Source organism: Ambystoma mexicanum, chromosome 3p (genome assembly GCF_040938575.1).
Source record: "Ambystoma mexicanum isolate Mex_15411 chromosome 3p, UKY_AmexF1_1, whole genome shotgun sequence".
Classification (NCBI taxonomy): domain Eukaryota; kingdom Metazoa; phylum Chordata; class Amphibia; order Caudata; family Ambystomatidae; genus Ambystoma; species Ambystoma mexicanum.
Window position 1 is genome coordinate 321739929 of NC_090925.1, and position 144179 is coordinate 321884107.

The following is a 144179-nucleotide window of genomic DNA, read 5'->3' on the forward strand; positions in this document are numbered from 1 at the left end:
AGCTCCCTCTCGACCTCCACCCACCAACCTCCCCCTTCAAACCCTTTCCCGTCTCTCAAAGTAGCATGTCTTGCCCTTTCTATAACCATCACCTCATCCTCCTTCCCCTCTGACCCTCCTACCCTCTCTCACACCCCCCTGGCAGTCAGACCCAAAAATCACAGAAAAGGTGACTAGCCCTCTCCCTCGACTCGCCATACCTCACCACTTCATCGGTTCAACCTCCCATCCTTCCCCTCCCCTGCCATCAGGCCCTTCCCTTGCCCCATCTTCACTCCCTTGAACTCAACCTCTCACCCAGTACCCCTAAGCCCCTAGAACCCGCCAGACTCAAACCCCAAACAACCTGCATGACCCCACACACCTCACATGCACCACTCTCCATCCCCCCTCCCCCCAACCCCTCTAACATACCTACCACTGCCCGCTTACTCTTCCTGCACCCCATAGACCTGACCCACTTACCCTCCCTCAAAGAGTACCTACATCCCAACCCCCCACTACCACCCTTCTGTCAGTCTCAACTTGCCAGACTAATCCGACTACTCCCAACATTTCAAAGGGCACCTATGTAGACAGAACACTCCCTGCCACAAGCATCAAGAAAATCACTTCACCTCATGAAATCACATGCCTCCTTTTCAATGCCCGCGCCGTGGCGAAAAACAGACACAGCATCCTTGACCTCCTATCTTCTGACAGCCCTGACCTCACCTTTATCACTGAAGCATGGCTCTCTGATGATTTTGCGCGAGTCGCGCACAAGGCCTTCCCCCATGGCTATTCACTTATCTCCCACAACAGACCTTCCAGAGGTGGTGGAGTGGCAATTCTCTACAGACCACATTCTCCATCTCTCTCACTGAAACCCAGACATGCTATGCTAACCGTGAATCCCTTCTAGTAAAATTCTTGCTAGCATCAACACTCACTCACAGCTTCGTACTCGTATACAGACCCCCTGGATATGACAGACATTTTGCCAACAATCTCTGTGACTCAATAGCTACCATTCCGGTAAATCACTAAACATTCACACTACTGTGAGACTTCGATATATGGTTTGATGTGCCGAACAACCCTATGACCCAACCGCTGGTTGACAGTCTTGAGGCACTCAACCTCTCCCGTCATAGCACAGGTCCAACTCACTCAGGTGGTCACACCCTTGATGCGATCTTCAGCAGTTAGGACCTTGTCTCTACATCCAGTCCCAAACCACTTATCTGGACAGACCACTCTGCCATCCCTTTCTCTATCCACACACCAGCCCATCCTCCCACGGCTCCCCCTTCCCTCACCTTTGATCACAAATGCTGGAACAAAGTCAAGGTACTCCCCGACCTAGCCAAAACCCTGCTACTCTGTCCCCCCAACTACAACGACCTGTGGTAGAATTTTAACCATTGAATCCTTTGACTCCTGGATTAAAGAATCACTAATTCCTCTCACCCCTGACGCCCTGCAACCTCAAGCAAAGGACCATACCCCAAATGGTTCCCGCCCCACCTGAAGACTTTCAAAAGTCATAACTCTTGAGAGCAAATGGCGAGCTTCTAAAACCGCTCTCAACAGATCCATGTTTGTCCGCATAACACTGAAAGTTGGACCAGAAGGTATTGATGAGGTCGGCAAGCGGTGCCAGGGAGTGAACAGCCAGGAAGAAAGGTTAGACAGCTCGGGAACACCATAAGTAGAGAGAGACAGATAGAAGAGAGGAAGGATCCCAGTTGGACCTGAGAGGGTTGGTCAGTGAGAAAGGAGGCGATGCAGGGTGGCATGGTTGACCATTTCAAAGGCAGAAGAAAGATTGAGGAGAATGAGGACAGAAGGAAGGTTAGAGAGGAGGTCTTCACAGGTGTTCAGGAGAGCAGTTTCCGTGATTCTGGCAGCTCTGAAGTCAGACTGGTGGTTGTGGAGACAGCCAACAGATTCAGTGTGATGATTAAGCTGGGAGATGGCCAGCTTTTTCAAGAGTTTGCCCAGAAAAGGAGTGATGGAGATCGGCCGATAGTTAGCTAGGGAGGAAGGATTGGCAAAGGGCTTCTTTAGAAGGGGGTGCACAAGGGAGTGCTTAAGGGGGAGGCAAAAGTTCCAGAGGCAAAGGAGTGAGTGCAGAAATGGCCAAAGGCTACAGCGAGGGTGCCAATGTGGCCTTTGATGGTTCTGGATGAGCAGGGTAGAGCCTGCTTTGGCGAGACTTTCATAGATCAGACTTGTCTAGAAACATCGTCAGAGGTGAAAATTGGAAAGGTCGGAGAAAGGAGGAGGAGAGACAGCCACATACGGGCCAGGAGTGGAGGAGGAGGCAGAAGAAGAGAGGGAGGATCGGATGTCCTGAGTTTTAGTGATGAAGTGAGAAGCTGAGGCCATGCATAGGGCCTGGGAGGGAACAGGGGAGGTAGAGACTGCAGCAGAATTGGACAGCTCCTTGCAGATTTTGAAGAGTTCGGCCGAGATGTTAGATGCTGCTGAGACACAGGCTTGGATGTGAGCTCTCTTCTTGGCGAGGACAGAGAGTCTGTATTGCCTTTGGAGCAGGCAACAGGCCAGTTTGTCAGAGGATGCGCCTGATGCCATCCACTTTCTCTCCGCCTACGTGCACTTGCTTTTACGGGTGACGGGGTCAGAGTCGTACCAAGAGTTGCACTTGGATTTGGGCTTCCAGCAGATCCTCATGACGGGGCAAGTATATAAATAGTGTTAGTGATAGAGAGAGGAAGGTTAGAGAGGGCTGTGTCAGGATGTGAGTCAGCCAAAGTTGCAGAAGGAAGAGAGAAAGTAGCAGCGAAAGCCTCAGCTGACACACGCTTCATGGCAGATGACCGAGAAGGTAGGTGGCAGTGCAGGGGTCGGCTTGGCCTGAGGGGTAGAGAGAGAGGTGGGAGGAAAGGAGAAAGTGATCACTCCAGGAGAGAGGAGTGGTGAGAGGCATAGAGAGGGGGAGGTCTGAGGAGATCAGAACAACCAGAGTGTGCTCTGCAGAGTGAGTTGGGCCTGAGGGATGAATAAATAAATATATACATTTATATATATATATAGATATATATATAAATGTATATTTGATATATATATATATATATATATATATATATATATATATATATATATATATATATAAATATATATATATATATAAATGTATATATTTAATTTATTTATATGAGATCCCAAAAGAGTCACAAAGATGGGCAGGTTGCATCCAGGTGGATGCTAGGGTCTCTGAGGAGGTAGAGGAAAGGAGGGAGGAGGGAGGAGGAGAGGTCAGGCCACTCGGAGACAAAGAGGGCGACCTTGCCAGTTGACCTGTAGATAGTGGCCACAGTGAGGGGGAGGCCAGGAGAGATTGAGATACAGACCAGGCATTCAAAGGAGGAGTAGTGCTACAAAGGGATGAAAGAAGCAGGGATACATGAGAAGATCAAGGCTACACCACGACCGGGTCGGTTGGTTCTGGTTTCCGAAAGGATCTTGTAGCAATCAGGAAGGAGAGTGTCAAAGCTTGTGACAGAGCTGGCCGTGAAACACATCTCGGTGAGACCGAGAACATCCAGATCAAGTTCTTCCAGGAGACGGCAGAGGAGTGTTTGACAGCAGAGCAAGAGTTAATAGTAGCAATTTGGAGCAGGTTGCCCCCTTTGAATGACTTCCATGGAGGTGTTCAGGTCCGAGGTACGTCTTGCGGAAGTATTGGAGGTGCCCGAAGGAGGGCAGAGTAGGAAGGTGGAGACGGCAAGGTAGCCGGAGGAACACGGTGTCAGATGGGTAGCGGTTAAAGGTGGCAACAGGGTGGCGAGAGAAGAAGCAGAGGGAACCGTAGAGGTGGCAGAGGAACGAGGCGGCAGAGGAGCCAGAGAAGGGATAGCAGGAGAGGAAAGGAAGTTTATAAGGTGCAGGAAGCATCTATCAAAAAGGAGGAGGTTGGCCTGAGGGCCTTGGACCTAGATGGTGCCATTAATGTAGGCATTTATGATGGTCTTGGAGGAGTGTAAGGGGGCCAGGAGGGCCTCCCATCGGGTCCCACCATTAATGGGAGTAGACAAAAAAAAGAGACAGAACCAAGACCAAGGTGGGGGGGGGGGTCTATAGGCCTGCAGAGGGAACAACAAAGAGGATGCCTTTAAGGGTCTGTCTGGAGGAAGCACTTGTGTAGGTATCAGCGATAGGGAGGCCTGGGTTGGAGACCTGGATGTCCCTTTGAACTTCTTCCTGCCAGACTTACTGAGAGAGAAGGGATAGTCGATAGAAAAACAGTTTGAGAAGATAGGTGAGACAGAGAGGTAGGGGCTGAGGACAAAAAGAAGGGAGGGACACAGAAGGAGGGGTAAACAGTGGACAGCAAACAACGGCCAGAAAATCAGGTGCAAAACATGGACCACAGCAACAGAAGCACAAAAAAACAATAAGAGGGGGGCGAACCAAGTCAACCAAAGGAACCTAGAAGTAAAGTAATAAACACAGCAGGAATGCATGCAATGCAATGTGGGCCAAAAACCTTGGGGAGACAAAACCTGAAACACAATACACAAAGTCAATCACAAAAGGAACCCAGAAGTAAAGTAATAAACACAGAACGAATGCAGGCAATGCAATATGAGCCAACAATCGGGGAGAAAAACAAAACGTCAAGGACACTACACACATAATCAGGGCAGGAGCTAAGAAGGGGAGGCGGTGCGTGTGGAAAGTTGGGACATAAGATACGAGGGAGAGCATGCAGCCTAAGATGTGATTCTCAATTTTCAATGGCCTAATAGCCATTCTCAATTCCTTTCATTCACCTCAACGAGTAATGTGGATACTTTTCAATTTGAGAATGCTTTTTCTTCAGCGCAACGACTTTTACACAAGGTGTTACTATGTTATTGTCTGCATCTCATTGCTTCGCTTTGCTTTCACTCAGAACTTTCTATTAACATGCTGCCTGCACGTGTTGGCATTGACACAATGGAATTCAGCAACTTTCACTTGCATACCGGGTTGCTTCTTCGGATTGAATCTCACTGGTCATGCTGTTGCTTCGGGTTAGCTTCTGCTTCTTACGGCTAAGGTCAGTGTCTCACCACCTGCCCCTCAGATACTCCTGAGCTGTTACCTCTTTGCCGGGGGAACAAGCAACTTTTTATGCTCACAAAAGGGACCACAGCGTCTTTAGGCTCCCTTCTCTGGACTCTGGCTCCTTGGAGACACGGTTCCCTCGCCACGTTTCCTCTTGCAGCCTCACTCTGCAATCGGTAAGCATCTCAGCGTCCCATTCTCCACCTTCTTGGCTGCTCCGGCTGGACTGTGACTCCGACTCGCCCTTCTACTCGTACAACTTGCTTTCGCTGATCACTGCTTTTAAACTCCTGTGAAGTAGTAACCAGCTGCAGGTAGGCATGATCATCTTCAAGTGCCTAAATTTGCCGAACCTTGTTAAGGGGACATCTCTGTTCAGTATGGCACTAAGGGACATTACTACCCACGCATAAAACAAAATGGAAAGAAATGCGCCGATTGCTGCCTTTCCAAGCCCTACCTTATGGTAAGCCCACACATGCAGCGTGTCCCACGCACCTGTCTCCTGTCTTTCTTTACTCGGGTCTGTAACTATGGGCCCTGGGGGCATTACCTGACACAGTAATGGCCCTCCGGCTCGGGACCTATTGCCTAAGTAGGGTGAGTCAATACTAACGAATGGAGGGCATCATATTTTGGTTGGTACCCCTGTTTTCTATGTTGGGGTTGTTACTAGATGTTTCTTCAGTTAATGGGACAGGAATACCAATATCACAAAAACATCTCAGGTATTTATATTCTCCCTGCAAGAAGAATGTGTTATACCGCATCTCACCGAAGGACTTTTCCCCTTCTACTCCCAAAGGCCCTGTACTCAGGTCATGCTCCCTCATTTGCCCACCCCTGGGTTGGTATCCACAAGCAATGGCCGTTCCCTGGCCACCTGAGCAAAGGATCCCTGCGAACTAAATGTGAGAAGGTCCTCGGTTTCTCACATAGCCAAAATGAAAACACACATAGAGATTTATTGACGGACATATACCACTCCTGATTACCTGATTGGCCATTGCCTCTACCATGGATGCTAAATGGGTACATAGAATCCACTCACAGGCTCCAAATATTGTACTAGCACCTGGGAGAGAGAACAAAGGAGGTAAGAAGCTAAGAAGTGTGGGAAACAGGGTGCCGGAACACCTCAGGAGAACATGCCCCAAGACCTGTGCAATAGGTTCACAATTGACTGTATCCTTTGCCAGGGGACACCTGGCCCTGAGCCTGCACACCATTTTGCTTACTGTGATGAAATGTACAGTCTATTTTTGAATTTCACACTATTATAAATGTGCATTGAAACACCATTTGCTGTATAGGCGCATTTTAAATACCCAATAATTGATTCATATGTTCATGCTGTCATATGTAATCTTGTGCTGGTTATTTATGCGTACCACCCTTGGTTGAGCCTTACATTTCTTTTCTCTTTACAGTTAGAGAGGAGAAGTCATCCTCAGTGTAGCATTCAGTGTTGACTTGTGTGGGTGACAAGATTTTCGCAAACCAAACTGCTTAGGAGTAACATTGTTGTCACAAAAGAAAAATGTTGTTGGCTACTTCACATTGTTTTTCTATTAATACCTCTTTCATTTGTAAAAAATATTTAAAAAAGCATAACACTTGATTTCTTCTCTACCAGTTTGCTTCTTTCTGTTAACTTTGATAAAATCGGCGTAACTTCTCCTGCTACAAATGGACTTCAACTATAGTATGAATGTGGCACAATTAAACAAATGGGGTGTTACTCATTTATGTATGCTGACAGTAATAACAGAGAATGAAGGAACATTGCATACTGTTAAGTATAAAGTATATTGCTGGCCCTTGCAACGTCAGACAGGAGAACTCCTTAGCAGTCATAAAGAAAATTCATAAGGTATACAGTAAATATATTTTGAATGCTTGGTATTACACTCAACACTTTTGACTGGGGTGCATTTGTAGGCAAACAAACTAACACTCTTGGGCCCCTATTCCACTCGTTGCCCAAACGGAACGGCTCTCGTAATTGGCTACAAGTCACCAAAGAGCTATAAACTCAATCAGGGTTTAGCTAGGCAACTATGATTCTATAAAGACCACTTGCCCGAGGAACAGTTGTGTCCTGCTGGGAGCTGTTAATTATTGTCAGGTAAGGGAGGAGTGCTTCAGCCGGAAAGGGTCTTGAGTACGGAGTGTTGGGGTAGTTTTCCCAGGTATGCCAGAGGTTGTCTGGGGGTCCGCCTGACTCTCAAGGGCCCAACTCCCTTCCCCAGAATAAATGGAGGACTCAGCCAACGGCAGGTTCAAACTGTAGTTTATTACAAAAGGCAACAGGGATCATACAAAACAATCAAATTTCTCCAGTACTTTTCAGTATTCCATGGTGTGCGTTACAGTTTGTAGCGATCTTACGTCATCCCTGGGCCCTTCCCTGAAAAACTTATCACCACAAATGATTGGGTATTGAGAGTGGTAATACCTATGGGTGCATCCTATTGAGGTAATTCTACTGGTCCTTGCATGTCAGGTGGTTGGCCTGTCCCATCCCCAAGAAACTATCTTTTAAATTGCTGCAGAGTAATGGGCTTACCATTGGTTCTTGCCCCTTGCCATCCACCCCTGATTTTCTATTCTGTGATTTGTTAGAGCTGATCTCCCCAGACCTGGGACTCGATCAGTTCTCAGCCCTCTGTGCACCCCTTCAAGGTAATGTGAACGATTATGTGTCTGTATTGTAACTTATGGTGTACCACCTTTGCCTGTGAGAATGCGCTCCTGCGTTGCTTTCCTTGTCTGGGTTTTCTGGGATCAGGTCTGCTTTCCCACCACGGGTGAATGTCCATTGTCTGGCTCAGCTGCACCACGTGCTTGGGAACAAAGTCAAGCTCTTGCGCTTGCATTTGTGAGGATTTATTCCGATTCTCTGTAGCTGGTGCCTTGTTGTCTAAAGTTTGGAATGCAGTTGTGTATCTCTGACCTTGGCTGTGAGCCTGCTTTGCGCTTTGTGCAGTCTGAATCAGCTCTTCTCGTCTCTTGCTCTGTAACTTGAGGCCTTCTGTAATTCTACTTAGACTTATAATATGATTTCTACATGCCTGTGTTATGCTAGGTAACCTATAGGTTAGTCACTCATGGTTCTACCAGGCTCCATATATACTCCTGTAGTCCCATAGGGTTAATTGCTTTAAGCATCTGCAAGCTTGCTCAGGATCTCTTCTTGCCTTGCGTTTCTGTGTTCCTGCATTTGTCTAATGAGAAATATAATAAAAGCTTTGACAGTATGTATATGTATCCGTCCTCTAACTATAGAGCTGTGTATGCTTGTTCTTCGTGTATGCAAATGTGTGTTTGTGTGATGCAGTGCAGGAGTGTGAGTGTGCTTCATGACTAATGCTGCTATGTCGTGGTGTCACTAATGACATCAGCACCGTGGCTTCTTGATGCTTAATCGAGACTGTCTATTAGGGTATTTCCATCCCCGATCTCCGTTGTCTCCCTATACCTGTAAGAATGTGCACTAGATTGGGTCTGTATGGGTGATTTAGGGGATATTTTTCCATGTACGTGTCAGCAAATGGTGCACTTGGATTTGGTCCAAAAAGAATGGGTGGCTGCGAGCGTTCCTGGCTCGTCGTCCTGTCATGTTTCTGGGGGTGAGGAGGGGAATTCTTGGGACCCTCTCTTGAGGAGGGAGGCAGATGCATACAATGTGGCCCTGAGGGATGCAAGGATGGCAGTGAGGTCTTCCATAGTGGACGTCTTGAAAATAGTCCAGATAACTTTGATTTTGCGAGATGGGATGTGTAGCGTGCTGTCAGTTGTAGCGTTGGTTTCAACATTAGTGCAATTTTTTCAGTGGGGCTAGGCGGGGCAGGACTTTCCATCAAGGGTCTGACGCATACATGGGAGGAAAGCAGCACTTCTACCCAGCTGTTTCATAGTTAGCAGCACTTGGCGCTGGGGTCCCATCCAGTCCCCAGGCGGTGTTTCAGCACAGGTGCAGAGAACCCACAACTGGCCAGCCACAAGAAGCTTTAGGAAATATGTAACCCGTACCCTGCTTCAGGTACCCCTCTCCCCCACCGTCGCCTGAAAAATCACACATGACAAGCCCTCCCCAAACCCCCAACACTATACCCAGACAAAAGCACTCAACACAAGGGGTGTGATGGAGACAAACACCTGCATCGTGCTTTATATTGCAAGAGTTAATTACAGGTGCTCCGTCTACATGACATAACAGTGACCGGACACTGCTATGCACTAGCGTCCTGGCTGTGCCGGTGAAGACATTCTTTACCTCCTCATCCAGTTTCCTGACAGCACATAGCTGTAAGCACGGGCACCAGAGTGGGGAGGTCGGTGTCAGAACCTCAGTACGAGGTTCCAGTCGCCGGCATCTTCGCTCTGTAGTCCGTGCACAATGATAGTGTTAATGGCAGCCTGTTTCTCCTCTCCCATGACTTAGTCACAGCATCTGATCCATAGAAGGCTGCATGCCTAATGCTGCACAGAGACAGAACCGCTGACCAACCCCCTCCCTCGCTTAAATCTCTAAATCGTAACTCCCTTCCCTCCCTTGCCACCCCTGCCCCTCTTTCCCCTTTTCTTTATTTAGCCCTCGCCCATTTCAGAGTACATACTTACCTGTTGACTGCAAGCTTAATCTCACAGGCAAAGCGGTCACTTGTCGCAGTTGCCCTTTCCCCTCCTCACTTGTCCCCCCATTTTTCTGTAAATAGTGGTCTCTGATGGGTAGGAAGAAATTATGACCTTTGCTGTCATATTTTACTACCCTATCAAATTGTCCCACCTCTGCTTTTTTAGATTTTTCTCCAGCATTGGATCTTTCATAGATTTGCATACCGTGAATATTCAGCATTGCATTCTTTAGACGTCAAGAGGGCCTTAAAGTATTACTTCGACCGTACAAAAGCCTTCAGGGCTACAAGACAACTTTTCATTGCATTTGGGTGTAGCTTAGGCAACAGTGAGAAAGACCAAACCCGCGTAGATTCATAAATCTCTCAGTGTTTCATATTATTAGCACTTGTATGCCAGAAGAAATGCACCCTGAAATTCCAAATGGGGACAGAAAGCTCCCTGTGAGATGTTATCCCACCTGAAAGAAGGCACAAGCCTCCGACTTTCACCAGTCCAAACCCTAAATTATAGTGCCCAGATGCCCTATCCCAAGACTCCAGCATTCCAGTGTACAAGTCAACCCCAGACCAACGGCCATATGTGCTAATCCATCACAAGGATCCTGTTCCTGTGAGTTGTGCTACAAGGAAAGTAACAAATTAAAGCCCAGGGTGGGAAGAACTGGAACAGCGCTGATGGTCCGGGATCAAGCACAGGTCTGGAGTTGTCATGACCTCAGAAGTAGCCTCTGCTCCCATGTCTGCAGTACCAGGTGCACATTAGGCCACAAATAGGAGATCTAGTGAATTCTTATAGTAATGACCAATTATGAGCTTTGCGCTTGAAGAAGAATCCAATGTGGAAGAAGAGGAGCAGGTGAAGCTGGGACCAATGGCCTAGCATCCCCAGTGGACCAGGCCGCCTAAGTATAGGGCCGCACCAACCAGCTACAAGGATTTCTAACCTATGTGATGTCAAAATGTGTTATCGGTAGGATTTTCTGACGGGTAGCAAAAAATTGCATTACATTCGGTCATATTTTCCTACCCTGTCACATTTTCCTTTTCACCGCACAGCCTGTTAGATGTGCCTACCCATTGAAATGTACCCCCACTTTCCTTCTACACGGTCAAAATGTGCTATTGGTAGGATTTTATGATGGGAAGCAAAAATGGACATTACATGCTGTCAGAATTTCCTACCCCGTCACTTTTTCCTACCCCTGGGTGGGTTGCCCAATGCCTGCTGTCAGTAGGATTTTCTGACGGGTAGGAAAAAATGACAGGTCAAGCTGTCAGATTTTCCTACCCATCACTTTTTCCTACCCCTGGGTGGGTTGCCCAATGCCTGCTCTTGGTAGGAAATAATGACAGGTCAGGCTGTCAGATTTTCCTACCCCGTCGCTTTTTCCTACCCCTGGGTGGGTTGCCCAATGCCTTCTCTCGGTAGGATTTTATGACGGGGAGGAAAATCTGACAGGTCAGTTCCCGCTGTCGGTAGGATTTTCTGACGGGTAGGAAAAAATGACAGGTCAGGCTGTCAGATTTTCCTACCCCGTCGCTTTTTAATACCCCTGGGTGGGTTGCCCAATGCCTGCTGTCGGTAGGATTTTCTGACGGGTAGGAAAAAATGACAGGTCAGGCTGTCAGATTTTCCTACCTCATCGCTTTTTCCTACCCCTGGGTGGGTTGCCCAATGCCTGCTGTCGGTAGGATTTTCTGACGGGTAGGAAAAAAGGACAGGTCAGGCTGTCAGATTTTCCTACTCAGTCGCTTTTTCTTACCCCTGAGTGGGTTGCCCAATGCCTGCTGTCGGTAGGATTTTCTGACGGGTAGGAAAAAATGACAGGTCAGGCTGTCAGATTTTCCTACCCCGTCGCTTTTTCCTACCTCTGAGTGGGTTGCCCAATGCCTGCTGTCGGTAGCATTTTCTGACGGGTAGGAAAAAAATGACAGGTCAGGCTGTCAGATTTTCCTACCCAGTCGCTTTTTCCTACCCCTGAGTGGGTTGCCCAATGCCTGCTGTCGGTAGGATTTTCTGACGGGTAGGAAAAAATGACAGGTCAGGCTGTCAGATTTTCCTACCCCGTCGCTTTTTTCTACCCCTGAGTGGGTTGCCCAATGCCTGCTGTTGGTAGCATTTTCTGACGGGTAGGAAAAAATGACAGGTCAGGCTGTCAGATTTTCCTACCCCGTCGCTTTTTCCTACCCCTGAGTGGGTTGCCCAATGCCTGCTGTTGGTAGGATTTTCTGACGGGTAGGAAAAAATGACAGGTCAGGCTGTCAGATTTTCCTACCCTGTCACTTTTTTGGTAGGATTTTCTGACGGGTAGCAAACAATGACATTACAATTCCTGTCAGATTTTCCTACCGATAGGTTTTTCTGACAGATAGCAAAAAGTGACATTACACCGGTAACCTAAGCCCATTGAATCGCTTTTCTCGTAGCAGTATGCTGTTTTCCCTGTTCTTACATCGCCTTTCCTCTCCTTAGCTTTTCCTGCTCCCTCCTCGTGCCCTCTCTAATTTTGTGCTCGCCTTTTATTTTTCTGCCTTGTTTCCCGTTCTGGATTCTTCCCGGGTTGCTGCCTGCTCTCAGCTGCCTAGACCTACTCTACGTGCGATTGCTTCCGCCATTATTGCATTATTGGCCATTTTTGACAGCTGTCTGAGCTTGTCATCTTGTCCCATGACAGCTGTACACCATCAGGGTGTTTTTACCCCAGGAGGGGTTTCCCTGGGTCTACACGACCTCCTGTTTTGCCTATCAGGGGGCAAAAAGTCCTACGGATTCCTTTACAGACAACCAGCTCCAGACCAGGACCTCAGGTCAGTGAGTTCTTTATGACAGATATCGATGGCCAAAATTGAACAACATGGAACAATTACAACAATTAATTTCGGCATGCAGACTCTTACTGCCGAAGTCCAAAGTTTGAAGTATGAAAATGCTGTATTACGACAGATGGTCATATAACCACATATGGTTCCAGATATCCCTTCCAGGGGTAAATATGAATACATAGACACCTGCACAGTTCGTTTACATTTAAATAGGCTTTTTTCCTGATGGAACGGGCGAAGGTTGGATATACAATTTCTAATCTAGCAGGAGGGGCTCTAGCTTGGGCACTACTCCCACCTCTAATAAGATACCATCAGTGATAGCTCTGGTGTCAGATATTAAATTAAAGAGGGACATTCTAAAGCTTTGACATCCCTTACACAGTCTCAAGCTCAAAGCAAGAAAGATGCTGACCTACGACGCTCTAAAAAACCTGTCTTCAAAGTAGGAAAGGAAGTGTGGCTTGCTTCCACATTTCTACCTAAGCATCTTGTACCCTCTAAACTGTCCCCACATTATTTTGGGCCTAGTGGGTTTGGTTGCCTGCTGTCACGCGGTACCAGCTTCATGGTCTGGGATCCATCCTGTCTTCCATGTAGCTCAAGTGAAACCTCATATTAAGGATCGGTTTCTACTGAAGAATCTAGAGACACAGAATTTGGGCCCAAGTATGAAGTGGAAGGAATTTGTGATTCCAATTATTGTCGTGGATGTCTGCAATATACTGTGGATTGGAAGTGGTATGGACCTGCCGATCTTACCTGGGAAGCCGCATCCTCAGTAAATGCTCAGAAGTTTGTGAAATGGTTTCACAGAACACATCCCTGGAAACCTGGGCGCTCACACCACGAGGGGGGAATACTGTCAGGAACCAGAAAGGGACCTTGTCGTTATGGCACAAGTGTAAGCGAAGTGGCAGTGGAAGCAAACGGCAGTCCATTTCTGTTTTACACCACCAAGATGGCGACCAGATCATCCCTCTGCCCCCTCTCATTCTTTGCTTGCACATAATTTTTTCTCCCTTGTTTCCAGTTCTAGATTCTTACCGGCTTGCTGCTTGCAAGGCTGCAAATACTTTGCAATGTGGGGAGCATCTGGCCCCTAGGGAGTTTGTGCAGGAGCTAAAGCGTGTCTTTGCTCAAACTTCCCAGTGGGTTAGCACCGATACTAGGGAGTTTGTGACCACTTATTTTCATGCACTCCCCAAATACATTCTAACTCAGTTGGTGCAGCATTTTCATGAGCACAGCAACCTGGATTGGGTAATTAAAGAAGCCACCAGGATCTATGAGATCCAGAAGCCTACTGCGAGTAAACATTTTATTTTTTAAACCGAACACACCTGCTGCTGCAGAGTTGGCGGATGTGAGAACTACCCCTCCTTTGGAACTATAGACCAGAGGCCTAAAAATAACCCTCCTGCCAGCAAGAAAAATGGAAGGTAGAAGGGACCCCTAGGCCCAGACCAATCGAATGGTAGTCGGGCAGGGGCCCAGAACAATGATATCTATGACCCTGCCACCTAGGTAATCCCTAGGTATAAGGGTACCAAACTGATCCTGGGATATTTGTACCAACCAGGTAAGTACTGCCCCGGGAAACCTCCCTCCAAACCTCCATCAGGAGAGGAGTATCACTCCACTTCCCAACCTGAACTTTTCTCCCAGATACCCCGAACCAGAATTTCCAAAATAATTCCCCTCTATCTCCCCGGTTCCAGGACAATAGATCCCTGAACCAGGGAGAATGGAGACTCAGGATGGAAAACTATTGGCGAAATATCCAATACCAAAGCTACTCTGGGACAAGGGACAGGTACCCTTTTCGGGAGCAGCAGAGTTATGACTCCAGACCTTCCTACAACCCAGAAAAAGTCTCACAACTGGAGAAAGAGGTCCAGCAACTGACTGATGTTCTGTGGTGCACGCTGAGCACTCAGTCCAACCCTCAACCTAACCCTGCTTCCCAGAATTCCCCAACATTCAAGTCTGATGACCCGGGGGGGATGACAGGAGCAAACATCTGAAAAGCCACAGGTTCCTGAGGAGGGGGCCCAGGTGAAGGGGAGATGCCAAGGTCTAGAGGAAGCTTTCTTTCCCACCCAGACAAAAACCCTAGAAACCTCTCAACCTGAAAGTGACACTTCTACCCCCAGGAAGTTAGAATCCAAAGTGCAAAGGGTAAGTAAGAGAGGCTAAAGAAGATCCCACTTTGTGGAGGAACTTGGGTTCATTCCCTTTGAAAGAGAAGAGTCCCAGGAGGATTCAGGAATGGGGGTTTGGGGGTCCCTCCCAAAGAAGAATAGGTCCCAAATGAACCTGAGTTGGACAGGATAAGTATGGAGTCAGACCCAGATCAGGGAACTATTCAACCCCAGAAATGTGAGCCAGACAAGGTAGTCCTCCCTCCAACCAGGTTCTGAGAACTGCCTCCAGCAAAGAATCGGGGAGAAAGAGGATTCCCCAAATGCGACCATTGTAAGTTGTGCAATTTTTCATTTTCTTACAGATTCCCGATCTCCAACACAAAAAATCACCCAAGATCAAACAGTGTTGGAGTTCAATATTAAGAAAATGATCGCCAGGCTGGCAAATCATTTGCACTTTCTTTGCATCCTAGAGGAGAAATAAGGCAGATTTTATGCACCGGTAAAAGTGTGAATTAACAGCGCTGGTGGACACTGGATCCCAAGCCACCCTCCTGTTCAAAAAGACATTTTGACCAACTGTTAGGTAAGATTTCCACAGAGCTGGTAAATCTTCCTTTCCTGGTTCAACTCCAGAACGTTTACTTTTCTAGTGGGATATTTTTCATTAATACATCAGTGAGTGGGAACCTTTTTCCACACTCACCTAATCTTTAACTCTTTTTATGGGTGTCATTTTTAAGACTCTCCATAGTGTCTTTTTAAAGTTATCATGTCTAACAATTTAGTGGCTGTTGTTGCTGGGTTGCCCTAGGGGCTCCCCATTTAACTTTCTTGTGCTAACCTTGAGTGAACTACAGTTCCCAAGGGTAGAAAGGATCTTTGGATCCCTTTTACATTTTATTCTGTGAAACCAGCACACCCCACCTTATGTGGAGTGCTGGGGAGATACAATGTATCCCCTTTCACATGAACTGTAACAATTCTGTTACAGTGTCAAGCTTACCTTTAATGGCAGTGATACCTTTTACTGATTTGGTGCACCTTTACCGCAGGCTGTAATCACAGCTGCAGTAAAGGCACCTAAGGGTGCTCATTTTACCAAAATGGCCCCTGTCTTCTTTTTCTGCCATTTTAGTGCTTCTTGTCATTTCTTGTTCTCTCTCCTGACATCCAGGGTGGGAAATTCCTTTGTTTCAGTTTTGTCTTTGGCGGGAGTACCCTGGACACCCCGCCCAGGCTCCAGTTAGTCTGATTCTGTAAGCTCAGGAAGTGGGGGAGGAGTCCAAAACCTCCCCCACCTTTGTCTTATGCCTTCCTTCAACTGGGCCAAATCCCAGTGGGGGGTTGGCTGTCCTGATTGGACAGCCAAATGCCCCTTTCTTGTAAAATCTGGGGAGAGAATGCAGATGTTGTGCTGTAGTTCCTGATAAATACTGGAAACCTGGAAGCTGAAGGGATGTCGACCACTGGAACAGAAAACCGAAGAGGATGACGAAGGAAAAGTGGCGGGAATGATTTCCAGCAACCATAGAGCCTGCTGTGTAACCGGAGCCTGCTACAGCCTTTCCTTCAGATCGACCTGGGGTCTCTGAAAACAATGACCCGAACCCAGAGCCTGGTGAGACCCACTAGACTCAAGACGCCCTGCATTTTGAGCCATCCCACGGGTTGCTGCAACCTTGCGTTCTTGCAATGCCCCAATACCCTGGGACCTCCAGCCAAAGTGCAGTGCACGGTCTTCCGAATTCTGAATCTCGCTGAAACTTTGTGGGCATGCTGGTGTATCTCCAGAGACACAAATCGAGTCCAAAAAGTCCCCTCAGAAGAGTGCTGGACCTTTCAAACAACGAGAATTCAACCGTGATTTTCTGTCTTCTTCTGTGCTCCTTGAAAAGGCGCCAAACCTACAGAACCGCATTCAGCGGCGAGAGAAATCTTGCCTAGAGCCTTCTTCATCGATCCTCACAACCTCAGGATGTAATATACAATTACAGATGCTTTGGAAATCAGGGAACCCAGATTGAGGGACATTCAGAAAAAGGGTTGTTTTTCCCCATTTAGATAAATGAGGGGTAGGAGCCTGTGCTTGCTAAAGTATGCCTGAATAATGGAAGAAGCTTCATCCGCGAAGAATTATTCAGGAAACTCTCAAAAGATCAGACCATTCCCACATTTAAATTGATTGACAAATGGGAAGTAGCCCTGGAAACTCCAAATTCCAAACACCTCCTGCTTTGCAGCTGTATGCTACAAATTTCCATTGGCAACAAAATCATCGAACATAATTTTTGGGTTGTGAGAGATGTTCCTTCTGCCCAGGCCTCAAGTCGAGGGCACACGCGGGTGGCCGCAGTCCGTCCACTTTTTTAAGAGGGTGGACTCAATTCCCCCCAGATAAAAAGCAAAACATTGAATGTCTTCTTTGAATTTATGAATTAAAGCCGATCTCAGAATCAAACCTCAGTCGTCGGGCTTACAGGCCGGACACTTCACAACTGCACTATATAACTTGACGAAAAATAGCAAACAACTAAAGATGAAATGTTCCATTTCGGTACTACAAGTTCCAGGGAAAGCATTTATATTGGTTCTTGGAGTTTAAAACATGCACACCTTTTAACATTTTCAAAAACACTATTAGAAGAAAATATCCTCTTCTGGTTTTGTGTGTGTGTTGGTTTTATGAAAGGCAAATGCCATTGGTCCGGTACAATTTAGATGGTTATGCAAAGCCAATTTAATGAAATGTGTATATTTGACATTGATATGCTAATTTACGGTGGCGTCGCATCCCATTGGGTTTGTTGATGAGTCCCCCCACTTACATTTTTCCGACTTGACCCCTGCTCCCGCCTTCTATTTATGCAGTGACTTTCTCAACCGATTCGCAATCAGTTTGGACCCAATTCATAAAATAGCCTTGTCACGACTGGGGGGTAACCCCCTGGACTTTAACAAAAATGAAAAAGAATTCCGGTCTGCTCAATTGCTACCTTATGCGGTTGAATTTCAAAATGCAAGAAGAGGTTAGCATACCACGACATGTGCGACAATTCACACTTGCCCTCAAAATTAAGTGAGTTGAGTACAGAACCTGAAACATCATGACTCCTACATAAATTAGAATTTTAATTCGAATATTGATGGTTAACAGCGACCCTCAAAGTATCAATATGAGCACAGCCCCCTTTATTGGAATGGTGGTTGATGCTTAGCATTATTCTATTGATTTAGGTAATGAAATCATTGGACCAATTCCAAACGATTGTTTCGACATCAGCAATGGTATTCCTCCAGAGAAGATTTTTACCCGGCATGGGGGGAATTTCGGGGTGCACTCTTCCTGCCCTTATGGGGTAGAAGAGGTGACCTGTAACCTAGGAGGGATGAGTTAGTACTCAGATTCAAGGACCACTACCTCGAATCCCTGGAACCTCCTATCCAGGTCAACACCATAACAAGAGATTGTTTTCAACCCGCTCCGAGGATAATGCTGAAAATGCCAAGCCCAATGTCTTTCCAGGTTTCATGCAGATGGTCGAAGAACGGATCACCCTTGCTGATGCCTGTGAGACCGAGGAGCAAAGGCAAAAGCTGAAACATATCTTCCTGGAATTCTAGGATATATTTTTAGTGGACTCATATGATTGTGGACGCAGAGCCATTCATTCAACCACCATTTTCATTGACCCCAAGAGGGCTCCAGTATTTGTGAAACAAAATCGGTTACCTCTCGCATTCATGGAGTCACTCACAGAGATTATTGAGAACTTAGAACCCTGTGGGATCATGTTTTCCTATCCACAGTACCTTTAATAACCCAGTACTGGGGATAGTCAAACCAAACGGTCGGTGAGGTAGTTGAACAAAGGAGTCTACATGTCAAGATGGTCACTTCCCTACATCGATCAAGCTGCCACAAATCCAAGGGTCAAAGGTGTACACCGCCATTGACTTGACCAACGGCTACTGTACAGTATCTGTGAGTAGGGAAGACCAATACAAGCTGGCCTTTACCTTCAGGGTGCAGCAGTATACGTGGACCCGAACCCCCTTTGGAGACATAAACTCTGCCAATTAGTTCACCATCTTTCTGAATAAGGCCATGCCCGATTTGGGCAAAAGGGGAGACCTATTCTGATCAAGAGGTCAACTGTGGAGGAACATGCAGCAGAAATCTGCTATGTTCTAACCCAGTACCAGAAAGCTGGAGCAAAACTGTCCTTTCAGAAGGCACTGTTGTGTAAGACCTGAGTGAACTTCTTAGGGCATGAGATCACCCCTGAGGGGCTTAATCCCCTAGGTGAAGGCAGTGCAAGAATTATTGAAATTGAAAGACCCTACTCTTCTGCGAGAATTAAGAAGCCTTCTCTGACTCACTAATTATAGTCGAAAGTTAATTGAAGACTACGCAGAGGTCACTCGAACCTTGGTCCATTTATTAAAGGTCGAAATCAAGTGGGAGTGGTGTCCAGAACAATGAGAGGCAGTTTAACAACTGAAAAGAAACCTTTCCCAGGCTCCTTGTTTGCTTACCCCATAAAGAACAAGGAGTTCTTTTTGGAGACTGGGTTCTCAGATACCTGCCTGACAGCTGTGTTGTACCAAAAGCACGACAAGGCTAACAAAGTAATCTCGTGCATGAGCAAAACTTTGTCCTATATGGAGGAAAAATTCAGTGACTGTGAAAAGGCACTTCAGGAAACAGTGTGGGCGTTAATAAACTACCGCCCATTTATGCAGGTGGAGCATATCATTGTTGAGACCCTTCAGCAACCCTTGCAATATTTACAACGTAACAGAATCCTTGCAGGGAATGTCAGTAATTCTAGAATGACTTCATGGATTCTGTCCATACAAGGCTTTCCTGTGGAGGTCAGATATGGGCAAAACAAAATGAGTCCCCTAGCGCAAGGGTTGGGGACTTGCATGATTGTGCTCAAGAAAAATGTCTTCAGGACGAAAGTCTAATTACCAACAGCAACATGGAAGCATACTCTACTTCTCTACACAAGGTCTATGAAGAAGACACGTGTCAGGGGATGCACACAGTTTATGTGGGTGGGTGTTCCTACCATTTTGATAAGAACTGTAAAAAATAACTAGTGGTTGGCATTGGGAATACCTGTGTGAATGATACCCCGGAGCCCTCTGCTGGTTACAAAATGGGACCCCAAAGTAGTCAGTTGGCAAAGTTGATGGCCATTTATCAAGCCATCCTCACTGCAGTGCACCACCGACTCAAATAACTGGTCATAATCACTGACTCTGATTATGTCAGGAATGGGTTAGTGGAACACCAGATTAACTGGAAGAACCGAGTCATGCTGTGTGCCAACAGCAAACCATTAAAGCATGGCAAATTGATCCAGTAAATTGATAATCTGGTGACCTCTAATGAGATGACCATCTATTAGAAGAAAATATGGGGTCATTCCAAAATAGGGGGGGGCAGATAAGACTGGGAATGACCTGGCTGACCAGTTGGCTAAAACCAGAGCTCTGCAGGGGGATTTCATAGAAACAGAATCCCTGATGGGAGAAATCCAAGTCACTGCTGTCACCAGGTCACAAACTTGGTACTATCGACTGCCCAGTAGAATAAAGATACCCCAGATGCAGACTTGATCACTGCACAGAAAGAAGACCCGATCATCGGAAAATTCCATCGACACATTGAAGACCCCATGAGTTTCCCTCTAACAGAATCTGGTTACGTTGGTAAGGAGGTTCTCCGGGTGTTGATGAAGTTTTCCAAGATGTTGCAGATCCAAGACGGTTTGTTCCGAAGCCTGATGTTGAACCACGCTTATGACATGGCCATTGCCAGCTATAGGGTGTTTCATATGACAGTGCAAGGTTGCTTACTGGCCACACATGGGCAAAGACCTTGACATTTACCTAAAGGGGTGTCTTGTCTGTGCTTCATTCCAACCCAGTTCACTCGCACACAGAGCTCCTCTACAAAAAAGGTGAACGACACTGCCATGGTCAGATTTGCAAGTCGATTTCATCAGATCAGTGATTTGGTCCTATTATGACATCAAGTCCACAAAGAAGGAGTATTAGGTACGTGATAAGAAGTGGTGGTTGGTGACTTTGAAAGGTGGTGGGGCGTACATTTTTCCAGGAGCATTTGAGATTGAGAGAGCACACCGAGCGATCCCAACCCAACCCAACCCACATCAAAGGTGGTGCGGAGTACTGCCCCAGCAAACATTTAGACATACTAATGGTGGTACATTATTCTTACGTCTGTAAGTGTGATGGTGTATTTTACAGCAGCTTGTATTGAGAATAGCTGGTACTTTGTTGTATGCATAAAGACAATCATTATATAGATATCCAGTAATGATGGAAATATCATTTTGTCATGCTGTTGGGGCCAGTGTGTTTCAACATTTCATTTAAAATGAGCATCTAGCAGCTGCCCCCATGCTGGAATTCTTATCAAAAAGCAAAAATATGTTTTAATTCAGTACATTAAATGTGTGCTTTGCAACGCACATGCTACAAGATGCTTTCAGGCTATCACCTCTCCCAGGCCTCCTGCAGTATCCAGCAGCATTCATATCACCTCTTTGCATTGTTACTCTGGCTTTGACTACATTAGCATCTTGATGACAAAGAGCTGACTGGCTTTTCAGCGGACATTTAGTGTTTCAGCACCCAGCTGGCTGCCTGTCCCGTGATATTCTGCAATTAATATCGCCCTTCCCTTTGCATTCCTTTATCTCTATAATACATGTACTGCATGGGTGCCTCAGACTGGATTTCCAAGCTGTAGGCAAGGGGCACCCCAAACATCATTTTAAAATGGGCCCCCATGAACCAGACACATCCGCAGCTAGCCCGACTTTTGGCGCAAGTGGTGATTTATTGCACCAGTGCGGGTAAGCATCTGCATTGGAAATGTGACAACCTCTGGTGAAATCCTAGTAGCCAAACACTAAAGCGATCAAACCTTTTTTAATGCTAGCCTCAAAAACACCTAAAAGGGGTTGTATTTGCCCCCTTAAAAAAGTGGGTGGACGCTGTCCACCCAGGTTACGTAACATGTATCCTTGACTTATGCCCTGAAAATCAGCACAGGGCCAGAACTAGGGAAAACAACCGCTCCAGTGTCCAGGACTGTAACCTCTCTTGCCACAACATGGGCAAATATTAATGACTCACTTGCCCTCTCATCCTTTCACCTCTCACCCCCACGTATTGGCTTTCAACAATACTCTGTTTTATGAAGAGTACTTGAAAAGTACACAGACCATGGTTAAGTGCTCACAAACATATATATATATATTCTTAGAGAAATATGTTAGGCAGAAAGTTTACAATTGTGGCATTGATCACCCCACCTTGAATGGAAGACTACAAATATCAGAATGCAATTCAGCAGAATGCAAAGAAATGGCCTACTAAACACTAATAACCAAAGATAATGTTGGACAAGTTGTGTTTGAATTTCAATGTTTGACAAAGGCATGCTTCATATTTGGAGGCCGATTCATGGAATAATTAGCGCGGTGCAAGTGGGCAAAAACGTGCGAATCGCAGTGGAATAGCGAAAATCGCAGTGCAAGTGCGAAAATCGCACGAAAAGCAGCGCACGTCGATTCATGGAAGTCCGTGCGCGAGAAAACCAGCGGGTGTGCAATAAAAAAGTGCGCCGCGCACGTTGGCGCACAGGACATCTAACAGCGTGCGCCAGGTCACAGCGAAAATCGCACAGGCCACAGCGAAATTCGCACATAGCGCGGCGCACGCAACAAAAGTAGGCGGAACACGGGCGTAACACTCGGAATGGGGAACAACTTGCAAAAACGTGGGCGTCACGGGGGAAGTACAGGGCACAAGTGCGCGGAACGCCCACACGCTCGCCTACAACACGTATTCATGGAATAGAATAGGGCAAAAAAGCGCACGCTCAAACCAGCGCACAGGCACAAACACGACCGCCACAAGAAAGCAGGCGGTAGCGTCTCTGCGGCTGTAAGAAATGTGCGCCAAAAGGTGCGCCAACAAATAGCACCTATATACTGCCATGATGAATGTCCTATACTGTGGCCCTCCAGGACAAATGACGTGCAAAGGGGTACCCACAAACACGGACACCCGCTGACAAAAAATACGTGTGCGTGTATACCGGGGTGCGCGGGAAGTCTCACACGCGATTTCAGCAGGGTACAACTTCACGCGATCGGGCCTGGGGGAGCGGGCTACGTGTATTTCAGGGGTTCGCGTGAAGTTTCTCACGCGATCGGGCCTGGGGGAGCGGGCTACGTGTATTACAGGGGTTCGCGTGAATTTTTCACGCGATCGGGCCTGGGGGAGCGGGCTACGTGTATTACAGGGGTTCGCGTGAAGTTTTTCACGCGATCGGGCCTGGGGGAGCGGGCTACGTGTATTACAGGGGTTCGCGTGAAGTTTCTCACGCGATCGGGGCCTGGGGGAGCGGGCTACGTGTATTACAGGGGTTCGCGTGAAGTTTTTCACGCGATCGGGCCTGGGGGAGCGGGCTACGTGTATTACAGGGGTTCGCGTGAAGTTTCTCACGCGATCGGGCCTGGGGGAGCGGGCTACGTGTATTACAGGCGATTAGCCAGGGTACGTGTATTTCAGGGGTGCGCGGGAAGTTCCACACGCGAATATACTGGGCGCGTGTATTTCAGGGGTGCACGGGAAGTTCCACACGCGAATAGCCTGGGCGCGTGTATTTCAGGGGTGCGCGGGAAGTTCCACACGCGAATAGCCTGGGCGCGTGTATTTCAGGGGTGCGCGGGAAGTTCCACACGCGAATAGCCTGGGCGCGTGTATTTCAGGGGTGCGCGGGAATTATCACACGCGATTTGGCTTGGTACGTGTATTACAGGGGTGCGTGGGAAGTTACACACGCGATTAGGCTGGGTGGGTCCTCACAGGTGTTCCCTGTACACCCTCCACGGCCCCTGCAGGCAGCCCACAAAACAGGGGACTACCCTGCACACCTGCTCATGTCTCCCACCACCCCCACCATCCAGGGGCACCCTCCACCAGGCCCCCACTCATGTCTCCCACCACCCCCACCCCCCAGCAGTGCAGGGGCAGCCTCCACCAGGCACCCACTCATGTCCCCTATCACCCCCACCCCCCGCCACCAGGGGCACCCTCCACCAGGCCCCCACTCATGTCTCCCACCACCCCTACCCCCCAGCAGTACAGGGGCACCCTCCACCAGGCCCCCACTCATGTCCCCTATCACCCCCACCCCCCCAGTCACCAGGGGCACCCTCCACCAGGCCCCCACTCATGTCTCTCACCACCCCCACCCCCCCAGTCACCAGGGGCACCCTCCACCAGGCCCCCACTCATGTCTCCCCCCACCCCCCAGCAGTGCAGGGGCAGCCTCCACCAGGCCCCCACCCATGTCTCCCACCACCCCCACCCCCCAGCAGTGCAGGGGCAGCCCCCACCAGGCCCCCACTCATGTCCCCTATCACCCCCACCCCCCCAGTCACCAGGGGCACCCTCCACCAGGCCCCCACTCATGTCTCCCACCACCCCCACCCCCCCAGTCACCAGGGGCACCCTCCACCAGGCCCCCACTCATGTCTCCCACCACCCCCACCCACCAGCAGTGCAGGGGCAGCCTCCACCAGGCCCCCACTCATGTCCCCTATCACCCCCACCCCCCCAGCCACCAGGGGCAGCCTCCACCAGGCCCCCACCCATGTCTCCCACCACCCCCACCCCCCAGCAGTGCAGGGGCAGCCCCCACCAGGCCCCCACTCATGTCTCCCACCACCCCCACCCCCCCAGTCACCAGGGGCACCCTCCACCAGGCCCCCACCCATGTCTCCCACCACCCCCACCCCCCAGTCACCAGGGGCACCCTCTTCCAGGCCCCCACTCATGTCTCCCACCACCCCCACCCCCCAGCAGTGCAGGGGCAGCCTCCACCAGCCCCCCACTCATGTCTCCCACCACCCCCACCCCCCCAGTCACCAGGGTCACCCTCCACCAGGCCCCCACCCATGTCTCCCACCACCCCCACCCCCCCAGTCACCAGGGGCACCCTCCACCAGGCCCCCACTCATGTCTCCCACCACCCCCACCCCCCAGCAGTGCAGGGGCAGCCTCCACCAGGCCCCCACCCATGTCTCCCACCACCCCCATCCCCCAGCAGTGCAGCGGCAGCCTCCACCAGGCCCCCACCCATGTCCCCCTGCCCCCAGGTCCTGACGATACACAATCATGGCAGTAATGGGCAGCATACCCAGCACAAACACCCAGGCAAGGATTGCATCCACCCACATAGTGAATGCAATTACATGACACAACCCCAATGGCAAGTATGTAAATGAACACATGTCCGTCACACACACATACACAATGGCTGCAAGTGAATGTCAAAACCCATATCATGACATGTATGAAACCAAAGACAAAATAACACAAGTGGAAGTAAAAATAAAAAATGTATTAAAGATTAAAAATAAGTAAACAAATCAAACATACAACTATGTGGATAACAAAATAAATGGTCCATGTCGGAGAACAAAAGTAAAAATCAAAAAAAGAAAAAGGAATACAAAAACAAATGTTGACCAAAGCAATATCAAGTAGAAGGAAAAGAATGAAAAACCATTTCCACATGGTGAACACAATAATGAAAAAAAGAAAATGTTCCTTCAAAAAACAAACTAAATACAGGAATGTACCAGGGTCCATGAGCCCAACACCATAAAGGAAACCTACTACTACCTAATGAAAAAAATATATACAAAAAAGTGGCCATTGTCCGAGCGGTCCAAATTAATAAAAACAAATAAAGGAAACCTAACACTAACTAACTATATAACTATATACAAAGGCAGCGGGCAAGTCCTGCGGCTCACTTGTTGATGTTGCTGGCCACGGCATCATCGAACTCCATGTCGATGTCCTGGAGGTGGGACTCTGTCCTGGCCCCGAGGTCTCGCAGGGATAACCCCATGTTCAGCTCAAACTCCCTGCGAGCTTCCTCGAGGCACTCAGCCCGCCTCAACGCCCGACGCATGGAGAACTCCACCCTGACCATGGCGAGCCGCTCCTCTTCCGCCCGCTGCCGCTCCGCACCTATCCGCTGGACCAACTGCTCCCACACGGAAGACACCACCATCCCAGGGTTGCCCTGCCCTCCGGCCGATGCCTGCCCCTCTGATCTTGATGGCCCCGAGCCATGATACCTCCCACGTCGAGCCCGCTGCTGCCTCCGACGCCACTGCCTCTGCCAGCACGACGGCATCCAGGCTGATGGAAACCACCGACGCCGTCGTCGTGCACGTGCCCTGCCTGATGATGCTGTCACATCTTCCATCTGCTGGGGTCCAGTTGCTGTGTTGTCCACCCCTGCTGGACCTCCGACTCCCAACTGTGGCAGGGATGGGATCCCCACCGAGCTGGCTGCATTGGTCGGGGCAGGTCCACAGGGGGCCCTGGTGGCATCTGGGCTGGAAGACGGCAAGGAGAACGACTGGTGGATAGCCTGCACAGAGGAGGAGAGGGCCGCCACATTGGCCAACACATGCAGGAAACCCCCGAACATGGCCGATCCCAATTGGGCCACGTCGGCACGGTGCACTTCGTGATGACGTGCGTGCTCCTCCCGGGAAGCACGCACGGCATCACGAATCACAGCCGTGCGCATCGCGACCCCAATCAGGACCTTCTCTGCACGGCCAGGGGTTCCCACGTCCGCAGGTGGAGGGGAGTCAGGTGACATGGACATCCCCTCTACCTGCGGACGGGCCAGGGACGGGGCATCCCTGCTGGTGCATGGTGGTGCACTCACAGGGTCAGGGACAGCGACATGCACAGGCCCCTCCACGGTGACCTGTGCTGCCTCCTGCCCCTGGCCCTGGACTGCACCACTTGCACCAGCACGGATGCCCCCACCAGGCCCCATGTGTGCCCCAGTGGCGGCCTCCTCCTCCTCTGTGCAAACCACCAACCTGGATGGCTCCTCACCGTCTCCCACCGTAGCAGGCCCCTGTGGGGGCTCACTCACCCCTTCCGCTGCAGCCATGGGGGCATCCCCGCCGCCTTGCTCCACAGCGCCGTCTCCGCCCTCTTCTTCACTAGCCGCTGCGTAGAGGGAGACAAAGAACACAAGCATCAGGGTACTGTACAATGGTCCCCTAGACAGGTAGCAATAGCAGATGACCACCACTGTCAAAGTACACTTCCATCATGTCCCTCCACAACACATGGGTCAGTCCAGGCAAAACACACACAGTAACAGGCATTCTGCATGCCATGGACATTTCCATGCATGTCCAATGGACTCTTGAAACATTCAATGATATGGAACTCACATGCATCATGGCTCATGCCTTTCACATACACACACTTCACCTCAGTCACATCCATCTGGCCCCAAACACAACAAACACAGCGGATACAAGGGCAATTTGGCTGCTTCACTGAATCTGTGCATTGTCACACACATGTGTCATGCATCCATGGCATGCACAAGTCACAGACACGCCGGTCAGCCACACAGACATGGCTACCACATATGTACCTGGCATCAGCACCCATCCCTCACCCCCACCCATGTCCCGGTACAGAGACTGGCATGCTCTCATGTTCAAAATCTGCATAGGGCTCCACATGCGGCATTTGAACACATGCAACAACCATGTGGGTCACACATCACTGGTTGCACATGCATTACCATGATGTCCATGCACACATACATGCATACATGGCCTATGGCACACATACAGGCAAGTATCATAGACCCAGCACACAGCAACATGCCCTGTGTCACACAGTAATGCTTGGACACTTACCGCTCAACTCCAGACGGGCCTCCCTCTCAAGGATCTGGGCGTGGAGCGCTGGGCGTACGCGTTCCAGGACCCTCATCTGGATGGAACTCATGCGGCCCCGGCCCCCCTCCACGAGGCGCCGGGCCTTCACAAGGGTCCTGGACCTCAAGTCCTCCCAGCGCTTCTTGATCTTCTGGACGTTGCGGGTTGCCACCCCCTCCGCGTTGATGGCAACCACACAGTCGGCCCAGATCCTCTCCCGTCCATCCTTGCTGGCGCGGGACGATCCAAAGAGGGCATCATACTGCCCCAGGACATGCTCCACCAGGACACCAACTTCGGTGGCAGTGAAGCTGGTGCCCCTCTGCCCCTCTGGCCTGGGGTTGCCACTGGTGCCAGATGTGGAAGTGCCCGACATGGCAACCCCAGAGGCAGGTGTGGGTGGGCAACTGGGTCCTGGGGCTGGGCTGTGGAGCGATGTAATCCCAGTCGGGAGTCTTCAGTTCCAGCAGGGGTGGACACAGCAACTGGACCCCTGCAGATGGCTGATGTGCAGGCACCAAATGGCAGGGCACGGTGGCAGCAGGCAGGCAGGCAGCAGCAGATGGCACGTGGGAGGCTGCTCGGGGCACGGGGGGCAGTAACTCGGCCTTCTGGGCAGGAGCGTGGTCTTCCGTGTGTTTTCGCGTGGCCAGCTTGATACGGAGTGATTTGGCACGTGAAAATTCGGCACGTCAGCGTGAAATCCGAGGAAAGGCCCTTAGCGCGTAAGCGCGTAAGCACGCATACGCGATTCTATTGGTCCAGAGTCCCTCAGCGCGTAAGCGCGTATGTGACATGACCCGCACGGGTGTTCCCCACCCAGCACGTGATGACAGAGCACACGTGTAAATACTGCACGTCAGAGTGTCATCGCGTGTAATTGGACAAAAGTGCGCGTACACGCGATTGGCCTATGTACGTGTATTTCAGGGGTGCGCGGGCACTTACACACGCAAGTACGTCAGCGCACCTGTATCCCGTTGTGCGTGTGAATTTCCACACGCTATTGGACTGGGAACTGGATTCCAGGGGTGCGCGGGTCACACGCTCGCCTAGAACACGCGCAAAGCATGATTTTGCGCACTTTAACAATAACAAGCCAGACGCCAGGATGAACATACCGTTCCTAGCAGCAGTGGCAGTGGGCTACCAAAGGAGGAGGAGGAGGATAGTCAGGGCCAGAATATTCACACCCAGAACCAGCCTTTTCGGGATGCCTGATGACCAGGTGTATGGAAGGTACAGGTTTCCACCACACATAATACTGGACCTGGTGAGTGAGTGGGAGGATGACCTCACATCACCCACCCTGTGCTCCCAAGCACTCAGCCCCCTGGAGAAGGTCCTCAATGTACTGCACTTCTTAGCCACTGGATCATTTCAGCGGACAAGTGCCATAGTGGGTGGGGTGTCCCAGGCCACCCAGTCACGCTGCCTACACCAGGTCTTGAACATCATCACTGCACGCCCATCAGTCCGCAGGCACATATACCTGCCCAGAACACCTGCAGAAAGGCATGCTGCCGCCCTGGATTTTTACGGTGTGGCACGATTCCCCAAAGTGCTAGGTGCCATCGACTGCACCCATGTGGCTCTACGTCCCCCCAGGGCATCTGAGCACATCTATAGGAACCGCAAGCACTGGCATTCCATCAACGTGCAGGTAGTATGTAATGCCAAGGGAATCATCACCTCAGTATATGCCAACTATCCCGGCTCCACCCACGACAGCTTCATTTACCGAATGTCCACCCTATGCCGGGACCTAGATGCTGGGCGGCATGGCGATACATGGCTGCTTGGTGAGTATGTATGCCACTGCACATGCATGCATGTTGGATACTGAGCAAGGTCACAACCCCACCAATGATACCAATCACCACCTCCACAGGGGACAGTGCCTACCCTCTCAGACCCCACATGATGACGCCAATTCGGAACCCCACCACGCCACCCGAGGTAAGATATAACACAGCCCACATTACAACCCGGGGCATAGTGGAGCGCACATTCGGAGTGCTAAAGTCACGCTTTCGCTCCCTTGACCGTTCTGGCGGGCAGCTGTTATACGCTCCCCAGTAGTGTGCAGGATCATAGTGGCAGCATGTGTCCTGCACAACGTTGCAACACGCCGGGGCCTGGCCGTGGACATGGTGGTGGCCCCACATCCCCAACCACATGCACAGCCGCTGCGCATGGGAGGGGAAAGGGCACGTGGGGAGGCAGCCCGTACACAGCTAGTGGCTAATTACTTCACATAGAAATCACACCCCTGTGGAGTGCACACTGCCCTGGCACATTCCATCTGACAATCAATGATGACTCAACCTGACACTGATCCTGAATGTCTGGAGAATGAACCGTGAATACCATATCAGCCTGAGATTGTTCACCTGGAAGTGTCACAATGTGTGCATCCCTACCCACACAGACACCACCAATGCAGTTTTGTGGAGTTACACATTCAAGCAGCTAAAAAGAATACCCACTTGCAAAATGCAACAAGAGGACAGTGCCATGTCAGCCAACCCAACCCCAGCACCGCCACACGACACACCGTACCATGTCATGCTATTTGCAGGTAAACAAAGTAATCCCCACAACATGATACTAGTGTCACTATGTACAGTGTCCCTATTAGAAACCTGCAACACCTGAAATGCTCACAGCAATGCCGGACCAACAACATACTTGAGCACGTACTACCATTAACATGACATCACAAATTTTACATATTAGTAGTCTCACCACCTGGAAATGCCTGCACTCCCACCACCACCAACTGTGCAGTGTTGGCGCCATGTAGAGTTGTAGGTGCACTGCTGCCAACATGGACCCCATCTCCAGACTAGAGGTCCTTGTGTAGACATGAGGAAGGGACCTGCAAATTGGGAGGTAGACACAGAAGATGAGTTACACATCAATGCAACATGCAGTGTACAACACAACAGCAATATGCACTAGGAATGTATACACAGTATTGACTACAGACTGCCCACACAGCTCATGGGAGTCCAACGTCACTGTGTAATTCACTGTCACTTGGGCACACCCTTTGCAAGCCCATGGAAACGGGAAGCAGGAGGGGTGTGTGTGACTCAAACCCAAGCATCTGAACCAAATACATTACAAGCCTGCATGTGCCCAGCCACAATGCAGCGTATGCCCACAGGAACCACGGAAGCCAACAAATCGTCCCAAAAAAATAGGGAATAAAATAAATAACAATAAAAATAAAAATACGAAACAATCAAAAATGGCCATTGATGGGCCCGGGGGGGGGGGGGTTGGGGAGGCCACCCAGGAGGTCCGAGGACAGGATGCACACCAGAACCCACCTGCGTGGATCCTGGGAAAATAAAACACCTCCATGGGCTCATGGCCCACACGGCTACCCTGTTGTGGGAGTATCACTGCTGTCGCTATTATCACCCTGTGCAGCTGCATCCGGAGGTGGTTGCACTATGGGAGGCAGCCCACGCAAGGCCCTAGTCTGCTCCTCCATGGCTGCAAGCATGCGGGTGTGGTAGGTCTGGTTCTGGAGGATGAGTGTGCGGAGGTCCCCATGCAACAACTCACGGGATGCCCGGACCTCCGCCCTCGTTGCCTGCATCTCAGCTGAGAGCGTACGGGTGAGACGCTCCAGCTGCTGTTCTGTCCTTTGGTGTGTTGAAGCCTCAAGCTCAACAAGAGTCATCCTGAGGTGAAGGAGCTCCTGCCTCAGGGCTTCCCTGTGGCCCTGGGACTCAATGGAGATGGCCTCCTGCAGAGTCACCAGTGCCGCCCGCCTGTCCCTGTTGGACCCCAACATGTCCTCCCTGTGTGACTGGCAGATGGAGTCGGTTGCCTGCTCTAGTCGCTCCATCAGCCTTTCTGGGGGGACAATGGAAGTGGCCACCCTATCCATGGCCTGAGCCATCATCTCGGATGATGCAGCCTGTTGGGTTGCCATACCGTAAATGGATTGCTCCCATGCGGTATTGCCAGGTGGCGTACGGCCACCACGTCGGCGGGCACCACACCTGTCTGGGGCAAGGCGAACTGCGCCTTGCTGTGCCGGCACTGCCTGAGGCTGCAGGACTGCATTCCCCCTCTGATCTGCTGGCCCAGGAACAGGATCAGATGTCGCGGAGTGTGACCCTGCATCCGTAACCACCAAAGGCGTAGCTGCCAACACGGACATCCCCATGGAGGGTTCTGACCCTGGTGCAGGTGGGTGAGACAGAACAGAATCCCTCCCTGGAACACTCACCTGCGACGGCACGTAGGTCTCATCCGAATCAACACCTGAGTACAGCTCGGGGGAGGTGCAGCCAGAGACACCCCTTGAGAGCACGACCTGCAGCACTTGTGGGTTCTCCCCCACCACCACACCACGTCCCTCACTGGTGGTTGGTCGGCCCTCGGACCCCTCCTGGGTCTGCACCATCTCCACAACCCCAGCAGTATCAGGTGCGTCTTCTCCTGCAAAGACATGAAAACAAAGAAATGGAAACAAGCATTAGCACCATGGCACACAATGAGGGCTGAGAAGCAAGAGAACCAGTACTTGATTGACACATGTCCCACATGACTAAAATCCTCCCATGCATGCACCCTCACTGCGTATGAAGTGCAGGCAAATGGCACACACTGATGACACCAAGATGGTAAATGAACACATTTTCTGCATGCTGCCTGGCAGTGGCATCACACATTGGCCTGTGATTGCCAGGTGAAACACACATGCCATCACACAGATGGCATGTACCATTGCTATTGAGTGAAGATGGAGAGGAGGGCAGCACCTATTCATTCAGTCCAGTTCCCGCATGTAATTGCTTTTCTAATTCTAACAGGTCAGATTTTTCACCTGGAGCTGCCAGTCTGAAATGGTCCGATTGCACAGGGACATGTGTGTACAAATGATATCCAGGTAACAAAGTCACTCCACTTCACCATAGCCATGTCAGACATGTGACTAGTGGACAGCGACATGGCTAGTAAAAGTGGGGGAATGCAAACAATCTGACTGAATGAACAGTGAAAAATAAGCAACAATGCTGTGGCAAGGTGACACTTCAAGGGCAACTGGCGTGCAGTTGGGCTAGATGTCTACTGTTGGCAGAAGGGATACTGCTATGGCCAAATGCAGCTGCGCAGGAAGTATTGCATGAAGCACATGGCTGACCCATACGACTCAGGCGCACACACTCTCACCTGGCACACAAACAGAAGCCCTCACACACACACCATGCACATGGATGACACACACATGCATGTGCACTCACCGGACAATGCCTCGTAATCAGCCAGATCTCCCACGCCTTGGATCTGTTCCTCCGTGACGTAGGTCCCAGCGACTGACTCATGTGGAGTGAGTTCCGTGTCTACTACTGGAGACCCACCTCCAGTCACTAGAGTTGCGGCATGACTTGAGGCCAGCTTACTCTTTGCCCTGCGCTTTAGGTCATTCCAGCGCTTATAGCAATCATTGGCTGTGCGCCTCACGATTCCAAGGGCACTTACGATGTCCGCAACGGTCTGCCAGTGTGCCTGGCGTTGTGCAGGTGTGGTCTTGGATCCTGCAACAATGACCATCTCGTTGTCATGTCCGGACACATACTCGACAAGTGCATTCAGTTCATCATCCGTGAAGCTGGGCTTCCTGGACGGGCCGGACTGTGTAGCCGTGTCTGGGGCATCAGCCTGTGCCGGATGAGCACTCTTCCTCTTCCGCTTGGAAGGTGGTGGTGATCCTGAGTGTCCTGCGCCGCTCTGGACACTAGGGGCAGGAGCCCTGGTGGACTCTGTATCAGGAGTGTGGGATTGCACACTCAGCATGGGAGTTGGTGCAGGCATTGGCTCTAGTGTGATGGTGTCAGGGGGAATGTCAGCAGCATGGACTAGGACCGACACTGTCCTGGCTGGGTGTGTGAGGGCTGGGGTGGATGGAGCCGCAGCTGCCCCTGCAGCCTCTCCGCCCTGCCTCCTTGGTGCAGCAGATGACCTTGCTGCCCCAGATCCACGTGGCATGATGGCATCAACGTGCACCAGCGCACGTGTCGTAGCCCTGCTGACCTGGAAGTCAGCCATGGAGTCAGCCAGGTCTGGTGCCACAATGGGCTGGTCCAACAAGGGCTGAGCATGGATGGTGTCAGCCACATCAGCCTCAACGGGAAGGGGGGGAGAGGGGGGATTATGGGTGCCCGTGACTGGTCCTCCACACATGGGGGGACAGGCTCACCCTGCAAGTTACGACCACGTCCCCTACCGGATCCACCACGGCCACCACTTGTGGCTCTTCCACCTTTGCCACCCTTACGGAATCCTCGCCTCCCAGCCATGGCACTGATGTTAATGTGCGTATGGGAGTGGATGTAGACTATTGTCCTGGGCAATTGAGGGTCAAAGGGGTTGGGTACCGATGGTAATTGTACCCTAGTGCTCTAGCAAGGCTGAATGTAACCCCTGGGGAAAGATGACGGGTCACGCAACGCACAGGAGGCCCAAAAAAGGGAGATGACGTGCACGCAACCCCTCCTAGACCACGTGTGCAGAAAGAAAAACCTGCACTACGCTGTGGAACCCAGTAACACAAGAATGAACGTATGCGTGTCACACGCAGCCTAGAATGACCTCTGAAGGGGTAGGCTACACACGGGGCAAGCACAGATGTTAGATACGTGCGTGACTCACCGTCTGCCTGGTAAACGAGCGTGTAAAAGGAGCACGTTTGGTTGGCAACACCCCCGCCAAAAGAAGATTTGTACGCTGTCTGAGGAGACAGGACAACAGCAGAAGGGAACACTGTTTGAGGGAACAGGCCCAGGTAAACCAGTAAAAGAGAAAAAAGAGAAAAAGCTGTCAGAGGTAACAGGGAATACGAACTTGAAACGCCGTGAAGTAAATCGCGTGTGAAACGACAAGAAGTACAGAATTCACCCACTCGCTCTCCACGAAAAGCACGTACAAGGAAAACGTGTTCTACACGTACCTTTTATACAGGCCCACACGTCCAGCGTCACTTACGCGGCGTGTACGCGCTAGGGCCATTTCCACCAATTACATGCTTTGTCACTTCTGCGTGTAGGGCCATTTCCACCAATTACACGCTTTGTCACTTCTGCGTGTAGGGCCATTTCCACCAATCACACGCTTTGTCACTTCTGCGTGTAGGGCCATTTCCACCAATCACACGCGATTACACTCTGACGTGCAGTCTTTCCACGTGTGCTCTGTCATCACGTGCTGTGTGGGAAACACCTGTGCGGGTCACGTCACAGACGCGCTTACGCGCTGAGGGCCTTTCCTCAGTTTTCACGCTGACGTGCAGGATTTTCACGTGCCAAATCACTCCGTACCAAGCTGGCCACGCGTACGCACACAGAATACCACGCTCCTGCCCGGAAGGCCGAACTACTGCCCCCCAGAGCCCGAGCACGCTCCCACCTGCTGCTGCCTGACTGCCTGCTGCCCCTGCACTGCTGGGGGGTGGGGGTGGTGGGAGACATGAGTGGGGGCCTGGTGGAGGGTGCCCCTGGTGACTGGGGGGGTGGGGGTGGTGGGAGACATGAGTGGGGGCCTGGTGGAGGGTGCCCCTGGTGACTGGGGGGGTGGGGGTGATAGGGGACATGAGTGGGGGCCTGGTGGGGGCTGCCCCTGCACTGCTGGGGGTTGGGGGCGGTGGGAGACATGAGTGGGGGCCTGGTGGAGGCTGCCCCTGGTGACTGGGGGGGTGGGGGTGGTGGGAGGCATGAGTCGGGGCCTGGTGGAGGCTGCCCCTGGTGACTGGGGGGGTGGGGGTGGTGGGAGACATGAGTGGGGGCCTGGTGGAGGGTGCCCCTGGTGACTGGGGGGGTGGGGGTGATAGGGGACATGAGTGGGGGCCTGGTGGGGGCTGCCCCTGCACTGCTGGGGGTTGGAGTGGTGGGAGACATGGGTGAGGGCCTGGTGGAGGCTGCCCCTGCACTGCTGGGGGGTGGGGGTGGTGGGAGAAATGGGTGGGGGCCTGGTGGAGGCTGCCCCTGCACTGCTGGGGGGTGGGGGTGGTGGGAGACATGAGTGGGGGCCTGGTGGAGGCTGCCCATGGTGACTGGGGGGTGGGGGTGGTGGGAGGCATGAGTGGGGGCCTGGTGGAGGGTGGGGGTGGTGGGAGACATGAGTGGGGGCCTGGTGGAGGCTGCCCCTGGTGACTGGGGGGGTGGGGGTGGTGGGAGACATGAGTGGGGGCCTGGTGGAGGGTGCCCCTGGTGACTGGGGGGGTGGGGGTGATAGGGGACATGAGTGGGGGCCTGGTGGAGGGTGCCCCTGGTGACTGGGGGGGTGGGGGTGGTGGGAGACATGAGTGGGGGCCTGGTGGAGGGTGCCCCTGGTGACTGGGGGGGTGGGGGTGATAGGGGACATGAGTGGGGGCCTGGTGGAGGGTGCCCCTGGTGACTGGGGGGGTGGGGGTGGTGGGAGACATGAGTGGGGGCCTGGTGGAGGGTGCCCCTGGTGACTGGGGGGGTGGGGGTGGTGGGAGACATGAGTGGGGGCCTGGTGGAGGGTGCCCCTGGTGACTGGGGGGGTGGGGGTGATAGGGGACATGAGTGGGGGCCTGGTGGGGGCTGCCCCTGCACTGCTGGGGGGTGGGGGTGGTGGGAGACATGGGTAGGGGCCTGGTGGAGGGTGCCCCTGGTGACTGGGGGGGTGGGGGTGATAGGGGACATGAGTGGGGGCCTGGTGGGGGTTGCCTCTGCACTGCTGGGGGGTGGGGGTGGTGGGAGACATGAGTGGGGGCCTGGTGGAGGCTGCCCCTGGTGACTGGGGGGGTGGGGGTGGTGGGAGACATGGGTGGGGGCCTGGTGGAGGCTGCCCCTGCACTGCTGGGGGGTGGGGGTGGTGGGAGACATGAGTGGGGGCCTGGTGGAGGGTGCCCCTGGTGACTGGGGGGGTGGGGGTGATAGGGTACATGAGTGGGGGCCTGGTGGAGGGTGCCCCTGCACTGCTGGGGCGAGGGGGTGGTGGGAGACATGAGTGGGGGCCTGGTGGAGGGTGCCCCTGGTGACTGGGGGGGTGGGGGTGGTGGGAGACATGAGTGGGGGCCTGGTGGAGGGTGCCCCTGGTGACTGGGGGGGTGGGGGTGATAGGGGACATGAGTGGGGGCCTGGTGGGGGCTGCCCCTGCACTGCTGGGGGGTGGGGGCGGTGGGAGACATGAGTGGGGGCCTGGTGGAGGCTGCCCCTGGTGACTGGGGGGGTGGGGGTGGTGGGAGGCATGAGTCGGGGCCTGGTGGAGGGTGCCCCTGGTGACTGGGGGGGTGGGGGTGGTGGGAGACATGAGTGGGGGCCTGGTGGAGGCTGCCCCTGGTGACTGGGGGGGTGGGGGTGGTGGGAGACATGAGTGGGGGCCTGGTGGAGGGTGCCCCTGGTGACTGGGGGGTGGGGGTGATAGGGGACATGAGTGGGGGCCTGGTGGGGGCTGCCCCTGCACTGCTGGGGGTTGGAGTGGTGGGAGACATGGGTGGGGGCCTGGTGGAGGGTGCCCCTGGTGACTGGGGGGGTGGGGGTGATAGGGGACATGAGTGGGGGCCTGGTGGGGGCTGCCCCTGCACTGCTGGGGGGTGGGGATGGTGGGAGACATGGGTGAGGGCCTGGTGGAGGCTGCCCCTGCACTGCTGGGGGGTGGGGGTGGTGGGAGACATGGGTGGGGGCCTGGTGGAGGCTGCCCCTGCACTGCTGGGGGGTGGGGGTGGTGGGAGACATGAGTGGGGGCCTGGTGGAGGCTGCCCATGGTGACTGGGGGGGTGGGGGTGGTGGGAGGCACGAGTGGGGGCCTGGTGGAGGGTGCCCCTGGTGACTGGGGGGGTGGGGGTGGTGGGAGACATGAGTGGGGGCCTGGTGGAGGCTGCCCCTGGTGACTGGGGGGGTGGGGGTGGTGGGAGACATGAGTGGGGGCCTGGTGGAGGGTGCCCCTGGTGACTGGGGGGGTGGGGGTGATAGGGGACATGAGTGGGGGCCTGGTGGAGGGTGCCCCTGGTGACTGGGGGGGTGGGGGTGGTGGGAGACATGAGTGGGGGCCTGGTGGAGGGTGCCCCTGGTGACTGGGGGGGTGGGGGTGATAGGGGACATGAGTGGGGGCCTGGTGGAGGGTGCCCCTGGTGACTGGGGGGGTGGGGGTGGTGGGAGACATGAGTGGGGGCCTGGTGGAGGGTGCCCCTGGTGACTGGGGGGGTGGGGGTGGTGGGAGACATGAGTGGGGGCCTGGTGGAGGGTGCCCCTGGTGACTGGGGGGTGGGGGTGATAGGGGACATGAGTGGGGGCCTGGTGGGGGCTGCCCCTGCACTGCTGGGGGGTGGGGGTGGTGGGAGACATGGGTAGGGGCCTGGTGGAGGGTGCCCCTGGTGACTGGGGGGTGGGGGTGATAGGGGACATGAGTGGGGGCCTGGTGGGGGCTGCCTCTGCACTGCTGGGGGGTGGGGGTGGTGGGAGACATGAGTGGGGGCCTGGTGGAGGCTGCCCCTGGTGACTGGGGGGGTGGGGGTGGTGGGAGGCATGAGTGGGGGCCTGGTGGAGGGTGCCCCTGCTGACTGGGGGGGTGGGGGTGGTGGGAGACATGAGTGGGGGCCTGGTGGAGGCTGCCCCTGGTGACTGGGGGGGTGGGGGTGGTGGGAGACATGAGTGGGGGCCTGGTGGAGGGTGCCCCTGGTGACTGGGGGGTGGGGGTGATAGGGGACATGAGTGGGGGCCTGGTGGAGGGTGCCCCTGGTGACTGGGGGGGTGGGGGTGGTGGGAGACATGAGTGGGGGCCTGGTGGAGGGTGCCCCTGGTGACTGGGGGGTGGGGGTGATAGGGGACATGAGTGGGGGCCTGGTGGAGGGTGCCCCTGGTGACTGGGGGGGTGGGGGTGGTGGGAGACATGAGTGGGGGCCTGGTGGAGGGTGCCCCTGGTGACTGGGGGGGTGGGGGGGATAGGGGACATGAGTGGGGGCCTGGTGGGGGCTGCCCCTGCACTGCTGGGGGGTGGGGGTGGTGGGAGGCATGGGTGGGGGCCTGGTGGAGGCTGCCCCTGCACTGCTGGGGGGTGGGGGTGGTGGGAGACATGGGTGGGGGCCTGGTGGAGGCTGCCCCTGCACTGCTGGGGGGTGGGGGTGGTGGGAGACATGAGTGGGGGCCTGGTGGAGGCTGCCCCTGGTGACTGGGGGGTGGGGGTGGTGGGAGACATGAGTGGGGGCCTGGTGGAGGGTGCCCCTGGTGACTGGGGGGGTGGGGGTGATAGGGTACATGAGTGGGGGCCTGGTGGAGGGTGCCCCTGCACTGCTGGGGGGTGGGGGTGGTGGGAGACATGAGTGGGGGCCTGGTGGAGGGTGCCCCTGGTGACTGGGGGGGTGGGGGTGGTGGGAGACATGAGTGGGGGCCTGGTGGAGGGTGCCCCTGGTGACTGGGGGGGTGGGGGTGATAGGGGACATGAGTGGGGGCCTGGTGGGGGCTGCCCCTGCACTGCTGGGGGGTGGGGGCGGTGGGAGACATGAGTGGGGGCCTGGTGGAGGCTGCCCCTGGTGACTGGGGGGGTGGGGGTGGTGGGAGGCATGAGTCGGGGCCTGGTGGAGGGTGCCCCTGGTGACTGGGGGGGTGGGGGTGGTGGGAGACATGAGTGGGGGCCTGGTGGAGGCTGCCCCTGGTGACTGGGGGGGGTGGGGGTGGTGGGAGACATGAGTGGGGGCCTGGTGGAGGGTGCCCCTGGTGACTGGGGGGGTGGGGGTGATAGGGGACATGAGTGGGGGCCTGGTGGGGGCTGCCCCTGCACTGCTGGGGGTTGGAGTGGTGGGAGACATGGGTGGGGGCCTGGTGGAGGGTGCCCCTGGTGACTGGGGGGGTGGGGGTGATAGGGGACATGAGTGGGGGCCTGGTGGGGGCTGCCCCTGCACTGCTGGGGGGTGGGGGTGGTGGGAGACATGGGTGGGGGCCTGGTGGAGGCTGCCCCTGCACTGCTGGGGGGTGGGGGTGCTGGGAGACATGGGTGGGGGCCTGGTGGAGGCTGCCCCTGCACTGCTGGGGGGTGGGGGTGGTGGGAGACATGAGTGGGGGCCTGGTGGAGGCTGCCCATGGTGACTGGGGGGGTGGGGGTGGTGGGAGGCATGAGTGGGGGCCTGGTGGAGGGTGCCCCTGGTGACTGGGGGGGTGGGGGTGGTGGGAGACATGAGTGGGGGCCTGGTGGAGGCTGCCCCTGGTGACTGGGGGGGTGGGGGTGGTGGGAGACATGAGTGGGGGCCTGGTGGAGGGTGCCCCTGGTGACTGGGGGGGTGGGGGTGGTGGGAGACATGAGTGGGGGCCTGGTGGAGGGTGCCCCTGGTGACTGGGGGGGTGGGGGTGATGGGGGACATGAGTGGGGGCCTGGTGGAGGGTGCCCCTGGTGACTGGGGGGTGGGGGTGGTGGGAGACATGAGTGGGGGCCTGGTGGAGGGTGCCCCTGGTGACTGGGGGGGTGGGGGTGGTGGGAGACATGAGTGGGGGCCTGGTGGAGGGTGCCCCTGGTGACTGGGGGGGGTGGGGGTGATAGGGGACATGATTGGGGGCCTGGTGGGGGCTGCCCCTGCACTGCTGGGGGGTGGGGGTGGTGGGAGACATGGGTAGGGGCCTGGTGGAGGGTGCCCCTGGTGACTGGGGGGGTGGGGGTGATAGGGGACATGAGTGGGGGCCTGGTGGGGGCTGCCTCTGCACTGCTGGGGGGTGGGGGTGGTGGGAGACATGAGTGGGGGCCTGGTGGAGGCTGCCCCTGGTGACTGGGGGGGTGGGGGTGGTGGGAGGCATGAGTGGGGGCCTGGTGGAGGGTGCCCCTGGTGACTGGGGGGGTGGGGGTGATAGGGGACATGAGTGGGGGCCTGGTGGAGGGTGCCCCTGGTGACTGGGGGGGTGGGGGTGGTGGGAGACATGAGTGGGGGCCTGGTGGAGGGTGCCCCTGGTGACTGGGGGGGTGGGGGTGATAGGGGACATGAGTGGGGGCCTGGTGGAGGGTGCCCCTGGTGACTGGGGGGGTGGGGGTGGTGGGAGACATGAGTGGGGGCCTGGTGGAGGGTGCCCCTGGTGACTGGGGGGGTGGGGGGGATAGGGGACATGAGTGGGGGCCTGGTGGGGGCTGCCCCTGCACTGCTGGGGGGTGGGGGTGGTGGGAGACATGGGTGGGGGCCTGGTGGAGGGTGCCCCTGGTGACTGGGGGGGTGGGGGTGATAGGGGACATGAGTGGGGGCCTGGTGGGGGCTGCCCCTGCACTGCTGGGGGGTGGGGGTGGTGGGAGACATGGGTGGGGGCCTGGTGGAGGCTGCCCCTGCACTGCTGGGGGGTGGGGGTGGTGGGAGACATGGGTGGGGGCCTGGTGGAGGCTGCCCCTGCACTGCTGGGGGGTGGGGGTGGTGGGAGACATGAGTGGGGGCCTGGTGGAGGCTGCCCCTGGTGACTGGGGGGGTGGGGGTGGTGGGAGACATGAGTGGGGGCCTGGTGGAGGGTGCCCCTGGTGACTGGGGGGGTGGGGGTGATAGGGTACATGAGTGGGGGCCTGGTGGAGGGTGCCCCTGCACTGCTGGGGGGTGGGGGTGGTGGGAGACATGAGTGGGGGCCTGGTGGAGGGTGCCCCTGGTGACTGGGGGGGTGGGGGTTGTGGGAGACATGAGTGGGGGCCTGGTGGAGGGTGCCCCTGGTGACTGGGGGGGTGGGGGTGATAGGGGACATGAGTGGGGGCCTGGTGGGGGCTGCCCCTGCACTGCTGGGGGGTGGGGGCGGTGGGAGACATGAGTGGGGGCCTGGTGGAGGCTGCCCCTGGTGACTGGGGGGGTGGGGGTGGTGGGAGGCATGAGTCGGGGCCTGGTGGAGGGTGCCCCTGGTGACTGGGGGGGTGGGGGTGGTGGGAGACATGAGTGGGGGCCTGGTGGAGGCTGCCCCTGGTGACTGGGAGGGTGGGGGTGGTGGGAGACATGAGTGGGGGCCTGGTGGAGGGTGCCCCTGGTGACTGGGGGGGTGGGGGTGATAGGGGACATGAGTGGGGGCCTGGTGGGGGCTGCCCCTGCACTGCTGGGGGGTGGGGGTGGTGGGAGACATGGGTGGGGGCCTGGTGGAGGGTGCCCCTGGTGACTGGGGGGGTGGGGGTGATAGGGGACATGAGTGGGGGCCTGGTGGGGGCTGCCCCTGCACTGCTGGGGGGTGGGGGTGGTGGGAGACATGGGTGGGGGCCTGGTGGAGGGTGCCCCTGGTGACTGGGGGGGTGGGGGTGATAGGGGACATGAGTGGGGGCCTGGTGGGGGCTGCCCCTGCACTGTTGGGGGGTGGGGGTGGTGGGAGACATGGGTGGGGGCCTGGTGGAGGCTGCCCCTGCACTGCTGGGGGGTGGGGGTGGTGGGAGACATGGGTGGGGGCCTGGTGGAGGCTGCCCCTGCACTGCTGGGGAGTGGGGGTGGTGGGAGACATGAGTGGGGGCCTGGTGGAGGCTGCCCCTGGTGACTGGGGGGGTGGGGGTGGTGGGAGACATGAGTGGGGGCCTGGTGGAGGGTGCCCCTGGTGACTGGGGGGGTGGGGGTGATAGGGGACATGAGTGGGGGCCTGGTGGAGGGTGCCCCTGCACTGCTGGGGGGTGTGGGTGGTGGGAGACATGAGTGGGGGCCTGGTGGAGGGTGCCCCTGGTGAATGGGGGGGGTGGGGGTGGTGGGAGACATGAGTGGGGGCCTGGTGGAGGGTGCCCCTGGTGACTGGGGGGGTGGGGGTGATAGGGGACATGAGTGGGGGCCTGGTGGGGGCTGCCCCTGCACTGCTGGGGGGTGGGGGTGGTGGGAGACATGGGTGGGGGCCTGGTGGAGGCTGCCCCTGCACTGCTGGGGGGTGGGGGTGGTGGGAGACATGAGTGGGGGCCTGGTGGAGGCTGCCCCTGGTGACTGGGGGGGTGGGGGTGGTGGGAGACATGAGTGGGGGCCTGGTGGAGGGTGCCCCTGGATGGTGGGGGGTGGGGGTGGTGGGTGACATGAGCAGGTGTGCAGGGTAGTCCCCTGTTTTGTGGGCTGCCTGCAGGGGCCGTGGAGGGTGTACAGGGAACACCTGTGAGGACCCACCCCGCCTAATCGCGTGTGTAACTTCCCACGCACCCCTGTAATACACGTACCAAGCCAAATCCCGTGTGAGAATTCCCGCGCACCCCTGAAATACACGTACCCTGCTGAAATCGCGTGTAAAACTTCCCGCGCACCCCTGAAATGCATGCGGCCAGGCTATTCGCGTGTGAAACTTCCCGCGCACCCCTGAAATACACGCGCCCAGGCTATTCGCGAGTGGAACTTCCCGCACACCCCTGAAATACACGTAGCACGCTGGGAGACATGAGTGGGGGCCTGGTGGAGGGTGCCCCTGGTGGCGGGGGGGTGGGGGTGATAGGGGACATGAGTGTGGGCCTGGTGGAGGATGCCCCTGCACTGCTGGGGGGTGGGGGTGGTGGGTGACATGTGTTGGGGCCTGCTGGCAGGTGCCCCACAGTGCTGGGGGGTGGGGGTGGTGGGAGACATGAGTGGGGGCCTGGTGGAGGCTGCCCCTGCACTGCTGGGGGGTGGGGGTGGTAGGAGACTTGGGTGGGGGCCTGGTGGTGGGTGCCCCTGGTGGCTGGGGGGTGGGGGTGCAGGGGGACATGAGCAGGTGTGCAGGGTAGTCCCCTGTTTTGTGGGCTGCCTGCAGGGGCCGTGGAGGGTGTACAGGGAACACCTGTGAGGACCCACCCAGCCTAATCGCGTGTGATAATTCCCACGCACCCCTGTAATACACGTACCCAGCAAAATGGCGTGTGATAATTCCCACGCACACCTGTAATTCACGTACCCTGCCAAATCGCGTGTGATAATTCCCGCGTACCCCTGTATTACACGTGCCCTGGCTAATCGCATGTAAGACTTCCCGCGTACCCCTGTAATACACGTTCCCTGGACAATCGCGTGTTGAACTTCCCGCGTACCCCTGTAAAACACGTTCCCTGGACAATCGCGTGTTGAACTTCCCGCGTACCCCTGTAATACACGTTCCCTGGACAATCGCGTGTTGAACTTCCCGCGTACCCCTGTAATACACGTTCCCTGGACTATCGCGTGTTGAACTTCCCGCGCACCCCTGAAATACACGTACCCTGGCACCCTGGCTAATCGCGTGTATAACTTCACGCGTACCCCTGATATGCACGTTACCCGCTTTGCGTTCCTTGTTTGGCAGCCCTGTAAACTGGTCCAGGGTTAGCGCAGCCCTTTGCGATGATTTAGCGATTTTGATGGCTTTTCCTTGCGCGAGGGCGTTCTTGGGGGCGTTACTGGCGCTGCTGCAGGGTCGCTGCGATACTCTGCGCCACGGCTGGTTTGGGAGCCTAAAATCCATGAATACGCTGTGCGCGGAATCGGTGCCTGGCGCAGACAATCGCACGCGGACACTCTGTGCCAGCCGCTTGCGACACTTTTCTGCGAAATTCTATGAATTACCCTGATAATGTGAGGAAAATGGTACATTCTACCTAAAACATACATTTATAGCATGGTAAATATGAACATGTGAAAGTAAATTAAAATGGTGTTGTGTGATATGGTTAATTTTTATTTTATGTATTTGTGTTTATGGTTTATACAAACCTTTAAACACTATTAAAAGAACATTATTTGCAGATATATTCCATTACATTCCACTGCAAGCATTGGCCATAAAACATTCAATTACATTCCTTATAATATAAAAATCATGAACAATTACTATGGGTTGAATAAGTAATTCATATCAAAATAATAATATAATGATAAATGAAGATCTAAATATCATCAATAAAATCCTCTATTAAAATCCTGAGAAGGTTAAGAAAATGGGGATAAAACACTGCATCTAAATACATAATCCCAGTTAAAATACAGATAAAACTATTATTATTAATATATAAATTAAAAAATCATTCATATCAAATAATTCAATTAATTCGGTTTCTGGGAAATTATTCGGGTATTGGCCTTCTTCCAAACATAGTAAGCAGCATCTAACATAACAGATTCAGCCAAAAAAAAAAAATTGCATCCCTGAACTGATTCTCTTCAATATGGGTAATACTAGATACAAACTTGTTATAACCTTGGGCATATTCCCCCTGTAGGTATATACATTTAGTAAGAATGTGTCTAGAAGTTTCAATTTTTAAACCACATAAGTGACAGAGTCTTTCCTCTCTGGGAATCCGTGCCCAACACCCTGTATATTCAAAAAGTGCTAAAATATTAAAGCGCAAGTAAATAATGAATCTTATAATTTATTTATCACAAATTTTAGTAAGATACACGCAAGGAACACAGAGTGTGAAGGCCTGTGTACTAGATTCTTTGTACATAATACACTTAGATAAGTAATCAATGTTTATACAGCCATCATATTCTTTAGCTTTCTTCTTAATGAGATTAATTCAATTGGGATTAATTAATATCTCCTCCAAGTCTAAATTAAGAAACTTCAAATAATCCTCAACAGATTCTTTCAGATTAACCAAGAAGGGATTGTTACTATTTTTATTATATTGCTCTGCCATAAGTCGGTAAATTGATTTTTCATCTATCGATGTCAAGATGACATTAAGGTATAAATCACATTTTTGAATCAAATTTATAGATCTAATAGATGTTATTCCAAGTTCCATACGAAGCGGAATCACTGGGACTGTCTGAAGGACATTTCAAACGGTGCACATCATTTTTGCTTCTAGGTTCACAATCCCATCTAAATTACTTTCAGGTATGGTTGCAAAACCCGTAAGTAATGCTAGGAATAATACTGCTTGTATAAACCTTTGTGAGGCCCTCAATGTTATTGCTACCTTTCTTATGCATAATACCCCTCAGAAGGAGCATTTCTTTCAACACCTTTAAATGTACACTGGTGCAATAAAAGTGCTTACAAGGAGCATTTTTAATGGAGACTCCTAAATAGTTATACATATCAACTACCTCCAGTTTAACACCATTAATGTACCAAGCAGATTTAACTATTCAACATTTGCATCCAAATATGAATACTTTGGTTTTTATACCGTTTATTTGTAGATGATTGTTTTGGCCATATTCAGCTAATGGGTTGAGTGTTTGTTGCAAACCCAATTGGGTCAATAATAATAGTATCATCAGCATAGCTGATCCATTGTACTGGTGTGGTCCCAATAATAGGTGGAAAAGTACAGACTTTTAAAATAAATTGATCCATATCTGCTACATACAAATTTTACAATGTTGGGGCTAAAGCACACCTCTGCTTAATACCTGTGTTAGTAACAATGTCAGGGGTGAGTGTCCCTGAATTATTAACCTTAATTGTAACATTGGTATCTGAGTATAAGGAGATAATAAAATGGAATAAAATAGGATTAATCCCCCAATTTCCCAAAGAGACGGCCTAGATACTGTGTCAAAGGCTTTACTAAAATCAATAAAACAAACATATAACCAATCCTGCTTTTTCTGTTTAGTACCAGCCATAAAATAATTGAGTAAACTAATATTAGTCAGAGTATTCATACCTCAGCGAAAACCAGTTTGAAATTGTGAGGTATGAAATCTCAGTATCACAGATCCACTTATTTCGTTTTCTTAAAAGCAAAGCAGCAAAAACCTTTTGGCCGGCATCAACATGCCCAATAATCTACATTTGGCAGGTTTGGTGTGGTATCCACCTTTAAAGATTGGGACCATGATAGATTTCTGCCAGGTCGTTGGGATATTACCATCCCTTAATATGATCTTCAATAGTTTTTCAAGTACGGGTGCCCAAAAAGTAGGGTTATCCTTCAAAATGTTATTGAGAATCATATCGGGGCCCGGAGCTCGTGAACTATTAATCGAAGCTAATATTATCAAAATATCTTCAATGTCAAAGCCTTCCAAAAAGTAACTAGTGGGTCTACAGGGGTCTATATTAGTTAAAGGAACAGGAGTAGTGAAATAGAGCTCACTCACTGCTTCGCTCCAATCTTCCATACTGATTGAATTAGTTTCTATATTGGAAGGGGAATGACTGCTGATTCTAACCATGGTGCAGAAACTTTTTTCATCCCTTTTATTCAAGCATTTGTGATTGATAATTTGTGCATTTTCAACCAGTTCTTATATCTAGTTGATGCCAGGATTTTAAGCTGCTGCTTTGCATTGCAACTAAGTGGAAAATCGTTATCAATAACTCTACATTGTCTTCGATAATGCCGCTTAGTTAACATAATCTCTCTTTCAAATTATCCCTGGTGTCTTTTTGTACCACTTCCTTGTACAAGATTTAATTTGAGATTAGTTTTTAAGGTCATTGTCTACTTCTTCAAATTCCAATTATTATTCTGAAGCCATGAAAATAACCAAGTGCTGTTATCCTGAATAAATCGATTCAGTTCCTTCACGTTTTTATTACTCCATGTAATCGTGTTCCCAGTGGGATTTACATGGACTGGTTCATTGTAATGGGCCATCTCATAGGTTTGGGAGGTCATAAGTGACCATGTCAATACTGCAATCTGTATTATAGTCCTAGTATCTGAAATAATTTGACAACATGCCAGTGATATATAACATTGCTGTGAAGGAGGGTGGGTTGATTTATGTTGTATATATGTTTCTATATTGGTGTACTGTTAAGGTTAATGTTTAAACATTGAATACATATGTAAATAAAGAGTATTACATGAAATTGTTATAGGGAGACATCGACTCCAAAGTGCATGATCCACATGTACATAATCCCAGGTGGAAGCACTGGTTCCACTAGTCCAGGTAATGCCTCCCATATGATTAAGACATGGGATGTCTCAAATGTGAAAATGTTGTGCCCATTTCCTCCCGTGAGATTTCATGGTCCATATCAAATCCAAATGGGACATGGTGTCATACCGTTCCTTCGGTGCAAGGTTGAATTTATCCAGATTGGGGGCATTTAAGACCCCAGCAATTAGAATATTGTGATTAGGAAAATCCAGATGCCATGTATTCATTATATTGTTAATTGCTGATACAATTTCATTAATATTTTCATCACATTGGGTGTGCATATACATTAACAATCACTGGGCCACATTATGACCCTGGCGGTCCTGTAATGAAGGGTGTCGGTACGGGACTGGCACCCTTCATTACAGGATGCCCTATTACGAGGTTCCCTTGCGGGACCCGGAACAGACGTCTAGTAAAACCAGATGTCCTTTCCGGGTCCCACGAGGGGACCAAGGAGCTAATAACGGGCCCGTTATTAACGGGCCCGTTATTAGCTCCATCCCCATTCCCATTGAGCCCTATGGGGGCTCAAATGGGAATGGGGAATGGGTCTGTGCATGAGGAATTACCGGGTCCTCCAAGGTCATAATGACCCGGTAATTCCTCATTCACAGACCCCGGTATTGGAGCCCGGTATGGAGACAGCCGAGGCGCTAATAGCACCATGGCTACCTCCTTACTCCTAATGAGGCCAACTATGGGCCTCATTACACGGTAGGCGGTAACCAGGGCGCTATTAGCACCATGGTTGCCGCTGGTATTTTACCGTGTCCGCCTTGGTGGATGGCAGAATTACCGCCCTACTCCAAGGTGAGCGGGGGCGGTAATTCCCCATTCACCAAGGCACTTCCCCCATTCCCATTTTTGCCCCCATAGGGCATAATGGGAATGGGGAAGGAGCTAATTATGGTACCGCAAATTGCGGTACCGTAATTAGCACCAAGGTCCCTTTGCGGGTCCCGTCCTTAATGCCTGGAAAAACCAGGCGTTAAGGGAGGACCCGCAAAGGGACCTCGTAGTAAGGCGGTAAGGGTTTACCGGTACTGGTGCCCTTACCGTTACCGGTAAACCCTTACCGCCTACCGTGTAATGAGGCCCTATGTCTTTTGATAGAGGAGAAACGTGCAAAATATCAGACAATGGGCCTCATTACACGGTAGGCGGTAACCATGGCGCTATTAGCACCATGGTTGCCGCCGGTATTTTACCGTGTCCGCCTTGGTGGATGGCGGAATTACCACCCTACTCCAAGGTGAGAGGGGGCGGTAATTCCCCATTCACCAAGGCACTTCCCCATTCCCATTTTTGCCCCCATAGGGCATAATGGGAATGGGGAAGGAGCTAATTACAGTACCGCAAATTGCGGTACCGTAATTAGCACCAAAGTCCCTTTGCGGGACCCGTCCTTAACGCCTGGAAAAACCAGGCGTTAAGGGAGGACCCGCAAAGGGACCTCGTAGTAAGGTGGTAAGGGTTTACCGGTACCGGTGCCCTTACCGGTACCGGTAAACCCTTACCGCCTACCGTGTAATGAGGCCCAATACATATTGGGAATTAAATTCCAAACAGTAAGGACTAATCAATAGGAATGATTGCGCTCCTATAGCTAGGCCACCCATTAGTCTTCCTTGTGGTCCTTTAATTGCATGGCAATTAATAACTTTATAGCCATCAATTATAAAATTCTTAACTGCCCATGTTTCTTGTAATGGAAAAACATGACTAGAACCAATAAGAGCCTGACCTTCTGCATTGTTGAGAAAAGAGTTGTATCCTCTTGTATTCCAGCATAACCATTTAATTGAAGTGGAATTAGCGCTGGGTCAATTGGTACCAGTGGAAAGGCCATTCCCATTAAGATGATTTTTATGTTTCATATAATTTCTCTCTTTCGCTTTTACAGTACAGTGTTTCCTATTTAGCAAATGATCATTATGGCCCATGGACGGCTCATCGTATCTTGTAATGAGATTATATCCTAACTTTAGCAATAAATCTGAACATGAATAGAATAAAGCTGTAACAGCTGGGGAGGAAAATTCTAGTAATACCCAATTGGTTAAGCTATCCCATTTGGTAATTCCAATCTCTGAATATCGTCATTTCAAAGCATGGTGAGACAAGGAATAAAGTTCCATAGTGCTAACCGTCTAGTTCTATTTAAGAAAGGACTATAATAAGTAGGGTTCATTTCTTCCAATTTTACCAACAAATTCAACTTATTCCATACATCATCATCAATTATAGTGATGGGAAGAGATGGGTTCATAATACTATATTCAGTAGGATTCATGACCCTTAATGGCAATGATTCAACAGGCATCAGGGGTAATTTGGGATCTACCCTAGCTGCTTTTGGTTTAGGGGAATCATTTACTGTTTCCTGAAGTGGTTGTGCCGATTTACCAGAGACAGATTAATTTGGGACCCACTTATCTCACGGACTTCTAAGATCTACCTGTCTGATTTCCCCATTATCACTGACACGTGAGATAATAGTGTTTGAGGACTTCAGTAAAGTGGGTAAATCAGCTGTATATTTATCCTCAGCTATCATTTGATCTTTCATGCTACACACCATTCTTTGTAAAGGGGATAAGAGGGGTTGATGTGTATGCAATCCTCTTTGGTTAAATTTGTTACCTTTAATAATCTTAGGTTTTAGCACAGTGTTTTTTTTCCATCATCTTAATTTCTTGACAGAAACTATCAATGGCATCTGGTTCATTAGCAGAATAAACAACCACCTGTTCCTCTGTCTCCCCTGCCCTTCTAATCAATGTGTCAGACTGGATGTTAGCTGTAAATACCTTTGATGCATTAGTCTGTAAAACCGATGCTTCATTAATATCCATGAGATCTTTGTTATGAATACAAAAGGTGTCTACAGGGATCAACCGTTAAGGGTACATAAACACCAATGGGACCTCTTCTGTCCATCACTCTAGTTACTAATAATTTAAGATCTTGTTGATCCTGAACCAACCTAGTACATGGTTCAAACAGAGTATCAATTTTGTCCGACATTGTCACACGCTTCTTTCTTTCTCATCTCACTGTCTGGGACTTGTAAAGGTTGGAGCGCGAGTCTTCGGGTTCCAGCGTGAGGTAGCCGGCTGCCTTAAGCCGGATAGCGTTCAGTATCCAGGAATGTTTAGAGACGGATCCAGGAAGGATGAGGAGCAAGTTTCCTATGCTCGGAGAGTGCCCAGGAGACCACGGCTCTGAGCACAAGACGGGATCCGGGATAAGGGGAAATGGATAGCGGGTAAAATGCAGGAATCAGGAGAGGGTTCCAGGAAGGAAGAAAAAAGGGGTAAGGAACTGGAGATGGTACCGTACACAGAATCGAAAACACACGCCTAACAACTCCAAGCAGTTGCGTTGAGACGCGCAGAGCCGCAGGGGCGTGCCTGTTTTCTAGGAAGCAGAGTGTTGCGCGCAAAGGCTAGAGCACAGCATTTCTGGGCCGTCAGCCATTTTGGAAGAATAACTGACCTCATGCCGCGGTGCATCATGGACCACGAAGTTCAGAAGGGCTGAAATCGGTGGTTCATGACATAGTATGTTACATAAAATGAAGATTGGGCGTTTTACCCATATCATTGCTTACAGATATATTCAAATGTGAATTATTGGACTCTTTGTCTGTTTTACAATCTGTATCTCATGAGTCACAAATGAAGCCGGTTAAATTTGGAGTTGCAGATAAATTGGTGGGCTTTATAAAACTCCATGTCAGTGTAAGGTGGCCCCAATGAATTCTTTTTGAGGTTATTACATAAGTTGAGGGGTGATCCATCATTATCAATGGTAAATGAGTGTAAGGTATCACTCGAGGTTACTTTACTAGGAGTAATGTTCGGTAAATTAATTTCAATTTGTTCTGTGATAGTACTTATTAGGTGGGCTTTAGGGCTGAAGAAACCCATAATGGGACGAACTAAATTAGTAATGTTATTCTTTATCCCCCTCACATCCTGTTTGACCTTTTTAATTCTCAGGGTATTTTTCAACGTATCATGTGTTCTTAAAGGACTCCTCATCCTTTTACCCTGTCACAGTGTATCACTCCTTAAGCCCGTACGTTTTTGGCTCTTATGTAAGGTCATTTTAAAATATAAGTCACAAACCTTCAAATAACTACCACCAAACAATAATAAGTTATTCAATATCAGGCAGGAACACGGTGGAAATGAGATTTAAAACTGTTAAAATATTAATATTTGCAATTAGCCCATAATAATTAACAATTACATAACAATCCATTCATTACTTGCAATTGTATCTGAAAATGTCATAAATTAAAACAGAGCTCAAAGGCACCCAGGCCCACAGTCGCTCAGTATAGTGATAAGTTCCAACGTGTGTAAGTATTAAGCAGTCATTGACGTTGGTAGTATGAATCTGGGGTTGCACAGAAGAGAGAGGCGACCTCGCAAGGCACAAAAATCCAAAGGCAAAGCCCGGTCACTCATGCTGAACAGCCACAATGCTGGTAAGAGCGTTTCACCAAAATGAACATGTTCAATCGAGCTCAAAGGTACAAAGGCCCGCAGTCACTCTGTGTGGGAAGAATCGGTTGACCACCCATTAAGAATGTATGCAGTTATTAGGGGGCTGTAGCGGAGTTCGTTTAAGTAAACCAGCGTAAAATGAAAAATCCTTTCTTGTGGAAAGCCAAGTTAAACGGCGGCAGGCAAGGGAGCAAGAATTCTCGAAAAAGTCTTGATGATAAAGTTAATAAGGCAGAAGAAGTTTATAAGTATGTGTTAAATTAATAACAAATGCCGTAATTTCCATCAAGCAAATATCATACCAGTTGCCGTTTAAACTCTGTCTGCACAGGCTACGCGGACTGCGCAGACTACAGTATTAACTCTGCAGCAACTCCATTAAAAATACTCTGTCCCCCCATCACATCAAATGACACTAACACCGTGCAAACAAAAAATCTGAGTGGAAGAGGGAGATTTCTAATAAATAAGCAAAGCAGAAAAACACTAGGCAGGGAACCAACAGTGGCTCCCTGGCAATGGTGCGGGTGATTTGGCGGGTACGCCTTCATTCGCCAGGCAGAGATCAGTTCATGTGAACCTTCTTATCCAGCTTAATTGGCCACACCAGCACCAGCTTCCACTCTTGCTCCAATCACAAGCTGAGTTAACCAGGGTCGCAGGCTCTCCCCAAGCTCCCCAAAATAGCACTGCTTCTGCTGGCTCTCTGCTCCTTGTCAAGGAAAGAGCCACTTTGCGTGACCCAGCGTTGCCCAGCACATCAGTCGTGTTAAGCCGCACCTCCTCAGCAGTCACAACAATACCTAATCCCCCGCACTATCGTGAGTGGGGATTTAGATTCTATTAAAGACAAGGAGGCGAGTATTATGCCAACAATCTTTACTACTGACATAAAATAGCAGCAAGAAAACATTTTTTGTTTAACATTAACTTTTTTCATTTATAACACGAAAAACACAAAGTTCAAAGAACACATTGGTAACTCCCAATCCAAGATGGGGCTAGCCCATAATCCAACATCCAATCAGGATGAACCCACACCCATAAATGTCCTTTCCTCTAACGGCAACTCCTCTTCTGAAGCTGCAATGACGCTTGAACAGCAAAACATAACACCACCAGGAACCAAAGAAACAGTCCAGCGAACATCCAGGCGTGGTCTCCAAAGAACCTCAGTCGAAGAAAGCACCCAAGGTAATCATCCCGAAGCTGAAAAAAGGAGATAAATGTTAAAAACCTGGGTGGGTGGGCGGGATAATACTCGCCTCCTTGTCTTTAATAGAATCTAAACCCCCACTCACGATAGTGCGGGGGATTAGGTATTCTATGGCACGACAAGGAGGCTCATATTATGCAAGTTTAAAGCCCTTGCATCACATTGAAAACTACATGATCAATCCGTTTATGATAAAAAGTTTTAAAAGTAGATTCCCTGGACCAGTCAGCCGCTTTGAGAATTTGCTCCATCCCTCCCCCAAGGAGAACGGCCTTAGAAGCCATGGCGCCCCTAACTGAATGAGCCCCGAAAAAGGAAATGTCAATACCAGATTCCTGCATTATCCACCTAACCCACCTAGATAGGGAAGCAGAGGACACTGCCTTGTAATGCTTACGATATGAAAAAAGCAGCTGAGAGGTACCAGGGAAACGCAAATCTACAGTTCTTTCTTCAAAACATTTTAAACAATGAACTACACATAATTTAACATTTTCAGGAAATGCTGGATATGAAACAGAAGAAATCATATTTTTTGTTCTCCTATTAATAAAAAAGGTTACTCCCTGTGGCGAGAAAATCTTATTGTCCACATCCAGTGCTCTAATATCCAACACCCTCTTAATAGAGACTAGGCACAAGAGCATTGTTAACTTTGAAAAAAGCTGTTGTAGGGATAAATCTTGATTATGAGGCCATGATATAAACAAATCCAGAACCTTACTAACATCCCACAAAACTGAATACCTAGGTTTAGGGGGAATATCAACCCTAATAGACTTAAGAGCCTTCCTGACCAGGAAATGTTTACCCACTGGTTCTCCCTTAACAAGAACATGACCAGCGGAAATCACTGACCTAAACCCATTAATTGTCCGATAGGCCTTACCCTCCTTAAACAATTCTACCAGAAAGTTTACTACGTCTACTGGAGGAGCAAAAATGGGATTGAGGTGCCTAACCAAACACCAGCTAACCCAGCGGCCCCATGCTGATGAATAGCCTGCCTTGGTGGAGGCTGCCCAGGAATACTTGATGACCCCAATAGAGTCCTGCGAAAGACCTCTGAAGCACCAGGACATGCTGAAATCTTCCAAACCATAAGGGAAAGATGTCCCTGCAGGACCAGGTTGTGAGGGAGCCACGCCGGGTCCATCAGGAAGAGGGGATGAGATGTCAAGAGGCGAGGGAAGTCCACTGCCAGCTCTAGGAGAGTGGGAAACCAAACCTGAGAAGGCCAGAACGGGGTCACCATTACCAAGGAAGCTCGCTGTCTGCGTATTTGCACCAGAGCCCTGGCTATCATGGCGAAAGGAGGGAAGGCATAGGAAAGATGGACCGACCGTCTTGAAGAAACGCATCGGTGGCCAGGGCCCGAGGGTCTGGTCTTCAACTGTAAAAACTGGAAACCTGACAGTTGAGACGGGAGGCAAAGAGGTCCATGTGAATGGGACCCCAAAGAGATTGAATCAATGCAAACACCTTCCTGTCCAGCATCCAGTCGCTGCTGTCCTGAAGGTAACGGGAATTCCAATCCGCTACAGCATTGCTCGACCCCGGAAGGTACTCTGCCTGAAGTAGAATGTTTCTGTCTAGGCAATAGTGCCAGAACTCCCTTGCAAGATCCGCTAGAGCCTTCGAGCGGGTCCCCCCCAGGTAGTTGATATATCGAACCGCTGACACATTGTCCATCCGAAGGAGGACACAGCAATTCCCCTGATCCTTTAGTAGGCTCTTGACGGCAAAGGAGCCCGCCAGTAATTCTAGGCAATTTATATGAAGTAGAGATTCCTGATTGGACCATTTTACCCCCCGTGGAAATGTGACCTACTCTGGCCCCCCAGCCGGATCTGCTGGCATCTGACTCGAGAGCTACATCCGGAGAAGGCCCAAAAATCGCCCTGCCATTCCAGGCGTTCATATGATTGAGCCACCACATTAGTTCCAATCTGGCTTCCGGATCCAGTTTTACCCTCTGAGCATAAGACAAGCTCTTGCGCAGGTGTCTTCCCTTGAGGCGCTGAAGCTCTCTGTAATGCTGAGGGGCTGGGAAAATCACCTGAATAGATGCTGATAACATACCTACTACCCTTGCTAACTGACGAAGGGAAACCACCCCCAGCCTGAGAATGAGGCGGATTTCTTTCCAAATCTTCAAAAAGCCTGGAGTCCGGGAGAAGAAGGATGCACTCTTTGGAATCTATATCTAAGCCCAGAAATTGGGTGCATTGAGTAGGACAAACAATGGACTTCCCTGCATTTAGAACAAACCCTAGATCTTGCAACAAGGAGATTGTGAGATCTAACTGGTCCTGAAGGACTTGGAGATCCTGAGCTAAGAGGATAATATCGTCCAGATAAATGATGCTCCTGACCCCCTTCGACCGGAGAAAAGCCATCACTGGCTTCATTAGTTTGGTGAAACACCACAGGGCTGATGATAGGCCGAACTGGAGATAGGGGAATTGCCAAAGGCGACCCCCCCAGTGAAACTGAAGGAACTCCTGATGAGGGGGAAACACAGGGACTACCAGATATGCATCCTTGAGATCCAGTTTTACCATCCAATCCCCGGGAAGCAGAGTATCTCTCAGAAGATGAATACCCTCCATTTTGAAGTGATGGTAAACCACAAAGGCGTTGAGAGCCTTGAGGTTTATCACCGGGCGGTAACCCTCATCGGGCTTTGGGACCAGAAAAATCGTACTGATGAACTGGGAAGCTCTGAATGTGGCTGGGTCCACCGCACCCTTGAAAATCAGATCCTGAATCTCCGCATCCACCCGTTTTTGCTTTTCTTGATTGAACACCAGAGGTGGAGGGGGTAAGAGCTGACACGGAGGGGAGTAGAACTCTATCTGAAACCCCTGCACTGTCTGTAAGACCCAAGGATCTGCTGTAAGATTTTTCCAATGCTGAAAAAATCGCACCAACCTGCCCCCCAAACCTCTGTGGGAAGAAACTCTTATGAGACGATTCAATACCTGGAGTGGATCTCGCTCTACCGGAACCTCTGCCATTCCGACCTCTCCATTGATTTCCTCTTTGGGGATAGAAGGTCTGCGCACCTCTAGCAGAGGAGGAATGATGGGCCCCTCTAGAGGCGTATTGCTGAGGTCTGGCAGAGCCCCTGAAGGCGGAACGGCCAGAGGAGCGGGCTCTTCCTCTTCAGGCCCTGTCAAAAATTCGAGGTGCAAAAACCTTTCTAATATTCGTCTGGGCCTTGTCCAAGGCTGTAAAAGTATGGACGTAAGCTGACAAATCCTTTATAAACTTGTCTCCAAAGAGGTTCCCTTGGGCTTTGGGACCAGCCTTCCCCTCCGCCATATCCTGAAGTTTGGGATCAATGCGCCTTAGTAGTGCCTTGCGCCTCTCCTTAGAAATACATGAGTTAGCATTGCCGAGCAGGCAAATTGAATGCTGAACCCAGCCTCTGAGTGCTTCAATATCAATTTGTGACTCATGAACAGCCGCTTCCTCTGCCAGTTCGAAAATTTGGGTCAAGGGCCCCAATACATCCAGAAGTTTATTCTGACATGTCTTAAGAGCCCCATCCACCCCCTTTTTAGTATCCTTACCCCTTTGGGAAAGAAAGGCCAACATGGACTGATCAATACTGGGGGTTATCTCCACCTTATCCGGGAGGACGGGACGGGGGCATTCTGAGCGCAGCTTACTCCTATCCTCATTGGGGAGAGCCCTTCTAACCCAATGATGAAGGAAAGAGGATACTGCCTCTGACGGACACCACTCCGCCGAGCGTGGATGTTGTATTAGAGAGGGGTCAAAGAACGGAACACCACTGCCATCTAACAACTGTTCCCTAACAGGTTGTGACACATCTGGAGCGGCTACTTTTCTTTTTCTCCTCTTAGGAGGGGAATCAGAATCCTCCGAGGACTCAGGGGATGACAACGGGGAAGAAACCACTCTAATAGGGGCGGAAGTCTGGGACACCCCCTCAACAAACTTACGTTTGAGGGTCCTAACCGGGGAACCCGGGGAAGAAAAACTTAAAACCAGGCTGGATTGCCCTTGCAAATGCTTGGTTTTTGAAGGGCACTTCCTGGGGGCTATCGAGGTTCCCTGCACAGGGCCCGGATGGAAATCCGAAATTTTATTTATTAGCCTGTGAAAGGCTGAGGCAAGGGTAGAATTTAAAGGTAGAATTTAAATTCCCCAGAGCCAAATCCATAGAATCCCTTATTGCTCTAGAGACCGAAGGAGGAGGAGCTACTGAAGGGTCCCCAAACCCCCCCATAACCCCTTCTTCACTGGGCTTGACTGTTTTCTTCGAAGCAACCCTGACCTGGTTACACGCATCCACATATGGCACCCCTTCAGATCCCTTTGTAGACTGCATTATGAAAAGGGAAGAATGAAAGAAAAATATATATGAATAAACACCCAATCACACCCCGAAGTGCACTGTGACTAAAAGGAAGGACCTAGCAGGTCTGACAGAAAAACCTCCACTTAATTTATGTGGAACGCTATAATGTGTAAACACATATGCCAACTACCAACTGGTGCTGGAAAACCTGTAAAAACAGGTGCAATTAAAAAATGAAGGCAAAGCACCCACAAACACGCGCGTGCAACGCGGTACAAAGTGACAATAACGAAGTGAAGCAACGCTGAGCAGGCGAACGCTTGAAGAAGAGCTTCTGGACCAGAAGCGCGACTACTCCACTTCGTTCTAGAACGCTCGGAAGCAAGCGGAGAGGAAGCACAGAAATCAATAATTGCACACGCGCCGAGCAGGCGCGAACAATGCCTTGCTGGAAGGAGGCACGAGCAGCGCTTGGCGGCACCCCCTCGCAGAGCAGGCAAGGCTGGATAGTAATGTCGGGAAGGAGGGGCGGGAGGCGGGCAGGCCGTACAAAGGGGGGCAACTCGAGGCGTGACAGAGGCGGACAAAAGCCTCACACCGAGCGGCTCCCAAATACAAAGGACGCTCGAACGAGCGAGCGTAAAAAGTACAAAGCACTTCACAATAGGGAACAAGTAACACTGTAACAGTATAAAACGAAACTCTTCCACATTAAAGAAAGGACGAGAGAGTATCAAGGACTTATCTTGTTGCGTCAGCAGCAAAGAAAGAGGAGTTGCCGTTAGAGGAAAGGACATTTATGGGTGTGGGTTCATCCTGATTGGATGTTGGACTATGGGCTAGCCCCATCTTGGATTGGGAGTTTCCAATGTGTTCTTTGAACTTTGTGTTTTTCGTGTTATAAATTAAAAAAGTTAATGTTAAACAAAACATTTTTTCTTGCTGCTATTTTATGTCAGTAGTAAAGATTGTTGGCATAATATGAGCCTCCTTGTCGTGCCATAGAATCAACCGAGGCCGCTTCTGACACCGCTTCTCCTCTCCTCTCCAAATCTCAGATGCGTTTAACTGTCCTCATGGAAGGCACAGATTTTTACTAAGGCAGATGAGCTAACTGGTGCTTTCTGTGTGCTTTCAAAATAACAATGTTCTTGGCACCGACACAGTGTCAGCCGCCTCTTGACTGAGCTTGCCTTGGCCCAGCCTTGCCATTACTGAGTTGCATGCAGCATGGAATTTCTGGACCTTGTAAACTACGCCGGACTGGGGGCACTGCATATTTATTGACTACTGTGGCATTCTTATTGGCGAGGTTAGAGGGCTTGGGAGGGTGTTCCAAGAAGTTGAGAGGCGTGTGAGAGATGAGATGAGGAGACTGTGCAGAGTGGTGGCAAGTTTTGGATTCGGGAGCTGCCGACTGCAGCGTTTCTGCAAATAGAGTGACACAGCTTATTGATGCGTACACAAGCATGGATGGGGGTTGTGTCAGCAAACCTAATTAATCAATAGACGGCATCGTGCAGCGGCTGTAAAAGAGACAAATGGAAGCAGCCTGCTGTAGGAGCCATCAGCAACACCGAATGGTGTTCGTGATAATGTGTTGTCAACTTATCTGAAAACGTTTCTGACAGGTGCAATAAATGTATCATTATGAAAGGAAGCAGCGGCAGCTGCGTTTGCAAAACTGTCTCCTACTGGTAGTAGGATCATTTAACTAGCATACTACTATTTACCATTAAGTTGAACTCAGACTCATCGGTTGGTCCACAAGTTACAGCAAAGCTGCACCATGCACAAGGCTGAGTGAGGCTCTGGCTCTACTCTGCTGCGTGCCAACTCGAACCAGGCACACCCTGGCTGGGGGCTCTACAGACTGCAAGTCAAGTGAGAAGGTGGCGCACATCATCACCCCACGGGATTGTCATTGGCTGGCAAACAGCCAATGACAATTCCATAAATTCTGTTTCTATGGAAGATCTGCAAAGTCTACAATGTTTGCACAAAGATTATACTTGAAAGGCCACAGCTTGAGCGCCCAGCCAGCCTCCCAAGTGCCCTGGATGAAAGTGACTTATGTAAACTGCACAGAGCTTATGAGCTCCACGCAGTAATAATATGGAAAAAGTGTGTAAAATGGGATGCGCCCCTGTGTGTCTGTGTGATCACACTGATCAGACCCAGCTGAGATGCCACTTATTTATTTATTTATTTTGTTGCCGTAACGCTGCACAGCTTAACAAAAGGAATTAAAGAGAGATAAAAGAGAACACTGTTTTCTTTTCTCTGTGCTACCTGGGGGCCAAGGGCTAGGGGCGGCACCCCCACACGCTGAATAAGCGGCTGCCACTGGTGACAAGGTTCACTTGTACAATTTTCAGAGGAATCAAACCAAGGAAAGGAAATTCCTTCCGTCTTGGCATAGGGGCTTTGAAATTGTAGATAAAATATCACCTGTTGCCTACAAGATATGCATCCTAAAATGAGAACAAATGGTTGAAAAATGTGTCCCCATCAGTTGAAAAGCTGTCATCCCAGACAAGCTTTACGCCTGATTGAGGAGCCCAATGAAAGTCAAATAAAGGAACCATCCAAGGAGTGAACTGAAAGGATAAAAACAGGTAAGTAGTTTAATTAATATTCTTGGTAAATTTTTAAGAAAAAAAAATATGTGAGATCTATTTTCTAAAATGTTATATCTCTTTATATGTAAAGTTTTTTTTCTAGAAGGCTAAATCCTATCTTCCAGGGAAATATGTTATGAAAAAGGCACTGAACCTCTCTTTTCTTCCTATTTCTAGATGACTAACTTCCTTCACTTCCAGCCTGGGGCATGAGGGGAGTCTGCAGAGGACCCCAAGGACCTTGTGAAGGAAAGGTATGGGGGTTCCATTCCACACCCCAGAGCCAAAAAGATAGAAGTGGCGGCCGGAGTGCCCACTCCCTAAGCAAGGAAAATGAGCCGGACGGGCTCCAACAAAAAAAAGAAAAGGAATTCGGAGGAAAACCACACTCTGCCCTGCTCTTTCTGATGAAAGAATCATGAAGGGGGTGGGGGGAACTTGTGGGGTCTAATCACAGCCCCAACAGATATAACTGAAAGGCCATCTTAGGCTTTACTGCAAAGTACATGTTCTTATGGTTAGGCCCACTGGTGAATGAAAAGCCTGCCTTAAAACTTCAATACTGCTAAATGTGCCTAGCAAATATAAATACAGGTATTTCTGCAGTTAACACAAGGAACATTATAACATAGAAAAGACACACTAAAATATACATGCCAGCCCAAACCTTAACACAGCGAAAGGGCCTGGTGTATTATGAAAATATGTGTCTTGCTGAAAATGACGCAAAGAAGTATGTACAGATGGGAAAGACCCAAAATGTTAGCCAAAATGAAATTTCTAATGGACAGTGGGGCTGAATTTACAAAGCGAACTTCCCGCAATGCTGGATTTACTCAGCCTTCCCCAAGCAGAAGGATGTGGCCAGAGCGTGGCCAGTATTTATTGATGGGCTCTATAAACAGAGGCTGCAATCAGGTGAAGCCGAACTTTGAAAAATACTGCAAATTGAAGACATTTTGTGGACTAGTTCCTGGCTTCACTGGTAGATTGCCTGCCATTAAGGGTGTCATTGATGTCAGAGACATCTGGTCTGAGAGGTAATTCATGGAAAAGAGTGGCGCAGGCGGCTGGCGCACAGTGTTCCCGTGCGATAGACTGCGCCAGCCGCGTGCGATAAAATCCATTTCAGCGCACAGCCTATTCATGGATTTTAGCCTCCAAAACCAGCCGTGGCGCAGAGTGGCGCAGCGACCCTGCAGCAGCACCAGTTACGCCCCCAAGAACACCCTCGCGCAAGGAAAAGGCATCAAAATCCCTAATCCAGCGCAAAGGTCTGCGACAACCCAAAACCAGTTTACCGGACTGCCAAACAACAAACGCCAAGCGGGGAACGTGTGTTACAGGTTTTGAGGTAAGTTCCACACGCGAAAGGGCCTGTGCGAGCGGGTACGTGTATAACTGGGGTTTGCGTGAGGTTTCACACGCAATTGGCCTGGGTACGTGTATTTCAGGGGTGCGTGGGAACTTTTACACGCGATCGGGCCTGGGGGAACGGTGTACGTGTATTCCAGGGCTGCGCGAGAAGTTCTACACGCGATTGGCCTGGGTGCGTGTATTTCACGGGTGCGCATGTGTTTTGGCCTGGGTACGTGTATTTCAGGGGTGCGCGGGTGTTTTCACACGCGTTTGGCCTGGGTACGTGTATTTCAGAGGTGCGCGGGAAGTTCTACACGCGATTGGCTGGGTATGTGTATTCCAGGGGTGCGCGTGTGTTTTCACACGCCACTGGCCTGGGTATGTGTATTTCAGGGGTGCGCGGGTGTTTTCACACGCGATTGGCCTGGGTACGTGTATTTCAGGGATGCGCAGGAAGTTTCACACGCGATTTCAGCAGGGTACATGTATTACTGGGGTGCGCGGGAAGTTTCACACGCGATTTCAGCAGGGTACGTGTATCACTGGGGTGCGCAGGAAGTTTCACACGCAATTTCAGCAGGGTACGTGTATTACTGGGGTGAGCGGGAAGTTTCACACGCGATTTCAGCAGGGTACGTGTATTACTGGGGTGCGCGGGAAGTTTCACATGCGATTTCAGCAGGGTACGTGTATTACTGGGGTGCGCGGGAAGTTTCACACGCGATTTCAGCAGGGTACGTGTATTACTGGGGTGCGCGGGAAGTTTTACACGCGATCGGGTCTGGGGGAGCGGTGTACCTGTATAACTGGGGTTCGCGTGAAGTTTCACACGCGATTGGCCTGGGTACGTGTATTTCAGGGGTGTGCGGGAAGTTTCACACGCGATTTCAGCAGGGCACGTGTATTTCGGGGGTGCCGGGGAGTCCTACACGTGATTTGGCAGTGTGGGTCCTCCCAGGTGTTCCCTGTACACCCTCCACGGCCCCTGCAGGCAGCCCACACCACAGGGGACTACCCTGCATCCCTGGTCATGTCCCGCAGGCAGCCCACCCAACATGGGCATGCCCCCCAGCAAAAGCACATGTCTCCTTGCACTACTGATCACCAACTCATGTCCCCTTGCATCCCCACCCACCAGCATTGCGGGGCACCTGCCAGCAGGCCCCCACTCATGTCCCCCTGCACTCCCACCCCCCAGCATTGCGGGGCACCTGCCAGCAGGCCCCCACTCATGTCCCACTCATGTCCTCCTGCACCCCCACCCCCCAGCATTGCGGGGCACCTGCCAGCAGGCCCCTACTCATGTCCCACTCATGTCCCCCTGCACCCCCACCCCCCAGCATTGCGGGGCACCTGCCACAGGCCCCCACTCATGTCCCCCTGCACCCCCACCCCCCAGCATTGCGGGGCACCTGCCAGCAGGCCCCCACTCATGTCCCACTCATGTCCCCTTGCACCCCCACGCCCCAGCATTGCGGGGCACCTGCCAGCAGGCCCCCACTCATGTCCCACTCATGTCCCCCTGCACCCCCACCCCCCAGCATTGCAGGGCACCTGCCAGCAGGCCCCCAGTCATGTCGCACTCATGTCCCCCTGCACCTCCACCCGACAGCATTGCGGGGCACCTGCCAGCAGGCCTCCACTCATGTCCCACTCATGTCCCCCTGCATCCCCACCCCCCAGCATTGCGGGGCACCTGCCAGCAGGCCCCCACTCAAGTCCCACTCATGTCCTCCTGCACCCCAACCCTCCAGCATTGCGGGGCACCTGCCAGCAGGCCCCCACTCATGTCCCCCAGCCAACACGTCATCACAATCTAGATCCCTGGCCCTTATGGGCAGCCTTCACATGCCAAACACCCACCCAAGTATTGCATCCACCCACTTATAAATGCCAATTACATGATACAACCCCAATGGCAAGTATGTAAATGAACACATGTCCCTCACATACACACAATGGGTGTAAGTGAATGTCAAAACCCATATCATGATATGCATGAAACCAATGAGATGATACTACACATTGAAGTTTGATGAAAAACATGTATTAAAAGCAACATAAATGGAATTAAAAATAAACAAACGACAATGGCAATTAAAAAGCAAAAGCAGCATGTCCGTAAAATAATGAAAAACCACAAATCATAATCCAAAGGAAAGGTGTCCAAAGTCACAGTTCAAAAAAGTAAATCCAAGGGAAAAACAAAACCGAAAACCATTGCTCCATGGGTAAATACAAAAAAAAAAATACTAAAATCCAACAGTCAACTATATACAGATAAACAATCCAGGGTCCATGATCCCAACTGAAGAAATGAAACCTATCGAATAATACTACCTAATAAAAAAACTATATACAAAAATGTGGTCCATTGTCCAAAAGGTCCAAAATAAATAAAAAAGCAAAGGAAACCTAACACTAACTACATAACTATTTACAAGGGCAGCGGGCTAGTCCGATGGCTCACTGGATGTTGTCATGGGCCAGGGCATCATCAAACTCCTGTTCAATGGCTTGGAGGCGGGCATGTTCCCTGGCCCCGAGGTCTCGCAGGGATAATACAGTGTCCAGCTCCAACTACCTGCGAATACCCTCGAGGCACTCAGCCCGCCTCAGCGCCCTCCGCATGGAGTTCTCCGCCCTGACCATTGTGAGCCGTTCCTCCTCTGAACGCTGCCACTCCGCACCTATCTGCTGGCCCAACCGCTCCCACACGGAAGACACTCCCATTCCAGAGTTCTCCTGCCCTCCGGCCGATGCCTGCCCCCCTGATGTTGATGGCCCCGAGCCATGATGCCTGCCGCTGCCTCCGACGCAACTGTGTGTGCCAGCACGACGGCATCCAGGCTGATGGAATCTACAGACGCCGTCGTGCACGTGCCCTGCCCGATGATGCCGTCACATCCTCCATCTGCTGGGGTCCAGTTGCTGGTGTGTCCACCCCTGCTGGACCTCCGACTCGCGACTGTGGCAGGGATGGGATCCCCACCGAGTTGGCTGCGTTGGTCGGGGCAGGTCCACAGGGGGCCATGGTGGCATCTGGGCCGGAAGACAGCATGTAGAACGACTGGCGCATAGCCTCCACAGAGGAGGAGAGGGTCGCCAGAGTGCCCGACACATGTACGAAACCCCCGACCACGGCCGCTCCCAACTATGCCACGTTGGCACAGTGCTCTTCGTGATGACGCGCGTGCTCCCCCGGGAAGCACGCACTTCATCACGAATGACACCCGTGCGCAACGCGACACCAATCAGGACCTTCTCCATACGGCCAGGGGTCCCCTCGTCCGCAGGTGGAGGGGAGTCAGATGACATGGACATCCCCCCTACCTGCGGACGGGCCTGGGATGGGGCATCCCTGCTGGTGCATGGTGGTGCAGTCACAGTGTCAGGGACAGTGACATGCACAGGCACCTCCACGGCGACCTGTGCTGCCTCCTGCCCCTGGACTGCATCACTTGCACCAGCAGGGATGCCCCCACCAGGCCCCATGTGCGGCTCAGTAGCGGCCTCCTCCTCCTCTGTGGAAACCACCAACCTGGATGGCTCCACCCTGTCTTCCGCCGTTGCAAGCACCTGTGGGGGCTCACCCACCCCTTCCACTGCAGCCGTGGGGACATCCCCGCCACTTTGCTCCACAGCGCCGTCTCCGCCCCCTTCTTCACTTTGCGCTGTGTAGAGGGAGACATAGAACACAAGCATCAGGGTACTGTACAATGGTCCCCTAGACAGGAAACAATAGCAGATGAGTGGCACTGTCAAAGATCACTTCCATCATGTCCCTCCACGACACATGGGTCAGTGCAGGCAAAACACATGCAGTAGCAGGCATGGCACATGCTATGGACGTTAGCAAACATGTCCAAGGAACTCTTGAAACATACAATGTTGTTTTTGAACTCACATGCATCATGGGTCATGCCTATCACATGCACACACTTCACCGTACTTTCATCCATCTGGACTCGTACACCCCAGATACAGTGGATGCAAGGATAACTAGGCTGCATCAGTGATTCTGAACATTGTCACAGACATGTGTCATGCATCCATGGCATTCACAAGTCACAGACACGCAGGTCAGACACACAGACATGGACACCATACATGTATGGCATCAGCACCCATCCCTCACCCCCACCCATGTCCAGGAACAGAGACTGGCATGCTCTCATGTGTCCATTCCGTATAGGGATCCCCATGTTGCATTTAAACACATACACCAACCATGTGATTCACACATTACTGGTCTCACATGCATGACCATGATGTCCCTGCATACACACACACGTACATGGCCTATGTCACACATACAGGCAGGTATCAGACAACCAGCACACTGCAACATGCCCTGTTTCACACAGCAATGCTTGGCCACTTACCGCTCGACTCCAGACGGGTCTGCCTCTCAAGGATCTGAGCATGGAGCGCTGGGCGTACGCGTTCCAGGACCCTCAGCTGGATGGTACTCATGCTGCCCCGGCCCCCCTCCACGAGGCGCCGGGCCTTTATGAGGTCCTGGACCTCAAGTCCTCCCAGCGCTTCTTGACTTGCTTGATGTTGCGGGTTGCCACCCCCTCCGCGTTTATGGCAACCACAAAGTCACCCCAGATCCTGTCCCGTCCTTCCTTGTCGGCGCGTGATGATCCGAAGAGGGCATAATAATGCCCCAGGACAAGCTCCACCAGGACACCAACTTCCTTCTGACTGAAGCTGGTGGCCCTCTGCCCCTCTGGCTGGGGGTCGCCAGTGGTCTCGGATGGTGTTTGCCCCGACATGGCGACCCCCGAGGCAGGTGTGGGTGGGCAACTGGGTCCTGGGGCTGGGCTGTGGAGCGTTGGTATCCCAGTTGGGAGTCTTCTGTTCCAGCAGGGGTGGACACAGCAACTGGACCCCTGCAGATGGCTGATGTGCAGGCACCAAATGGCAGGGCACGGCGGCAGCGGGCAGGCAGGCAGGCAGCAGCAGATGGCTCGTGGGAGGCTGCTCGGGGCTCTGGGGGGCAGTAATTCGGCCTTTTGGGCAGGAGCGTGGTCTTCCGTGTGCTTACGTGTGGCCAGCTTGATACGGAGTGATTTGGCACGTGAAAATTCTGCACGTCAGTGTGTAATTCGAGGAAAGGCCCTTAGCGCGTAAGCGCGTCAGCACGCATACGCGATTCCGTTGGACCAAAGGCCCTTAGCGCGTAAGCGCGTCTATGACGTTACGCGCACATGCGTTTTCCATGGCGCGTAGAAAAAATAAGCACGTCAGAGTGTCATAGCGTGTAATTGGTGGAAAGGGCCTCAGCGCGTATGCGCGTCTGTGACATGCATGTGCGGGCATTTCCCTGTACACGGGTGCATGTTACACGTCCAATGACTGCACGTCAGAGTGTCAGCTCGTGTAATTGGAGGATAGGGCCTTAGCGCGTAAACACGGAAGTGACGCTGGACGTGTGGGCATGTTTAAAAGGTACATGTAGAACGCCATTTCCTTGTACGTGCTTTCGTGGAGAGCGAGTGGGTGAAATCTGTACTTCCTGTCGGTTCACACGCGATTTACTTCACGGTGTTCCAAGTTTGTACTCCCCGTTACCTCTGACAGCTTTTTCTCTTTTTGTCTTTTTCCTGGGCCTGTTTCCTCAAACAGCGTTCACTTCTTCTGTTGTCCTGTCTCCTCAGACAGCGTACAATTCTTCTTTTCGCGGGGGTGTTGCCAACGCGCGTCTTTTTCACGCTATTTTTCCAGGCAGACGGTGAGTCGCGCACGTATTTAACATCTGTGCTTGCCCCGTGTGTCGCGTACCCCTTCAGAGGTCATTCTAGGCTGCGTGTGACGCGCATACGTTCATTTTTGTGTTTCTGGGTGCCACAGCGTAGTGCAGGTTTATTTTTCCACGCACGTAGTCTAGGAGGGGTTGTGTGCACATTATCTCCCTTTTTTGGGGTGCCTGTGCATTGCGTGACCCGCCATCTTCCCCCAGGGGTTACATACAGCCTTGCTAGAGCACTAGGGTACGAATTCCATCTAGTACCCTACCCCTTTCACCCCCAATTGCCCAGGACAATAGTTTACTGCAACTCCCATACGCACAACAACATCAGTGCCATGGTTGGGAGGCGAGCATGCCGTAAGGGTGGCAAAGGTGGTCGAGCCTCAAGAGGTGGGCGTGGTGGATACGGTAGGGGACGTGGCCGGGACTTGCAGGGTGCCCTTAGACCCCCATGTGTGGGTGACCAGGCTGGGACACCCATGCCCCCCCCCTGGTTGAGGGTAACGTGGCTGACACCATCCCTGCTCAGCCCTTGTTGGACCAGCCCATTGTGGCACCAGATCTGGCACAGGGTGACTCCATGGCTGACTTCGAGGTCAGCAGGTCTAGGCCACATGTGGCGGTGCACGTTGGTGTCACCAGGCCACGTGGATCAGGTGCAGCTATGTCATCTGCTGCCCCGAGTAGGCAGGGTGGGGAGGCTGCAGGGGCAGCTGAGGCTCCATCCACCCCAGCTCTGAGTCTCCCAGCCAGGACAGTGTTGGTCCCAGTCCATCCTGCTGACGTTCACCCTGACTACATCACGCTTCAGCTAATGCCTGCACCAAGTACCATGGTGAGTGTTCATTCCCACACTCCTAGTCCACAGTCCACCGGGGCTCCTGCCTCTAGTGTCCAGAGCGGCGTAGGACACTCAGGATCCCCACCACCTTCCAAGCGGAAGAGGAAGAGTGCTCGTCCAGTACAGGCTGATGCCGCAGACACGGCTACACAGTCCGGCCCGCCAAGGAAGCCCAGCTTCAATCAGGCCGAACTTGATGCACTTGTGGAGTATGTGTCCGCACATGACAGCGAAATGGTGATTACTGCAGGATGCAAGACCACACCTGCACAACGTCTGGCACACTGGCAGACCATCGCGGACATCATAAGTGCCCCTGGATTCATGAGGCGCACAGCTAATGATTGCTACAAGCGCTGGAATGACCTGAAGTGCAGGGCAAAGAAAAAGCTGGCCTCAAGTCATGCCGCTACTCTAGTGATTGGAGGTGGGTCTCCAGCAGAGGACATTGAACTCACTCCACATGAGTATGTTGCTGGGACCTACGACACGGAGGGACAGATCCAAGGCGTGGGAGACCTGCCAGATTACGAGGCATTGTCCGGTGAGTGCACATGCATGTGTGTGTCATCCATGTGCATGGTGTGTGTGTGAGGGCTTCTGATTGAGTGCCAGGTGAGGGTGTGTGTGCCTGAGTGGTTTGGGTCACCCATGTGCTTCATCCAATACATTCTGCGCACCAGGATTTGGGTATTGCAGTATCCCTTCTAGCAACAGTAGACATTTAGCCCAACCTCACGCCAGTTGCCCTTGAAGTGTCATCTTGCCACAACATTGTTGCATATTATTCTGTGTTCATTCAGGCTGATTGTTTGCATTCCACCACTTTCACTAGGCATTTCTCAGTCCTATTGTCACATGTGTGACATGGCTATGGTACATGCCATCTGTGTGATGGCATGTGTCATGTATGTGTATTGGACATGCCAATCACAGGCCAATGTGTGATGGCACTGCTAGCCAGCATGCAGCAAATGTGTTGGTCTTCCATCTTGATGTCATCAATGTGTGCCATTTGCCTCCCCTTCATACGCAGTGACGGTGCATGCATGGGAGGGTTATAGTCATGTGGGCATGTGTCAATGAAGTACTGGTTCTGTTGCTTCTCAGCCCTAATTGTGTGCCATGGTGCTAATGCCTGTTCCCATTTCTTTTCTTTCATGTCTTTGCAGGGGATGACGCACTTGATACTGCTGGGGTTGTGGAGATGGTGCAGACCCAGGAGGGGTCTCAGGCCCGACCGGGCACCAGTGAGGGACGTGGTGTGGTGGTGGGTGAGAACCCACACTTGCTGCAGACCATTCTCTCGAGAGGTGTCTCTGGGTGCACCTCCCCCGAGCTCTATTCAGGTGTCGATTCGGATGATGAGACCTATGTGCCGTCGCATGTAAGTGTTTCTGGGAGGGATTCTGTACTGTCCAACCCACCTGCACCAGGGGTAGAACCCCCAATGGGGATGTCAGTGTTGGTAGGTCTGTCTTTGGTGGTTACGGATGCAGGGTCACACTCCGCAACATCTGATCCTGTTCCTGGGCCAGCAGATCAGAGGGGGAATGCAGTCCTGCAGCCTCAGGCAGTGCCGGCACAGCAAGGCGCAGTTCGCCTTGCCCTAGACAGGTGTGGTGCCCGCCGACGCGGTGGCCGTACGCCACCTGGCAATACCGCATGGGAGCAATCCATATACGGTATGGCAAACCAACAGGCAGCATCATCTGAGATGATGGCTCAGGCCATGGATAGGGTGGCCACTTCCATTGTGAGTTGTTGCATGGGGACCTACGCACGATTATCCTCCAGAACCAGACCTCCCACACCCGCATGCTTGCTGCCATGGAGGACCAGACTAGGGCTTTGCGTGGGCTGCCTCCCATAGTACCACCACCTCCTGATGCAGCTGCAGAGGGTGAGGAGAGCGACAGCAGCGATTCTCTCACAATAGGCCATTTTTGATCTTTGATTTTTTTTACAGTGTGTTACCTTGTGTGGCTCCCGTGGGCATACGCTGTATTGTGGCTGGGCACATGCAGGCTTGCCCTGAATTTGGGTTAGATGCTTGGGTTTGTGTGACACACACCCCTCCTGCTTCCCGTTTCCATGGGCTTGCAAAGGGTGTGCCCAAGTGACATTGACTTACACAGTGACGTTGGACTCTCATTTGCTGTGTGGGCAGTCTGTAGTCAATACTGTGTATACATTCCTAGTGCATATTGTTGTTGTATTGTACACTGCATGGTGTATTGATATGTGCCTCTGCATCTATCTCATCCTCCTAATTTGCAGGTCCATTCCTCATGTCTTCACAAGGCGGTCTACTTTGGAAATGTAGTCCATGTTTTAAGCAGTGCACCTACACTTTTGCGTGGCGCTAACACTGTACAGTTGGAAGTGGTCGAAGTGCTGGCATTATCAGGTAGTGAGACTACCAATTTTTTAAATCCATACTGTCATGTTTATGGTAGGCTTGAGATTGTGTAGGTGATTTGTATTATTGCTAAATATTTGGCAATGTGTGTTGTTGGTCCTGCATTACTGTGAGCATTTCATGTGTGGCCAGTTTCCATTAGGGACAATGTACTTTGTGACACTTGTGTCATGTTGTGGGGATTACTTTGTTTGCTCTCACATAGCATGACATGCCATGGTGTGTTGTGTGGCGGTGCCGGGGAGGGGTTGGGTGACATGGCACTGTTCTCATGGTGTATTCTGCAAGTGGGTATTCATTTTTGCTGCATAGAAGTGTGTCTTTTGATGACACTGCATTGGTGGTGTTTGTGTAGGTAGGGATGCACACATTGTGACACTTCCAGGTGAACAATCTCAGGCTGCTATGGTTCTGACAGTTGACTGTCCCTTCATTCATCATAATTGTCAGATTGAGTCATCATTGATTGTCAGATGGTATGTGCCAGGGCTGTGTGCAATCCACAGGGGTGTGATTTCTATGTGAAGTAATTAGCCACCAGCTGCGTACGGGCTGCCTCACCCCGTGCCCTTTGCCCTCCCATGCGCAGCGGGCGTGCATGTGGTTGGGGATGTGGGGGCACCACCATGTCCACAGCCAGGCCCCGGCGTGTTGCAACATTGTGCAGGACACATGCTGCCACTATGATCCTGCACACTACTGGGGGAGCGTATAACAGCTGCCCGCCAAAACGGTCAAGAGAGTGAAAGCGTGACTTCAGCACTCCGAATGTGCGCTCCACGATGCCCCGGTTTGCAATATGGGCTGTGTTGTATCTTACCTCATGAGGCGTGATGGGGTTCCGAATTGGCGTCATCATGTGGGTGCTCAGAGGGTAGGCACTGTCCCCTGCGGAGGTGGTGATGGGTATCATTAGTGGGGTAGTGACATTACTCTGTATCTGACATGCATGCGTGTGCTCTGGCATTTATACTCACCAAGCAGCCATGCATCGCCATGCCGCCCAGCTTCCATGTCCCGGTTTAGGGTTGACATCCTGTAAATGAAGCTGTCGTGGGTGGACCCTGGATAGTTGGCATATACTGAGGTGATGATTCCCTTGGCATCACATACTACCTGGACGTTGATGGAATGCCAGTGCTTGCGTTTTCTATAGATGTGCTCAGATGCCCTGGGGGGACGTAGAGCCACATGGGTGCAATCAATGGCACCTAGCACACTGGGGAATTGTGCCACCCCGTAGAAATCCTGGCTGACAGCCTGCCTTTCTGCAGGTGTTCTGGGCAGGTATATGTGCCTGCGGACTGATGGGCGTGCAGTGATGATGGCCAACACCTGGTGTAGGCACCGTGACTGCGTGGCCTGTGACACCCCCCCCACTATGGCATGTGTCCGCTAAAATGATCCGGTAGCCAAGAAGTGCAGTACATTAAGGACCTTCTTCAGGGGGCTGAGTGCTTGGGAGCACAGGGAGGGTGATGTGAGGTCATCCTCCCACTCACTGACCAGGTCGAGTATTATGTGAGGTGGAAACCTGTACCTCCCATACACCTGGTCAACAGGCATACCAAAAAGGCTGGTTCTGGTTGTAAAGATTCTGGCCCTGACTATCCTCCTCCTCCTCCTGCGGTATCCCACAGCCACTGCTGCTAGGAACGGTATATTCATCCTGGCGTCTGAGCTTGTTTGTTGTTTGCGCACACTTTTATGCTGCACGGGTCGATGTACGCCTGCTTCCTGCGAGTCGACGTGCGTCTGCTTCATGCTGGCGTACGTGTTTCCGGATTGGACCGTCTTTTTTAGCGCGTTGTAGGCCTGCTAGCAGGTGCCCCACAGTGCTGGGGGGTGGGGGTGCAGGGGGACATGAGTTGGATATGAGTGGGGGCCTGCTGGCAGGTGCCCTGCACTGCTGGGGGGTGGGGGTGCTGGGAGACATGAGTGGGGGCCTGGTGGAGGGTGCCCCTGACTGCTGGGGAGTGGGGGTGCAGGGAGACATGAGTTGGACATGAGTGGGGGCCTGCTGGCAGGTGCCCCTGGATGCTGGGGGGTGGGGGTGCTGGGAGACATGAGCGGGGGCCTGGTGGAGGGTGCCCCTGACTGCTGGGGGGTAGGGGTGCAGGGAGACATGAGTTGGACATGAGTGGGGGCCTGCTGGCAGGTGCCCCTGGATTCTGGGGAGTGGGGGTGCTGGGAGACATGCGTTGGTGGGCAGTAGTGCAAGGTGATATGTGGGTTGGCTGGGGGCATGGCCATGGTGGATGGGCTGCCTGCGGGACATGTGCAGGGGTGCAGGGTAGTCCCCTGTGGTGTGGGCTGCCTGCAGGGGCCGTGGAGGGTGTAGAGGGAACACCTGGGAGGACCCACACGGCCAATTCACATGTAGTACTCCCCGGCACCCCCGAAATACACGTGGGCTGGATTCGCGTGTGGAACTTCCCGTGCACCCAGAGTACACGTATCCTGCTGAAATCACGTGTGGAACTTCACGTGCACCCCGAAATACACGTACCCTGCAAATTCACGTGTGAAACTTCCCGCGCACCTTGGAATACACGTACCCTGCTGAAATCGCGTGTGAAACTTCACACGCACCCCGAAATACACGTACCAAGGACAATTGCGTGTGGAACTTCCCGCGCACCCTGAAATACACGTACCCAGGCCAATTGCGTGTGGAACATCCCACGCACCCGGAGTACACGTACCCTGCTGAAATCACGTGTGGAACTTCACGCGTACCCCGAAATACACGTACCCTGCAAATTTGCGTGTGAAACTTCCCGCGCACCTTGGAATACATGTACCCTCCTGAAATCGAGTGTGAAACTTCACACGCACCCCGAAATACACGTACCAAGGACAATCGCATGTGGAACTTCCCGCGCACCCCAAAATACACGTACCCAGGGCAATCGCGTGTGGAACATCCCGCGCACCCGGAGTATACGTACCCTGCTGAAATCGCGCATGGAACTTCACACGCACCCCAAAATACACGTACCCAGGCCAATCGCGTGTGGAACTTCCCGTGCACCCCGAAATACACGCACATACTATTTTTCACACAGCGGGTGTCCGTGTTTGTCATGTACCCCTTTGCACCTCATTTGTCCTAGAGGGCCACAGTATGGATCAGACGAAGCAATAAGCTGGATCATGTCCTTCTTACAAGATAGAACATCTAGAGTACATTGGGGAAATCTATTTTCAATTGAAAAAGTAATTACATGCGGAGTTCCCCAAGGCGCTAGCATGTCCCCACTCCTGTTCAACATGTACCTTAGATTTCTATGTATAGTCCTTGATAACATCAACACGTTCTTTACCAATTATGCAGATGACACTCAACTGGTAATAGAACTAAGTGGAGACCATCAAAAGGACAACAAAAAACTTGACACAGTGTATAAAGCAGTGGAAAATTGGATGGATCAAAATTGGATGTGTCTAAATGGCAATAAAACCGAGCTCATGGTTTTTGGTTCCAATTTGGTCAGATCCAAGCTCCACCCCGCATATAACACCTTTACCATCAAAGACACTCAAATACAAGTCCTTAACAAGGTTAAAACCCTGGGGATGATGTTGGAAGCATCCCTAGGATCCGAGGCTCAAACACTCTATGTGAAAAAAACATGCTCCTATCATCTTTGCTTATTGAAAGCCATCAGACCCTATCTATCGGAGGAAAACAGTGCCACGATTGCAAGAGCCACAATTCTATCTCGCCTCGATTATGGCAACGCGTTAATTCTAGGCTCTAACAAAAACTGTTACCACAGCTACCAAGTCCTGCAAAATAATGCAGTAAGAATCATCAAACAAATTCCCAGGGACCAGCATATTAGCGAAGCTAGGAAAGAACCACATTGGTTGAAAATCGAGGAAAGAGTCCAATTTAAGTCGCTCACACTCACACACAGATGTATATATGGCAAAGCCCCAGCATACATGAAAAATAAAATCATCCCATATAAGCCCTCCAGAGAGCTAAGATCATCCGAACATGGTCTGATTACGAAAGCTCCTTTCAGACTCAAAAACGGAGCAGGCAAATCCTTCCCTGTCACAGCAGCAGGCCTTTGGAACAATCTTCCGGGCCAGATAAGGATGGAAGCCAACTATCAACGTTTTCGAAAACAATTGAAAACTTACATCTTTAAGTAAAACATATAAATCTTTCTGGCCCAGTTCGACATCCTATATATATCTGTCTTGTGCTTTGTGTTAGTTACCCGTCACTTGTTTCTCGTGTGCCTGTTTCTGCGCCCCGAAGCTTGCGAGCTACCGGCGCAATATAAATAAATAAATAAATAAATAAATAAAAATGGATCAGTCATCATAGCTGTATATAGGTGCTTTTTGTTGGCGCACATTTTGGTGCACATTTTTTTTCAGGCGCCGGACGCTACCGCCTGCTTTCTTGTGGCGGACTTGTTTGGCCCTGTGCGCGTCTTTGCCCATGTGCTGGTTTGCCCTATTTGATTCCATGAATACTAGTTGTAGGCGAGCGTGTGGGCGTTCCGCGCACTTGCCTCCTGTACTTCCCCCGTGACGCCCACATTTTCACACGTTGTTCCCCATTCCCAGTGTTACGCCCCGTGTTCCACCTACTTTTGTTATGTGCGCCGCGCTATGTGCGATTTCGCTGTAGCCGTGGCGCACGCCATTGGAAGACCTGTGCGCCGGCGTGCGCCGTGCACTTTTTCAGCACCCATCCAATATTTTTCTCACGCACCGACTTCCATGAATTGATGTGCACTGGTTTCCCTGCGATTTTCGCACTTGCACTGCGATTCGCACGTTTTGGCACCTCTGCGCCAGAATTTCCGGTGCATATTAATTCCATGAATCGGCCAGAAAATCTTTTCAGCCTCCCTGTCATGATGCCTACCCAAGAGCACCAGGCCAGGCCCAGCACCCCCTGGAACAGGCATCATGGCCCCGGGTAAAAGCCCAGCGGCCCCTTATAGGGGCTCTTTGGACTCTGTCCTGGCGCCGTTGGCGCCAGGCTCATGTTGGCGCCAGGCTCATGTTGGACATCAGTCCTGGCGCCATATGCGCCAGGCTCATAAAGGAAGGTGTTTTGTGCACTTACCTGATGCAGACCATGCTGCAAGATTCAGGCCTCCCTGAGACCTGAAAGGGACTATTTTTTCATTGGGACTATTTTGCCACTCGGGCGTGGCCAGGGAAGGATACTTACCTGGAACTACTTTAGGGGCTATTTAAGCCACGCCCAGACAGTAGCTCACGCTTCGCGTTGTTCTGCATCCAAGCAGCTGAACGCTCACCGTGTCTGCTCCTGAATCTGGTCTCCAGCCACGCCAGCCTCGATCCTGGAACACCTGTAAGGAAAGAAGAGAGGAGAAAGGTGAAAACCAAGTATTTTATCAAACTTCTTACCTGCATCCGGAACCTTCACGCCAGCGTTCCTGAGAAAAGACTTTCATTTAAAAGCACTGCGTTGCTCCCTGCAGCGCCGCGCTTCACTCACCTGTCCTCGGGAGTTCTTCTGGCTCCACCGCGACTGTCTGCACCGGTCGCCACATCTCTGCGCCTAGGGGAGAGAAGAAGAGACAAAAGGTGAGCAGAAGGAACATATGAGGAAAGCCTAATTTTCCGCCATAACACTTACCGGTCTTCTGTTGGTGGACCATTCCTCATTTCGGGTCGGCGCCGCTTCGTTGGCAGGTACCGCACCCCGGCCCCTATGGGGAAAGGACAAAAGACATTACTGGAGGAATATAAAGACATTAAGAGGGATCGCCCCCATCGCTAACTCACCTGAGTTTACCATCGGCAATTCAATCCCTCAACGCATCGCCTTCATTCTGCGCCTGAAATAAAGGACAGATCACAGGTTAGGAAGGCAACAGAAAAGGAGGCTCAACACTTGAACTTTTGTAATCTTCATACTTACAGCGTTCCGCTTGGAAAAGTCAAGTGGATTTTGCCAGCGCCCTTCTGAAAACCAGTGAAGTAACTGGACAAACACGCGCCCCTGCACCAGAAGCAGGATGGAGAGTTCATCCTTTCAAACCATAAGGTGAGCTTCAACCGGGGATTTCGGAGGAAGTTAGAGAAGAACGAAGGGGGCAAGGGGGGAGCAAGCACACTATTCTGCAGACTGTTAATCCCCTTTCTCATCTGCAGAAAGATATTCCTACGGGCCAGACAAGCAAGATTTGAGGGTCCTGTTCAGTCGGTGTTCCGAGTTCTGCGCATCACGCTCGAAGAGGCCACAGCAACCCAGGCTAGACCAGCGCCTCCGTGGGAGTCAGGTGAGCGTTACACTCCCTCAGCCCGGCATTTGTCTTCACAACGAAAGATTGATAATTTTATTGCATGCTTAAACTATAATGCACACACAGCCCGGTTCCATGTGGTTTCAGGGAAATGAAATTCAACAGAGCTAGTGTCAATTGAACCTTGCTGGGGAATTAATTAGAGAATGTGTATCATTTATGTTGCCATTGTATTGCCAATAGAACCCCATGTAAGTGATTTTCTCTATCATCTTAAGGGTTAGAATGGCCACCCAGGTGTCATATTAAAGATTATTTCATGGTGGTTCTGTGCAGGTAATTTACATACAAATCAGAATTTTAGAACTCTGGTAACAAGCTAAAAGGTGATCACAGCTTCCTAGAAAGTGGGAAAAAGCGGAAATTCGGTACAATGGTGGCTAAGTGTATCACATAACTGGTGGTAAAGTTTGATGATAATCACTAGTTTCCTTTTTTGGTAATTGAGGACAAACCAGCAATTACAACAACATCGTGCAAATGCAGCTGTTGTTTCATCAAATCCACCATGATTAGCTGAAGCTGAATATATATAGTTTGGCATAGTTATTTGTAAACATTAAAAGTTTTGCGATGTTGACTTTTTGAAGGGTAAAACTGGACATGATAAAAAGTGAATCTCAAAAGGGAGTTGCAATATTTATGTTCTGGATTCCTGAACTAATCCTTAGAGTGGGGTTGGACTTTGGGGGCGGAGAGAAATGTAACTGTCCAATCCTGGTTGTGAGATCATAAGTTAATATCTCCTAATATTGTTTCCATCAGAGGGACTTGGAGAGTAAAAAGGTGTTGCATTATGGGAAAGGGAAGAACTGAACAGAACTGGGGTCACCAGGAAAGACAGAAAAGGAGAAAACAGAGATCTGCCTAAAACCATCTTGTTTGGAGAGGCCTGAACATTGAGAGGCCTTAAACTTTGCCTGGGAGAGAGAAACTGGGGAAGCCAACAGCAGACTCGACCCTGATCCTAAAGGAGAAGCCCGATCAGGGAGGAACGCTGGTGATGCACCCTGCAACAAAGGTCCCATGTAAATAGAAAATGATCCATTGAAAACCAAGTTTGTCGGGAATCTGCCTACCTTAATATCTTCCCTTTATAGTGGGTGGGTGGCAAATTGTGTAGACCCTTAGCATATTTGACTGTATATTAATGTAATTAACTCCCAAATAGATTGATGCAGGGGGAGCTTGAAAGAGTTAGAAACTTCCATCTTCTCTCCTAGCGGGAATAATGTTATAGTCACATAAAGTAATTGGGGTGTCCTGACCACAAAACAACGAAATGTGCAATTGTCACCATTCCCAAACATTGCCTTTAAAACAAAAAGGTGTTTGTTCCTTTCCCAAATCTTGGCTTGAACATTGTATTTAAACAGAAAAGTCCATCTCCCTAAAACGAAATTCCCATTTATTACCACTCCTTAAACAATGTATTCAAACAAAGGGGTGCCCTTGGCCAAAAACGAAATTCCTTAACTCTCCCCACTCCCTAGAGCTGGCCTTGAAACAGAGTGGTGCTGCCTATCACTGATGTCTGAGTCTTTGGGTGCTGAGGGAAAAGTGCTTTGCAAAGACAAATTAGTGTAATTTCCATTTCACAATATACACTTTCTGCTGAAAGTGAGTAAGTGACCCTGATAGCAGAACAGTTTTTGCACTGCTTTGGGGTGAAAAGGAAACAGAGTGCTATTTGCCACATGCATTTGTACAGATCTGTGTTTTCAAAACTGGAAGCATTTTGCAAGTGTGCAGGGAAAACCCATGTATCAAGAATTGTACACGTAATGCGTAACATATTTTTTTAATTCGATTTTTTTATTAGCAGTTGCAACATTTCCAAATGATAGTATCACAGTAGTGTTATGCTGAATGCTACAACCACTCAGTTATATACATTTTGCATAACAACCAAACACAAACTCCCCCCGCACCTCTTACCTCCCCACCCAGGGTAGCTGTCAAATGTGTCCCGTCAGTCCGGAGTGTCCTTCTCCATTGTCCATCAATCAACTCTCTGCAGTGAGAGGCATTTCTCTTTGTACAATTTTTTTTTTTTTTTTTTTTAAATAATTTTTATTTTATATATAAACCACACGACATTACAACTAGAACATAAATAAACACATTTGATAACAAACAGCACTGCAATCCCCATCCCTCCCCCCTATGAGCCTGTATGGTGTTCGCCATTGGTATCCTCTGTGAATGGGGGGGCGTCTTCGCTCTCAGATTCAATTGGAGCCGACCCCGTTCCAAACAGTTCAGCTATCAACAATTTCCATGCCTCGAGGGAGCCCATTTCCTCCTCCTCCCCCGCCATACTGGTATCCCGCCACACCGCCGTCTCGGCCTCCGCCCATTTTTGGAGATCCCTCCACCAGACCTCCACTCGTGGCTTATGACACTTCTTCCATCCCATGGCAATCCTACGTTTAGCAAGCACATAAGCTAAATCTTTCAATTTCTCGACATGTCTAAGTTTACGCGCTCTGGGATATCCCCCCAGTAAACAGGCCCAGGCTGAATCCACTTTGAGCGTGACGCCCTTTCCTGCCAGCTTCTGCGCTACTTCACCCCAATAGCCTGCAATTACTGGGCACGCCCAGAACATGTGTATCATGTCTGCATTCTCCTCGTCACACTTGGGGCACGCCTGGCGTCCAACATCCCGAAATTTGGATATTCTCAAGGGGGTCATGTATGCCCTGTGCGTTATATAAAGCTGTATTTGCTTAAACCTGGCGTTTCTCGATACTTTTTTATGATACCCCAGGGCTCGCTCCCACAACCCATCTGCCATCGGGGCCCCCATCTCCGTTTCCCATTCCAGTCTCAAGTGGACTAAGTCGCTCCCAACCTTCGTCATCAGCATCTCGTACAACCTAGAGACCTCATGTCCGCCCTCCGATGTGTCATATAGTATCTCCACCGTGGCGTCCGGTTCATCGGCCAGGGAAGTTTCGGGCCACCTAATCCGGATCTCCTGCACTATCCTGTGATATGTCATATATTGACCCCTGTGCAATCCCGACCCTGCCTCTAATTCTTCGAACTCCAAGATGGTCCCATCTTGCCAGATATCTCCCATGGTGACCAACCCCACTGACTCCCAGTATATCCGAATGGTTGCTCTAAGCTGCCCATCTCCCTTCGCCAGTGCGACCAATGGGAACTGTAACACACACGGCAAGGGGCTACCCATCATCCGGCAGGCCCGTTTCCACATGTTCCGTCCCAAAGCTAGCATTCTGGGCCTCTCCCTCATGCATGCATTAGCCACCCAGATCACCTCTCGCAGATAAAAAGGGGCGCAATCCCTCCCAAACAGCCTGTGTTCAGGGGTCTCTTCATCAGAAAGCCACCTGGACACATATTGTAGCTGCGCTGCCACATAATATGCCTCAAAGTTCGGCAGTTTGACTCCGCCCTTCTCATAGAAGTTCTGTAGCTTCCACAGTGCGACTCTGTTTCGCGTGCCGTGCCACAGGAATTCTCTGCAAATACTATGTAGCCTCACGAAGAACTTCTTAGGAATCATGTAGGGGATGTTGTTAAAATAATGCAGAAGCCTGGGCAGTACCACCATTTTAAGCATAGCTCCCCGGCCCATCATCGCTAGTGGCAATCTTTCCCAGAACCTCATGCATTTCTCGATCTTCCCCACAGCAAGTTCAGTGTTATGCTTGTGCTCTTCCACAGTCGTGTGATACACGTCAATTCCCAAGTATCTAAGGGATCTCGTCGCCCACGGGATCTGCAACACTGGCAACCTCTCTACCGGAGTCCCCACATAGCCCCCTAGCGGAAATAGAGTGGATTTCTGGGGGTTTACCGCTATACCGGACAACCAGGCATACCTCTCCATCACCTCTAAGACATACTGCAGATTTTCTTCTGGGTATCTTAGGTATAGCAGCATATCATCTGCATACAGGGATATAAGGTGACACTCTCCTCTCATGTCAATGCCGACCGGGTCATATTGCTGCCGGAGGTAAATCGCTAAGGGTTCTAGGGCCAGGATGTACAACATTGGGGACCAGGGACACCCCTGCCTAGTGCCTCTGCCCAATTGCCATCTCTCTGACACCACTGCACCCGTGCGGACCCTGGCTAGTGGTGCACTGTATAACATCTCGGCCCACCTAACATAACCCGGTCCTAACCCGTACCATCTCAGAGCCGCCAGCAGCCAAGGCCACCGAACGGAGTCGAACGCTTTGACCGCGTCCAATGCCACTATCGCCATCTCGCCGTCATCGCTACAACCCCACTCGACCACCCTGTGGAGGCGCCTGTGGTTATGAGTAATGTTCCTACCAGGGACATAGCCCGTCTGGTCAGGGTGGATCAACTTGCCGATCACTCTACGCATTCTAGTAGCCAAGACAGCTGTCAAGATCTTGCTATCTTGGTTCAGCATCGACAGGGGCCTGTAGGAGCCACAATCATGTCCCGGTTTATTTGGCTTGGGGAGCGGAATTATAATCGCCTCCCTAAGTGACTCCGGCAACCGTCCCATTTCATACGCTTCGTTGAGCATTTCCAACATGGGCGGGAGCACTTCCTCTGCATAAACTTTATAAAACTCACTGGGGAACCCATCTGCCCCTGGGGCCTTGCTAGTGGGCAACTGTCTCACAATCTCCTTCAGCTCTTCCAGGGTGATCGGAGCATCCAGCTCCTCTCGCTCCTCATCGCTGACCTTGGGCAAGCCTACATCTTCCAGCACTTCGTCTATCTCCTCCTGGCTGCCCCCCTCGCGATCTTCGTATAAGACCTTATAGTATTCCACAAATGTCCTGTTCACGCCTTCTTGGGTGTCTACCTCTTCCCCCTTTTCATTGGTTACCAATCTGATCGGGGATCGTGGGGTCTCACTCTTGTACAGCCAAGCTAAGAGTCGGCCCGTTTTATCTCCCCCCGCAAGCAATCTCTCCATATACTTTCTATAGTTCAAATTACAGAGCCTGTCCCAATGTTCCGCACACTCCTGTTGCAATTTGGTGACCGCCTCCACATCTGTCCCACCACCATCCAACTCCTCCTCCAGCTTAGTCTCTGCTCTATGCAAATCCGCCAGGACTCCCCCCATCAATCCCTTAGACTTCGCAATGGCGATCCCCCGCATCACGACCTTAAAGGCCTCCCATAAGGTGCCAGCCGACTTAACACTCCCTTTATTCACCTCAAAATAAGCAGTTATCTCTTCCCTAATATCCTCTCTGAAAGCAGGGTCTTTGAGCGCCTCCGCCCTAAGGCGCCATGTTGGAATACGCGCTCGTGGGGGATACAGTTGCCATCGCATGACCAGGGGCGAGTGGTCAGAGAGGACCCTCGCCCTGTAGTCTATATGGTCGCACTCCGCGACTATGTCTGGCGTAGTGAAAAAGTAATCAAGTCTCGTGTGCAGTAGATGCGGAGCCGAATAGTGCGAGTATTGCCTCGCGCCCGGGTGTTTCGCTCTCCACACATCTACTAGGCCAAAATCCGCCAGCAGCGTCTGCAATACCTTAGCCGCCGGACTGGGCTTTGCCATCTTATCATCCGACCTATCCTCTTTGGGATTCAACACGCAATTAAAGTCGCCACCCCATATCACTGTTCCCCCCATCCCAACACTGAGCTTGGTGCACAGCGTCCGAAAATATGTCGCCGTATCCTGGTTAGGCGCGTATGTGTTTACAATGCACACTACTTTGTTCTCTACCAGCCCCCTCACCATAACCAACCTCCCATCCTCCTCCACAACCTCCTCAATTAGCTTGAATGGGACGTGTGGCGCCACCCACACCAGCACTCCTCTGGCGTAGGCGGAGTACGTTGATCCTACCACTGTTCCCTTCCACTTCCTCCCTACCAGCTCCAGTTTCTCTCGCTTTAGATGTGTCTCCTGTAGTAGAGCTACGTCTATCTTCTGCCTCTTAAGATACAGCATGACTTTATTCCGCTTAAGATAATTGTTAAGCCCCCTAACGTTCCACGTCAATATCCTGAGGTCTCCCATGGCCTATCAGTAGTTTCCTCCCCCCATCCAAGGCAATCCCTCCCCACTTTGCGAACACCCGCTCCCGGTTTCACCCCCAGGCTCATACAAAAACTAAAACTCCCCCCCAAACCCCTACCCCCAACAACTGCCCAGCTCCATCCCTGGATCGCAGGCATCCCTGTGTTCGGTCCTCCTTGGAACCCAAATAGAGAACCCGACAGGGTGTCACCCCACTAACAGTGACTAAACTAAACACAAAAAAGGGGTGTAAAGGGCGGCTTCTGGCGGCTCCTCTTCTTCGCAACCATGTCCGTGCAAGGGCCACGTTTCATAACCCCTGACGCGCGCATATTCTCAAGTGAATTCAATGACTATATTCTAGTCCCAATGTTTATGACCCAACCTGGCCTACAGCGTTACTTATCTCGCTCTTTATTTCTCGCCGGCCATCTGAGCTTCTAACTCCTGAGGGCAGTTTTGTGCATCCAACCACTCCATAGCATCCTCCGGGGTGACAAAGAACAGCAGCCTGCCCTGAAAGAAAACCTTCAGTTTGGCCGGATAGAGCAACATGTATTTAAGCCCCGCTTCCCGCAATCTCCTTTTCACCGATCCGAAGTTCATACGGCTGCGCTGTACCTGCAAGGTGTAATCGGGATAGGCCGTTATATTCGCCGCTTCTCGTTGTATTGTGCCTCCCTTGCGGAAGTGTTCAAGGATCCTTTCTCGGTCCCGGTAATTAAGGATCTTGGCTATCACTGGCCTGGGCGGGTGTCCCGGTGGTGGCTTCCTAGTTAAGGCCCTGTGCGCTCTCTCAACCGCAAAACCCTGCGACAGAGTGCCTCCCGTGATCTCCTGCAGTAGCATGTTTTCGACGAATTCCGTTGGATTGTGGCCCTCAGTTCCCTCCGGCAGGCCCACGATACGGATGTTGTTCCTCCGGGCGCGTCCTTCTGCCTCCTCCGCCCTACTCTCCAAATTGCCCACACGTTGCACCAGGGCATGGAGTTCACGCTTATGCACAGCGCAGTCCGTCGCAGTAGGGCCCAATTCTTTCTCCAAAGTCTCCGTGCGCTCTGCCAGAGCACGCACGTCCTGCCTTAGGAGGTTCACGTCCTCCTGCACTGCCCCAACCTGGAGTTCCATTGCGGTCTTCAGTTCAGCCACAGCGAGCTGGAGCTTGGTCTCCCAGGTCGCTTTCAGGTCTGCGATCGCAGCGAGAACCTCGTGATTCGCACCCCCGGCCGCCATTTCCTTGACTTGCGTTTTGTCTTTGCCTTTGGCTCCGTCTGAGCCGGGGGGTGTTTTAGCGTATTCGTCGAGCGTGTGCTGTTTGGTCTTCGTTCTTACGGGCTTGTTAGACATAACTCCCGTCCTTCTATCCCCGCTCGGATCTAGGGCAGGGTGTCACAGTGCGCTCTTCGGGTGCCCCGTCGTTATCGCCACATCTCTGACACAAAGTTCCTGTGTCCTCCAGCTCCCCCGGCCATCTTGTCTAGTATCCTACCAAGCCGGGTCGCGTCTCACCTCATGAGGCGCACTTTAGGCCATAAAGGGCCCGGGGCACAGTTCCCGGTCACACCGCACGCTCTGGTTACACAGTATCTTCGGCCAGGCCCTGCACCCTTCCCAGGTCCACGCCGTCAGCCTCGCAGGACTAGGTGTCCTTAATGACCTCGAAGCACCCGCGTCATGCACCTACACCACCACCACGCTCCAGTGTGACCGTCAGGCGCCCGGGTCAAGCACCCCTTTGTTCCTTCGTTAGGCGGTGGCGGCCATTTTCTCGTTCATCGCGCTCTCGCCTCCTGGTCTTCTTTTTAGCTTCTCGTTGCGCTCTCACGGTGCAGGCTCGTATCGAAACGTGTCCACACGTTCACCTGGGATTCATGTACGCAGTCATGTCAGTCTCAGCCAAATTACATCGGTCCTTGCACGGTTTTCAGTCGGATAATGTACGGATCTTCGGGAGCCCCCGTACAGACACGTCCTTTCACATGGCTTCCTAGCCACGCCCCCCCTGAAACATTCTCTCTTTGTACAATTCATACATTTCAGGAGTCTGGGTAAGCCTGTTGTTGTGCTACCCACTCATTTCCCTTGGGGTTGGGCACCTCTTTATATTCATCAGGCTAGGGCCCCTTGCATTCTTTCACCTTGTTGAAAGACCTTTGTTCCCCCCTTCTCCACCTAGACAGAGCTTAGTCGGCCCCTTGCATTCTTTCACCTTGTTGAAAGACCTTTGTTCCCCCCTGCTCCACCTAGACAGGGCTTAGTCTACTGGCAGGTCTTTCCATGGGCTGTATTTGCCTAGGAATTCTGACCACTCAAGCTCCCTTGATGGGGCACGGTCAAGAAGTTGCTCCGACAGATTCTCCATCCCATAGAGCGTGACCTGTGTTAAAAATCGAAACAGTGCTTTGTTTTTAATTTATATTTTATCAAGTACTATTTACCTGATTATTGCTGAAGTTGAGTTCGGTGCCACAGAGAAGATGGCATGTGTAATAAAGTAAAGTAATTAGTCATTGAACTTATACATTTAAATAAATATAAATTCTTTCTATACCCCCGCCTGGTTCCTGGCTCACTGTTGGCATGGGGGGGGATTTAGGTTGCTCTATATGAGTCATCAACAGGGCTAGCGCTAAAATATTTAAACAACTTATTGTGGGGCTCCTTGTTTGGGGAGGGCAAACTCCCCAGGTTAAGGGTGGTCCCTCTCAATATATAGTTACAGAGAGAGGAACTGAAGATAGAAATATTGGGTCAGAAGAAGCTATCACAGAAGAGAGAGCTACTGGAGAGAGAAGAGGCAATCTGAGAGGAGATGAAGGAAGAACAGCTTAATGTAGGAAAGGAGAAGAGTGGGAAAGTAACAGGAAAAGGATAATTTGATTTTACACAGTTGAGTAAGGAAGGCTGTGAGTGGAGTAGAAATTATACAGCAAGATTAGGATACCATCTAAAGGGAGAATGTTGTTGCCAAGTGTAGGAAGAGGTAAACCATCAAGAGGGGGAAGAAGGGAGCAAATTGATAGAGTGGGGAATAGAGCACCTGAGACAGTGGAGAGAAGAGGAGAGTACTCCCTTCGTGAGTGAGAAGAGGGAAGTTCCTGAGGACCATATTGTCCCTTAAGGAGAGTTAAACATTGGGAGGGGGTATGAGTCAGCAACACTATATCAGGGAGCAGGGAGGAGTATTTAGGGGCATCCAAGATGGAGAAGGATCTAAAGAAGAACAATGTGTGGGAGACAAGGGTAAGGCCATGCTCCTTTGCCAAACCATAGTGCAACACGTGACCTGGCAACCCCCCCACCTTTCAGCTCGACAGGAATCTTTCGTCCCACCACTAGAAGAAAACCAACCCAGGAAATCCTCAGAGGAACGGGTTTGACAGATCTTGGAAATAACAATTTTACAGAAATGTTGGAAAAAGGCAGAGGACACTTCACAGCCTGGGGAGAGGCTCAGAGAACCAGATCATCCTTTCTCAGAAGCCCAAAAAGGGAAACAGGGACCCTCCTTGAGCTGGGTTGACTTTGGATAAACCTTTTTGACTCCAGGCATGTTGGCACCCTTGTAAATTTAGTTTGCATTAGCTCTGGACATTTGATGTGGAAAACATCTGGAGCATTGAACGCCATGTCAGTGGCCCCTTTGGAGCAGGAGGGATAGACATGATTCTTTCTTTGATTCCTTGATTAAGATCCCCAACCCTGTGGACCTTCCCTCATATTATCCCCTGAGTTCTGCAGCCCAAACCATATGCTTACCTTGTAAACCTGTTAAATAAATCCATGAAAACGTATGCTAGCTGTCTGGCACTCACGGTGGCAGGCAGCCATTTTACTGGCCTGTCACGTTAGTGATTAATGTGATGAGGGAGGAGCATCAGACCAATGGTGACTACCCATTGCAACCCATGGAATGTATGCTGGTCTCCCTCTGTGACCTGTGGGATTGAGCAGTTAACTTTTTGCTTCCCATCTGATTGAAGTGGCTAGTGTCACCACATCTAGCAGGTAGTGGGCTTCCAGTATTCAGTTTAGGCCCAATACTCCAAATGTGAGGCAGAAGAATCCCCCTGGTCATGCCACCCATCAAGGAATATGCAGACCAAAGCTGGGACCTCCTCTTCAGCCTCTGGCAAAGGTTCCTGGCAAGTAGAGTTCTTGAACATACAAGGGAGCTGTGTATCGCAATATATGTTCAAAGCAAGTGTTCAAAGTGCAGTCACTATGTAGGGCAATTCCTATTTTGGATTGCTGGGCTTTCAAGCAACAGAGACTTCTCTAACCGCGGAACATCAATTTATTCATTGTTGTTGAAAACTGCCTGCTCTATTGAATTAAAAAAAGATCTAAGATTTAAACCCGGACAAGAAGATAACTTAACTTTTTCGACGTCAAAGGCACATTTTTTGTTTACCTAGAGAGAGCTTCATTTATCTGTGGTGCATGTCAGTGTGCATCATGGTGAAGGTTCTATTATACTGTTGGGTATTTTGGGAAAACTGGTGATACTGTGCAAGTTTGGGGGAGAAATGTGGGTACCCCATGTGTCCATCCTGACTATTAATCAGTGAAAAAGATTGACAGTAAGCTACGCAGGAAAATTATAGCCACACATTCCATCCTACATGGTAAAAGTCACCATTCCAAAACATTTAAAGAGAGCATTCCTTATGGCGAAATGATAAGAGCAGTGATGATTTCCAGATAGAGGCCTGCAATATGGGAGCATGCTTTTTGGGAAGAGGCTATACAAGACAGATTATAACTAATGGATACAGCCAGACAGTCCATCATGAAAGACAAGAATTGTTTAAAGTAAGGAACACCAATAAAGAAGAGAATAATATAAGATTCATTACAACCTATAGTCAGCGAGCAGCAGCATAAGAATTATTTAAAAAAAACATTGGTCGATCTTACAAGCGGATGCAGACCAAAGTGATAGGTGACGATCCACTTATTTCCTTTTCCAAAGGCAAGTCTTTGAAAGATCTGATATCACCTAGATCTAATGCAGTTCCAGACAACTGGTTAAAAAAGATATCTGCTAATAAAGGTTTTGACAAATATAACAGTTGTAAAATGTGCAAGTATGCAGAGACCAAAGATTAAGTATTTTATGGCATCATCCAACACAAATATTGGAATATTACACATAAGATCACCTGTCTTACTAAATTTGTAGTATATGCGATTATATGTTCATGTGAACAGATGTACACTGGGTCAACCATTTGTCAATTGAAGAAAAGCATTTTACAATATTATAGGGCGATGCCTAATATAGATGCTAATTATCCCTTGGCTGTTCACTTCGCAGACAAACACAAAAGTGATACTTCACTCCTTCGATTCTTTTCTTTGACACACATACCGGAGCACAAAAGAAGAGGAAATAGAGAAATGAAATTGCGTAAGTTAGAATCTAGACTCATAGTGACATTTAATAGTAAAAACCCATGGGTCACAACGCTGGAGAAGAGCTAGGTATACATCTACTAGAAGATTGAATACAGTATAGAAAGTGGAATAGAAGCGAAAGCTGTGCATTACATTGGTTATTCTTAGACTCAACGATCACAGGACAACTTCATTCTCAAAGAAATATTATTTTTAGAGTTTGTATTATGAGAAATGACAATGCTCCTCATTACGAGGAGGGCGGTAAGGGGTTAACGGTGCCGGTAAAGGTGCGGAGCCGTTAATCCCTTCCCGCCCCATTACGAGGTAAGCTTGCGGGACCCGCTCAGGACGCCTGGTTTTGCCAGACGTCCTTAGCGGGTCACGTGAGTGGCCCAGCATGCTAACAACGGGCCTGTCATTAAGGGGCCCGTAGTTAGCATGCTCCCCATTCATGGAGATAGACCGGGTCCGGTTTCCCTGAGTGGGGAAATACCAGGTCCTCCAAGGTCGGAATGGCCCGGTATTTCCCCATTCAGGGAACCCGGACCCGGGTTTGGGGGTAGCCATGCCCTTGTTAAGGGCATGGCTACCTCCAAACTTGTAATGAGGCCCAATATGTACATAAGTAAGTTGCACACTGTGGTTGCACTAGGCACTTAGCACTTTATATAAGACAGAAGAATTGATTGAGTTTTTATAACGCTTACCTCTGATGCCCTGCAGGAGTGCCTGGTCCGGATCGTGGGAAGTGTGGTTCTTGACCAAGGGAAGGTTAGCCCAAGCCACTCTCTCCCCACCGTTCCGCTGAAAGGCTACTTGCCCAGCATACAGTACAGTTGGCAGTGGTTTGGTTTAGGCTCTTCAGTATGGCGAGATTGATGATGGACAACTGGGCGAACCTAAAAATGAGCAAAAGGAGATCCTAAGTACCCTTGTCTTCCTCCCACCTCCCTTGCTTTCCCCAGGGTGTACTGGTTGGCAGGGCAAAGGGACCAGCTCACCTTAATGTTAACGCTGAGTTTGTGTTTTCGGGTAAGCATCTGGCTCCAGTTTCCTCACTGGTGGTTGTGGTGGCCCAGTCCAGCTGCGGCGGTTGTGATGCTTGTTGTAGGTGAGTGTCCTTGCTTTGCGCGTTGTAATTGTCCTTTCAGTATGCTGTAAATATCCTCCTATGCATTATTAATGTCCTCTCCTGCTCTGCAACAGAGTTCAAGCTTGTGGAGAATAACGCTGCGCGGAGCACATTGTTAGGTCCCTTTTAATATGTCTCTTTTGTCTTTCAGGTTCTGCAATGCTGTACCTTCTGACCGATGCTGCGCCGAAAGACACTGGTGCAAAAAGCGTCAGAAATTGGATATGGAACAATTTGTAGATGCAGGTAAGCTGGTCTTGAGGGGGTGCGGGAGCACGGGACTTTGTATTCCGGAATAATGCTTACTGTGCTTTCTCTCCCCAGGTGCTGAGAAACGCTGCAGTGGATCAACGAGTCCAGGTGGAGCTGTGGTGTGAGTTGAGAGGAACACAAGAAGGCTAGACGGATCCAGGATCAGGTATGTGGCAGACCGCCGGCAGGCAGAAATGAAGAAAGCTGCTGTAGCATGTGGATTCCAAAGCGGAAGACCACCGGCAGGCAGAAATAAAGAAAGCTGCTGTAGCACATGGATTCCAACACTGCTTGCGAGTCAGCTGGAGAAAACGCTAAGCACAGGGTGTGGCCCAGGACAGGGTTTTATAGCCCTGGGCTGCACCCTGTACCACTAGACCACCACTGATCCTTGAAACATGGGCTGCCTGGGTGCCATCTTGCTCTTGGCCTGATGTCTTACTCTGAGGGCCATCTTGGAGGAGGCTGCCAGTATGTGCAAACTGATGCTTACGCCAGCCAATAACCCTTGAGGTCCATACCATCCCTGCATTACTACGCCTTCCCTCACTACTGTGTGACTGCATTCTGCTAGGGATCATGACAGTTTTATGATAAGAAAAAGCATTTTTGCACACTGACAATGCACTGAACAGAGAGCCCTAGGTTAGCACTTTATAGCACGTAGACACTTTCAGGGTAATTCATAGATTTCAGCGCAGAGGCAGCGCACGCAAGCTGCACAGAGAGGTAGCGTGCGCCAGCGTGCACCAGCCGTGTGCGCCAAACAGCATTCTGGCGCACCGCGTATTCATGGAATATCAAAGGCATTTTGTACACTGGCGCAGAGAACATCCCGCAGCGCCAGTTACGCCCCCAAGAACGCCCCTTGCGCAAGGACAAGGCATTGACATCCCCAATGCAGCGCAAAGGGCCGCGCTAACCCTGCACCAGTCCACAGGGCTGGTACAGTGCATTTGGGGGGTGCGCGGGAAGTTTCACACGCGATAGGCCTTGTGTGAGCGGGGTATGTTCATTCTGAAGGCTGAGCGGGACATATTACACGCTATTTCGCTGGGCAAGCGGGGTACATGTATTCTGAGGGGTGCACTTGGGGAATCACACGCGATAGCCTGGTGCGAGCAGGGTACGTGTATTCGGAGGGGTGCGTGGGGCGTATCACACGCGATTTCGCTGGGCGAGCGGGGTACGTGTATTCTGAGGGGAGCGTGGGGAGAATCACACGCAACATGCCTTGGGCGAGCGGGGTATGTGTATTCTGAGGGGTGCGCGGGACCTTTTACATGCGATAGGCCTTGTGCGAGCGGGGTATGTGTATTTCGGGGGTATGCATGATGTAGCACATGCCATAGCCCCTGTGCGAGTGGGGTACGTGTATTTTGGTGGTGCGCGTGAAGTAGCACACGCGATAGGCCCTGTGCGAGCAGGGTACGTGTATTCTGAGGGGTGCGCAGGACCATTTACATGCAATAGGCCTTGTGCGAGCGGGGTACGTGCATTCTGAGGGGTGCGCGGGACCCTGTACATGCGATAGTACTTGTGCAAGCGGGGTACGTGTATTTCGGGGGTGCGTGTGAAGTAGCACACGCGATAGGCCCTCTGCGAGCGGGGTACGTGTATTCTGAGGGGTGCACGGGACCCTTTACACATGATAGGCCCTGTGCGAGCGGGGTAGGTGTATTCTAAGGGGTGCGCGGGACCCTTTACACGCGATAGGCCTTGTGCGAGTGGGGTGCGTGTATTTCGGGGGTGCGCATGAAGTAGCACACGCGATAGGCCTTGTGCGAGCGGGGTACGAGTATTCTGAGGGGTGCACGGGATGTATTACACGCGATTTCGCTGTGCGAGCGGGGTATGTGTATTTCGGGGGTGCGCGTGAAGTAGCACATGCAATAGGCCCTGTGCGAGTGGGGTACGTGTATTTCGGGGCAGCGAGTGAAGTAGCACACGCGATAGGCCCTGTGCGAGTGGGGTATGTGTATTCTGAGGGGTGCGCGGGACCCTTTACATGCGATAGGCCTTGTGCGAGTGGGGTATGTGTATTCTGAGAGGTGCGCGGGACCCTTTACACGCGATAGGCCTTGTGCGAGCGGGATAGGTGTATTCTAAGGGGTGCGCAGGACCCTTTACACGCTATAGGCCTTGTGCGAGCGGGGTACGTGTATTTCAGGGGTGCGCGTGAAGTAGTACACGCGATTGGCCTTGTGCGAGCGGGGTACGTGTATTCTGAGGGGTGCCCCAACACGAATTGGCAGTGTGTGTCCTCCCAGGTGTGCCCTCTCCCCTCTCCCCAGTCCCTGCAGGCAGCCCACAGCACAGGGGAATACCCTGCACCCCTGGCCATGCCCCCGCAGGCAACCCATCCACCCTGGCCATGCCCCGCAGGCAGCCCATCCACCCTGGCCATGCCCCCCCAGTCAGCCCACATGTCACCATGCACAAGGAGCACCGACACATGTCCCCCTGCACTCCCACCCACCCAGTAGTGACAGGCACCGGACAGCAGGCCCTGACTCATGTCCCCCCACCCACTCACCCACCCAGCAGTGACAGGCACCTGCCAGCAGGCCCCGACTCATGTCCACCCACCCATTCACCCACCCAGCAGTGACAGGCACCTGCCAGCAGGCCCTGACTCATGTCCCCCCACCCACTCACCCACCCAGCAGTGACAGGCATCTGCCAGCAGGCCCCGACTCATGTCCCCCCACCCACTCACCCACCCAGCATTGACAGGCACCTGCCAGCAGGCCCTGACTCATGTCCCCCCACCCACTCACCCACCCAGCAGTGACAGGCACCTGCCAGCAGGCCCCGACTCATGTCCCCCACCCACTCACCCACCCAGCAGTGACAGGCACCTGCCAGCAAGCCCGACTCATATCCCCCCCGACACGTCATGACGATCCACAATCATGGGCCTTGTGGCCACCCAAATCACACCCCACGCCACCCCAGTCCAAACACACAACCAGGTATTACATCCAGCCCACAATGAAATCCCCATCACATGACACATCCCAAATGGAAAGTATGCACATCAACACATTTCCGTCACACCCACACAATGGGTCCATGTGATTGAGAAAACACACATCGTGACATGCATTAAACCAAAGAGAGAATACCAGACATTTAAGTAGGAAATAAAAAATGTATTGAACACAAAAGCAAGGGAATGAAACGAAACACACATAAATGGAAATAAATAATGAAAAGCTGCATGTCCAAAATATAAAACAAAAATGCATGATTGCAAAATCCAAATCAATCCAAAAGAACGTGTCCAAAGTGTCAGTCCAGCAAAACAAATCCAAAGTGCAAAAACAAGAAATAACCATTGATCCATGGAAAAAAAGAAATAAGAAGCCAAATCCATTGTCGAACTATTTACAAAGTACAAATGCAGGGTCCATGTGCCCAATCATTGAAATGAAACCTATAACAAAAACCTACCTAATGAAGAACTATATACAAAAATGTGGGGCATTGTCCAAGCGCCCCAAAATAAATAAAAACAGAAAGGAAACCTAACACTAACTATATAATGGCGGCGGGCAAGTCCTACGGCTCACTCTGTGATGTCCCGGGCCAGGGCATCATCGAACTCCATGTCGATGTCCCGGAGGCGGGTCTCTGCCCTGGCCCCGAGGTCTGTTCCAACTCCCTGCGAGTTGCCTCGAGGCACTCAGCCCTCTTCAACGCCCAGCGCATGGAGAACTCCGCCCTGACCATGGTGAGCCGCGCCTCTTCCGCCCACCGCCGCTCCGCATCTATCCGCTGGACCAACCGCTGCTACACGGAAGACACTCCCATTCCAGGGTCCTCCTGCCCTCCGGCCGATGCCTGCCCCTCTGATGTTGATGGCCCCGAGCCATCATCGCTCCCACCTTGAGCCTGCTGCTGCTGTCCATGTGCCCTGCCCGATGATGCCGGCACATCCTCCATCTGCTGGTCTCCAGTTGGTGGGGTGTCCACCCCTGCTGGACCTCCGACTCCCGACTCTGGCAGGGATGGGAGCTCCACCAAGCTGGCTGCGTTGATCGGGCCAGGTCCACAGAGGGCCCTGGTGGAATCTGGGCCGGAAGATGGCAGGGAGAACGACTGGCGCATAGTCTCCACAGACGAGGAGAGGGCCGCCAGAGTGCTCAACACATGGAGGAACCCTCCGACCAGGGCCGCTCCCAACTGTGCCATGTGACCACGCAGCTCTTCCTGATGGAGTGCGTGGTCCCCCCAGGAAGCACGCACGTCATCACGAATGACACGCGTGCGCAACGCGACACCAATCAGGACGGAACCCATATGATCAGGGGTCTCCTTGTCCGCAGGTAGTGGAGTGCCAGATGGCATGAGCCTCCCCCCCTACCTCCGGACGGGCCTGGGACGGGGCATCCCTGCTGGTGCAAGGTGGTGCAGTCACAGGGTCAGGGACAGTGACATGCACAGGCCCCTCTGTGGCGAACTGTGCTGCCTCCTGTCCCTGGCCCTGGACTGTACCACTTGCACCAGTGGTACTACCCCCACTAGGCCCCATGTGCAGCTCAGTAGCGGCCTCTTCCTCCTCTGTGTAGAGCACCAACCTGAATGGCTCTGCACCGTCTTCCGCTATTGCAAGCCCCTGTGGGGGCTCACCCGGCCCTTCCGCTGCAGCCATAGTGGCAATTCCTGGGCAGTTGCTTGGTTTTGAAAAAATGAGGAGTCTGAGGTGTGCCATTCAGGATTCACTTTCTTGTTTTAATTGCATGATAACAGATTTGCCACTTGGCTTCATGGGCATATTTAATGAGTTATTAGGGAAGAATCAGATGAAAGAGAGTCTAATATAGCAACACTTTGCATACATAATATGTAATAATGATTATATTTATAAACGAGGTGTGAAATGTATTGACTTGAAAGTGAATAGCTAGGCAAAGATGGCCGCTTGCATTGTATAGGCTGTTTAGATCAAGCTGGAGTAGCAGTCACATGACCAGTAACATGATGACTCTCAGAATGTGTAGCAATAGAGTATGGCCAATGTAACATGTTTTGCAATTTTGCTTGAGGAAGTCCCTGAGTTTGGGGTGAAATGCATTGCGTGAGTAGGAGCGTTTTAAGGACTACTCATTATGTTCGTAAGTCCATGTTGGCTGAATACATTTTTAAATGTACATTGAAGAATCATTGAAAATAAAGTAAAATGTTTTTGCACAATGTACCGGACCGAGTGCTCTTTGTATTTCAGTACTAGCTAATGATGTTTGCTGTAGATGAAAAGGCAACAACAGAGTCAGAAGAGTTGTTTGAAAGTTTTAGACGGTTTGTCCAGCAAACATGATAAAGAGCACCCGCTGGTTGTAGGCCTGTGCACCACTGTGTGGGAACACATTGTCGTCAAGATATTATATATATAATATATATATTACATGGACGCGGTAGCGTCCATGTAGTTATGGTTAAGTTGGTGTTTCCATAGGAAGAGCATTTTTTGGGTGGCTTATAACTTCGCTCCCTCTGGACAAATCCTCACCAAACTTTGCAAAAAAAGTATATGGCCCACTCTGAATTTTATTGCAAAGTTTGGAGAGGTTTGGTCCGGGGGGGCAAAGTTATAGGGGGGGTCCCAAAACTTTTGTTTTTTCCATAGACATAATGGGAAAAAACTTTGCGCACGCCTACAGCCCAAACCGCTGGATGGATTTACACCAAATTTGCAGCAGGAGCGGGGGCTTGGTCCCGAAAGTGTGCTTTTGCAAATTTGGTGTAAATCCGTCCAGTAGTTTTTTTTTAAAATGACCATAATGTAAGGCAAAAAAATTAGTGATATCTCTGTTCACTCCGCGGACGGACTTCCCGGTTCGCTCCACGGAGAGTGCCCTGATTGGTCGAGCGGCTTGCGTGATGTCCGCAGACATGCAACGTGTTCGCTGATTGGACGGCGTGGTGCATGAAGCACATCAAATTTTCGGTGGCGCCCGCCATCTTGCATTCGCGGACGACTGCGGACAGCGCTGTGAAACTTGGATTAAAAATTGTATTTAGTGGAGTGTGTTGGTGTGTAAGAGTGTTTGGGGAGGGTGGGGGAGTATGAGATAGGTTCAATGTTCTGTTTTTTTAATGTGCTAGACACTTTTGTTGTGTCCGATTTTTCTGCGGACAACACGGCTGTTCTGAAATGTTCGGAAATAAACAGAATAGATTCGGTGTCAAGTTGAAAGTGTTCTAAGAAGACTCATGGGGTCCTGGAATGTTCGCAGGGGGTGTCCTGAAGACGTTGTTTGTATTGTTCGTTGTCAAGCTGAAAGTGTTCTAAGAACACTTGCTTTGTCCTGAAATGTTCGTACATAAAGAAAATGGAGGTGTTCTGAGGACGTTGTCCGTATTGTTCGCTGGCAAGTTGAATGTGTTCTAAGAACACTCGCGGTGTCCTGAAATGTTCGAAAATAAACAAAATGGGGGTGTTCTGAGGACGTTCTCCGTATTGTGTGCCTGCTTAGCTGTATCCAATGAGGGAATGGTACAGAGAATGAAGTGGAAATGGTAGAAGGGCTGTCTAAGAGTTATGCGGTCCGCAGACAGGGCGTGCTACATCCGGGGTTTTCCAGCAAATCCAGCATGGAAAGAAGACTGTAGGGATCAGCCAATCAGATGTTGAGGTTGTGGATTTGTGTTCAAAGAGACTGTGTGTAGTGAAGATGGCAGAAGTGGAGAAAGTCAGGTTGTTGGTGCTTGGAGATATGTTTGTGCATGGTTTACAATAGTATACTCAATGCAGGCATGTTGCAAATAATTTTGATGTTAAAGGAGTGGAGGTGGTGTGGAGCACTGTGCATGATTGCAATGTACAGGGAATTGTACAAGTGTGTGAAGATATGGGCAGGACCAACAGTCCCCATGTGGTAGTTTTGCACTATGGTGCTTTCCATTTGGGCTATGTCAGTGCCCCTACTTTGTTGGCAGATTTGGAACACTTGGTTCAAGCAGTAATGAACACCTTCCAAATGCCAAAGTAATTTTTTCTGGATTAGTACCTAGGGCCATATGGGACAATAGTTCCGTTTTTTTCCTCAGCAAAACAATGCTAGGTGTGTAATCAACCGATGCATGTGTGCCTTCATGCTTAGAGCTGGTATGTTCTTCTGTAATAATGAGAATATTGCTTCCAGTAATGCTTTAAAGAAGATGGCATTTCCTTATCTTTTATGGGAAATGCCATTCTGTTTTGGAATGTAAGGGTTGCTTTGGAGAAGGTTATGTGAAGATTTTAGGAGTAAAGTAAGAAAAATACAAAAAAAATACAAAATAACAGGTGTCTGTCAAGCATCTGCAAACTCCCCCACCGCCCCAAAAAACGGCTCTTTTCAGAGCCAACCTCAAAGGGGAAATGGGGCACACTATTTAAATTTACATGCACCACGCTCAGATTTTCGATATGTCCGCGGACATGGCGGTTGTCCGCGGACATCGAAATCACTAGCTAGGGGTTCGGTATGTTCTATGTTACATGTATATAAAGTCAGGGATATTATGGTTAAGTTGTTCTACTAAAAACATATGAAAATCAGTAAAAAAAACTTTGTTAAAGGGACGTTATGGTTAAGTTGCGCTACTAAAAACCTATGAAATTCAGTGAATAAACTTTGTTAAAAGGGACGTTATGGTTAAGTTGCGCTGCTGAAAACCTATCAAATTCAGTTAAAAAACTTTGTTAAAGGGACGTTATGGTTCAAAGTAAAACCGAAACCCCCTGAAATTCGGCAGTTATGGTAAGATAAGCAACCATAACTCGCGCCACCGTGCACTGCTAACACCAACACCCAGGACATCAAAGATGACATCACAAATGTCATTGATGACATCACTGATGACATCACATGTGCATTTACTTTTCATGAAAACTCTGTAGGAGGGATTCTTATAATGTTGACCAAAAAGTGTCAAGGATCATTTGAATAAATATCATGAGCTAATTAGTGCATTAAGCAATGCATTGATATAAATAGCATTCTATTATGAAGTTCTATCCAGTATACTAAGCAACTCATGCAGAAACTTAGGCAGTGTGTGCAGTATACATGATGAAGGTGCAATATTCATAATCTTGCCATGTAGAATAATGAATTGATAACTGCTTTCTTATTAGAGTTTTGCGTACTGTGAAACATGTAATAAGTAGCTAATAAAACCCACTTAATACATAATTACACTTAATACAGACAAAACACAAAGAGACAACAACACATACAAATATGAGTATATACAGGGACAGAGAAGTAAGCAAAAAGCAGAAGTAGTAGCAGAAAGAGTTCATAACCTAACTGATTATCTTTATGCAGAGAAATGATTGCTCTGTTTCAAAGCTGCTACTTACTGTATGTATGTGTATCAAATGATGTCAGTGAACCCTAAGGAAAGGAGTGTGTGTACAATGTATACAAATATGAGCATATACAGGGAAGGTATAGTAATAAAAATAAAACTATGAGAAAATGCTGATAACTCTAATGATTATCTTCATGCACAGAAAGGATTTCTCTCTTTCAAGCCTGTGTCTTCCGCTATATATATGTTTCACATGATATGACTTGACCCTAAGTCTACAAATATAGTACCTTTTCAATTTTTACTTCCTGTTACTGAAGAAAACTATGTGGCTTAGATATGTCAGTAAAGGGAAAAAAGGGAGAGCCAGCCATGTGATGTCATCAGTGATGTCATCAATGACATTTGTGATGTCATCTTTGATATCCTGGGTGTTAGTGTTAGCAGTGCACGGTGACGCGTGTTATGGTTGCTTATCTTACCATAACTGCCGAATTTCAGGGGTTTTTCGATTTTACTTTGAACCATAACGTCCCTTTAACAAAGTTTTTTTACTGAATTTGATAGGTTTTAAATAGCGCAACTTAACCATAACGTCCCTTTTAACAAAGTTTTTTCACTGAATATATATATATATATATATATATATATATATATATATATATATATATATATATATATATATATTCAAAAAAAGGGGGAAAACCAATTTCCCAGAAACAGAATGGAACCGGGAAAAGCTTAACCAGTGGAGTGCACTCCCAAGAACAGCAGAGAAAGTCGTTGGTGACTCTCTGCACAGAGGCAAAACACAGTCCAAAGTTTTTACCAGACTAACAGTGCTTTATTAAATGTCAGCATGGCAAGGAAAGAATCCAGAAACATATATATATTTTCTAACAAAAACATTGTTAAAGGTTTATGGTTAAGTTGCACTAGCAAAAACCTATGGAGTTCGTTGGAAAAACGTTGTTACAGGGACGTTATGGTAACAGGTAAAACCGAAAAACCCACGAAATTCGACAGTAATGGTAAGCTAAGCAACCATAACTCGTGCCACCAGTGTGCACTGCAAGGACTAACACCCATGACATCAAAGATGGCATCACAAATCTCATTGAAGATGTGGGGAGGTGTTAAACAATATGAAACTGAGCAGGGATTTCAGTCTTCCAGCGTATATGTAGAAAGTGGGGTTTTTTTTGGAGGGTTTTTTTTACGTGCGTGCAAGCTGTTTTTTTGTATTTTCTCTTTGTATGCATTTCTGGTCAATGTTTTTTGCACAGTGTGAAAGAAAACAGCATGGCCATTTCTACAGAACCACTGCAAATTTTGCAACCTCATGATCTCATAGTGGGTGGAGAACATGCAAGCAGTCTGCATAAAATGACACGTAATTCTGTCTATAGCACACCTTCCGACCGCTGGCTGGTGACAAATTACACCATCATGGACCCACACTGCTCTTGGTGTTATGCATGAGAAAGCCACCTTGGCAGTAGGAAAAATACTCATTACTGCATCAGCAACCTCATCAGTAGACGGATTAATCATCCACCCAACATGTAACCGAAATGTGCACTTCCATAGTGCACCACGACACAGTCCATGTTCACGCCACATATCTGCAAAGGTGAACCATCGCGCTGAAACTGCAGTCACCCTGACAGGCCCAGAAAGCGTCCACTCCTTCCAATCTGAAATTACCAGCAACACCTCTTTGCACGCAACACCTGTGCAGATGGCGCACAAAGGTATCACCGACAATAAGCACTGTGCGTCTCTCCATGTCGACCACCCTCATGACACAGTATTGTGACGAAATAGTACCGCCCCTTCCAATGAACCACGCCCTAAACTCCTAATTGCCTATTTCCCACAATTCCATTTCCATTTCCACCCTGCTCATAATGGGAGGATGTACACATCCGCTTTCCAATCTACAGTGAGGTTCACGGCCCAGTAAAGCTCTGACAATACTTCTTCCCTTTGCACGGTCACTTTTTGCAGCACTCCCCAAATTGGGTGCTGTCACATTTCAAAACAGGCATGCAGCAATCACATACAAACCCTCTCTGCATTACACACTGTCATTTCTATACACCACTCCTTATTTGCCGTTAAACACTCTCAGTACACGTTCCGTTTGATTGAAAAGCCCCTCCACTAGATATTTCTGCTAAAGAAGGCACTATTGCAGCATCCACAAACATCCTAACACACCCCCAGCACACCTTTAGCTATGCACACAACATTGCAACCCTTTCCACACCCACCACAACACTACACATCCAAGCAAGCGAACATGTGGGCACCTAACATTATGCACAAACATTACATATGTAGCGGCAGTTCTACCCATCTCCCCCAAACCATAAAACACCCATTCACAAAAACGTGTCACCCTTCGCAGAAGCCACAAACATAGTGCAGCCTGCAACCACCCCTACGCGCTATCATTCACACGCTATTGTGTCACTGCCAACCTATGCACACTTCCTTCACAACATTGGGCCTACTTCAATAAATCTGCACACAGCAGAGTAACCAACCACATATAAGCTGCCCTTCAACCATACCCACTTCCATACTCACATTACATATGCCCTGCACCCTGTGGCCACACTGCCCAACTTCCCCCTGCACCATCTCCTGCCGCACACCAAATACTGTAGCATGTTCCAACTATCAGCACAACCATAGAATGCACAATACACGCTTTGCAACTCACTTGTGCTGCTGTAGCACGTTGACAATGTGCTCCACACGCATTCTCCAAGGATCACCACCCTGTGCCTCATACAATGCCAAACCTGCATTTCTCCAGTGGGTCTGCTCCTTGCACACATTCCCCCCACTGTAATTCAACAACACATGTCAACATATCACCAACTACCACTATGCACAGATGCACCACTGGCACCAGCACTCCTAACCAACCTTGACACCGCAATGGACATACACATCATTACATACAACTGTTACCATAATGTATAAACATTGCATTGTCTCCGGCACCCCTACACCCTTTCATTCACATACTATTGTCTTCCCCACTTCCAATGAGAAAGGATTGTTTCACTGGCAACATAAACACAACGTGTTTAGAACATTGCCCATACTGCAAGCATTGCACGCACAGCACACTATCCAAGCACATATAAGCTGCCCTTCAACCATACTCTGTAACATACTGGCAGTATACAGGCCTTGCACACAGTGCCCACACAGCGTGACTTTTCACTGCAGCATCTTCAACCACAGGGCACCGTCATGGAGGTATGCAGTAACAAATTGCAACAGTTACCATAATGTACCAATGTACAAGACACTGGGCCTCATCACGAGTTGGGCTGTATTCCCGGTTGTAATACCGCCAACTGTAATAGCCCTAGCACCGACCGGTCTGGTGGTATTACCACCGGATCACGGGTTGGGCCTTAACGGTAAATCCCCATACCTGATTGGGCCCATTGGATCAATGGGGAATTTTCAGTGCTAATACTGTGGGCTAATACGGCTGGCTGTAATACAGCCGAAAACATGGATTTTCACCTCCAGAATAAAGCTGGAGGTAAAACAGCTGATTTAGCGCCCAACTTGCGATAGGGCCGCCCCTTAAATGTGGCGGTAATACAGTTACCACCCCATTTAAGGGCTACAGCCCAACTCGTGATGAGGCCCACTCTCTCCTGCATCCTGTGTACTTTCAATCACATACTCTGGCCGTACCCACTACCATTCACAAAGTATTGTGCCACTGCCAACCTACCCACAATCTGTTTGCAACAGTGGCCTATAATGGCTTAAATGTGCTCCACACCCATTCCTTACATGTCACCACCCTCTAACTCACGCACATTGGAAAATGCATTACTGCCGTGCGTGTCCTTAAGGCCTAGGCTCTTGAATGCAAGGCCTAGGGCCTTCGGCCATGCATCCAATAGTCTAGGCCTTGAACACACTCACCGCAACATAATGCCACCATGCATGTCTCCATATCAGCAAGCGACAATCCACATAGACACCACTGCCACCAACACTCCTACCCAACCTGTACACCGCCATGGCGCTACGCAGCAACAAATGGCAACAGTTAACATAATGGCCATGTGGGCAACTACCATTTTGCACAAATGTGCCATACGTAATGCCACCATGCATGTTTCCACATCAGCAACTGCGACAATCCACATAGACACCACTGCCACAAACACTCCTTCCCAACCTGTACACCGCCATGGCGCTACGCAGCAACGAATGGCAACAGTTAACATAATGGCCATGCGGGCAGCTACCATTTTGCACAAACGTGCCATACATAATGCCACCATGCATGTCTCCATATCAGCAACTTCGACAATCCACATAGACACCATTGCCACCAACACTCCTACCCAACCTGTACACCGCCATGGCGCTACGCAGCAACAAATGGCAACAGTTAACATAATGGCCATGTGGGCAGCTACCATTTTGCACAAACGTGCCATACATAGGTAGCAGCACTTCACCCCAACTCCCCCACACCATAAAATACCCAATCACTAACACAGGTCACACTTACCAGAATGCACAAACATACCACATCCTCCACCACCTCTACCCACAGCCATTCACAAAGTATTGTGTTACTAACCACAACATTTTCACAACACTTAGCCTACTTCAACAATTCTACATACAGCATGGGCCTTGAACACACCTACAGCAACATAATTTCACCATGCATTTCACCATTTCACCAACTACGATCACCGACATACACACCACTGCCACCAGCAGTCCTATCCAACCTGTGCACCACCATGTGGCTATGCAGCAACAAATTGCAACAGTTAACACAATGTGGAAAGAAAGCACTATCTCCTGCACCCCTATCATTTACATACTGTAGGCGTACCCCCTCCCATTCACAAAGCACTGTGTCACTGCCAACCTACCCACATTCAGTTTGCAGCACTAACGCTACTGCAACCAATCTGCACACACTGCGCTATGCAAGCACCACCCTGTACCAGATGCAAAATCAAACATGCCTTCCTGCGGTATGTATGTTGCAGCCCTTCGCACCTCAGTGCATGCCCTACAGCCTACGGGCTATGGGCATCGGACATGAACCCAATAGTGTAATCCTTCCACAGACCCACTGCACCTTCATTCACCCATGCATTCCTCCATGTGCCCAACTGCTGCATTCCATCCGCAGTGCACCGCCAACCGTGCTCCCACCCAACCTATGTCATGTGCAATTCACTCCCCATCTGCAAATGACCTTCCACCACTCACCACAAAAAGAGTTTGCTGCAAACAGGTTGCGGCAGAAGCTAAGGGAGCGTTACGACAGCTGCCTCCAATCACCACAGAAAATACTACCATACATATGTCACATATAAACCACTTCTCACTCCCCCAGCCATTCCCTCCCTTATTGCCGCCAACACAATTCATATGGTACATTTCCCAGACCCTTCTGCTGCTGCACTGTCATCCGATACACCATGCCGACTTTCCCAAAAAATGTTGACGCACAGCACGCCTCCCTCCAGCCAACCACCGGCCGCGTCCAAACTTCTCCGACACCACGCCGTTCCGCGATCCAATGACACTTCTGTCCGCGGGTAAACATGGAAATGGGTCTGTAGAGCGGACCCATATATCACACATTTTTTGGGACGTACATTTCAGTGTTTTGCAAAATATTTACTGGTCCAATTTCCACCGAACACACAAAAGCACACTTTCTGGCCCAAACCCCTGCTCCTGGCACAAATTTGGTGAAAATCCGTCCAGCCGTTCGACCTGTAGCCGTGCGCAAAGTTTTTCCCCATTTAGTCTATGGGAAAAATAAAAATGTTGGGTTCCCCCTATAACTCACCCCCGCCCCACAAAACCTCCCCCAACTTGTCGAAAAAATTCAGAGCTGCCCATTTACTATTTTTGCTAGGTTTTGTGAGGATTCCTCAAGAGGGAGCGAAGTTATAGGCCACCGAAAAAGTGCTCTTCCTATGAGTTTATCAACTTAACGATAACTACATGCCCACTACACTGGGCTGTGTAATATATAAATACATATATATATGGCATGCCTTTGTGAAACATTGAAACACAAACAGGTAACCTTTTTACACATTACCTTTTGTCTTTAAGTCTTGAAAAGACATTTTCAAAATGCACAGGACATTTTTTGCCTTCTACTGAATTGCATTCTGGTATTTGTAGTCTTGCTTTGACAGTGGGGGCAATAATGCCACAATTATAAATGTTTTGGTTTGTGCACTTATCAAGTTATCTTTAGCAAACAGAGTATTGTTGCAAGACAAATGTGGGGGTGAAAGCGGAAAGAAAGAGGGGGCAAGTGAGTCATGAATATTTGCCCAGAATGTGGCGGAAGAGGTTACAGTCTTGGAGACGGGAGTTTTTTTTTGGTACTGGCCCGTGCTGATTTTCAGGGTACAAGTCGAGGATACATGTGTGTGGACAGCGTCCGGCCACCTTTTTCAGAGGGCAGACGCAACCCCTGGTACTGTTTTTGAGGCCAGCATTAAAAAAAGTATGCTTGCTCAAGTGGTCGGCTACTAAGATTTCACCCCAGGTTGCTATGTCCCCAAAGCAGATGTTCCCACAAGACCACATACAAGTGTAGTTAAAGCACACGTATCCTGTTTGGTGTCTGTATTCCTTGGAATATTTCATAATAATTTGTTGGGTCTAAAAGGTGGGCTCCTTTTATACTTTGTCAACATATTGATTGGAAATTCTCCTGTCTGGATTATTTTTCAAGGTTGTTTACTTATTGGTAATCTTCATTACTATTATCCCTACTCTTCCTCATCCCAGTCATGTGTATCAGGCACTTTGCCTCATACACAAGTACTGGGATGATGTAGAGGGACATGGAGGTAATGCCTGGCTTAGTTACCTATAATCTTCATTACTCCTAGACACACTCTTCCTTGTCCCAGTACTTACATATGAGGCAAGGTGCTTCACATGTAAGCACTGGGACGAGGAAGAGGGATGTGGAGGTAATTCTGAGACAAGGAGCTGATTTTGGAGGTTGGGGTAGAGTGTGGGAGGGAGAGGGTATGTGTGGGGGTATGGGGTGGCGATTGTGCAATGTTAGGGAGAATTATCATTTCTGTGCAAATTCCCTTCAACCTTGGAGACCCCAAGTTCTTTTGCTGGACTTAGGACTTTTTAATGTTCACCCCGGAGTGAGTGAGACCTTTTCCTCACTCCTGCATGTGTTTTCACCTGATTTGGATTGTTGTGTTTTCACTGTTTTTGGAGTCTGACAAACTCCATAGGCATCTGCTTTTTGTATGGTGGCACACAGCACCTTCAGTGCAGTGTCACATAGAAAAAATCATTTTAGATGTTGTATAACGTTTAAATACCTTTTCTTGTGTGAACTACAGTTCTCAAGAATAATAAAGTGAAATTGACTTTACTTACCTTTTCTCTTTGTAGGTCCAACACACACCATTTTATGTGGAGTGCTGGGGTGTTACCTAGTAGCCCCTTACCCCACATTCTCATGTAACATTTTTATGTTACCCTCACTACTTTAAATGGCTGGTGGCAGTGGTTTACTTTTTCCTACCATTGTGCTTTTCTACCGCAGCCTGAACCCTCAGTTGTAGTACAACACCCATGGGGGACCCTTTTGTCAAAATGGCCACTGTCTTCTTTTTTCACCATTTTCTGGTTTTGAGGTCTTTCGTGGCTTTTACTCTGTGAATTGAGATAGATTTGAGCCCTTTGTCTTGCCTTTGGCGGGCTTGAAACCTGAAGTCCACCTCTAGCTCCAGAGTGTTTGGAAGGAAAGGATGGGAAGGAGGGTGCCGAAAGTCCCCTGTCCTTTTTCTCTAGAAATCCCTGAATGCAACTAGTCCTGATTGGCTGGCTGGCTATCCTTTCAGGGCAGCCACACTGCTGTGTAACCACACAATCGACAGCCTAGGGTGTGCATGAATGTAAGAAACCTGCCTAAAAGGTGAGGGTTTTGAGACTACAGACAAAGTCGACCACTGGGAGAAACACCCAACAAAGAATCTGTGAACAAAGCTTGCTGCAACCTCCTGGGCCTTTGAATTGCCCGGTGAAGCCCTGCTCCTGTGCTGAAACTCCTTTTTCACCTCGACAGAGAAGCTCCTCCGGAATGTCTTCTCCACTTGGGTTAGTGGGACCAACTACCCTGAGACGATCTACACTGGACCACCATCGGCGACTTGCTGTGCCTCTCTGTTGCATCAGACGCCCAATGCCAGAGGTTGCGTGTCTGTAGTCGAGTGCAAGGTCTGCTGCAGAACCAATCCGCTAGATGCTCCTGGAGTCTCCTGAGGACCCTCCAGAAGCAGGACCGAGGGAGCGAATAGAGTCCAACGGGTGAACAAGATCTGCAATGGTGCTGTTTGCTAAGCGCTGAAACCGCGAAGTGCTGCTGAACTGAAAAGAGCCTGTAGCTGCCGACGTCCTCCTAAGTGCTGCTTCAGGAGCCCTTCAGGCGTTCTCCCTCTTGTCGCCATGACTGAGGCTCAGGAAAAATGGTCTGCCAAGCTGCAGCAAGACAGAATCCAGCTGGACCACTCTTCTTCAAACCAGAGGTACTGTTTAGGCTTGGGGTACTTACCTTATTGCCTTTTAGCTGCGCTCTTCTCATTTGGGAATTGCATTGGCCAACATTTTAGAGTTCATTCCAACTCTCTTTTCTCAGGCTTAACAGCTTGTGGCCCTACAAGTGATTTTTCGAAACATACTCTCTATCTTTCTGCAAGATTTGAGCTAAGAAGTGCATCAGAATCATAGACTGTGTCCCAAATGACTTTGGCTGTCCTGGCTTCCTGAAGACTCTTCTAGTCCAATGACTTTGAGGCTGTTTGTCCCTCATAGGTGGTAGCCTAGTGTATACTGTTACTGCTGGGAAAGGCTTATCTAGATTCCATTGGAAAATTTAGTTGTCCTCACATATACTGAGAAACTGTCTAACCTTTTTCCTTTCCTACCCTTTCCTTTCTAAAACTTCAGAATCTACAAAGTGTACTAGTGAGATATATAAATGCCATTACTGTCCTTGTGATTGAAATCACCTCAGGTGTATCACGTATAGGAATTGTGTAAGAAGCATATCCAAAGATTATCCACTAACTTGTTTTAATTCTGAAAAGTAATTTGAAAGTATATTTACATTGTTACACGAATTGCCTTTTTTTAAAGAACGCTTATTTAAAAATGTATGTTAATTTAATAAATAACTGTTTATAACTGAAACCTTGAGTGTAAGTGTTACTTGGCTACTTGTATTTACAGATTTCATTTGTACAGCTCTACAGCTCACATTTAACCCTCTTGAGATAGGTCTGGCTGCTCAGTCACACTACCAACTTGTGTAGTACAGACCTATACCAAAAGGTGGGTTACCGAATACCAAGCAGATAGGTGTTGTGTAGGCTCACACAGTGTGACTGCACCAATTCTTTCCTAACGCACACTAAATCACTATGGTCATCCATGTCCAGGCTAGGCAGGCATGATATGTGTTATTAGTGGCTTTACAGGCATTTTGGTGCAGCCAGTCTAATCATTTCTTATTTTGGATTTTTTAAAAAAAAATTTTAATGGGCATCTCTGAAAAAGCAGTCCTTCTAAATGTAATTACCTGGCTAGACTGGAATTTGGGTGCCCCCAGTCTTGGTATGTCTTAATGTGGCATGGCATGTTTTACTGTAATATGCTTATTACGTGTCTAGACTGGTCTACATTGTGCAGCCAGTTGGACATGTTTTGATTGTGGTGTGGCATTTTTAATAGCAAAGCATTATATTAATTAAAACATTAATATTCCTGCGCACTGTTGGTGACTTGCATATACTGGATTTTTGGATTGGTGTTAAGAATGCTGTATAATGCCTTAAAACACATATCTTTCTCCTAGTGCACTGTGTGGCATGTCCCTGCAGTGGCATGATCGTGTGTATTGCGCAAGCGTGTCGTCTAGGCCGGCCCAGAGTGTGGCATGACCCATGAGTTGTTGCCGAGGAGGCGGGGCCCACATCATGGTACAAAGGGGGGGGGCACATTTTGTGCTAAGCCATTGGCAAAACACACACAAAAATACACACATGGACACAGACACTTAATTCATGCCAGATCTATTGGCGTTGCCAATGTTTTCTTAATCGCGCTAAGTACAGTTCTTTTTCAAATGACGTCTGATAGCGAAATGGCTTCGGTAGCCTCTCGTCCAACAAAGACAGATGCAATCATACAAGAACTGTGGAAGAGTTGCAGGCAAAAAGAGATGTTAAATCCTTTGAGACAGTATTGTGAAGGATTCTCCACACTGTCCGAGTCTGGTAGATTGGAAAACTGCGGAACCTCTGAACTAGCAGTAAACAGCATAAAACATGTTTTCCTCCAGAATCAGTTGTTAATGTTTGCGTCATGGATGGCACTTTAACGGCACCTGGTGTGTTCACAAACCTTTGCTCTGGAGATACTAAAGATGGGAAGATGGAATGTGTTCCACCCTCTCCACATTCCTGGCATTTTCATTTGGCTCTAGCTGTGTACATTGGCTGCCTTTTGCTGTCATCGAGATTCGAGTTAAAGCAGTATGACTCATGTCATTCCTTAACCCATCCGCTTAATGCATGGCCAGCTAATGAGCCAAACATGTGGGTCAAAATGTTTACTCTACATGGTGGTAGAATAGCCCGGAGAAGTCATACATCTGTCTCAAACAAAAGTGCAGGGGAAATGTATCAGAGCAGTGGAATGGGAAGAATGTCATAACAAAAGCAACAGTGTTGACTTTATTATAGATGTGAAAAAGCAAAGTTGTGTCTGCGTGTTGTGACTAATCTAGCCTCACGGGCTAGGGAGGGGTCTTTAATCGCTGGATAATGACCCGCCACCAAGTTATGGCCCGAGGCAAAGTCGAGGCCCATAAGATGGGGATGGGTCATTGTCCCAAGCGATAATGAGCCCACCCGAAATCTATAAGGCCATTAGCACATGGTGGTAGCAGCTATGCATGTTTTGGAGTTTTGGTGGTGAAGTAAAACATTTTACTTTAAGCGTGAGTAATATCAAAACAATGTTAGTAAATTAAATGTGGTTTTATTTTGTAGCATTTATAATAACATGGTTGTCTTCAAACGTTAGAGAAAAGCAGGTGGCAGGATAAGTCAAAGTTATCCGCAGTGCTTGCACCGAAAATTGTGTTGTGCCCGAGAGGCTGTAGGTTTCTGGGAGGTGTGGGTATACTGCCACATACTACCACAGGCAATTAACAGTTAAGAAATGAAGGTCCCAGTAGCTCTGCGCCAAAAGGATGCAAAAGTTGAATTCCAAATGGTATTTATCATGAAGATATAGACAGCCTGACGCGTGTTTCGAGCTTTCCTAGCTCTTCTTCTGAGGCTGATTATAACACATAAATAACCAGTGAGAAGTAAATTGTCCAAAGTAAAATACAAATTCACCAAATGAAAATTTCCATTGTATACATGGTCAGCAACACAGGGGAATCAGACAAAGGGTGGAACACCAAAAAGGCCAATAAAAGCGAATAAAAATTAAAGTACACGTTTGGTATGTCATTGCAAGAACACGTTGGTCAAAGACATAAAACAAAGGTAGCAGTTCAAATTGGAGAGAAACAAGGAGAGAAAAACAAGGTAGGGGCGAATAAAATACAAAAAAGAAAACACATTAGTCTCAGAGTTATTTGACTAACGCGACCAAAAAAACACATGTTTGCCAAAGTAGGAAACTAGAGGGAGTTGAGTAGTACCTTATATCCAATAATCATAGAGCCAATTGTGTATGGCAGGGAATTGCCTGTTCTGCAAAAAATGAGAGGGTTAATTCCCGCGGTACTTAAATGTAAAAAATGCAACATTTTAAATAAGGAAACATACCTCTAATGCTTTGCGGTTGCGGCGGATTCTAAAATAAAGGGGGTCAAATTATTGCAATTTAGTTTTAAGTAACTTAGTCTCCATACAAAAATGTATTCGACCAATTGTAATTAATTGTCCTTGATTAGATGTAAACAAACAAGTTATGGCACGTCAGGGAATGCTTTCCAATTATATATTGCAAATAGAACTGGTTGCAGAACGGGCGAAAACCGCCGTAATTAGGATGTCTTGCAATTTCAGTTAGAAGGGGGCAGCTGTGCCAGGGGCCATCAAAAAAGAGTCTTACCTGCTGGCGAATGTAGTTACTACGATGAATGTCGGGAGCGCGGTCGAGCGCGTCCACATAGAGAGATTTAAACAGAGAGCGTCTGAGAGACACAGCCACTGGTCCAGATTGGTTACTGGACGCTGTGTGGCTCAACGGGAGCCGCCATCTTGGGTGAGGTAGTTCTTAACAGAAAGGATGAAGGGTAAGGTTCCGCACTGATTATGCGTGACCCGATTAAGCTAAGAGTACCACCGCAAAAGCAGCAAGCAGTGGCATTCTGGTGTTAAAGTTGATTAGAATAAACTTCAGCAATTGGAGAAGGACGTTGTCAAAAATTATATATGAAACCGCAAGGGGCCAAAGTAATTGTCGATGTACCTAGGTTTAAGGGGGAATTTAAAAAAAAAGAAAAATAATTAACAAACATAGCGGATTGACCAATTGAGGTTATGTTAGAAATTAAATTGTGTGATGCGTCACTATAAGGGTAACAATGAAGGTAAAAGACCAAAGTCAATTAGTCTACAATTGGATGGAAAATGTGTCCATATGGTTGCGTTACCCAAGTACATGTAAAAGTACAATTGCATGAATTCCATATGAGTTGATAAATTCGAATATAGTACACATACAAATGGTGAGGTTGCACTGGTTGTAGATTCAAAAGCATCAATGCGCAAAATGCAATGGTCTATGATATTGTAATACAACATACTGTGAGCTCTGTATATTTACAAAAATACAGCAAATTCATGGTCTGAATTCAGGCCATTGAATACAGTCCTGTATTTACATTTAAGTCTGGCCTCTAATTGGCGCAATTTGAGTGTCAGATTGCCACCTCTTTGTGGCAATGTAACTTTGGCGAGACCCACGAATTTGATGTCATCCTTACAATCGATTTGGTGCTGTGCTTGCCAAAAGGTATTTGGGCTCCTGGCTGCCAATGGTGGACAAATGTTCTCTAATTTCTTATGGTCTGATTGTGCTGCCAATATATTGCAACCCGCAGGTACAGATAATGCAATATACCACAAATTTTGAGTTCCAATTAATTAACGATTGCACGTGATGGTCGCCTTGTAGTCCAAAATGGACAGTTGATGTTTCTAATGCATATTTGCACATCGTGCAACTCCCACATTTGTGGAACCCTTTTATTTGAGCAGAGCGTAGCCAACTTGTTGGGTGTTGAGGTATGTTCATAAAAGATGGGAATAGTTTATTTGTAAGTGTCTTGCCTTTGCTGTATGTAAGGATGGGCTTGGGATCAAGCCAATTAGAGATGTCTGTATTTAGGTGTAGTAGGTGCCAGTGTTTCCTCACTATATTGTGTACTTGGTGACTGTCTGAGTTGTATCTTGTAATGCGCCTGAGTTTCTGAGAGGCTGGTGACGAGGTGTGTGATCTAGGTACTAACAATTCAGCTCTCTTCAACTGATGTACTTCTTGTGCAATCTTATCAAGGTGAGTGGTAGCATATCCTCTTGATGCAAAGCAATTTCTTCTAGCACGAATGAACTCCCCTTTAGGGATATTATCAATAACATGTTTCTTATGACAACTTGAAGCATGTAAGGTTACGTTTACGGAGGTGCTTTTACGGAATGTTTTAGTTGTCAAGCCTTTTTCAGTAAGTGTGAGAGTCAGATCAAGAAAGTCGATCTGCGTTTGGCTAAATGCATATGTGAATTGAATGCCTCAGGTATTTCTGTTGAGGAATGATACAAATTGATGAAGGGCATCTTCTGATCCTGTCCAGACCAGAATGACATCATCAATATATCTTTTCCAAAGGTGGATGCATGATTGAAAATCCTGGTTTGTGAAAACATGTCTGCTCAAAATGATGCATGAAAGCATTCAAACGTTAAGCATTTTAGTTGCAACTTGGTTGAACTCGAACGGATCAAACATGAGCATGTATTAGGTGTCATGTAAAAGTAAACAGTTTCTCTATAAGAAATTGAAAGCATTTTTCAATGTTTTCTCTTTCTCTATCGTGTGTTAAATAGACCATTGAAGCAAAATAAAAGCTCCCCCCAGAGATTTCTTACCTGAAAATTGTATTGTTGTTTCTCTGTCTGCTTCTGAAGACAGAATGTTCAGAATGCAGTCAATACCAACAGTTAGTGACTGCACTCTAAACATTCTGACTGGCTCAGAGGAAGTCAATATCCATCTCCATGTGCCAATAGATGATGGTGACATTTGAAAATGCATGCTCTACTGACCTGAAGTTATATTCTTGTACTCGGCTTGTGACTAAACATGAAAATATGGTGGAAACAGAAGCCATGTTTGCCAAAAAATACTTGAATATGAAAATAAACGAAGCCAGTAATAGATCTCTGGTGAATCGCGTAAAGTGGAATATTTTGCATAACTTCACTCATAAAAAAACATTTCATTAAACAGTAACAAGTGCTAATTTGCCATATTGATATCTAGCAATGGTACACTGATGTTATGAAAGCATTTACCTTGTTGTAAATTAAAATAGTTTTAATGAGTTTTCTCATGGGTAGAGAAAAACAAAAGTGTGCTGACTAAAGGATTTTGAATAAATCATAACCTCTGCCATTGCTCTTGGCAACCCTTCAGATTATCCTGTTTCTGCCTGACAGAAGGGGAAACAAAGGCTTGCTCCAACCACAAATGAGGCAGTGCAGCCCGAATTGCTAGATGACATCCGTTCTGCACAAAACCACAAGCAGCCTCAGACATGTTTCAGGTTCATTGGCCATCGTTTTTGAGGTGTATTACTTGGGTTTCTAGGCATTCTTTATTTAATTTTATTGTTTAAAGCACCGATTTAGCTTGAGAGCAGCATAGTGCTTAACAGGTTGTGGATTGCCAGGGTTTGGGTCGGTGCCTTTTAAGATTAGCAGTCACAGTTTGTAGGTCAGTCCTTGGTCAGGAATTATTCCTTTGTCTGATATTGTTGAAAAAGCCACGCATTGAGAGCTTTGTGGAATTGGAGAATTGTGGGGGCATGCAAAGCCTACACAGTGATAACGTCCCAGTGGGGGATGCGTGACAAGTTAAGGATTGTTTGTGCGTTCTCTCTTTGCGGGCGAGATGTCATTCAAGCCGAGTGGTCGATTTGCTGCACAAGGAGCATGTGCCACCAGACATGTGGAGCTTAGCCGCCAGGGACTCTGGTGTGCTACTCGTGGCTGCTTCGTAGATGATGCATGCAGTCTTGAGCAGTATCCTGGCCTGGACAGGAAGCCAATGTAGTTTGCGTAGGATGGGGGTGATTCAGTCAAATGTTCACGAACCACCAATAAGGCATGCTGCAGTGTAGTGGACTGCTTTTAGGGGAGCCAGGTGAGCAGCTGGGAGCCCCATCAAGAGGGTGTTACCCCCATCAATGTGCAAGAGCCTGCACTATGGTGTGAAAGTGCTGCAGCGGGATGAAGGGTTTAATTTTGCAAAGGGTGAACATTTTCAGCCAGGCTTTTGGGCCTTCTTGGCGATGTTTCTGGAGGGACAGGCTGTTGTGGATGGTGAAGCCTCAGAATTTTGCTGAATCAGAGTTTCGGATAAAATTCTTATAGGTGTCTATCATTGAGCCATTGTTGGATGGGTTGTTGTTTAGTGGGAGAACCGATGAGAACAAATTCAGTCTTGGAGAGGTTAAGTTTGAGGTAGGCAGTCGACATCCAGGACTGGATGATGGCTAGGCAATCACAGAGATGGCAGATGTCTTGTGGGCTTTTTACTCTCATGTATAACTGAGTATCATCCATGTATTCGTGGATGGCTATATCGGGATCTTTGAGGAGGGTCCCAAGAGGCTCAATAGAAAGGATCAAGAAGATCAGTGAGATGGAAGAGTCTTGTGGGACTCCAGAGGAGACTGGGAGTTGGTTAGAATGTAATGTGTTCATCTGGATGGCATGATGTCTGCCTGAGAGGTAGGAGGGTGCTTTGGTCAACTGTTTCAAATGCAGCCTAGAGGCCAAAGAGGATCAGGAGGCATCAGTCACCCCTATCCGTGATCTGGAAGGCATTGTCCACCACTTGAATGGAGCCTGTCTTGGTGCTGAACATGTGTCAGAACCCTGATTTATAGTCATACAGTAGGTGTGGTTATTCAGTTCTGGCACGTAGTTGTGTAGTGACAACTTTTTCCAAGATTTGAGATAAACAGGAGGTTTATAATGGGCTTGTCATTTGGGTCATGGGTCCGTTTTTCAAAGGAGGCCATATGAGCATAGTCTTGAGGTTGTCTGGGTATGACACACAGAGGCTTCGAGGTAAACCGGGTACCATAAGCGCTTGGGCAAGTGGTAAATGATGCACCTTATTGAAACAGATGAGCAAACTTCCGCACCTGTGTGGGGCTAGTAGGTACCTCAACCCTACTACCGCGTTGCATTAAAGGGAAAATTAGCTCCACATAAGAGATGCGCTGCTAGCATAGAAATTTAAGTTGGAGCAATACAATGGTATATGCACAGTGTTACAATTACAAAAGCTGGAAGACAAAGTAATGGGTGTTGAAAATTATATATTGTATCCTTGTGGGATGTGTTGAATCTAGTCTGCCGACACGTGTTTCGACCCACACCGGGTCTTTCTCAAGGCAAGAAGTGAATATGTCTCTGACAGATAAGCAAGAACTTCAGATGCCTCAGTAGGGATGATTTTCTAAATTACGCCAGTGCGTTATTCTTCCTGATCTATTATCCAAGAAGGAAGCCAGTGATGGCTGGAGTTAACAGGCCGAATAAGAATATTAACTCCAGTCATCACTGGCTTCCTGCAATTCCTTGCCGATCGGCCTATTGGATGCAGTCGACTGGGGGCGGGAGGATGTAAAAAAATGGAGGAAGGATGGGGTAAACCATATTTCAGTGATGAAGGGGAATTCACGGTTGATGCACAAGATGAGGTTGGAAATCGTTGCGGCATGAGCGGCTGGATGTTGGATGGGGAAAGTGGGATATTGATGAGGTTCATTAGCAAGCAAGGTTGGGGATGGGCTGTGGAGGGAGGAGACAAATGGTGATGTCTTTGGCGAATATTTATATAGCAACTACTTTGTAGGTGATGTGCGGATACTGAGTCTAGCCCTGGGCCGTATCAGGCCCAAACAGGCACACACAATCACTGTCCTTTACCTCTTACATCCTTCCCTGAGGACACCTGACATGCAGGATCCCTGTGGGTGGTCACGGAAGCACGGAAGTAGTTGTTTTCAAAATGGGTGGAGTTACGGGTGCAGCTGGAAGAATCCTTGAAGGCAGGAAGAACCTTGAGAGCGGGAGACGGCAAAGTCAGGGGGACTGCTGCCCCACTGTGTGTCTGGGTAATAAAGGAGGCAGTAGGTCAGGAGAAGAGCCCTATTTTCTTCCCAAGGTGGGTGAAATTATGGGTGCAGCCACAGGAAGGCAGGAACACTCCTGGAAGGCAGGACGGCGGGAAGAATCCAGAAAGCGGGCGGCAGCAGGGTCAGGAGACTTGCTGCCCTGCTGTGTGCCCAGGGAATCTTGGCTGTGGCAATCTTGGGACCCATGTCTGGGCATGAGGACTCCATTCAGAGTGACGTCAGTGAAAGAAAAAGGTGATGGCTGGAAGGTGTGGGACCCGGTCTGATTTGCATATTGTCTTTCCCCTTTCTGAAATGGCTTTGCAGGCTGAATAACGGCGGTCTGGAGGGCTACCCATATCTATGCCAGAGGTTTAAGATCAATTCACAAGCTTTCAGCCATTACGATTTTTGTTGTGCTATTTTGAGCTTATGGACGGATTGACATTGTTATAAAATGACAGATCTGTTGCTAATTCCTTCTGCTTTATGTAGAACTTCTCTGTAAAATGATGTGCGTTGTCCACTTACAAGCCATGTGTACATCTCCTAGGAAATATCACAACATACTGGTAGCACAAGCCATGTTTCCTAAGAAATGCATAATAACAAAACAACGAAAGAAAGTGAAACAGCTTTTGTAAATCTCGTAAAGTGGAAAACGTCACTCGCTTAAAATAGAGCATAGAAATGTGCATTGCATGGGAAACACACACATTGGCACAGCGATGTCGTACATAACAAATGTGCATTCCCGGAAAGCCAGTGGTCTTTGTGTATTGAAATCTTGGCAATGTTGGTCTGTCTCTTGGCAACCAGCACGTGAATGTGGTTGGGTATTATGGGATAGGGAGGACATGAACTGGATAAAGTACTCCTTATCATGAGTTATTGGAATAGTGGAAGTCACAGAGGTGTTCCTTTCTAAGGCTATGGAACTCCTATCTATGGATGGTAGTGTTTTTCCCCCTTATAATACATGGTCACCATTATCACAAAACAAAATAAGTGACGGCTGGAATGTTTAGAATTAGTCTTAACCTCTACCATTGCTCCGGGCAGCCTTTCATACCATCAGTCTTCATCTGCCAAGCCCTTACAAAAGGGGAAAGACCATATGCAAATCAGGCTTGGTCCCAGCCCAAAAGGGGCAGTGCGCTCTGAACTGCTTGGTCACATCTCTTCTGCAGGAGACCACAGCATCCCCAGACATGTGTCTGCCTCATTGGGGGTCATCAGTGGAGTAGAAGAGCTTGGGTCTCTAGGCCCAGCAGGCACGGGACCCACTTCTGGGCATACACGTCCCACACGGGGTGACTAAAGCAAAACAAAATAAGTGACGGCTGGAATGTTTAGAATTAGTCTTAACCTCTACCATTGCTCCGGGCAACCTTTCATACCATCAGTCTTCATCTGCCAAGCCCTTACAAAAGGGGAAAGACCATATGCAAATCAGGCTTGGTCCCAGCCCAAAAGGGGCAGTGCGCTCTGAACTGCTTGGTCACATCTCTTCTGCAGGCGACCACAGCATCCCCAGACATGTGTCTGCCTCATTGGGGGTCATCAGTGGAGTAGAAGAGCTTGGGTCTCTAGGCCCAGCAGGCACGGGACCCACTTCTGGGCATACACGTCCCACACGGGGTGACTAAAGCAAAACAAAAGAGGTGATGGCTGGAAGGTTTAGAATAATTTTTTATTTATTTTATTTATTTCATTTGTTAATCGCCCAGACCCTTGGGTATCACGGCGAGGTTACAGACATCTTATGCATAAATTGAACAATGTTACACTTGTGCAAATAACAAGGCCAATATGGCTCTAAGCAAACCTTTAGTTACAATTAGTTACATGTGGTCGGTACGCTATGTATGCATCAAAGGAGTGAGAGAGGCCTTGTATAGACACGAAGGAGGTGTAGGGTCTTGGACCCTCAGTATTGGTTAAATAGCCAGGTTTTGAGCGCTTTTTTAAAACTTGCCATAGTTGCCTCATTTTTAATTCTAAGTGGTAAGGAATTCCATAGGGTGGGGGCGAGGACTCTGAAGCTGTTCCCTCCTGCTTTGGTACTTTTATGCCGCAGAATTTCCAATAAACCCTTGTTGTTTGACCTCAAAACTCTGTTGGGTGTTTTTGGCTTAATGGCTTTATTGAGGTAACTGGGGGCTTTATTGGTGTGGCATTTGTGTACAACACATAAGGTTTAGAAAATGATTCTGGCTTTGACAGGTAACCAGTGGTTTTCTCTCCTGCTGTGAGAGATGTGCTCTGATTTTTTGATACCTAGCGCTGCTCTTAATGCTTTGTTCTGTAGCAGTTGCATTTTGCTTGTGTTGGCGTTGGAGGTTCCTAGTAGAAGCACATTGCAGTAATCGAGCTTAGTTAGTATCAGAGCGCTAGCTGAGGTTATGCAATTTGTAGGAGTCAGGAATTGGCGGCTGAGGGCAATGAGTTTGGCTGTATATGCTGTGGAGGAGGAGAGGGCTGAGATGTGCTTGCTCTTGGTGAGGTTGGCATCTAGATAGACACCGAGGGTTTTTACTTGTTTGAGTACTGGTATCCGGGTGCCGTCAATGTTGATGTCAGAGTAGTCTGTGTGAAGGGAGCTTAGTCTGGCTTGGGATCCTACGATGAGGATCTCTGTCTTCTCCTCATTGAGACAGAGACTATTAAGTGCCATCCAGTTTTGTATGATAGCGTAGATTTGGTTAATAGTTTGGGTGTCTTGGGTATAATCCCCTGAGATGGGAATAAGGATCTGGGTGTCATCTGCAAAGTTCGTGTAGATGACACCCATATTGTCAAGTGCTGAGAATAGAAGTTTGGTGTAGGCATTGTATAGGGTTGGGGAGAGGCAGGAGCCCTGGGGTACTCCGATGGGGACGGTTATGGGGTCTGCTGCCTCTGTGCCAATTGTGACTCTGGATGTACATTCAGAAAGAAACGATTTGACCCAGAGGGTGGCGGTGTTGGAGAAGCTAAAGTCTTTAGCTAATGTTTCGCAAAGTTTATCATGATCTACTAGATCGGATGCTGCTGACAGATCCAGTAGCAATAATATAGCCATTTTTCCTGCGTCTCTGATGGTGTCTATTTGGATTTTTAGATTGGTGAGAGCAGTTTCAGTACTGTGGTTGGGTCTAAAGCCAGATTGTCTATCTCCTAGGAGTTTGTTCTGTTCGAGATGGGTTTGTATTTGGTTATACGCTATTTTGTCTATGATTTTGAGAAGGAAAGGGACTGTGGTTATGGGCCTATAATTTGTTGGGATGAGAGGGTCCAATGTTGTTTTTTTTAGTAAGGTGTGACCCAGGCTTCTTTGATGCTGGCTGGGACCAGGTTCGTGTTGAAGGAAGCATTAATGAAGTTAGTAATAATGGGGGTAAGGGTGGGGGCACATAGTTTGACTAGATGTACTGGGAAGTTGTCCCCTTTGCAAGTAGACCCTTTCAATTTCCCTATTGTTTTGAGGACTGTTTCTTAGGAGACTGGCGAGAAATGGAAGGTTGGGGTCTTCTGTTCTGTGGTGTTGCTAGTTAGTTCTGTCTTGGTAGGTTTTTTCTGCTAGGATTGTTCTTTTGGTGACTATTTTGTTTTGTAGTAATTTAATTTTTGCGGTCAGTGCGTCTTGGATGGTAGTACACCATTCTTTGCTTGGTTTGACCGGGTTGGTGATAGGGATGGGGTTTTCCAGTTCTTTGAGGATGGAAAATAGTTCTTTTGCATCAGATGCTGCATTAGTGATTCTGTTGTTGAGGGCGGCAGCTTTATGTGTAGTGATGGCTGCTTTGTAGGTTTTGTTTGCTGCGTTGTAAGCATTGGATGTTTCAATAGTACGGGATTTGTTGTGGCGGTGTTCAAGCTCATGTTTAGTTCGCCTGAGAACTACCAGCTCTTCGTCAAACCAGAAGGAGGTTTTTTTATCCGCTCTTCTTGTTTTGGTAATGCAGGGAGCTAAGGCATCTATTGTGTTAGTGAGGCCATTGTAATAGGTGTCTGCTAGTGAGCATGGGTTGTCATTTTAGATTAATGTCTCTGTGAGCGAATTTTTAAATAATGGGTTCAGGACTTCCGCTGATAGTTTGCGGATATTTCTAGTTGCGTAGGTGTCTAAAGTAGTGGACTTAGGTGATTCGAGTTCATTACACTCAATTAATCTTAACTAATTAATTCCCACCCTGACACAGCCCTCTCCACGCTCCACTCTGCTATATCTGATACAGCAAAGCCACCCTCTTCACTGCCACCCACCTTCTCGGTCATCCGACCCATGAAGCGCGTGTCAGTTGAGGCTTTCGCTGCCACCTTCTCGCCCCCCCTTCCCCTTCGGCTGACTCCCACCCTGACACAGCCCTCTCCACGCTCCACTCTGCTATATCTGATACTCTTGATATCCTTGCCCCTGTCATGAGAATCCGCCTGAAGCCCAAAGCCAAATGTAACTCCTGGTATGACTCGGATCTCGTCACCCTAAAACGCAAGTGCAGGGTGGCAGAGAGGAAATGGCATGCTTCAAGTACATCCTCTGACAAACTGGCCTGCCGCCTGCTCCAAAGGCAATACCGTCTCTCCGTTCTCACCAAGAAGAGAGCCCTTATCCAAGCCTGCATCTCTGCTGCATTTAACAACTCGGCCGAACTCTTTAAAATCTGCAAGGAGCTTGCCAACCCAGCTGCAGTCTCTACCTCTCCTGTCCCCTCCCAGGCCCTCTGCACTGCACTGGCCTCTCACTTCATCTCTAAAACTCAGGACATCCTGTCCACACTCTCCTCCTATCACCTCCCTCCATCTCTTCCTGGCTCCTCCTCTGGCCCTTCTGCAGCCACCCCTCTTCCCTCCTTCTCTGCCTTTCCCCTTTTTTCTGCTGACGAGGTTTCCAGACAAGTCCGATCTATGAAAGTCTCGTCTAAACAGGTTCACCCCTGCTCCTCCAAAACTATCAAGGACCACATCGACTCCCTGGCTCCTGCCCTGGCTGACTTTTGCAACCACTCCTTCACCTCTGGAGTCTTCCCATCCCCCCTTAAGCACTCCCTTGTGAACCCTCTTCTTAAGAAACCTTCGTCCGACCCCTCCTGCCCGGCTAACTATCGCCCAATCTCCATCACTCCCTTCCTGGGCAAGCTCCTGGAGAAACTGGCCATCTCCCAGCTTAACCTCCATGCTGAATCTGTTGGTAGTCTTCATGACCATCAATCTGGCTTCGGAGCTGCCAGAAGCTAGGAAACTGCTCTCCTGAACATCCATGAGGACCGGCTCTCGAACCTCGTGTGTTCTCATTCTGCTCGATCTCTCTTCTGCCTTTGACACTGTCAACCATGCCATCCTGCTCAACCGTCTCCGTGATAACCTGGGTATCACTGGTCAGGCTCTGGCGTGGCTGACCTCTTTCCTTTCCAATCGACCCTCCCAGGTCCAACTGGGGTCTTTCCTCTCTGACATCTTTTTCTCTACCTGTGGTGTCCCCCAGGGATCTAATCTCTCTCCCTGGTTGTTCATCCAGTATCTGGCACTCCTTGCCCACCGCATCGCCACTCTCTGCCCCAACTTTCAGTGCTATGCGGACGATATCCAGCTCATTTTCAGGCTACCCTCGGCCTCCTCCTCTCCTTCCCTCATCTCCGACTGTCTGTCTGCTATCCAGGAATGGTGTGCCGCCAATGACCTCTCTCTTAATGCCAGTAGGACTGAGATTCTACTCATCGGCACACCCACTCCCTCCTTCCCTGCAGCGCTCTCGCCAGCCTCTCTTGGCCTGCCTCCTGCTCCTACTTGCAAGGCAAAAAACCTCGGGGTCATCTTCGACTCAACACTCTCCTTCTCTCCTCATATATCTGACGTCTCCAAGAAGTCACACTACCAGCTGCACCTCCTCAGAGGTATTCTTCCCTTCCTCTCCTTCCCCCAGAAGCTCACCGTCTCCAGAGCCCTGGTTCTCTCGAAGCTGGACTACTGTAACAGCCTCTATCTTAATCTGCCTGCCTCCACTCTCCGCCCTCTGCAACTCATCCAGAACAGGATTGCGAGACTTGTCCTTGGCCTCAAGCCCAGGGACCATATCTCTCCAGGACTGAAATCTCTACACTGTCTCCCAGTGGCTGCGAGGATTAAGTTCAAAACCCTCTGCATTGTCCACAAAGCCATCTGGGGCCTGGGGCCTAAATACCTTCAACTCTCTCTTCCTAAATATCTTCCTTCCCGAGCCCTTCGCTCATCTGTCTCCAACTCCCTCAGGGTCAACCGTTTCTCGAAGCAACGAGCTGGGGGTAGATCTCTCTCTGCAGCAGGGGCCTCCCTCTGGAACAGCCTTCCTGCCTCCCTGAAACTTGAGGAGAACCATCTTCGGTTCCGGAAGCACCTCAAAACCTTCCTCTTTGCTTCTGCTTTCTCTCTCCCTCTCCCCTGCTAAATTCTTCACTGAAACTGCACTGAACCTGCACCTGGGCCACTCTCACCGACCGCGGTCCTTGGCCCAGCCACTCTCCACTTGCACAGCCTCCCTGGCAACCCCTGCACTGCGGGACTGTCTCTGCATCCCTACAGCTCCCCCCTCCCAGCACTTGTCTGCACTTACCTTGCACTTGCCACCAGCTGGCCCTATTTATTTATTTATTTTTATTCTACTTACCCTGTTCAGCACTTCCCCCCCTCCTCTTCCCCTTGCACTTTTTCCCTTCCCCCCTACCCCTGCACTTGCGCGATCTGAATGACACCTGGCCTAGTAGGATCGTTGTCTGTATTCCCCTTGTTCTCCCCTCCCTGCCTCGTTGCGCCTTGAAACACTTGTGTATAGGCGCGTTACAAATGCCATATCATATCATATCATAACCTCTGGCATTGCTGTGGGCATCCCCCCAGACCATCGTTCTTTGCCTGCCAACGAAAGGGGAAAAACAATATGCAAATCACGCTTGGTCCCACCCCAGAAGGGGTGGTTCGTCCTGAACTGCTAGGTGACATCCCTTCTGCACAGACCACAAGCATCCCCTTCAGTAATTGGTCAGGCACTCATGCTGATGTTAAATAGCATCCAATTGTTCATGTGTAGAATAAACGGAGAATACATTAAGGTTGCCAACAAAAAACATCATCATGCAGGTTTTATTGTGTGGCAATGGCATTGTGTAAGCAGATTCAAAAGGTGTGTGTGTGGTGTAAAGTAAGTGGTAACATGTATACAGTTGAGAGTTACCCTTTATTAAACTCCCCAGTGACTGAACACGCGTCCTCAATATATATCATAATCTACGGATGCCTGTTCATTGGGCTGTGTCTATGCACATACATCCTTAACCTGTGACTCAGCTTCTCCTCTTCTTCGTGTCTATGCACAGGCATCCTTAACCTGTGACTCAGCTTCTCCTCTTCTTAGTGTCTATGCACAGGCATCCTTAATCTGTGACTCAGCTTCTCATCCTCTTCTTCGTGTCTATGCACAGACACCCTTAAGCTCTGACTCACCTTCTCCTCCTCTTCTTCGTGTCTATGCACGGGCATCCTCAAACTGTGACTCAGCTTCTCCTCCTCTTCTTCGTGTCAATGCACGGGCATCCTCAACCTGTGACTCAGCTTCTCCTCCTCTTCTTCGTGTCTATGCACGGACATCCTCAACCTGTGACTCAGCTTCTCATTCTCTTCTTCGTGTCTATGCACAGACATCCTCAACCTGTGACTCAGCTTCTCCTCCTCGTCTTCGTGTCTATGCACAGACATCCTCAACCTGTGACTCAGCTTCTCCTCCTCGTCTTCGTGTCTATGCACAGACATCCTCAACCTGTGACTCAGCTTCTCCTCCTCTTCTTCGTGTCTATGCACAGACATCCTCAACCTGTGACTCAGCTTCTCCTTCTCTTCTTCATGTCTATGCACAGACATCCTCAACCTGTGACTCAGCTTCTCCTTCTCTTCTTCATGTCTATGCACAGACACCCTCAACCTGTGACTCAGCTTCTCCTTCTCTTCTTCATGTCTATGCACAGACACCCTCAACCTGTGACTCAGCTTCTCCTCCTCTTCTTCATGTCTATGCACAGACATCCTCAACCTGTGACTCAGCTTCTCCTCCTCTTCTTAATTTCAGCAACAGGAGAAGAAGCATCACCTCTGGAACGGTGCATTTGGAAATGGACATGGGCACTCCCAGGCTGAACCCTCGTCTTCTAAAATCCAGCGATGAGAGAGGAAACGAGAAGGAGTCGCTGCCATTTTATCCTCAGATAAAGATCCAGAGTCTGTGGTACGTGAACAGATTTGTAGTTCACAATCAAGTTTAAGGACCATTGCATCATACACTTTGGTGAGTTAACCACGCTTTGAAGCCCAGGTAACCAGGGTAGGACTGGGCCATACAATTGTCTCAGGCACCAATGAAAAAGTGGCCCACCATTGTAAATGGCTATTCATTCCTTTTTGTGACACTGTTTGACTAACAAGGGGGAGTTTTTATATAAAGTGTGATGTAAATTGTGCATTTTAAAGAATATATATTCAGCAACACTGGTCAAAACTACTAGTCGCGGAGTGAATTAACTCATCAAATTGGACAAATAAGTGGCCCACTTTGACCAAAGAAACAGACATCAACCATCTACCAATCAACCCCCAGAATCCTGCAACGCTCCAAACCATTCCCATTCCTCTACACTGGTAAGTAGCTGGTGCTCCCCTGGCAGGTGGGAGTAAAGGGATGTGTGTGGCAACTCTTCCTGAAGTACCTCGTCCTGTTCCTCCTGGGCCTTCGAATTGAGCCGCTCTCACAGGCTCGTAGTTTAGACAGCAGGGCCGTTGCAGAGGTCCCGCCTGCCCTTCTGGTAATACACGTTGTGGCCCAGACTTTCAACAGAAGGCCTTCCTCCGGCTTAGAAAAGCAGACCTGCAGCACTAATGTTGGGATGCATGTCCAGACCACCGCCCCTCCTAGACGATTTAGATTGTGAAAAATATATTCGATTATGGAAAAGAGCATGGACGCTGCAGGGTGGAGGTGGGTGCGTCATGGGTAGGGATAATTGGCAGGAGTAGGAAACCATGGAGGGGGAAGTTAGTTGGTAGTGTTGTAATTGTATTATGTAGGACATAGCATATATATACACGACATATGCTGCATGTACGAGTAGCCCTGAATCCTTGCAGGCTGTGTTTTCAGAGAAAACACAGCACAACAAGCCTTATTTCTCGCCCCATCATTGCATCCCGATTCCATGGCGCTGCAAAGAACACACATATGCCCTCACACCGGCTAGGCCTGACAACTAATTAGGTAGGAATGTGCGCAGCCGAAGAAGCGAAAGGCTGCGGCCTAGTACCAAGGTCATATTCCCAGAAGTGAAGGCAGAGGTCTTGGGATGCCAAAACATGAACCACGATCTAAGGCATTAGCGCCCCTCACAATGACGGTCACTCTATTTGAATGACCAGATGTGCAGGGAAATGGGCTCTAAATCCTCTGCGAACTGAATTGATTAGTGGGACGCTAGGTTCACTCTTGAGGAGGGGAACTGATATAGGGGAAAACAGAACAACATGATCTATGTGTTGTGCCAAGCAGATTTAAGAATCAAGCCTATACAGTGGGGAGGGCATAGTGGGGGCGCCAACGTGTCTGGGATGAGAAAAGGGCTGCTTTGCCCGCAAGGACCAGGCTGAACGCAAAGAGTCCCACTGAGTTCAAATTGATCATCAGGTGCATGTCACGTGGTTAGGATAAAATGTAGCGTGGTGCCAGTTGATATTCACCAATTTCTTTACAGCATTTAATGATGGACGAGGACGTTACCCACGTGTGGTGAAGGTGAATGAGAAGACAACAGAACCAATCTGCGAATGGGCTGTATGTAATCATCCTACATAGGTGTAGCCAATGAGGGGGGATTAGCATTGTATATCAGTTATGTCATGGGTGACAATTTGTGTGTTTATAACCTGAATCTTGTACGGAAGACGTCGGAGATCTCTGTGGCAGTGGACTTATACCCTGTCACCTTTTTCTTCTGTATACAAAATAAACTCTCGCCTTTATCAAAAGTGGGTGCACCTAGTCTTATTCCCCAGTGGGTTATATTTTTGAAAGAGTAAGGGGAAGAAAGAGAGACAGACACATTGGGAGGGAGAGACATTATCAAATCGAGAGATGGAGTGAGAGGGACAAAGTGAGATGGAGAGAGACGGAAGGGAACAGGGAAAGAGAGATGGAGGAGTTGGAGACACACTTAGAGATGTACAGGGAGAGAACAAGGCAGACTATCCTGACGGAGTACCCATGCTCTAGACTGGATAGACGCAGAGGCAGAGAGAAAAGTTCTCCCTCGCAAGGCCACATTAAGAGAGAGAGCGAGAGAGAGAGAGAGAGAGAGAGCGAGAGAGCGAGACTGCAGTGGCACAGAGCAAGAGAGAGAAAGGGACTTCAATGATAGGGAGGGGAAAAGACAACACCAACGGGGAAGACGACAATGACAGAAAGAGAGAGAGCACCCTGTAGAACATAACTCTCAAAGATGGGAGGAGGGCGTAGACAGCCATAAAACGATGGACAGATAGAGACAGTGCTAGGTCCGTTTATAATATCCCGAGAACAGCTAGCTTACATTTTTAAATTTGAAAAATAGCAAGTTTAAAATGTTGGTAGATTTAAACATTTTCCTTTTTCAAGAGCTTCTTTTGCTTAAAATACATATAATTTTGGTCTCTCAATATGACCTTTGTTCCTGGAAAGGATTGCACTCAAATTAAAACCAATCATGTGTTTATTTTGTAATCCCCAAGGTAATGTTTAATTTCGCATGCTGGCCACTGTTTGGTTCAGTGCTGCTGAACCCACATTTGTTAAGGTATGCAAAAACACCAATGTGTACCAAAAAATAGAAAGTAGGAAACACAGATGTAGACTGTGCAGCCTGGTCCTCATATCGCTCACAACATCTGCCAGAAAGGTAGCATATCCCCCCCACCCACCCACATCTCTTCCTTTGCATAATGTGCTCGCAGAGTGAAAACTCAATCCTGCAGGAAACATTTGGGATTGCCCGGGGTTGCACCTACGACCAGAAGGTCTCCCATGCTACCCCTAAAAAGGACATTGCTTTTTTTTCTTTTTAAACGGAAGCTCCTCGGCTGTGGCCAGAGCCAAGTGCTCTTTGTTTCCGACTGGCATTCTTGTTCAGGCCTCTTAAAAAAAACAGGGTTCACGAGTGTAACACTTTGAGCAGTGACTCCAAATAAGAAAGAATAGCAATAACAAATCATTTGTCTTTCTGGAATTCTATACAATATTTGCTGGACTCAGTAAAGGTTTATTTCAGGCACACCTCATGGGGTGAGTCACTGATTTCGTCTATGCTTAAACACCTCAAATTAATTTGCTGTTGTCTCTGTTACGGTCATCACAAGACATTCCATCTCGGTGTTCTCGGTCCCTTGACAAAATCCTTGTGACTAAAGGCTTGTGTACAGTGTAGAAATGTTTGACCAGAGCACACAAAGTGTCCCTTGATTTCGTTGTGCCACAATTAAGAATTTGTTGTATTGTGCCTATCTTTCCTATCTCAATGGCATGCTGTTCAGGATGTTTGTTTGCATGTTTGAGTTAACGAGTCCCAAGAGTACAGGATGCCATGTGAGTGCACTGCTGCTTTTCCTGCGCTACTCTAAATTCTTTAATACACAGTCATGTACCCTGGCAATGATAGGTATTTTGCCAACCTCTAAAGCCTGAAAAGTAGATCCACGCAGGCTTGACATGTGGCCAACTTTGCACCAGACCTGTAGATGAACTGGCCTGCTGTTAAATCTGTTACCAGTTTAATGGTATCCACTACAGAGTGTTATTTGCTTTCTGACTTTGAGAACATTCAGACAAGTAATTGCTCATTTTACTATAGCTGGTAAGATAGCTCAAAGGGTTCAGTGCTCACTGCTGCGATGTGTGTGTGATCTGCAGGTTCGAATCCCGGCAAGGCCAACTTAGTCTTTCATTTTTCTGAGGTTGATAAATGAGTACCAACTGAGGTTGGGTGATATTGCATGTACATTTGTTCTATATCAAGCACTTAAACGTAAGTGCTATGTTATAACACATAATTATCATTTTGCCTTGGGCGTCTGCTTGAATTCACAGTAATTTGGTAATATAGGCCTATACACACTGATATTAACGATACATATGTTGATCTATTCTTGTATGAAATGTGTATCACATTAGTGATATGGTAACCATATTTTTTATAGTGTACTTAGGAACAATGATATGTGATGCCACTTCCTGTTTTGTCAAGGGGAGAAAGTTTGTGTTCCACATCTTCTCATTGTGTCACTTCGGAGTGGGGTCAAATAACATCACTTCCTGTGATGTCATGAGAGGTCAAGGTCCTGTGATGTCACTTCCACTACCCCTGGCATTTTGGTGAAATGGCGTCTCTGCGTGGTGGATGCCCCTGCCGCTGCTGCTCGCATTCTGCTATTAACAATAAAAAACACAGCACCTCTTTTGCTACGTCCATCGAGATATCTGTGCGTTTTTCTCTGGTTGTGTAGCACTCAGCAGTGGCTACAGTGACTCTAGAAAACCGGAAGCAAGGAATGTGTTGGGGGAGAAGGTGGGCTGGAGAGGATGATGTGCAAGTAGTATGCCGAAACCATCCCTCCTCCACATGAAACCCAGATAAGATCGGCTACTTTTGATTGCGGCTCTCTGTCTGCATATCTACCCAAATAGCAGGACAAAAGAATTGTGCAAAGACACTTTTTAATTTCAATACAATACAACTTTAATAGCATGACTAGCAGTTGGGCAAATCGCTTTTTTCGGATTCAGATGATCTCAATTAGCATTCCAAGTTGTAGGATCGCTGGCAAGGTTGTGACATTACGCCTTAGAGCACATGTTATGTCCTTTCCTTCCCTCCTGTGGGACTACAATGTAGTACTACTTTTGTGTTGGCAGCCGCTGCCAACTTGTAGTCCTACTTCCATGTTGGTGGCCTGTCCCAGGTTTTTATTTTGAATACATCTGGTCACTGTACATGTACAGCCACAGATCCTCATCACAACCTTCCCCTTTCCAAACAGTAACGCTTCTTAACTAGAATTGCACACCATAGACTATTACCAAAACACAGCAAGGTCCTCTCAAAACAACTAGAGCACACCTCTTCCACACATCCTCTCCTTCCTTCATATCCCTGGATGCCTTATGGGAGGAGGGAAGGGGCAGCCGAGTGAGGCTCTCACACTAAAATACAAATAGAGGGAAAGGAAGGAAGACGGGGTGAGTGAGGGAGGAGGGTTGGATAGCTGGAGATAGAGGGTGACAGAGAGACCGAAGGAGAGAAAGGGATGACAGAGAGACCGAAGGAGAGAAAGGGATGGAGAGAGGGAGCTGCATGAGGTAATTCATCCTCAAGCAGATGGAGAGGAAGAGGTTGGGAGAGAAAGGGGTGACTGGGAGCTGATGCAAAGAGAGGGAGGGTAAGGGGGAGAGAGGAAGAGGAGAACAAGAGAAAGAGGTTGAGCTACAGAGAGAGACAGATGGATGAAGGGGAGAGAGGTGAGCGAGAAAGAGCGAGACAAACACACAAAAGGAGATAGAGGGGGAGACAGAGGAAGAGAGAATTACTCACAGAGAGGAAGAAGGGATAGAGGGGAGAGAAAGAGGGTCAAAGAGGTATGTTAAGAATTCTAAATCAAATCTTAAAAGCAAAGTGTATGAAGAGCGTAAATACATGGCAGGGCTCAGTCAGGTCACTGCTTAGGTAAACACAATGCTTTGACTATGGTTGTCATGGTTATATCAGCTGTACTACAGACATACACGTCTGAGACCTACACTGCTTTCAATATGCTATTCTTTTTTATGTTTACTGTAACATGCACAGACGTACAGGGCTCAAGTAGAGGGTACACATAGGTGGACGGCGGCCGCCATTTATTTTAGAGGCCGCGTGCAAAACGCGAAACATTGACTGCCTTTTAGGAATTTACACAGACCTCGGGACTCGAACCGGGTCTCGGGGTTCGCAGGCCTAGCACTTCACCACTGCCCCATATAACCTGATGAAATGGAGCAAACAACTAAAGGTGAAATGTCATGCTTCGGGTTTGCATCTTCAGGGCAAAAGATTGGTATCAATTCTTGAAGTTTAAAATATGCAACACGTTTAACGTTTTCAAATGATTATCCTCTCTTGGTGTCTTCATTTTATGAAAGGCAAAACGCCATTCGTCCTGTGCAATTTGTAGGGTTATGCAAAGCCGATTGAATGAGATTTACATATTTCACCATGATATGCTAATTTCGTGTGACGTCACATCCCATTGAGCATGTTAATGAGCCCCACACCCTTTTTTAGGCCTTGACCCCTGCATACATATGTGAGGCCTGCCCTGCTTTTCCATTCACACATGGTCTGTGCTACTATTTTGCAACATGAATTGAATTAAGTGAACATTCCCTACTATGTCAATTGCAACATATTTTACAGCAGAGCCCAAAGAAAGAGATAGGTTAGACTACACTAAACGCACATGGACACAGAGTTTGCTGAGCAAACACAAATATAAAAGCGATAAATGCAATATTATTGGGACTCCTTCGACCACACATCTCCGAATGCCATTGTCAGCTGGTTTGGGGAGTTGACCACTGCTTTTAGTTTTCTGAAAACAGCATTGACAATCTGAATGTAAATATTTTATTTACGTATAGAGTTGAAATATTTTATTTATTTGCACATACCAGGAAGAGCAATGCTCCTGTGATCGCAAATGAACGGACACTAGATAAGATATAAGATATGATGGGAGGCACTGAGCTACTTACAATGGGGTTTGAGTGACATGGCATGACAATGGAACAGTAACAGGTGACAATACATGTGCGGAATTAAATAGATTAAGGCAATCAACATTAGAAATTTTTAAGTGGAGATAGGAGGTACGACCAGCTGTGTTATGGAAGTGACCATGATGGATGAAGTGCTAGAGTGGAGGCAGAGAAAGTGAGGGGCAGAGGCAGGTTAGAGGAAGTGTGAAGGCAGAGAAGAGGTAGGTCAAGAGGATAACTCAGAGGTGAGAAGGTAAGCTGTCAATTTGCCTTTGAACAAATTGGTGTGCGCTGTTGGTTCTGATGTACAGGGAAAGACAAATCCATGCAAGAAGAGAGGAAGAGCAGAAGCGAGGGGGAGTGCGAGGTGTCCCAAGGGTAGTCCAAGAGGCACAGCTGAGATTGACAGAAATCTGGTAGAGGGGGATAGATACAGGTGCCTTGCAGTGGATAGATTTGTGAAACAGGAGAAGAAATTTAAATCTGACCCCATGTTGCATCGTCAGCCGCCCAGCCTGATGACACTAAGTGGAAGTAGCTGTGAAGTGAGGGAGTTCAAAGAGAGTCCCGGTAGCAAAGAAGAGGACAGACAACATAGTTGGGGAGACCAAAAAGGATGCTGGCACAGTAGTCCAGTTCAAAGAAGCCAAAAAGGAGGTGCATGATTTTTCAAATATTTAGGAGGTTGTGGCGAGCCGGAGTTGCAGTTTTGGAGATGAAAGTAGATGACGCTGAGTATTCTAGCTGAAGAGGAGTAGGGGGGAGTGTCAGGTGGGAACTGGATAGTCAGGGGAGGGGAGGAGAGGAGAGCATTTGGCAGTGAAGGTGTTGATCACTACAATTATTACAATCCACTGATCATCCAAAAAAAGGCAAGAGTTTGGGAAAATCCTTAGAAAGCTGATGGTGAATAAACATATCTTAATAATTGGATGATTCATGATGAGCAGATGGCAGCCACTGTACCATGGCAAAAAATGTATCAAAGATTGGCCTCCAATGCCAGGAACAGGTTTTAAAATAATTTCAACAACCATAATGGAAATAAAGCTAATCTACTCATGGAAGTTTGGCGATTTTATATTAAATGGCTGTATGCAAATAAAGAAGGAGGAGAATCAACTCCCCCCAGGATTGGGGTTACCTTTCGGGAGGGAGGTGGACTTAGTAATAAACAGATCAAATCACTCTAGGAAACCTGGACCAGAAGGGCAAGCACATGTTGTATTTAAAGAACAGCTTCGTTTATGGACCCAGATTTTGCATATTCTTTTAAATTAGGAATTCCTAAATCATTGCAAGAATCATTATTGAACCTCATTTTAATCAAATATTATAGGGGTGATCACCTTCTGGCTATGCTGGACCGCACCAGTAAAATACTCCCTTCCATTATACTTGAACAACTAAATAGGTGGGCAGAGGAAAGAAAATGCTGTCATGATTCCATCCGGCTTTCACAAAGGTGCCTCTACTATGCATAACATAATGCTGGTGAAACTACTCACTAGGCAAGCCCAGACTCCATGCATTCTACCACTATATGTGGCCTTTCTGGACTACTCCGCCGCTTGCGACCGGGTGGGTTGTGCGCTATTGTGGAAAAAACTTCACAGGGGGGATACATGAGGGCTTTTTAAACATGTCCATGCAGTTAGACAGTGATATAGGGTTATGTATAAGGATGGGTATTGGAGGTAGGTTTACCAAGAAGATTGGCACAACACAGGGCCTAAAGCAAGGATCTGTCCTTGACCTCCTACTGCATTCAGCGTACATTCTAAAAGCATTGACATTGGAGTGTGCCTAATAGCATCACTGTCCTAAAGTTGAATTTAGAAAGTGGGACAAATAGCGTCACTGTGTTAAAGTTGAATTTAAACTTCTGTTTATTAGGTTTACAATATATCAGTTATACATAAGTACAAACTAACATTGCAGTACACATTTTTAAATGAAAGATATGAGCAAACCATTTAAGCCAAATTCTATAACAAAACCAACTTTGTAAAACTTAACTAAAGGAACCTCATCCAATAATCCACCCAACACATAAAACATCACAAAGACAAAACAAAACAACACACAGAGAAGGAAAGTAAAATAAATAAATAAATAAATAAATACATAAATAAATAATTCTTAATTCTATCCTCCAATTGCCACCAAACTCTGCCATAGAATACAAAATCAATCATAGAGGGCATCAAGCGATCCCCACAGCAACAAATATTCATCTTCCTTACCTCTATTCTTCAACGAAACCCTATCATATCTAGATAAAACCCTTAAATCCATTAACCAATCCTCAACGCTGGGTTTCTTCCTAGTTTTCCAGATCCTGAGAATCAATCTAATCGCAATCATCAGTGCTCTATCAATCCAAAAGTTATGCTTTCCAATTCGAACATCCCTTTCAACATGTGAGAACAAGATTATATTAGCTGCAGATCTGGGTAAACTTATCCCAAAAATGAAATCAATCCTATCTATCACCTCAGTCCAAAATGACAGTACCCTTGGGCATCCCCACAGTAGATGTAAAAGAGTACCTCTATCCGCACTACAACTCCAACATAAGTCACCTAATCTCAATTGTAACTTAAACATTCTCACAGGAGTCCAATACAATCTTCCCACAAGTTGAATTTAGAAAGTGTGCCTGATAGCATCACTGTGTTAAAACTGAATCTAGAAGGTATTCCCAACATCATTGAGTATGCCCTAATAGCGTCTCTGTGGTAAAGATGAACTTAGAAAGTGTGCCTAATAGCGTCATTGTGTTACAATCTGATTTTAGAAAGTGTTACCAACAACATTGAGCAAGGGATATCATTGAGTGTACCCCAACTATTTCACTGTGGCAAGTTTAACATCTAGACCGTGTACCCAACTAGCACTGAGTGTACACTATCTGTTCCACTGTGTTGAGCCGCCCAAATATCACCAAAGGTACCCCAATTGTTTCACTGTGTTGAGTTTCGATGCTACCTAATATCTGTATCGCCTATATATGCCATGTACCAGTATCCTCTTAGGTATCTGTATCCCATATATACCACTATCCATTCTGTCGCTATATATATGTGTATGTCGCTATGTTCGTCCCCACTGTCCTGCTCACTGATATCCACCATATCACACCACTATGCTTACTCTCTGCTATACACCATCATTCAACTAGAACACAGCTATACCATGATGATTCGGCCTAGCTGTTCTCATACGAACACGACCCCACAAACACCTCATCACCCTAATAAAACACAGCTAGCTGAGCACATTCCAGCTAGCTTAGGCGTTCCTCAGGCCTAACGCAGCCAGAAACCAGTCTAGGTGTCCACCCACGAGACTGAACACATCCAACTGATTTCATCAGCACCACACCTATCTCTAGAAAGCAGCTAACATCCAACAACCAAACCAGCTGCACACATATCTGGTGCACCCACAAACCATACCACACTCTTTCGCTCTACTGACTTGAACTACGGTTCCCGAGGGCGTTCAACCTATCAGCGCTTTGAGGTCATACCAATGATACATAAGGCGCTATATAAATGACAAGTAACATAACATAACATAAAAATATATATTTCCCCGGAAAATGGGACAATCCATCTTTCTTGGATGGCTAATGCCAACGATGTGGTCTTTATGGACCACATACCCATTGGGTTATCAAAACCAATATCAGTTATATCGAAGTACCTCAACTTTTCTTTAGAAAAAGTGTGTTTAGTTTCTCGTTTTTTAAATCACCCTATTTGGTCCCCAGAGAGGAGCTCCAGGGGTGTCTAAGCAGAACAATACAAAGATATACATGAAACTAGTGTGATATCAGAGCCTCGCCACATTGATGTTCTAATACCTGCTGAAGTCCATCTGTCAGTAACATGTATTTAGAGCATGGAGGTGCTAGAATATTTAACACCCATTTCACCGAGCCTATGGCACAACCAGAAAGTCTGCCTGGAGAAACACTTTTCACTTACATGAAAACAACATGTGTTAATAGGGTAGGATGTCACATTCTCGTAAGAAACAACTTAGAGCAAGTTGTACATGCACCCAAGAGTGGACTCGGAACCAAAAGAGTCCCTGGAAATAATTGTCAAAGTGGCCCCATGGTACACCTGTTCAGCAAGCCCCACCCTTTTCTTATGAGAACATTTTACCACAGAAAAGAGGCCCAGGGTGCAGAGGTCAACCAGGAAATCTCCAGAGTTCCCTATAGGCCAGTCCACCCCTCCATGCACCTTATAAGTATGATGAAGTAGCGTACAAAATATAGACTGTGAAACGGTTTATGGGTAAATAGAAAAATACCCATTACCAGTGTCAGATATGTTCTTTCCGCATTAGAAGGGTCACCACTAGAACACCTCGCCAGGTTTCATCCCAGCCGGGGTGCAAATGACCCATGTGGCACACCACATTATGAACACTTAAGGAAACACTTTGACAGAGTCAGGCCACATGTTATGGAGAGAGCTGCCCCAACACCAAATCTAGGCTTAGGAGGCAAGGAAGGGGCACTCCCATTCCTTACCTTCAAAGCTCTGTTGGGTACATACCTAACTTGGCGAAAGTGGTACTCCACTAAATGCAGTCAGTTTGGGGCAGCATGTCCTCAAGTCGCTGCACAGCAGACACATAGATTGCTAGCCATGACTATGACTGCGCGGTGCAGTCCAGCAATGCAACATTGCGATAGCTAGGCCTCAGTTTACATTTAGGCACTTCATCAATCACAGCATTAACCACTATTCTGGGGATAATTAGGGGCACATAAGCCACGACTGCAGCAACAAGTTTAAGATTAGCTATAGTGGGGGGGGGGAATCTCCTGACAGGAGGTGCAATTATGCCACCTCGAAAAGGAGAATCTGCAGGACTGAATGTCTCCAGACATTGAGCGCTTTGAAACACAATTTATCTGATGTATACTTGCCTTACAAATGAACAATAAATAAATAAATAAAAGAACACTGGCTTTACTACCCAATGGGCAAGAAAGGAAAATCCAATTTGGTGGCACAGTATCTGCCACATATAAGTCTATGCAAACTAGAAGAGAACCAAAGGATATTAAGCAGGATAAAGGAGTAACGTCCAGTGGGAAATTTAACCAAGTCAAAAAGGGGTAGGTGGCGCAAAACAAAACCTTTCCAATATACCAGAGAAAGACTATGGGGCTCATTTAATCAACCGTGAGAGAATAACCTCTACAGAAAAGGTAATCTCCAACCCATCAGCTCAGAGATAGAACCTAGCTTAGAGAACCACAAAGATACACAGTTGAGGACTATTCTTTATCCCACCCACAGAAAGGCAAGGTACAGGGCTCAGCATCCAAGAGAGATCAGAAACCTGTGTGGAAGGAAAAAAAGAAGAAAAAAAGCAGAGTACAGGTCTACAAACACAGCTCCAGAGCCACAGATTTCAGTAGCTAAGAAAACAAGTGACTGGATTGATGTAATTTATAATTCTGGTTAGTAGATTTCCACATTTCAGGAACAAACAAAAAAAGCCTGCGCATTCCAAGGGCACGGTGATGTGCACCGCAGGTCCGCAGAGCACGCTGCCCGTTCTTCGTTCTACATGACGTTCTACGTGCATTTCTGCCTCCGATACAACCTACGCACCCAACCCTCTGTAGCAAAGCCTGTGCAGGCCAAGGGCTTGGTGCTGTGCACCGCAGGTCCGCAGAGCACGCTGCCCGATCTTCATTCTATATGACATTCTATGCCACGCTTGACTTGCATTTCTGCTGTCGATACAACCCACGCACATGACCCTCTGGGGCAAAGCCTGCGCAGGCCCAGGGTGCGGTGTTCTGCGCTGCAGGCGTTAGGTGTCGCTCAAATGCTCTTTGCCTCCCTAACTCAGCGGAACCCCATCACTGCGGACCAGTAACAGCTCTGAACATACCAGAGGACCAGTTCCACACCCGCAACGCATGTCCAGCCATCCCCAAGGATGACCGCCCTGGATCTGCAGGTAAGCGCCCTGGTGCCTCAACCCTCAGCACCTCGCCGCTCCTCCCACAATCCCTAGATCACCCTCCCTCTCCACCATCAGCTCGACACCCCTCGCTCTGCTATCACCATGCTCCGCTATCGTCATGCTCCCCTCAATCTGTATGAGGAACAGCCTCCTTAGGCTTTGCATGCGCACCACACCTCTGAACTGGAGGCTTCCAGCCCTTTAAGTTGAGTAGCAATACCCTGGAGATAGATGGGGATGCAGATTCTACTCATACATCAATAATCAAGACGACACAAATAGTTTGTCAAAGTTTGTCTGTTTTAATGCAAGTCTTAAAACAGAGAGTACAACGAACATCAGCAATCGCTCGATACTCTGACTAACTACTTCATAAAAAAGTTGGGTTCTTATACCCATAATTGGTCATAGCTGACGTGTTGACCTGCATCATTACCAACGTCATCCTACCTGGTGAACTACAGAAACTTATCGGGAAGTGGGATTGGGTCTAAGTGAATAACTAAGCATAGGTACTATATCTGTATGCAGTAACGGAGAAAGGTAATAGGATAGCTAACATCAGGTGGGGCAACTAAGCCCTCCCTCCAAAATGGCCCCTATGAAAGTCACTAAATGTTCGACGTCCCATTGTCTACACACACTATAGGACCCCCAACTACGTGGTCCCCTACAATTGGTTGGCTTCTATCCCCTGTCAGTAATTTTCCACCTGCTTGAGCAGCACGCAGACTGAACAACCAGGTGCGGATAAGCTCGTCTTGATACCAGCTTCCCTCCCATTAAAATGGGAACCATCATCACCTCAATGGTCTAGTGTCAATTAGTACTTTTGAAGTTGGCCTTGAGTCTGTACTGTTCTCTGAGATATTTTAAGGAGTATGGGTACTATCCGGCTTCCATGCATAGGTGTGACCATCTTGTCCGTCCAACTTTCTTCCATCACGTGACTGGACACCATGAATTGAGCCTTTTCGTGTATTTGATTTTATTTTTCAATAGTCCTCTGACGTCTTTTGTTTTTGCTTGACCTTCTTGAACAGGAGCTTCTGTTCTTTCACGTTAATTGTATCCAATGTCAGCCAACTCCTAGTTTGATAAGACCTTGACTTTCTTGGCTCAGTGAACTCTTTTGCTGAAATGGATTCTGTTTAATTAATTTGCTTTTTATAACTGCAACACTGAAATGAGGCCTTCTTGCGTTGTTCAGTACTGCTTTATACGTAGTGGAAACATTCATTCTTCACTTAGTCCATATCTATGAGATATATAGGTATATGTTGGTGCTTGCGGCAGTCTAATTTATTTAAGCATGTGGCTAGCTTAATGATTGCTTTGCTGCTTGCGTTTCATTGCATCTGTACACGTTTAAACGAACTACATATCTTCATCACGTTTGTGGCATAGGTTTCTACATCTTGATTCCAAGATATCACTTATCCTTGGTACTTCTTTGTTCTCTATAATCTTCTGCCTCTCTGGTCTGTTATCTTTCTATCTGGGTGTCGATTTAACTTTGTATGATGTCACCATTCATCCTGGTCATTCAGTTTCTTTGTTTCATCAGGAATCTCGTTCAAATGGCCATCATATTGTCTTGGATGTAAGTATGGTTTCCTCAATGGGTACTTTACTTCCCATATTCTCTTAGGTATAGGTATTCTTATGGGTACTGCACAGAGCCCTCTCTCTTCTCTTTGTTGGTTTAACTGTTCAGTATACGTCACATATTGTGGTTCATACGTTTCAGGTAATGTAGGTGGGGCAGTTGGTGTGGGGGTACTTGGCTCCTCCTCTACGCTCCCCCCTCTGGGTGATTTATCGACCACTCGGTCATCTTCTTCTGTATCTAGACATCCTGGTCTGAAGAAATGCTTCTTAGGAATCCATATCTTTATGACCCCCTTCAAGCATCCAGCTGATTTCACATGCTCATCCTTCTTCCATGTCATGAGCATGCACTGTCTGCTTGGACTGCAGTAGATCCATCTCCCCACATGCTTCTTATGGTCCTTTGGATACAGGAACTTTGTTCCCTCAGGTGCATGGATACTGGCCTTCACAAAGTCTCTGATTTCTTCATCAGTCAGATCTTGAGGCTTCCATCCTGGTTCAACATCAATCATAATCTTCATTCCTATGTCTTTCTTTGCTGTCGTCTTGGATTGTGAGATTATTATTTTGCTCACACAGAATCCAAGCATTACTAATAATAATAAAGCTCCTAAAAACTTGAACATATCTGCCATCCATTGTGGACCCCATGAGAAGAGTGATCCAAACCAGCTGTCATCAGCAATGTCTTTGACCTCTTCTATCATCTGGCCATGTAGCTTTGTTAGCATATCTATGGCCTCTGCCAATGTTCCATTCTCACTATCATAAGAAGGTATAAATGTACAACATGATTCTCCAATTTTGGTACAAACACCTTCATCCATAGCTGTGATCATATCCAGGAAATATCTGTTCTGAAGGGTCATCAATCTTACAGCTCTCAGCTCTTCTCTGATTGCATTGAATCCCTTTATGGTAGTATTAATCGTCTGTATCAGTTTCTGTATCAGTTCCCATCTGTTGATCTAAAGCCACTTGGTATTTGCCCCAACCTGGATCCTTGGCATGAAGATCAACGCGAACACTGAAGAAGTCTGGCAGAACAGTCGATGTTCATATGGAATAGGATCAAAGGCTTCTATTGATTTAGCTGAAAAGTAGTTCTCTCTCTTCATTCTATTTATTAGTTCCACAGATCTCTTCTCTCTTAGATGAGCATCTGCTTTCTGGAAACTATCAATGTTCAGGTCACCTTTAGGAATCACTAATGCAGGAACATGGACATTCACCAATGTGCAGATTCCTCCCGAGTCTTTAGGCAGTCTGATATAGGCTTGGGATTCACATGCCCAATAATGATCCATAATTACTGCTGTTCCGATATTCATTCCTGGTGTATCGAAGATTCGTTCACAGTTCTGATTTTCCCCCATTTTTCTTGTTCCATTGTTCCTGACGCACAATTTAGAACTGTCCAATGGTACTATGTGTAAGGGTCCTCCTCTGTCTTCGACCCATGTCAGGAGTTTCGCATAATGGCTTGCATAACATTTGTGCATTCTCAATTGTTGGTTGGTAATGACCTATTATTGCCCAGTCTCTGCAGATTACTACTCTTTCTTCCCATCCATCTGGTGAGAGTACTGTTCCCCAAATCTGCACCTGGCTTCTGTTTTTCCATCTACTGATGTCTTCTGTACAGTGTCCTGGAACTTTTTCTTTTTCATTTAGTTCTCTTCTTACTCCAGTTGCATTTACTCCAGGTTTCTCACATCTGATCAAAATATACTTTGTTTTGGCATTGGTTCTTGTCTTTATGTCTTGAACATAGTCATCTTCATTTGGATCTGTTACTTCAGTTGCCCATTTGAGAGAGGCTGTTCAACCCATTAATTGGCCTATTTTACTACAGAAATCTAGGTGCACTATGCCGTGTGCAGTTAGGACATCTACTTCAATAGCTATTAAGATTTTCAACTTCCCCATGCTGTATGGTAGGAGTGCACATACGAAGCATTCTTCATCTGACGTCCTTCTTCCAACTTCTTTCATGTGTTGATACCATATGTTATATCCCAAGTGTGCTGTGCTGTCCAGATAATCATTCAGTTCATAATTATATTCTTGAGTGCTTCTTTTGGTCCTCAGAGACTTCATGTAGTTACTTATAACTACATCTTTGAATGCATCAGTATAGCTTCTTCTTACTGGTCGATTTACAGGATCATCCATCCCTAAAGTTCAGCAAGTCTTTCTTTATCCATCTGTCTTTTTCTGGCAATAGCTACAAAAGGACCACAAAAGTGATGGGTGGAAAGTTTCAAATGAATCTAAACCACTGTCAATTGCTCTGGGCAACCTTCCACACCACCGTTTTTTAGCCTGTCTGCGCAATTGCAAAAGGGGACCAGCCATGTGCAAATCAGTCAGCAGCTGCCGCCACCGAAGGTAGCAGCCCAGCCCGAACTGCTAGGCCAGGTCCCCTCTGCACAGAAAACCAAGCAATCCCAGACATGTTTCGGTCTTGTTGGACCTCCTCAGTGAGGTGCAGCCTGGTTCCCTGTGGCGCAGCGAGCAAGGGACCCACGTCTGGGCATACCCTCTCTCACAAGGAGAAACAAACTGACCACTAAAGTGATGGGTGGAAGGTTTTGAATGAATCAAAACCACTGGCAATTGCTCTGGGCAACCTTCCACACCACCGTTTTTTAGCCCGTCTGCGCCATTGCAAAAGGGAACCAGCCATGTGCAAATCAGTCAGCAGCTGCTGCCACGGAAAGTAGCAGCCCAGCCCGAACTGCTAGGCCAGGTCCCCTCTGCACAGAAAACCAAGCAACCCCAGATATGCTTTGGCCTTTTTGGACCTCCTCAGTGAGGTGCAGCCTGGTTCCCTGTGGCGCAGCGAGCAAGGGACCCACGTCTGGGCATACCCTCTCACAAGGAGAAACAAACTGACCACAAAAGTAATGGGTGGAAGGTTTCGAATGAATCTAAACCACTGGCAATTGCTCTGGGCAACCTTCCACACCACTGTTTTTTAGCCCGTCTGCGCCATTACAAAAGGGGACCAGCCATGTGCAAATAAGTCAGCAGCTGCCGCCACCGAAATTAGCAGCCCAGCCCGAACTGCTAGGCCAGGTCCACTCTGCACAGAAAACCAAGCAACCCCAGACATGCTTTGGCCTTTTTGGACCTCCTCAGTGAGGTGCAGCCTGGTTCCCTGTGGCGCAGCGAGCAAGGGACCCACGTTGGTCATACCCTCTCTCACAAGGAGAAACAAACTGAACACAAAAGTGATGGTGGAAGGTTTCGAATGAATCTAAACCACTGTCAATTGCTCTGGGCAACCTTCCACACAACCGTTTTTTAGCCTGTCTGCGCCATTGCAAAAGGGGACCAGCCATGTGCAAATCAGTCAGCAGCTGCCGCCACCGAAGGTAGCAGCCCAGCCCGAACTGTTAGGCTAGGTCCCCTCTGCACAGAAAACCAAGCAACCCCAGACATGGTTCGGCCTTGTTGGACCTCCTCAGTGAGGTGCAGCCTGGTTCCCTGTGGCGCAGCGAGCAAGGGACCCATGTCTGGGCATACCCTCTCTCACAAGGAGAAACAAACTGACCACAAAAGTGATGGGTGGAAGGTTTCGAATGAATCTGAACCACTGGCAATTGCTCTGGGCAACCTTCCACACCCCTGTTTTTTAGCCCGTCTGCGCCATTGCAAAAGGGGTCCAGCCATGTGCAAATCAGTCAGCAGCTGCCACCACCGAAGGTAGAAGCCCAGCCCGAACTGCTAGGCCAGGTCCCCTCTGCACAGAAAACCAAGCAACCCCAGACATGTTTCGGCCTTGTTGGACCTCCTCAGTGAGGTGCAGCCTGGTTCCCTGTGGCGCAGCGAGCAAGGGACCCACGTCTGGGCATACCCTCTCTCACAAGGAGAAACAAACTGACCACAAAAGTGATGGGTGGGAGGTTTCGAATGAATCTAAACCACTGGCAATTGCTCTGGGCAACCTTCCACACCACCATTTTTTTTAGCCTGTCTGTGCCATTGCAAAAGGGGACTATCCATGTGCAAATCAGTCCGCAGCTGCCGCCACCGAAGGTAGCAGCCCAGCCCGAACTGCTAGGCCAGGTCCCCTCTGCACAGAAAACCAAGCAATCCCAGACATGTTTCGGTCTTGTTGGACCTCCTCAGTGAGGTGCAGCCTGGTTCCCTGTGGCGCAGCGAGCAAGGGACCCACGTCTGGGCATACCCTCTCTCACAAGGAGAAACAAACTGACCACTAAAGTGATGGGTGGAAGGTTTTGAATGAATCAAAACCACTGGCAATTGCTCTGGGCAACCTTCCACACCACCGTTTTTTAGCCCGTCTGCGCCATTGCAAAAGGGAACCAGCCATGTGCAAATCAGTCAGCAGCTGCTGCCACGGAAGGTAGCAGCCCAGCCCGAACTGCTAGGCCAGGTCCCCTCTGCACAGAAAACCAAGCAACCCCAGACATGCTTTGGCCTTTTTGGACCTCCTCAGTGAGGTGCAGCCTGGTTCCCTGTGGCGCAGCGAGCAAGGGACCCACGTCTGGGCATACCCTCTCACAAGGAGAAACAAACTGACCACAAAAGTAATGGGTGGAAGGTTTCGAATGAATCTAAACCACTGGCAATTGCTCTGGGCAACCTTCCACACCACTGTTTTTTAGCCCGTCTGCGCCATTACAAAAGGGGACCAGCCATGTGCAAATAAGTCAGCAGCTGCCGCCACCGAAATTAGCAGCCCAGCCCGAACTGCTAGGCCAGGTCCACTCTGCACAGAAAACCAAGCAACCCCAGACATGCTTTGGCCTTTTTGGACCTCCTCAGTGAGGTGCAGCCTGGTTCCCTGTGGCGCAGCGAGCAAGGGACCCACGTTGGTCATACCCTCTCTCACAAGGAGAAACAAACTGAACACAAAAGTGATGGTGGAAGGTTTCGAATGAATCTAAACCACTGTCAATTGCTCTGGGCAACCTTCCACACCACCGTTTTTTAGCCTGTCTGCGCCATTGCAAAAGGGGACCAGCCATGTGCAAATCAGTCAGCAGCTGCCGCCACCGAAGGTAGCAGCCCAGCCCGAACTGTTAGGCTAGGTCCCCTCTGCACAGAAAACCAAGCAACCCCAGACATGGTTCGGCCTTGTTGGACCTCCTCAGTGAGGTGCAGCCTGGTTCCCTGTGGCGCAGCGAGCAAGGGACCCATGTCTGGGCATACCCTCTCTCACAAGGAGAAACAAACTGACCACAAAAGTGATGGGTGGAAGGTTTCGAATGAATCTGAACCACTGGCAATTGCTCTGGGCAACCTTCCACACCCCTGTTTTTTAGCCCGTCTGCGCCATTGCAAAAGGGGTCCAGCCATGTGCAAATCAGTCAGCAGCTGCCACCACCGAAGGTAGAAGCCCAGCCCGAACTGCTAGGCCAGGTCCCCTCTGCACAGAAAACCAAGCAACCCCAGACATGTTTCGGCCTTGTTGGACCTCCTCAGTGAGGTGCAGCCTGGTTCCCTGTGGCGCAGCGAGCAAGGGACCCACGTCTGGGCATACCCTCTCTCACAAGGAGAAACAAACTGACCACAAAAGTGATGGGTGGGAGGTTTCGAATGAATCTAAACCACTGGCAATTGCTCTGGGCAACCTTCCACACCACCATTTTTTAGCCTGTCTGTGCCATTGCAAAAGGGGACTATCCATGTGCAAATCAGTCCGCAGCTGCCGCCACCGAAGGTAGCAGCCCAGCCCAAACTGCTAGGCCAGGTCCCCTCTGCACAGAAAACCAAGCTACCCCAGACATGTTTCGGCCTTGTTGGACCTCCTCAGTGAGGGGCAGCCTGGTTCCCTGTGGCGCATCGAGCAAGGGACCCACGTCTGGGCATACCCTCTCTCACAAGGAGAAACAAACTGATTACAAAAGTGATGGGTGGAAGGTTTCAAATGAATCTAAAACACTGTCAATTGCTCTGGGCAACCTTCCACACCACCGTTTTTTAGCCTGTCTGCGCAATTGCAAAAGGGGACCAGCCATGTGCAAATCAGTCAGCAGCTGCCGCCACCGAAGGTAGCAGCCCAGCCCGAACTGCTAGGCCAGGTCCCCTCTGCACAGAAAACCAAGCAATCCCAGACATGTTTTGGTCTTGTTGGACCTCCTCAGTGAGGTGCAGCCTGGTTCCCTGTGGCGCAGCGAGCAAGGGACCCACGTCTGGGCATACCCTCTCTCACAAGGAGAAACAAACTGTCCACAGAAGTGATGGGTGGAAGGTTTCGAAGGTAGCAGCCCAGCCCGAACTGCTAGGCCAGGTCCCCAAGGCCGAAACATGTCTGGGGTTGCTTGGTTTTCTGTGCAGAGGGGACCTGGCCTAGCAGTTCGGGCTAGGCTGGGCTGCTACCTTCGGTGGCGGCAGCTGCTGACTGATTTGCACATGGCTGGTCCCCTTTTGCAATGGCGCAGACGTGCTAAAAAACGGTGGTGTGGAAGGTTGCCCAGAGCAATTGCCAGTGGTTTAGATTCATTCGAAACCTTCCACCCATCAC

General features: G+C 49.2%; 2 long non-coding RNA genes across 2 annotated transcripts; both read right to left on the reverse strand.

Moving 5' to 3' along the window:
- Positions 1 to 52632: 52632 nt before the first annotated feature.
- Positions 52633 to 110002, reverse strand: LOC138580383 (uncharacterized). Its single transcript, XR_011304241.1, has 2 exons — positions 109944 to 110002; positions 52633 to 52977 (listed from the first exon to the last, which is right to left on the reverse strand). It is a non-coding gene; the product is annotated as an uncharacterized lncRNA (long non-coding RNA).
- LOC138580382 (uncharacterized) lies at positions 108842 to 109891 on the reverse strand. The gene is made up of 3 exons (XR_011304240.1): positions 109655 to 109891; positions 109528 to 109579; positions 108842 to 109154 (listed from the first exon to the last, which is right to left on the reverse strand). It is a non-coding gene; the product is annotated as an uncharacterized lncRNA (long non-coding RNA).
- Positions 110003 to 144179: the final 34177 nt, after the last annotated feature.